Source organism: Pelobates fuscus, chromosome 1 (genome assembly GCF_036172605.1).
Source record: "Pelobates fuscus isolate aPelFus1 chromosome 1, aPelFus1.pri, whole genome shotgun sequence".
Classification (NCBI taxonomy): domain Eukaryota; kingdom Metazoa; phylum Chordata; class Amphibia; order Anura; family Pelobatidae; genus Pelobates; species Pelobates fuscus.
In genome coordinates this window covers 424,380,667-424,524,845 of record NC_086317.1, presented here as the reverse complement: position 1 = coordinate 424,524,845, position 144,179 = coordinate 424,380,667, and the positions used below count along the sequence as shown (strand labels likewise).

Sequence of the window (144,179 nt, the reverse complement as noted above, 5' to 3'; positions counted from 1 at the left end):
GAGGAACATCCGTTTAAAGGTGCCTTCCATGAAGTTCGCTCCCCGTTATATTGGACCTTACAGGGTGTTGTCTCGTATCAATCCAGTTGCGTATCGTCTAGCTCTTCCTGATACCTTACGCATCCCTAACTCGTTTCATGTGTCGTTGCTGAAACCTCTTATTTGTAACAGGTTCTCCTCCACAACAGCCCCTCCTTGTCCTGTTCAGGTGGAGGGTCAAGAGGAGTATGAGGTTAACTCTATTATTGATTCTCGTATCTCCCGGGGGAAAGTACAATATCTGGTCGATTGGAAGGGATACGGTCCTGAGGAGAGGAGTTGGGTACCTCAGGAGGATGTTCATGCTCCTCGTCTCCGCAGGGCGTATCACTCTCGCTTTCCATCTCGTCCCGGTTCCTTCCGCCCGGTGGGCGTATCTGAGGGGGGGGGTACTGTCAGGGTACCTGAAGTCTCTACCTCCGAGAGAGGTAGAGACTTAGACGTTCATCCGTCCGGACGCCATGTTTCCTCTGTTCCTCGCGGTCGACCCGGTCACACAAACGCCGGCCGCGAGGGAGTCTCTTCCTTTTGTAGCATGGTGCCCGGAGGCCGACGTCATCACGCCAATCCGGAACGACCTGTCACTCAGTCCGAGACAGACTAATCAGGTTTCGTCGGAGGCGTGTCTATCCTCTCTAGCCAGGGTATTTAAACATACTTCGCCCTGTTGCTCATTGCCCTGTCGTGGTTCTAGCCTGTCTAGTCACACAGTGCTCTGGTGTTTCTCAGTTATCCTTTTGGTTTTGACCCGGCTTGTTTCCTTACTCTGTTTACTTCCGTTATCCTTGACCCGGCTTGTTCCTCGCTTACCTGTCTTCTCGTTCCCTCGACCTCGGCTTGTCTCTGACCATTCTCTCTACTCTCTGTACGTTAGCCCGGCCATTCTAAGGACCGGTATACGTACCCTGTACCTGTTTGTACTTTGCGTGTTGGATCCCTGTCCCGATCCTGACAAGTACCTGCTCGTTGTGTCCGCCGCATGGCAAGGCCGCGTGGGTAGTGCCTGAGGCTTCCGTTTCCCCGGAGGCCTGATCTGCCTGATCTGCTTGGGTTGTGAGGAATTTGCGCATGTTAGTCGCCTGTGACCCCCTCGGGGTGTCGGTGGTCGTAGTGGCTTGTTGGGACCGGTTATTTCTCCCCATTGTCGACGGGCTAAGGCTAGTGAGACGGGTTTTTTATTTCAGCCTGCAGGGAGCTCCTGGTTCACGCCGCCATTCCGCTCGGCGCTCAAGCCACGCCCGAGTGGCATAATTTTTACCAGTGATAAGAATGTCATCTGACATGCAATGTGTGTGGAATATCTCCCAGGATCCTATTCATTATCCGTTGACACACTGCAGGTGCTTGCAATTGGATTTCCCACACATGCTGCTGACGAGCTCCTTCATAAAAGGTCTGCAAAGAAACACGGTGAACTATTCAGTAGACTCACAGCCCTCCTTCACCTCCTTGGATTCTAGAATACAAACATGAGATCTGACAGGCACCATTTGCTATAGAGTTTGGGAGAATGTATGGGATTTCATTTACAGTCTCTCTGCAGAAATGGACAGAACGGAGCCTATGCAGAGAAATATATTTCTCAAGGTAAAAAGCAGAACAGGAGCAAGTGGTACGGTAAATTACGTTTTATGGGTTGAAAGGAGCTTTTCTTTGTTCAGAAATGCAAAACTAAAGTTAGCTCATGTTTATATATTGTTGGGATGGAAGGAGTTAATGATATTGGAACATCACAACAAAAGGCCCTCAGTATTCTAAAAACGGGCTGCTTGTTACAGCCAGGCTTAAATACCATTCATATTAAGATGTTATAAATATTTTTTAGAGATACGACAATAAAAAATAATAAAAATTACCGGTACATTCATACATTCATTAGATGCAATCCTGTAAAGGAACAAAATCTACCAAGTTATGTATAAAAACACTTTAGGAATAAACCGATAATTGTGTGGGTGGAATAGGAGCAAATGTTTTTCGACATTTTATGAGTGTAAATGTACACATTTGAACTCTTGGTCATTTGCTTATTACACAAAAATAGACTTTGGTCTTTTTCCATGGAGACACCAATAAAACAGAAAAAATAGACAATTGGAAAAAATATGAGCATTATGCATATCGACTATGTAAGGTTTCTAAATGGTCAAAGAGTTCCAATTCACAGTTCTTGTCATCCTGTACAGGGAACAATTTTTAGTCTACCTAGCTTTTTCACTGTCCTGCCATGTGTTGAATCTCCCTATTAGCATGCATAGGTGTGCTGAGGCAGATGACACTGCTTGTCCTTTCGATGGGTCTTACTAACGTATCTAGCTAGTTTCAGCTCACTATTACACAGAGAGCCTAAACCATTTATATATCATATTGATAGCACCAAAAAGACAGTCCAAATCTGATATACTGGCACACATACTCACACTGTCATATATTCTTTGACATACTCTGATACACAAGCACAAACCCATACGCACAATGACTAAGACCCATATACATAGACTGACACACAAATACTGACCCATACAAACACCCCTCATTGACACATGCACAGACATTGACCCCCACACAATGAAGTGGTCTGGGTGCCAGGTCCCTCAGGTTTTAACCCTTCAGATGTAAACATACCAGTTTCAGAGAAACTGCTATGTTTACATAGCAGGGTTAATCCAACCTCTAGTGGCTGTCTTCCTGACAGCCACTAGAGGCGCATCTGCGACGCTGGATGCGAAATTCACATTCCAACGTGCGGAACGTCCATAGGAAAGCATTGAGAAATGCTTTCCTATGAACTGTTTAAATGCGCGCGTGGCACTTGGCGCGCATGGGCATTCCGCTCCACTCGGGAGCTGATGTCGGCGGAGGAGAAGAGGTCACCAGCACCGAGGGAGCCCGGCGCTGGATTAAGGTAAGCTGCTGAAGGGGTTTTTCTCTTTCACTAAGCACTAAATAGGCTGGCACACAGAAATTATCTCTTTGAACTCTGACTTGGGCAGGTAGGCCAAAAGTAACATTCCATATTATAACTTTACACAAAGAAAGTAATATGGCCCAGACTGTAAGAACTAAAACACTGTTACATTTTTAATTTTTGAGACTACGTTTTGAAATTCACTTTGACTTCCTGGAACTGTTCACTTTAGTGATAAAAACTCATAGACATATATACATAGACCCGCATTGACCGCTACTGTCTACTGGCGCTGATGAGCCGCGGGGCCGCCATCTTGGATCGGTCACCCGCTCTACTTAGTGTAATCTGTTTGGCAGAGGACGATGAGCAAGTAATCTTTAAGACAGGTAAGTAGCTGTACACAGTGGCATGGGGTGGCATGCATGTTGAATATATATATGTCTATAGGGAGCACCATCACGTGGGAGGGTAGAACACATGGTACCCACAGACTTATACCCAGTGTGGCCAGAGTGAGAGATCTCCAGCAAGAAAGACAACTCCCATCATGCTTCAGCAAGCCATTAGCTGGCTGAGTATTGTGGGGGTTGTAGTTAAGTGACAGCTAGAGATCTACCCGTTGTCCACCCTGGCTTCTAGTCCCTAATCAGTCTTGGCTGGATCCTTGGTACTTCAGTTGTTTTATACTACAGATCCCATTATGCTCAGCCAGACGTTGCTGAAGTTCCTTGGGGGAGGCATAAATGCATATATATCTGTCATGAGTGGGACAGCAATGCATAGAAATATTTATTTTCACTGTGTCAGAACCAAGCACAGGGAAATATATGCTTTTATTTGGGTTATTTCCCTAACTTTATAGACTTTCTGTGTAATAAAGTTGCATTTCAACTATTTGATGAAAATATAGGTTGGAAGAGAGGTTAAACTTTTGTTGTTGCTTGGAATGAAAGCTGAACTGTAGAAACAATTGTCATTGTGGAATGTGAATACATTTTTCCTAGTAGTATTGAGCTTCTTAGTTTATATGTTTATAGTTATGTGTATAATGTTTTGTGAGCACATTTGTTTCAAAGTATATTACATCAGCAAGTCTGTCTATCCGTACACGTACACACATATTTCTGCTTTTTTTTTCTTTCTACCAACTATGTGTTTTGTCTAATAAGGAGCTATTAATTCATTTTACTCCTCCTGAATGACTCCTGCTGATTGTCCCAAAACACATACCACTGTACACCATGAGATGTCCCGCATGCTGTTTCCTTGGATTTCAGTACAGTAAAGTGAAGTACGACCGGCCCAAAATGGTGCCCGCATTTCTCGCCCACCAGAAGTCAATGCGGCGTCTATGTATATATATGTCTATGATAAAACCTGATAGATAAATGTGTTGAGTCTCTTCTTTGTATGAGGTGCAAGCAGTAAGCACATGAAAACTATTTTAAGAATTTCAAGATGTAAGAGAGGAATATCCTACAAAAGAGGAACAAATTAATTTGTATGATTTTTAAAATTCTGCTTCTTAGAGTAAGATTCCATTTAATTTTAGAGCACATCACTAAAACAGTGAAGTCTATCCATACCATCCAAGTGTCTCTATGAAGCAGACCCAGTCTTTATTTTGGGCTCAGATCCCTCTGTCCCTGTTTTCTGGGATCTCCATATTGTTTGTATGCCTGAATTTATACTTGGCCTCCACAGTAATAATACCCTGTTTCCCCGAAAATAAGACATCCTCCAAAAATAAGCCCTAGCTTATTTTCGGGAGATGCTCGTAATATAAGCCTAATCCAGAAAAGAAGCCCTAGTTCGCTAATCTATGTTCGGGGAAGTTTCGCCAAACATAGATTTGCGGGATTCCATTCGTGAGTAAGCTAATCTATGGCCGGGGAGGTTTCCCCAAACATAGATTCATGGGATTCCATGCCCTAGTAAACTGGTCTATGTTTGGGGGAATTCCCCTGAATGTAGACCTGCTTTCTAGCATATGCTAGCTACCGGTTTTCCTTGAAATAAGATATCCCCCGAAGATAAGCCCTAGTGCGTTTTTTGGGAGAAAAATTCATATAAGACCCGGTATTATTTTCGGGGAAAGACTGTACTCAAAGTAACGTGTCTTTAAACTAGAATTTTAGACAGTGCTCCACCTGGATGTAATACTGCTAATGTGGAATTTAAAGCACCCTATAGGTTGAGGAACACAAACATGTATTCCTGACCCTATAGTGTTAAGAACACTATCTGGTCCCCTAAATATAGTAAAAACTTACATTTATTCCACTCATCTGGTGCTGGCTCAGTCCTTAATCTGCCTCCTTGGCTGACATCATCAGAAGTGATTATCTCAGCTAATCACAATACTTTTCCATAGGAAAGCATTGGATTGGCTGAGGTTGTCAATTCCGATGATCTCAGCCAAGGAGGCAGGCCGGGAGGCTGAGCCAAATGCCACCATGGCCAATCAGCATCTCCTCATAGAGATGCATTGACTCAATACATCTCTATGAGGAAAATTCAGTGTCTACATGCAGAGGGTGGAGACACTGACTGTCCCAGGAAGCACCTCCAGTAGCCATCTGAGCAGTGGCTACTGGAGGTGTCCTTAGGCTGTAATGTAAACACTACCTTTTCTCTGAAAAGACAGTGTTTACAGCAACAAGCCAGCAGGGAATGATTATACTAACCAGAACAAATATATTAAGCTTTAGTTGTTCTGGTGACTATAGTGTCTCTTTAAGTTGAGCTAATCAACCCAACGATGTGGTGACTGAGAAAGAGTTAATCTGCACAGTATGGTAACCTTACTTTGAAGACTACAGCTAGTTATTAACCACAAATTACTTTGCTACTGGTTGTGTATAAATCAGTTAAGATCATGTCTAATGGTCATCGAATTACTTGACTCTTCGAGAATAATGACTTTTTACAATGGAATCTTGTAGCATTTACAGCCTGTGCAATAATCACCTAAATAACTAACCTGACAAGACTGATTTTGCTTAGCATTCTTCTACATTTACAGAATCAGTCAGCAGTATTTGTTTTTCAATCAATTTTATGGTTAATTAAGCGATAGTGTTACAAGTGATTAAAATGTGTGTGGTCAAAAAAAAGAGATACTTTTTGTGCAATTTTGCATACCTAGTTTTTCTTGTATAAAATAGCTGCTACTATACTGAATGTGCAATTCTCCCCAAAACACACAATGTGACAAATTTTCAATAAAACAGTGGAGCGCTATATATAAAGTGCCAAATCATTCAATGTATATACATATACTTAAAAAAATTTAGCTTGGTTATTTTGAGAATAACTTCACTCAGGTACGTATTCCCTTGAACATAAAGATAATGCAATAGTGTAAAAACTTTAAAACATATTCTAGTATGTAAAATTGGCAATTAAACACTCATAATTTCCCGAGCTATATGACCTAGCTCTGGTATGTATCGCAGATTGGTCCGTTTTGGGTGACCACTCCCCTCTTTGGTGTTGTGGTTATGGTGGTGACCTTTTCTTTCTTATAATATCTCAGGATAAAGGAAGATATAAAATGATAGCAAAGTTCTACTAACACCTCTGTATCATTAATAGTAGATACTCCATTGGTGCTGTACACAGTGGTGTATTTCCCATGAGGCTAACAAGGTATTTGCCTTGGGCGGCACTTTTTTCAGGCGGCGGCTAAGATCGCCGCCTCCCCCAAGTGCCCTAGCAGATGCCCTGTTAGCCTCTTTCATGGGAGGCCCTAGAGCTGGCCGGCTGGCCACCTCAAGGCTTTCAAATGCTCACTTTGCAGGCGGGGGGCTGTGAGGGAGCACTGTCCTCTGAGCTCTTCCTGCTCAGCTCCCTCGCACCCCGCAGTGATGCTGAAAGCCGGATATGACATCACTCCGGCTCCCAGCATCACTGAGCGGCGTGCAAGGGAGCTGAGCATGAGAATTACAGCTCCCTCGCTGTCACAACTGTGCGCCTTACAGCTGGAAATTAAGCCCACTATTGGATGATGAGATTTAAAAACAAGAACCTGGAAACAAGAACATTACTAATCGAAAAAGTCTATTCCACAGGCGAAACGCGTCCCGGAGGACATCAGGACAAGGAAAAAGTTGTATTTTACCATTTTGTCAAGTTTTTATCTGATTTTTGTTTTAACATATATATATATATATATATATATATATATATATATATATATGTCATTGGTAAATAAAGGGTATACTCTTTACTTTATCATCTTGATCCTGAGTCTTCTACTGGGTTCCAATCAAAGAGGAAGTGTCACCCTATAGATAGACACTAAAACGAAACAACTTGGAGCCAGTTCTTAAAGGTTCCACACATGGGCGTAGGAACCGGGGGGGATGGGGGGACGCATCCCCCCCAGCAAATCATGCGGGGGGGACAGGTAATGGGGAAATCCCCCCCAGCTCCGCCGGCCCCCCTTTTGCTGCAGCCGCCCGAGCGCTCTGCAGAGAGCCTCAGGCGGCTGCAGCTCTGCCCGGGCTGGTGCGTCCATGAGGGCGCACCGCCCAGGCGCAGCCAGAGGAGAGGGGCTGACAGGAGGGAAGCGCTCAGCGCTCCCTCCTGTCACTCCCTCAATGTAGCGTGGCCGAGCCCTGTATAGTCCGCCGGTACAGGGAGAATCTGTCTCCTGTACCCGTCCGGACTAACAGGAAGTGAACACTGAGTGTGCACTTCCTGTTAGTCCGCCGGATACAGGAAACAAAAGCTCCCTGTACCCGCGGACAGTACAGAGCTCGGCCACGCTACAACACAGGTAGGGGAGGGGGGAAGAAAGAAACAGGGAGGGGGGGGTAAAGAAACAGGGAGGGAGGGGAATAAAGAAACAGGGAGGGAGGGGGGGATAAAGAAACAGGGAGAGAGGGGGGATAAAGAAACAGGGAGGGGGGGATAAAGAAACAGGGAGGGAGGGGGGATAAATAAACAGGGAGGGGGGATAAAGAAACAGGGAAGGAGGGGGGGATAAAGAAACAGGGAGGGGGATAAAGAAACAGGGAAGGAGGGGGGATAAAGAAAGAGGGAGGGGGGGATAAAGAAAGAGGGAGGGGGGGATAAAGAAACAGGGAGGGAGGGGGGGATAAAGAAACAGGGAGGGAGGGGGGGATAAAGAAACAGGGAGGGGGGGATAAAGAAACAGGGAGGGAGGGGGGATAAAGAAACAGGGAGGGAGGTGGGGATAAAGAAACAGGGAGGGAGGGGGGGAGAAAGAAACAGGGAGGGAGAGGGGGGAGAAAGAAACAGGGAGGGAGGGTGGAGAAAGAAACAGGGAGGGAGGGGGGAGAAAGAAACAGGGAGGGAGTGGGGAGAAAGAAACAGGGAGGGAGTAGGGGGGAGAAAGAAACAGGGAGGGAGTAGGGGGGAGAAAGAAACAGGGAGGGAGGGGGGAGAAAGAAACAGGGAGGGGGGAAAGAAACAGGGAGGGAGGGGGGAGAAAGAAACAGGGAGGGAGGGGGGGAGAAAGAAACAGGGAGGGGGGCAGGGAGGGAGGGGGGAAACAGGGAGGGAGGGGGGGAAACAGGGAGGGAGGGTGGGGAAACAGGGGGGGAGAAAGTGAGTGACAAGGGGGGGACGGAGGGAGAGAGGGGGAGAAAGAGTGACAAGGGAGGGGGAGAGAGAGTGACAAGGGAGGGGGAGAGTGAGTGACAAGGGAGGGGGAGAAAGAGAGTGACAAGGGACGGAGGGAGGGGAAGAAAGAGAGTGACGAGGGAGAGAGATTGACATCCATCACACACACACACAATCACACAATCATGCAATCCTTACACACACAGAAACACACAATGCATTCCTTACACACACTCAATGCACCCCGTACACACACTCAATGCACCCCTTACAGACGCACACACTGCATCCCGTACATACACAGAATCACACCTTGCAGCCCTTACACATACAAACACAGATTCACACAATGCATTCCTTACACACATATCAGGACATCACCTACACACTCCTGTGAACAAACTCATTGGTGGAACGTGAAGGTGGACCCTGGGACCGAGACCTTGAGCTGTGTAAAGGGCCCCCAAAAAATGGAGCTGATTCCCGTTCTCACAGAACATTGATTTTTGTGACCACAGTTACAAACAGCCTCCAGAGAGCCTGTTCTACACCAGACCAGTGGAGCCAGACTGCAGCTAGAGCCCATCATCATCCTCATCTGGTTGTAAGTAGGCAATCTAGCATATTATTCGTGGCACTAATCTCTAATTTACCTCACATTAAAGAAACACTATAGTCCCCAGAAGCACTGCAGCTTAATGTAGTGGTTCTGGTGTCTATAGCCTGTCCCTGCAGACCTTTTAATGTAAACACGGCGGCACTCCAGCACTGGCGTTAGTTAACATGGCAGAAAAATAATTGGAAAGGGTTAGGGGGGCTACTAATAAGGATAGGGGGAGAGGGGTAGGTAGAAAAATAATTGGAAGGGTTTAGGGGGGGCTACTAATATGTATGGGAGGAGGGGGGAGGTAGAAAAATTATTGGAAGGGGTTAGGGGAGTACTACTATGAATGGAAGAGGTAGGGTGGGTTATAATATGCATGGAAGGGGTTAGGGGGTACTAATATGCATGGAAGTGGTAAGGGGGGTACTAATATGCATGGAAGGGGTAGGGGGTTCAAATGCGTGGAAGGGTTAGGTGGGGTTCTTTTGTGCATGGAAGGGGTATGGGTGGTTCTAATATTCATGGGAAGGGTAGGGGTGGTTCTAATCAGGAGGATCCCGGCGCTGTATACGGGTAAGTAAAACCCCTTCCTTGTAGTGACCCTTTAATGTTATTATTTAATCATTTATATAGCGACTGCAAATTCCGTAGCGCTGTACAATGGGATAAACAACTCCTAGTTTACGGAATAAGAATATACCCGGCGAGTAAAAATGCTATCCCCCCCAGATTTTTTTGGGTTCCTACGCCCATGGTTCCACACCAGGTGAGCAATTTTCATACCTGTGTGTCTCACTTAACATTACGGCGGTGGCGGGGTATTTTTTGTCTCCAGCCCTAGGTCAGTATATAGTTTCTGAAGGTAACCTTGTTGCACTTTATTTATGTGGATTAAGGTGTGGACACTTTGCACTTTATCTTTATTGCACTTTTGAATATATACTTATGTCATGATACATTGTATCTAGTTGAATAAATGTTTTTGCATGAAATGGTGTGTTGTGGGTTTCCTCTATTTGTATGTGTAATCTTGATATGGTAACAAGGTTGTTAACCCATTCTAGCACCCTGCTTTAAATAGTGCATGTTTATAACACAGGGGTTTACCTACTGGAGTTGAGTACTTACTATATTGCATATATGTTTATCAGTTATCACTGCACAAGTTTATATTGCACTTAGGAGATATTTTTTGTTTCCTTTTATTTCATGAAATGTGGCATATTGGGAGTTGCTGATCCAAATATCCAGTGGGAAAATGGGTGTGTACGCCACTTTAACCCCTTAAGGACCAAACTTCTGGAATAAAAGGGAATCATGACATGTCACACATGTCATGTGTCCTTAAGGGGTTAAAGGCACATAAGCGACAGAGTTTAGAGCCTATACTTCTATAAAAGGCTCTAGATCAAGTGAGATTATTTTCACTGACCATCACAAATATACCTATATTTCCTTTACAATATTACACTACACCCTGTTCCAAATTATTATGCAAATTCTATTTAATTGTCACAAAGATTAAATATTTAGTTTTTCAGTTTAACTCATGGATGGCATTGTGTCACAGAGCTCTTTTGATCACTGAAAACAATCTCGGACACCTGTGATAATTAGATTGCCAGGTGAGCCCAATTTAAGGAAAAACTACTAAAGGAGGGTGTTCCACATTATTAAGCAGAGCACCATTTTCATGCAACATGGGGAAGAAAAAAGATCTCTCTGCTGCCGAAAAGAGTGAAATAGTTCAATGCCTTGGACAAGGTATGAAAACATTAGATATTTCACGAAAACTTAAGCGTGATCATCGCACTATTAAGAGATTTGTGGCTGATTCAGAGCACAGAAGGGTTAGTGCAGATAAAGGCACATTGAGGAAAATTTCTGCCAGATCCATGCATCGGATCAAGAGAGCAGCTGCTAAAATACCATTACATAGCAGCAAACAGATATTTGAAGCTGCTGGTGCCTCTGGAGTCCCACGGACATCAATGTGTAGAGTCCTCCAGAGTCTTGCAACTGTGCATAAACCTTCTATTCGGCCACCACTAACCAATGCTCACAAGCAGAAACGGCTGCATTGGGTAGAAAAATACATGAAGACTAATTTTCAAACAGTCCTGTTCACTGATGAGTTCCGTGCAACCCTGGATGGTCCAGATGGATGGAGTAGTGGATGGTTGGTGGAAAACCACCCAATATCACCAAAGGATAAGAAAAAGAAAAAGGAAAGAAACTATCCAAATCAAGATCCCACCAAACAAAGGAGAAGAAAAACATCATATAAGGGGTATGTCGAAAACTCCCCAAGAGAGGACAAGAATTCAGTGATAGACAAAAAACGGAAACTGGAGCAACTAGATGTCCACCAAGAAGGAGAAATATGGAACATACAAGGGATATTTCCCTGAGAATCTCCAATAGATTTAATTAGACATGTGCAATTCGTTTTGGTCCGAATATGTATTCGGACGAATTTCAGGCAATTCGGACATTCGGGTACTTCCGAATGTCCGAATGTCCGAATTGCCAAATTGCCGAGGTCCCGAAGTTCCGAAATTACCGAATTTCCGAAGTGTCGAAGTGCCGAAGTTGCGAAGTGCTGAAGTGCCGAACGTTCCGAAGTGACAAAGTGCCGAAGTTCCGAAGCACAGTATTACATCAGAACTTCGGCAACTTCGACACTTCGGAACTTCGAAACTTCGGCACTTCTATTTCAGCCGCTTAGTAGATAACTCCCTAATTCCCACGGTATTAGGGAGCTATCTACTAAAAGGCTGAAAGACCTAAATTGGGATTTCAAACAAATGTACTAATACTAAGTAAAGATGCTATAGCGCGAGTAGGGGCTTGCCTATTAAACAGTGAGCAGCCTGGGGGCTTTTTTTTTTTTTTAAACAGTGAGCAGCCACAGGCTGTATAGCGAGTAGGGGCAAAATTTACTAATACTAAGTCATTTTTACTTAGTATTAGTAAATTTGTCTGAAAGACCAATTTAGGTCTTTCAGCCTTTTGGTAGATAACTCCCTAATACCGTGGGAATTAGGGAGTTATCTACTAAGCGGCTGAAATAGAAGTGCCGAAGTCCCGAAATTCCGAAGTTCCGAAATTCTGAAGTGCCGAAGTTCTGCAGTGCCGAAGTTCCGAAGTGCTGAAATGCCGAAGTTCCGAAGTTGCCGAATTTCCGAAGTGTCGAAGTGCCGAAGTTCCGAAGTGCTGAAGTGCCGAAGTTCCGAAGTTGCTGAAGTTTTGAAGTGCCGAATTCCCGAATTGCGAAAATTCCGAATTTCGGAATGCCGAACCGAACTGAAAATGTTACCCATTCACATGCCTAGATTTAATGTTCTTTCAGATTACCATATAGAGAATAGACATGTGCAATTCGTTTTGGTCCGAATTCGAATTCATACAAATTTCGGGTAATTCGGACATTCGGGTACTTCCGAATGTCCGAATAGCTGAATTGCTGAAATGCCCAATTCCTGAAGTCCCGAAGACGTCTCATCACCATGCATGCCCACACACTACAAAAGTGTCAGGGTACCTGAAGTCTCTACCTCCGAGAGAGGTAGAGACTTAGATGTTCATCCGTCCGGACGGGCTGTTTCCTCTGTTCCTCGCGGTCCATCCGGTCACGTAAACGCCGGCCGCGAGGGACTCACTTCCTTTTCTAGCATGACGTCCGGAAACCGACGTCATGACGCCAACTCGGAACGACCTGTCACTCAATCCATCAGAGACTAATCAGGACTCGTCGGAGGCGTGTCTACCCTTCCGAGCCAGGGTATTTAGACCTGCTTCTCCCATTTGCTCATTGCCCTGTCGTGGTTCTAGTCTGCCTAGTCACACAGTGCTCTTGTATTTCTGTTATCCCTTTGGTTCTGACCCGGCTTGTTTGACTTACTCTGTTTATCTCTGTTACCCTTGACCCGGCTTGTTCCTCGCTTACCTGTCTTCTCGTTCCCTCGACCTCGGCTTGTCTTTGACTATTCTCTATATTCTCCGTACGTTAGTCCGGCCATTCTAAGGTCCGGTATACGTATCCTGTACCTGTTTGTACTCTGCGTGTTGGATCCCTGTCCCGATCCTGACAAAAAGGACGCAGCCCGGCTTATTTGAACTGCCGGTCCCGGAAAGAAGACAAGCTCCTGATAAAGTCTAAGAACCCAGACGAATTGCATTGAGCATACTTTTTACCCTGAAAGGATTACTGCAGCTGGAAGTCAGACACCTCGCTATTGCTGCCTTCTGATCGACGGTCAGTGAAGAGGGACTGTTCCTGATACTTCAACCATTCAAGACTGCTGTATCCAGAGGATTAGCCTAATTGAGGCACATATGCTTTTGCACATATTGATGTTTTCAATTATGCCACTACTTTTGTGAGTGTTCCATTTTTTTGTGTTTATCCCATTGTTTATTAAAGCATTTGCACTATGTGATTTCTATTTTTCATGTGAGTTCTACATGCTCAGCTACAAGTTGGTAAATATATACACCACTCTGTTTGTGAAGTGGCGCCCTACACTGTATTTTCACTTTGCTGTTATACAGTTTTTCTTTGCACTGACTTTTAAAGGGATGTAGGGAGTATGTCCCAGTAGTGGCTTGCCTGAACTTTTCTTTGTCTGGTCTTCTCACTATTTGTGTTTTTTGAAATGTAGAGACTTACCTGTCAGTCTCTTCATTTACCTGTCAGTGCACTCTGATTGGATGGCTTAAACCCACCAATCAGAGTGCTCTGAGCCTAATTGCACTGCGGGGCAAGGCTTTATAAGCAGGACAACTGTGGGTGTGTAGCCAACTCACAGCTCTAGGGATACCCCTGGGACTCGTGCCCCTCTCCGGGGGCTACCTCCACTGAGCCAGCAACGAAGAGAGCGCTCGCTTGGGCAGCTACGAGCCCAGCCTCTTAGCTCCCGGGCAGGGGGGGTGGACTTTAGCTCCGTTGACTTTAGCTCCGTTAGAAGCAGATATGGCGATCCCTAACACGGGGACCTAACACAGCACAAGCACGCTGGTTCGGGATACAAATGCGTGGCCACCAAGGGGAAGCACCCGCCTCTCGTTTACCTTGCGGTTTGTGGTTTTCACACCTTGTTATGAGGTGTGAACGTTCTATACCAGAATTCCCCAAACTCCGGCCCTCCAGATGTTGCTGAACTACAACTCCCATGATTCTCAGCCCATTTTATTCATAGACTCATGGGAGTTGTAGTTCAGCAACATCTGAAGGGCCGGAGTTTGGGGAAGCATGTAATATAGTAACATTCTAAATGCGGTGTTGGGGTGGTCCCCGTTCGGCAGCCGAACAGGTTCCGTTCGTATGTGCTCTCCCAAATGGGGAGCAGGTAAAACACACAATGATATCACAATTACCAGGAGAAACACAGAATACAAGGGAAACTGTGGGAATAAGCATTGGGAACACAAAATACAAGGGCAAAACATATGAATATTCAGTGGGTATGGTACTTAGTGGCGGTGGCCCGCCATACACCCTAAATATTATACAAGTCTTACAAACAATAACATGGCAACCAGACTTTTTATTAGTGATAGCGGATGTAAGTTTGTTGTACACTGTTATATCCCATACTAGAGGTAAAGAAGCTGTTGAATTCTTCCTAGAAGAATCCCAGGTATACACCCAAGAACAAATAGAATTCATTATACAAGCCATAGATTTAATTTTAAATAAAAAATAATTTTTGTTTCAGAATTATATTTTTCTGCAGATCTGTGGTAACGCGACGGGAAAAAAGTTTGCACCCAGTTACGCTAACTTTTTCATGGCATTCTGGGAGAGAATTTTTGTTCTACAGAATGATAACAGGAGTGCAAATCTTGTTTCCTATTGACGGTACATAGATGACAGCTTTTTTTTTGTATGGAGTGGGTCTGAAGATAGCTTTAGACAATTTTTAGGTTTTTTACATTTTAATAATCGGGGCATCATTTTAACTACTGATTTTACCAATAACAGTGTTAATTTCTTGGATCTCAACATCTACATTGAGGACAACATAATTAAAACCAAAACATACTTCAAGTCAAATGATGTTAACAACTATATCCAGTTACACAGTTGCCATTTTTCTTCTTGGTTACTCAACATGGTAATTTTAAAGTATACGTTTTCAGGCAGGACAATAAATGTCAGAAATACTGCACATTTTATAGATAAGACAAGAAATAAACAAGTGTAGAATCAATTCACAAGCTGTATAAACCAACTACAAAGAAGTAGAACCACCAAAAGCATTTCAACTGGACTCAGGGTGACAGCTGAGGCAGATAGAGTAAGTGACAGAGCATTTTGAAGGGAGAGGAGGAAAGCATAATAAAGCAATGGGTAGAGCAAAGCCTAATCCTCTGAAGCAGTGGTCGAGGCAAGGGAGTGCACGGCAAGACCAGGCAAACCCAGAACGGCAACCTATGACCGACCTGCCCAAAACAGTTCCATAGATTTGGGCTGTGCGGTCGGTCTATTTCACATAGAAAAATTACGGGGCTGTTCATGCATTTAGCTTAGTATAACAGTGAGTTCAAACTGCCGAACGGGACTTAGTCTCTGTAGCTGAAAACTGAGTGTAGGAGAAGGTAAGAGTCAGCGGTGTTCATTGAAATGTGTAGCCGATTTCAGTTCCATGGATTTGGCTACACATACCACTGACCTCGTTCGAATGAACAAAGATGGCCGCTGTCACGTGTTCATTTGCACGAACTGCGGCCACCCAGCGGTCGGCAATTTACCTACAGCTGGCTCCCAGCCTGGGAGGTAAATTGCCTGCACACTTCCACTTCTGTGTGGTCCGCCTGTGTGGTACTTGGTTTAGTAAAAACCAAAGAAAAGAAAATGTTACTTGCGCTTTTTCCTTAATCCCTATGTATATTTAGACAAATGGAGGTCATTTAGTTGCTCCAATGGCCATTGGAGGGATGCCCGCCTGCCAACGTCAAGGCAGACCCCCCCTAAGCGGGTCCTAACACTGACCCTTCAGCCTGCTTCCTTGAGCTTCTGGCAAAGATATCTCTAATGAGACAGAAAGGGGTATTTTTTATATACACCCCTTTACTTATTAACCCTTAATAGGGAACACATGGGATGGGTAGCAGCATTGTAACCAGGCTGTGTGATACAAAGTAAATACAAATACAAAAAGAGAAGTCCTGCGCTAAAGCAGCAAGGACTACAACACACATCAGCCCCAATATATAGTAAAAACCAAAGAAAAGAAAATGTTACTTGCGCTTTTTCCTTAATCCCTATGTATATTTAGACAAATGGAGGTCATTTAGTTGCTCCAATGGCCATTGGAGGGATGCCCGCCTGCCAACGTCAAGGCAGACCCCCCCTAAGCGGGTCCTAACACTGACCCTTCAGCCTGCTTCCTTGAGCTTCTGGCAAAGATATCTCTAATGAGACAGAAAGGGGTATTTTTTATATACACCCCTTTACTTATTAACCCTTAATTCTTTTCTTTGGTTTTTACTATATATTGGGGCTGATGTGTGTTGTAGTCCTTGCTGCTTTAGCGCAGGACTTCTCTTTTTGTATTTGTATTTACTTTGTATCACACAGCCTGGTTACAATGCTGCTACCCATCCCATGTGTTCCCTATTAAGGGTTAATAAGTAAAGGGGTGTATATAAAAAATACCCCTTTCTGTCTCATTAGAGATATCTTTGCCAGAAGCTCAAGGAAGCAGGCTGAAGGGTCAGTGTTAGGACCCGCTTAGGGGGGGTCTGCCTTGACGTTGGCAGGCGGGCATCCCTCCAATGGCCATTGGAGCAACCAAATGACCTCCATTTGTCTAAATATACATAGGGATTAAGGAAAAAGCGCAAGTAACATTTTCTTTTCTTTGGTTTTTACTATATATTGGGGCTGATGTGTGTTGTAGTCCTTGCTGCTTTAGCGCAGGACTTCTCTTTTTGTATTTGTATTTACTTGGTTTAGTAAGCCCCATTTACTGAACCAAGTGGGAGAAAGCCATAAGAAAAGTATTTTAAAGGTCTCGGGAAATAGTCTTAAAGGGGCATTGTTCCCAAAAGTCACAATATGTCCCCAGATGGTTCTTAAAGGGCCAGCACGGTCCAATAAAAATCCATAAGCCCCAATGCTGTTCTTAAAGGGCCATACCCAGCAGGGCCATAATCTTGAGGAAGGAGGCTGGCAATTAGGCTTCTCCATAAACCAAGGACACAGGGCAATTTGTCACATAAAATCCCAGTTACAAATGGCAGTTTGTAACAATGATTAATACTGTAAGGGTAAGGCCTTTTCAGTGGGCTCACAAAGCACCATCATTCACACTGCAAATTTAACTGTGAGGAAAGCAACTATACTCTAGCACTTTTCCAGAATAATAAATTAAGTGCATTACACTATATAAATAATGATAGTCTAATTTATTATGTCTCATTGTGATCACATTAAACCACTTCTTTGTTTAATTGAACTTCAGAATATTGTTAAAAAAATTACACACTCGAGCTACCTACCTAATTGTATTCATATTGTACTATTTACCGTGCATTGCCATGCATTTAATACCTATTCAAAATGTTCATGCTGCATATTGACTATTTATCGTGCATTGCCATGTGTATGAAACTGACGCTTAAATATCTAATGTTTGAATGTCGATCCTGACACCTGTGCAGCGTGACAAAAAAATAAAGAATTAAAAATAAATTACAGAATACATGTGAATTAAAGTGGCACTCAAAATGGGTTGCATAGTCAAATTGTGTGATTTACTCATCATATTTTCTCAAGTTGATCAGATTTAGCACTATTTAGGTATGAGCTCGGTTTTCAGGTGAATATAATTTGCTTTTTCTTTTTCTTTTTTCTAAATGTAGGTGCAATTTTTAAGTGCCTTAAAGCATTTTTTTCAAATGTAAGAACAGGGAAAGATTTAGACCCCAAGTGATGGTGGTAGGCATTATTTGACTAATTTGCTAAATACAAATAAATTGCAAGAAAGTTGGAGCACTCCACTGAGTTTGGTGACATAATAGGATGTTAACATATCTGCTAAATCGCTTGTGAGATAACCGACTGAAATGTAACTAGTGTAAGAATAATCACTTCTTGTTATGGTAGAAACAATACATTGTAATGCATTTTAACACAGGATTGTTGGGGAAACTCTGATTTCCATTGATGGTGTATGCTGTCTTTTGCCTAAAAATAGTTGTGTATTTATTTTACCTGTTGGTGATACTTTTAATTGCCACAAATTGTGCCACTTTCCACATCTTACCTTTAAATTGTTTATTTAATAGGAAGATGGGCATTAATCAGTTAATAAATACCAAATTTCTTCTAAGAATAGTTAGATTGTTTCAAAAATAACTTTAAACGCAAATTTGTATTATGCAGAAAGCAATCAATGAGAGATGTATTTTTTTCCTTAATGCATTGCCTCGTTTTTATTATTATTATTTCAGTTTTTCTTTTTCCCCCCCTTTTTTCCTTTTTATTCGTATATATTGCTTTGTATATATATGTATATATATATAGCTGGTTTTGAGATATATATACATACTTTTTGTGTATATTGTCCATATATACATTTTTGTCTCATTATTATTATGCCCATTATGTATATTTCTTTAAATTTGAGGGCTCTTGTGTATCCGCGTATATATTGCTCTTTTTCGTAATCCTAAGATATGTGGCTATAGTTATGGATATATGTGTTCGAGATGGCAGTGGGTTTGTTTGCTTCTCCACCCACTGCCATCTCGGTTTGTCTCTTTGTTTTGATTGCCTTTTTGCGATATGCGCTCCACTATGGAACGCTGTAGTAAGGGTTATGATGTGCGTTCCATTGTGGAAGTTGAAAAAACGGCCATACGACATATGACGCTTTTCCGGATTGGTCCAATGAGGAACGATGTACGTCAGACCCCGGAAGTACCCGATACCGCGGGAATTTTCGAAATCAGATTGATGAGAAACACCTACATCTATGGATATATAAAGGAACGTGTTTGGACCGTACTCATATCCCTGAAGAAGTCTATATTGACGAAACGCGTTGGATTGAGTATTTATAAGGACTATTTTGTTTTATTATTGTATTTGTATTTTTTATTTATATATATCTTTAGCACTTTATATGGTGCGATCAGCCAGTGTTCCATCTTCAGCATAGATCCATCCTGTCATCTTGGTCCACTTGGTAGTGGAGATATGCTTGCTGATTGCGACCTGAATGTAAGTGCAATCAGTGCAATAAATTTATAACATTTTAAACAGTACTATTGTATGTATATTTCTCTTTTTATCCATTTGAGGATTTCATATTTGAAGAGAGTTTCCGTTCTCTACCTCCTGGATATTAGTCTTTTCTCACATACTTCACCATATATTATTTATTATCCTTTAGATCTGTTCAAGATCACGTCCTGTTATAAAGGTTGTATCCTCTATTTTGTACAGTGCTATTATATGTGCTATCCCATCTTTTTAGCTTATGTTGCTTGTTAAGCCATATTAGCTAATTCACTTCAAGAACGGTACCACACACAATCTCTCCTCACTACAGGAGGCAGAACAGTTCCTGCGCACACTGGGAATTCCCACCAGACCCTCAGAACAAGACACTCCAACGACATCGCACACCTGGGTGTCAGGGTACCTGAAGCCTCTACCTCTAAGAGAGGTAGAGACTTAGAAGTTTATCCGTCCGGACGGCATGTCTCCTCGGTTCCTCGCGGTTCACCCGGTCTTGCTAACGCCGGCCGCGAGGGAGCCACTTCCTTTTATGGCAGGAGGCTCAGAGGCCGACGTCATGACGCCAACCCGGAACACCCTGTCACTCAAATCTGTGGAGACGAATCAGGACTCGCCGGAGGCGTGTCTTCTCTCCCTAACCAGCATACTTAACAGTGGCTATCTCATTTACTCATTGCCCTGTCGTGGTTCTAGTCCGCCTAGTCACACAGTGCTTTGTTATTCTCTTGTCTTTTGGTTCCGACCCGGCTTTGGTATTTACTCTCCTGTCTTTCTGTTATCCTTGACCCGGCTTGTCTCTCGCTTACCTGTCTTCTCGTTCCCTCGACCTCGGTTTGTCTCTGACCATTCTATCGTAGTTATACGTTAAGTCCGGCCATTCTAAGGACCGGTATACGTATCTGCTACTCTTTGTACTCTGCGTGTTGGATCCCTGACCCGATCCTGACATTACGACAGGGCCATGGATCCTGCAGGTACAAATTGTCAGCTTGGTTCTCCTGATCCTAGGTTTGACGCCATGGATCATAGGATGGATCAGATGGCTCTAGCACTACAGGCGCTGCTGTCTCGTCCTATTAATCCACCTGAAGAGATGCGTAATATGTCTGCTTCTTCTGTGGGTTCAGGGCTAGAGGTAGTTACTGTAGGTGCTTCTTCCCGAGTTACCCCACCTGTACGTTATGCTGGTTCTCCTGAAAGGTGTCGTGGCTTTTTGAACCAGATTAGTATTCATTTCGAACTACAGCCTCGTTCATACCCTACTGATAGGGCAAAAGTGGGATTTATTATTACCTTACTCATTGAGAAAGCTCTGAGATGGGCTAATCCGTTGTGGGAGAATGATAATCCATTAGTCTATAACTATAATGCCTTTGTAGCTGCTTTTAAAAGAACTTTTGATCCCCCTGGCAGGAGGGTCAATGCAGCCAGATTACTGTTGCGCCTTAGACAAGACAACCAAACACTTGTGGATTACGCACTAGAGTTCAGGTCTTTGGCGGCAGAGGTAAAATGGAATGAACAGGCCTATATAGACGTATTCTTAAATTGATTATCTGATGTAATACTTGATGAGGTAGCGACAAGAGAGCTTCCCGAGAATCTGGAGGACTTAATTTCCTTTATCTCTCGTATTGACGAACGTCTAAGGGAGAGACAAAATACTCGAGATAGAACCGGTAAATCTTCCTTTACACTAGCACCATCATTTCAAATTTCTGAAACCAAAAATCCACAGGTTTCAGAACCTATGCAGTTAGGCCTTACTCGTCTATCAGAGGAGGAGAGACAGTACAGGAGAAGGGAGGGACTGTGTATGTATTGTGGGGCCAGAGGTCATGTACGTTTGAGCTGTCCCAGTCGTCCGGGAAACGCTCGCACCTAAGTTTCTCTAGAGGACAGACCTTGGGTGTTTCGATTTTGTCCTCTACTCATAACTACAAAGAACATAGACTCCTATTACCGGTCTCTTTAACTTGGGAGAAGGGAACTTTAGAGACTATGGCATTGATAGACTCCGGCGCTGCTGAGAGTTTTATCGACCAAGAGTTTCTCACCAAACACACTATCCCATCCCAGTTAAGGAGTACACCCTTGGCTGTTGAAGCCATTGATGGTAGACCTTTAGTTGAGCCTGTGATTTTCCGGGAGACCACACCTCTTTACTTAACTACTGGTATTCTACACAAGGAGGAAATATCCCTACTACTCATTTCATCTCCTTCTGTTCCCATAGTCCTGGGATACTCCTGGCTTAAGAGACATAACCCCGTTATAGATTGGAGATCAGGGGAAATAGTTTCATGGGGTCAGGATTGTCAAGAGAATTGTTTAAAGAAAGTGTCACCTCTTTGTAGTGTCAACTCACTTAATAACGCTACCGACTCTACCAAAGTACAGATATCGTCCCTGTATCAAGATTTAAAGGCAGTATTTGACAAAGGAAAGGCTGATACCTTACCACCACATAGGCCTTTTGATTGCAAAATTAATTTACTTTCTGGTACCATGCCCCCCAGGGGTCATGTATACCCTTTGTCTACGAATGAAAACTTAGTTCTAGAGGAGTATATTCGTGAGAACCTAGACAAGGGGTTCATTAGAAGATCCTCCTCTCCTGCTGGGGCTGGATTTTTTTTTGTTAAAAAGAAGGATGGTTCTTTAAGACCCTGCATTGACTACCGAGGTCTTAACAAGATAACCATCAGAAATGTATATCCGATTCCCTTGATCACCGAGCTTTTTGATCGATTAAAAAGTTCTAAAATTTTCACTAAGTTAGACCTTAGAGGTGCTTATAATTTGGTGAGAATTCACGACGGTGACGAGTGGAAAACGGCATTCAATACTCGATATGGGCACTATGAGTATACTGTAATGCCTTTTGGTCTCTGCAATGCCCCGGCGGTATTTCAGGACCTTATTAATGAGGTTCTTAGGGAGTTTCAAGATGACTGTGTGATTGTATACCTTGATGATATACTTATACATTCCAGGGATATTGAGACTCACCACGGTCAAGTCAGAAGGGTTTTACACAAACTCCTTCAGCATGGCTTATACTGCAAACTAGAGAAATGCAGCTTTGACCAATCCCAAACTACCTTTCTTGGTTATGTGATTTCTGGGGAGGGGTTTGAAATGGACCCGGAGAAGCTCCAATCCATATTAGATTGGCCTTTACCTAAGGGTCTCAAGGCTATCCAGAGATTTATTGGTTTCTCCAATTACTACAGACGTTTCATTAAGGGATACTCCTCTATCATTGCTCCCATCACCAATATGACCAAACAAGGGGCTGACACTAAGAATTGGTCTACTGAAGCACTTCTGGCTTTTAAGACACTCAAGGAGCTGTTTGCTTCCGCACCAATTTTAGTTCATCCTGATACTACTCTACCTTTCCTACTCGAAGTTGACGCTTCTGAGACAGGTATAGGTGCTGTTCTGTCCCAAAGGTTGGGTGTAGATAAACCATTACATCCTTGTGGATACTTTTCCAAAAAATTGTCAGGTACTGAAAGCAGATATGACATTGGTGACAGGGAACTACTAGCGGTTATAATGGCCTTGAAGGAGTGGAGACATTTATTGGAGGGTACTTTGCATCCTGTTACTATTTTGACAGATCATAAAAACTTATCCTATATTGGAGAGGCTAAACGACTATCATCTAGACAGGCTCGCTGGTCCATATTTCTCACTCACTTCAACTACGTACTCACATATAGGCCAGGTTCTAAGAATTCTAAAGCCGACGCCTTATCTCGCCAGTATGAACCTGCTGCCGTATCTGAGCCGGTTTTGTCCTCTATAGTACCCAAGTGTAACATTATTGCTAACACTACTCTCAAAGTCCATTCTCCGCTACTTGATCAGATAAGGAGCTTGCAGCATCTGGCACCTAGACTGACTCCGGCTTCCAGACTTTTCGTTCCTCCTGAACTCCAATTGGAGCTCTTACAGTGTCTTCACGAGAGTAAGGTGGCTGGTCATCCGGGTGTTCGCAAGACGTATTCTTTGATCTCCAAGGATTTCTGGTGGCCTTCGCTACGGAAGGATATTAAGGATTTTATCGGAGTTTGTGTGGTCTGTACTAAAACTAAACTACCGCATTCGCTTCCTTGTGGCCTTCTGCAGCCTCTGGAAATTCCTGGCAAACCTTGGTCCTGTGTGGCAATGGACTTTATTGTGGATTTGCCTGTTTCTAAAAAGCACACTGTTATCCTCACCGTAGTCGATAGGTTTACCAAGATGGCACATTTCGTACCGTTGCCTAAACTCCCGACTTCTCCTGAATTGGCGGAAATCTTTGCTAAAGAGATTTTTCGCTTGCATGGGATTCCCTCGGAGATCACTTCTGATAGGGGCTCCCAATTTGTTTCACGCTTTTGGAGATCATTCTGTTCTCAATTAGGCATCAAATTGAATTTTTCGTCCGCCTATCATCCTCAGTCTAACGGAGCTGCCGAGCGTACCAACCAGAAGATTGAGCAATACCTACGTTGTTTTGTTTCCGAACACCAGGACGATTGGGTCGGTTTGATTCCTTGGGCGGAGTTTGCGCACAACAATCTCGTTTGTGACTCTACGCATTCAAGCCCCTTCTTCATGAACTATGGCTTTCATCCATCTATTCTTCCCTCGGTTTCTCCTTCCCAGGGAGTGCCGTCGGTTGATGTCCATGTGGCCAATTTGAGGAAGTTGTGGGATCAGACTCGACAGATTCTTCTACACAATTCTATGCTGGTTAAAAAACATGCTGACAAACGTAGAAGGGCGGCTCCGAATTTTGTTCCAGGCGATAGAGTTTGGTTGAGTACTAGGAATATTCGCCTTAAAGTTCCTTCCATGAAATTCGCTCCTCGTTATATTGGCCCCTACAGGATCTTGACTCGAATTAATCCAGTGGTGTATCGTCTAGCTCTCCCAGCCGCTTTACGCATCCCAAACTCCTTTCACGTGTCATTGCTGAAACCTCTAATCTGTAACAGATTCTCCTCCACAATCGCCCCTCCGCGCCCTGTTCAGGTGGAGGGTCAGGAGGAGTATGAGGTTAACTCCATTATTGATTCTCGTGTCTCCCGGGGGAGAGTACAATATTTGGTTAACTGGAAGGGTTATGGTCCTGAGGAGAGGAGTTGGGTACCACAAGAGGATTTTCATGCTCCTCACCTTCGCAGGGCATTTCACTCCCGCTTTCCATCTCGCCCCGGCTCCTTCCGCCCGGTGGGCGTATCTGAGAGGGGGGGTACTGTCAGGGTACCTGAAGCCTCTACCTCTAAGAGAGGTAGAGACTTAGAAGTTTATCCGTCCGGACGGCATGTCTCCTCGGTTCCTCGCGGTTCACCCGGTCTTGCTAACGCCGGCCGCGAGGGAGCCACTTCCTTTTATGGCAGGAGGCTCAGAGGCCGACGTCATGACGCCAACCCGGAACACCCTGTCACTCAAATCTGTGGAGACGAATCAGGACTCGCCGGAGGCGTGTCTTCTCTCCCTAACCAGCATACTTAACAGTGGCTATCTCATTTACTCATTGCCCTGTCGTGGTTCTAGTCCGCCTAGTCACACAGTGCTTTGTTATTCTCTTGTCTTTTGGTTCCGACCCGGCTTTGGTATTTACTCTCCTGTCTTTCTGTTATCCTTGACCCGGCTTGTCTCTCGCTTACCTGTCTTCTCGTTCCCTCGACCTCGGCTTGTCTCTGACCATTCTATCGTAGTTATACGTTAAGTCCGGCCATTCTAAGGACCGGTATACGTATCTGCTACTCTTTGTACTCTGCGTGTTGGATCCCTGACCCGATCCTGACACTGGGACCCTGAGAGGACGACCCCATTCATCCCCAGGAACAGAGACAACCGGGGAGAATTGACCTGAACTGTAAAATTATAGCCAGCAAGCATACAATGCATTAACCTGCTACTGCATTATTTAATTTTATGTTGTTATCCCTTTATACCGTTTGTTTTTCATATAATATTTGTGCACACGCACCCTACAAGGCGAAGTCACGCTACACCAACACCGCTGCAAGACTCACTCTGACACATAGAATATCATTAGCTCCAGGGAGAGTACACCTACTCCCACCCCCCCCCGCGACTCCCTCGGTAAGGAGTCATATCCCATCCCACTGGACAACCGTAGAGGTACAAACGAGTTCAATAAGCGACAACCACCTACCCACACGCGAATGAACACATACTGACACACGCAGACTTCTCAGTACCCACTCGAAGACATAAACTGCACTAAGGACAGGCATTTACGCACGACATTAACCCCAACATTGGACACATAAAGGGGTACAAACTCGCACACAGCTATCTCTAGACCGACAAGCCCTGGGTTATTCACCCCCACACTAATACAATCCCATCACTCGAAGGGGAAAGACACACACCTCAAATTCACTCTAATGTTGCCTTAGTCTGATACCAGTTGACCTGTAAAAAATGTGCAGAACACCAAGCGACAGGATCAAACAACTGACAAAAATCTCAAAATGGCGGAGACTCCTGACACGAAACAAATCACAATGTCACTCCAAAATACGTTTGAGCGTCTACTTTACAATGTAGACAGGCTCTTTGCTAACTTCTGGGCAAAGCTAGAGGCCCGTGAAATGGAGACACAGCGCCAAAACCAAGAGGAAGAGTGCAACAGAGAGCAGCAGGACGTGAGCGGGCCCCCTCAGAGCGAACTCCCACGCCACACACCTGATACAGTGCAACCGGGCCAGACTGGGCTTAAAGCCACCAGGGGCATACTACCCCGACATCTGCCACAGAGGCTGAGGACCCACCGCCGCTGGCGGCGACGATACAACAAGAGCACCAGCCGTCCCTTACATCAGAGAGACCTGGCCTGGAGACAGAAGACCCAAGCCTGTGGCCCCTCAACGGCTCTCACCATGACCCAGGGCTGGAGGGTCTCCACGCTCAGCTCCAGCATGGCACAACCCACGAACAGCCTTAATTTCCACCCAAGCCGGGGCATAGGCTAACGCTGGACTTTCTGACCATGCCATACCACCCCTATTCAGACACCAACATATCTGAGAATAAGGCCCAAAGTATTTTATTTTATGCTTCCTTCCTTTTGTTACAACTCACCTTTCATTCTTTACTCCATCTCTAATATCTCTCATACTGATTCATATTGATTCTCATGCAATTTTAACACTACTGTCGCTAGGAACTTGTGATAATATGCATAATGTAGCTTTGATTAAGGAAGTAAAGCCTAGGGGGTTAACTGTACTAACCATTCAGCATGGCTTGTATATTTACTTGCCTAACTATTTTATTAATACTCACATGTCTGAAGTATCCTATTATTGATTAATCAGTCTTGCTTTCCTCCAGACCTGTATGTTCAAGCTTTTACTATACTGCGGTAGTATACAGCAACACAAACCTAACTCACTTGCACGCTACACTACAGTGCAGTAACTGTTAACCAATGTTAAGCTTGTTATAGCAACTTTGTTTATACTTTAAAAAATGTGCACACACTAATGCCACGCAAACGTCTGTATGTGTATCTATATGAACGCTGTTGTGGCGTATGGAAATCTCATGTACCTACCTGCACAATAAAAATATAAAATTAAAAAAAAAAAAAAAAAATGTGCAGAACTAACTGACGTCACGAATTGGAATTGACAGTCTGAAGTATGCCTAAATGATGTTGTGATGTCACGAAATACCCAAAACCCGGAGGGCTGTTGTGGCCATACGGGCTGTATTGTAATTAACCTTGCACGAAAAAATAAAGAATTATAAATAAAAAAAAAATTTTTTAAAGTTGCTATAGGAAATTTGAAGGAAATGGACAGGGTTACACAATTAGAGATGGTATGACTTGTAGCTCCCAAAATGTTGTATATATGCTCACATGCCCGTGTGTCTCAGGTATATAGGGCGCACCACTCGACCTTTGAGAACCAGGGTGTGTGAGCATGTGTACAACATTAAAAGGAGGTTCGCACTTTACCAGGTCTCGCTGTATTTTAGAGACCATCACAATGCAGACCCAATGGGGTTGGAATTCATAGGGATTGGTCAAAAGGTCAAAAATGACTGGAGAGGGGGAGATTTTATCCAAAAAATAGGCCAAAGAGAAATGAAGTGGATATATGAACTGAGAACGATGGTACCAGAAGGTCTTAAAAACGATTTTGAAATCTGCCATTTATTAAAATAAGTCATAAGTTCATGTCCATTTCTCTCTTAATCAATTTTTTATTGCCAAATTTGTATTGCCTCTTTTATCAATGTTCTATTGTTTTTAGATCTTTTAAGAAGATGAAGAATGGATCTTTATTTTGGGTTCTAAACTATACCTACTTAGAACTGTGAGTTCTGACCCCATTAATATTATAATATTGTATGTAATGCACATTGTCGTTATATATAAGCATATTGTCACTTTGAAATCTGCATACCGTCACTTTAAATATTGTGGGATTTTGAGGACACTGCCACTTTAAAAATCTGTAATGCTGTCACTTTAAGAGCACTAGCACATTGTAGCATGTTGATGCTATCTCTGCATATATTAAACCACTATGTAAGTGCCATGTCATAATAATAACTTGAATTCTATGTATTCTCTCTCTTTTTTGTGTATATGAAAATTTTAGCCATCTCTTCAAGGATGAAAATACTTTTGAAAACTGTATGCACATAATGATAGAAATTATGTTTTTATTAATTGTTTATTTTTACCAATTGTTCTGTTTTAACTTGTGTGTTTTCAAGCTGATTTTTTACTGTGGAATTACCTATGAATACTATCTTAAAGGACCACTATAGGCACCCAGACCACTTCAGCTTAATGAAGTGGTCTGGGTGCCAGGTCCACCTAGGATTAATCCTTTCTGCTGTAAACATAGCAGTTTCAGAGAAACTGCTATGTTTACCTATGGGTTAATCCAGCCTCTAGTGGCTGTCTCATTGACAGCAGCTAGAGGCGCTTCCGCGCTTCTCACTGTGATTTTCACAGTGAGAAGATGCCAGCGTCCATAGGAAAGCATTGAGAATGCATTCCTATGGACTGGCTGAATGCACGCGCGGTTCTTCCGCGCAGAGGGAGCCCGGCGGGGGAAAACAGGTAAGATTTAACCCCTTTCAACCCCTAGAGCCCGGCGGGAGGGGGGCCCTGAGGTTGGGGGGTACTAGAGACCCTATACTGCCAGGAAAACGAGTATGTTTTCCTGGCACTATAGTGGACCTTTAATATAATTAGTATGGCACCTGTTATGAGAGACTAATAATGGACTGTGGGTATAAAAGCCCTCACACAAGATGGCTACCACAGCTTCAAACGTCCTGAGGAAGCCGGGCATCCGATGAAACTAGTAGACGACAGCACCAAAGCGGACGAAGACAGCTGCAGCAAGAACGAGCAAGCTTATATTCAGCCGTGGGAAGGAGCAATTTAGCCTACACCCCCGTGACTGCGACCTGTATCTCTGGCTTCATTTTGTGAAAACCAGGAAGTGAGTAGCGGCGGATGCCGTGCCGAACTCGCTACAAGCTCTTGTAAGAGTAAGTTTGTTTATAGCACTGTTTCAGGAATTTTTTATGCTTTTAAATGTTAATAGAATCAACTGTCTTTACACTTTCTGCGCTTAAAGGGACACTATAGTCAACATATAAAAGCAAGAAAGACAGGTCCCCCAGCCTCCTTTCTTGCTTTTATATGAACTTGCCATAAATAAAAAAATAAAAAAAATCTGAGTAAGTTTTAATAATAAAACTTAACTCCGTTCCAGCACCGAGCTCCCCACTAGGCCACTCCCCCTGTTTCGTCAAAATGACGAAATCGCAGGGCCCAATAGGACGCTTCTCCTTGAGAAGCGTCATAGCGATGCACCCATAGGCGTGCGCAGCCTATCGCATTAGGGTGTGCACCCTAAAGCACAAGCACACGCGGCGTATATATATATATACATATACACACACAGACACAAAGCTGTGTGTGTGCTGTGTGAGGGTCCTGTTAGTGTGATGTGTGTGTGAGGGTGCTGGTAGTGTACTATGTGGGTGAGGGTGTTTGTGTGTGCGTGCTTGTGAGGGTGCTGTGAATGTACTGTGTGTCAGGGTGCTGTTTGTGTGTGTGTGTGCACTTGTGAGGGTGCTGTAAATGTACTGTGTGTGAGGGTGATGTTTGTGTGTGAGGGTACTGGTAGTGTGCTGTGTGTGTTTGTTAGGGTCCTGTTTGTGTTTGTGAGGGTACTGTTAGTGTGCTGTGTGAGTGTGAGAGTGCTGTTTGTGTAATGTGTGTGAGAGTGCTGTGTGTGTGGGTGCTGTATGTGTGTTGGTGCTGTGTATGTGTGTGGGTGCTGTGTATGTGTGTGGGTGCTGTATGTGTGTGGGTGCTGTGTATGTGTGTGGGTGCTGCGTATGTGTGTGGGTGCTGTGTATGTGTGTGGGTGCTGTGTGGGTGCTGTGTATGTGTGTGGGTGCTGTGTATGTCTGTGGGTGCTGTGTATGTCTGGGTGCTGTGTATGTCTGGGTGCTGTGTATGTCTGTGGGTGCTGTGTATGTCTGGGTGCTGTGTATGTCTGTGGGTGCTGTGTATGTCTGTGGGTGCTGTGTATGTCTGTGGGTGCTGTATGTCTGTGGGTGCTGTGTATGTCTATGGGTGCTGTGTATGTCTATGGGTGCTGTGTATGTCTGTGGGTGCTGTGTATGTCTGTGGGTGCTGTGTATGTCTGTGGGTGCTGTGTATGTCTGTGGGTGCTGTGTATGTCTATGGGTGCTGTGTATGTGTGTTGGTGCTGTGTATGTGTGTTGGTGCTGTGTATGTGTGTTGGTGCTGTGTATGTGTGTTGGTGCTGTGTATGTGTGTTGGTGCTGTGTATATGTGTGGGGGGTGGAGGTGGGGGTACATTACTCAATATCCCCCCTCCCTTCTTACTTTATGTAGGGAGGGGGGATCTTTCCTTGCTGCTTTCCCTGGTGGTCCAGTGGAGGTGGGGGCAGATCAGTTATCCCCCCTCCCTTCTTACCTTATGCCTGGGAGGGGGGATCCTGCTGCTGCCATCCATCCCTGGTGGTCCAGTGGAGAGTGAACTCTAGCCCCGCAGGGCTAGAGTTCACTCACGCGAGATCTGAGCGTTGCCGCGGCAACGCTCAGATCTCGCGAGAGGAACCAGGCGGAGCTGCTGGCAAGAGCTCCGCCGGTCCTCTCCTACCTCCCTCACTGCCTGTGAGCCGGTGAGGGGAGGCTGAGAGCAGAGCCGGCGCTCGGATAGCGCCGGCTCTGCATGGACCGACAGGGGAGATCCTGAGATCTCCCCTGCCGGTCTCAATGCATAGGCGTGCCGCGGGGATTAGGGTGTGCCCAGGCACACCCGGCACACCCCGTGCGCACGCCTATGGATGCACCAATCGCATTCTTCATAGAGCAGCATTGAATGCCGCCCTATGAAAAAACTCAGAGCTCAACCATGCATGTGCGCGGAATGCGCATTCGCAAGCTGAGCTGTCTGACAGCTAAGCTTGCTTTCTATACCCGCCCCCCTCCTCAGCCAAACTGTGTTTGCATAGAAACACTATATATAGAGATCTCTCTATATATAGTATTTCTATGCAAACACACAAGTAGTAAAAAATTAGACATACACAGACTCTTTCTCAATCCATATCCATCCATCCCCAACTCGGAAGTCCCTCTGGTGGCCGTCTGATTGACTGCAACAAGAGGTGTTCTAAGCTTCCAATGCAAACACTGTATTTTCTATGCAAATACAGTGCTTACAAGAAACAACCTCATTAAGCTGAAGTTGTTCAGGTGACTATAGTGTCCCTTTAATGTGTAGGTGTACTTCCTGAGCCCTTATACAAGGGTATATTTTATGGGAACACCTTTGCTCATTTTTTTTTTTTTTTTTATTCTTTATTTTGGTTGTGCAATAAAAATTAACATACAGTCCCGCAGAGCCACGACAGCAGCTGCAGGTGTGTCACAGTATACATTATCACGACATTTAGTTGCACAGTTTTTGTGTAGTGAGTAATAAGTTAATACTATTCTTGTCCCATTATGGGTATGTTTGTGGTCCGTCTTTGTGTCAAGTAGATTTAGTCAACTCGGCATTTCCGGTGGAGAGATGCTAGTGTGGGAAGACTTGGGGGGAAACACATCAATGAATGTATTGCAAGGTATATCCCTTGTATGTGTCCATCCTGTGGTTTATGGGATATCTGTCCTGGGTCCCTGATGGGCCTCGGGTAGTGTGGTCTGATTGTGCCCTTACAGCTCACGGACGGAGAGTTTGGCTGGTGGGTAGGTTGTCTGTGTGCGTCTTTGTTGAGTCTCTGTTCGGGCAACGGTCTAACGGGTGGTTATACCAGGCCGACATCCCCTTCTATCTGGTTAGGCAGGAAAGTCTGTTAGTTAAGGAGCGTGTGAGCATATGTCGCCTATGAGGTGCCTCGGTCTGAGATCTCTTTGCGCGTTGTGTGCGCGCTGCAGTGTGGCCAGAGCCCTCACTGTCGCCCACCCAATTAAGTCGTAGTGCCCTACGTCTCTTAGTTGCGTGTCTATATGGGGGGGGGGGGGGGGGGGTTGACTGATAGGTGTTCACTGTCTATGTGTCCCCTTGTGGCCGCCTATGTCCCTATTAATGTTGGCCTAAAGAACAGCACAAATAACATAAAGTCTTAATAACGAGAAAACAAAAAAAGGAAAAGATTATTAAGTAATGAGTACAGTAATACTGGACCCATGTTCAGTGTCAGTGTCTCTGGCCTTGTCTGGTTCCGTAGCAATGATGACAGGGCAGTCTCGATGCGTGGTGTGGGGTGAGTATATATGTTGGGCCTGTGTGGTCCTGGGTACGCCTCAGAGTTTGCTCATTTTTTGCTCCAGATTAAGTCTAACAATCTGCACTATCATATATTCTCTTTGTATTTTTTTCTCTCATGTAAACTGAGGAACTGGTGCATGAAGACTTCTCCCTAAATACTAAGTATTATTTTCTACTATTGCCTTCACCTGTATATAGTGTATATATTTGTTTTGGGGACATATCATCTAAACAGCCACTTGGAAAAATACTGCTCCACTCTTAACCCCTTAAGGACTGAGCCAAATGTACACGTTGTAAACAAAAGAAAACGTAAACAAAACCTGGCATTTGCGCTATATGTCTGTCCAACCGTAATTCACCTCTTTCATATTAAATGCACCCACCTTTATTATATATTTTATTCAGGGGAAACAGGGCTTTCATTTAATATCAAATATTTAGCTATGAAACATAATTTAAAATGAAAAAATGGGAGAAAATAAGATTTATTTTTTCATTTTCTACATGACATTTTAACTGGGTTTTATGGTGTTTTGTGAAGTTACAGGGTCAAATATAGCAAGTTACATGTGAAATTGAAATTTTACCACATGACAGAGGCTTCATATTTGCATATATTTCTTTACTGAAAACTCCAGCAGCATAGAAACAGTAACAACCAATCAGAGAAAAGATATGGTGCCCATAAAAGGCCCTGTCTATGACATCACTTCCTCTTTCTTTGCTGCTCCAGCCAACAGGTCAGAGTATTTTGCCTCTCTGGCAGTTTCTTAATGTACTCTGTTCTTTTGACTGTCAATCCACTGTATTTTGCTTTATTTTTTATTTTTTTGTTGATATTTCCACCTTGGCCCCCTTGTCCCTGTCCCTTCTCTGCAGCCCTCTGTTTTTTCCCCTTTTAGTTTACACCTTTCTGCCTGGTACCCGCGAGCACAATGGCTATCCGTGCCGCGCGCGCCTCGCGGGGGCGGCCACTTCTATTTTCACGGGGGACTGTATGGGGACGGGTGGAGGGAGGCTGGGGCTATCGGGTTTTTTGTGTGTTAAATCCACCTTGTTCGCGCCTCGCGATCGCGGAACGCGGCGCACCTTCACACGCGGGCGGCGGCCATCTTGGATCTCGCGGCTCGCAAGATACCGGACGGCCGCCTTCCCCGCTCGCTCGGCGGATCGGAAACTCACCCGACCGCCGGGCTCCACATATGTATGCCCTCCCAGGTGTGCAATGGGAGAGGACAAGCAGGACATGACATATTGTATGGTAACTCAGGGGTTACAGGCTTGCACTGGGATTTTTTCCTCCATGAGTTCAACTCCCCTGTACAGCAAGAGTTCAATCTGCTGTGTAATTACACACTGGCTAGAGGATCGTGTGCTGATATTCTTTAACGTTTCCCTGTTGCGATTTTTTTTTTTTTTTTTGCCACAGTGCCTGCCAACAGTGTCTGCCAAACAAATACTTACATGCAGGCATTAAAGGAGACACAATGTTTTTCCTATACCCCAGGATCTTTATGTTTTGGTACCTTACTCAGGGTCATTCTATATTACTATACCCTACAGGAATCACCCGATCACTGCGCCCTGCATCTGGATTAACCCCTTCAGGGGTTCCCCTCTCTGGGCACATTCATTTATTGATACAATTATAATTTTTTTATTCTCATGGATATATCTCTCATGGTGCCTTACACTGGATGATTATATGTTGAGCACGCACACAATCTATGTATTGTGAAGCCATACAATATCACAGTTGTTATACAAAACATATACTGTACCTATAACAAGATCTACTATATCACTGTACCCCACAAAGGGCATTTTGTATTACTGTACCCTACAAAGGGCATATTATATTATATTATATTATCGTACCCTACAGAGGGTCATATTATATTACTGTACCTGACGGTGCAAATTTATGTGGGTGTCCTCTGGGTATTTTTTCATGGCACACCACCTGGGGTGACCCCCCAGATAGGCATGCAAGGTCATTCATAGACCATTACATTGATGTGGGTGCCCTCTGGGTATTTTTCATGGCACACCACCTGGGGTGACCCCCCAGATATGCATGCAAGGTCATTCATAGACCATTACGTTGATGTGGGTGTCCTCTGGATTACCACGGCACGCCACCCGGGGTGAACCCCGATGGAATGCACGAAGTCCTACGCCTCAACTTTATCACTGATTACTGCATACATATATAGATGTTTAAACACTGCCTGGCAGTTTTACATTAAAGCAACAGTACCACCTTGCTGGATACGATTTGCAGGCAGGATCATGAGTGAACTGAGTGTATTGCGGAGTACCCTTCACAGGGATACATATCTGTACATTTACTGTACCTGGCGTACATATTGAACGTGGGTGTCCTCTGAGTAAATTTTAATGGCACACCACCTGGGGTGACCCCCAGACATGCATGCAATACTTGTAAGGTGCCAACAACTATAATGTGGGTGTCCTCTGGGTTACCATGGCACACCACCTGGGATGACCCCAGTCGAATACACGTGGGCCCTGCGGCTGCAGACCTTATGGAGACAGGTCCCAAGCGCTTCTATAATAAGCCTGTATAGTTACATCCGTGCATACAGCTCTGGCGTGCATTTATGATGAACCCGGCTAACCGGACCAGCACTACCGGTCAATCGCGCCTACGCCACAGCTCCCAATAGCCGGATTAAACTAATGGAGGTGACCCCTCTACACTTGACACGAGTATTTCATACACTCAGACAATCTGATGCAGGCAATTCAAGCCGCTTTACCTGGCTGACCCCCAGTGCTACCAGGAGTCTAGCACCCCTACGTGCTGACCCTCGAACACTACTCCCACTGACTACCACTATCTTCCAACATGGCGAGAACGGGTCATGGTGAACACTCTCAACCCCCTAGGACTTCTAGGCATTAATAAACGACGCAGTAGCGGCCTCAGTGGAGAAGGTTTTCTTGTTATGAGCTCTGCCCCAAACTGCTTGCTGGAGACCTTAGCAGCAAGGTAGCGTGGCCGAGCGGTCTAAGGCGCTGGATTTAGACTCCCAGCCCCACGAACCTTCATGTCAAAACGGCAAGGGAAGGGCTCCAACCCCCCCGCGCCTCCTGCCACTAAGGTCTAAGGCAAGCCGCCCATCGAACAGACCAAGTAGACGGAACACCGGGAATCCGCGACCCTGTCCACCACAATCTTCCAACACAGAAGACTACTATCCACCACGCACGTTGGACATAATAGATCACTCACACGAAGACAACTCGCCATCTGAGAAAGTGGAACGTAAGAACGACTAGTATTCGGCCCAGAAGCACAAGACCTACTATTTGACGGCTGGAACTTACCCACCACACTAACTTTAGCCCACACCTCGCTGAAGCAAATCCTAGAAAGGTGTTTTTTGGGAGGACTGGTCGGTAGCGGAACCGAACCACCAACCGCTTCATCTACTAGTGAGTCAACCTATCATCAAGGGAACTCCTACGTGGTATGCAAACGCTTCAGGATAGAGAAAATCAACCTTCTACTAGACCTCCTGAATGATAGCGACTGGTTTACACATCGGGACCCCGAGGACACATACTTGTCAATATCCGCTACCCTAAACTACCTAGTTTTCTTCCGATCCCAGTGATGAGGACTAACACAGCAGTTTACGACGTTGTGGTACCCACAAAGCTACTGAAGCCGGTGAGGGCTCACATCCGCAAATTTGGACATGCGATGTCTCGTGTACCTGGAAGACTTGCTGACCCTTTGCGAATCCAGGCTACGTTTGCGGTCAAATTTGACGTTCACGTTCTGGACTCCACGGGTTTTTTGGTAGTACGCAGACAAATCGCTCCCCCATCTGTGTCGGGTAAGTTCCTCGGTTTCGACATCGGCTTGGTGAACTACGTTCCGCGTCGGTCCCCGACAAGATCACCCCTATACGGATGGATGTCGGACACGCTCTAAGGTTGGATACGATTCCTCTCAGAATACTCACCGGATTGTGGGATTCCTCTCTTCCTCCCCTCCTCCATACAATCGATATTCCCTGGCCCACTACACTACGGGGCCATGCAACGACTGCTGGCTAGATACGTACACGCCGGTCACTCATGCGACCACTGGATCCCACTGTCGGCAGAAGTGAGGACGGAATTTCGATGGTGACTACTTCACTTGCAAACTTGGATCGGCAAATTGATCTTTGACTCTTCCTCCGGATGCGTAGTGGTGGATGAACCCATACAAACGGACCCAACCGCTCTCCACAATGGCAAGGGTGCTTCGATACACACGCACACACAGGATATCGCTCCTGCTCATGACACCCCTCAGACAATGCCAACCGTGGTCCCGGATCGCCTGGGGACGTCTCGCGAAGACCCTCTACCACTCCCTACCTTCCCTCTACTTTTGACGGGACCTCAAGGGGAAGCCCACTCCTTTGTCATGGAAGGACGACCGGCACTAGTGGACTGGACGATTTCAGGGCCTCCTGAAATGTCCACGACCCATTGCATCAACTAAGACCTCCGATGGGACTCAGGCCCCTGGCACCAGGAAATGCTATATTTCTGCCTGTCCGGCCTGGAGTGTTTGTTGGGTGGAAAGGGATTCCGATCCCTTTACCGCACCTGCCCCACCGATCCTTAACTATCTGTCACACCTGGTCTCGTTGGGGCGGTCATATTGATCCCTCAACGAGATCGGATCCGCCATATCGGTGGCTCACTTTCCGGTACAGGGCGGACCAGTAGGTCAAGATCCACTGGTTTGTCGACTACTACGGGGTGCCGAATTATCGAGACCCGGCACCCAAGTATTCACACCTCTGGCAGGTGGATGTGGTGCTGTGATTCCTTGGGGGAATAGCAGGACAATCCTTGTTTGTCACGGAAACAACTTTCAGCCAAACTAGCCCTCTTGTTATGCCTCGTCTTATTTAGACGGGTGACGGACGTTAGGGCTTTCGATATGGATGGTTTTCTCTCACACAAGACGGGATTACCTTTACCATATCGAGACGAACTAAGTCCAGTTCATCTTCGGTGTCATACCCATACTTTGTGTCAGACACCAAACTAGGTGTGGTCGGAACGCTAATGGGGTATACCGAAATCATTCCCCTTCGTATTCATGCGACGGGTCTACTCCTGACTTCCTACGTGGAACCTCAGGGAGAGGTGCCTACCGCTACACTGGCCAGATGGAGACGCTGGCTATTGCATCTAGCGGGCGTCGAACCTTGTTTCGGAGCCCACTCGGTCAAGGGAGCGGTGGCCCCACAAGTCCTTTTCGGCCGACGCTTCCCTAACCGACATTATACGATGCGCGGTTTGAGCGCGAGAGGGTATGTTTAGAACGCTCTATTTCGGCAAACATCTCATACTTCGTTCACACTGGTCAATTCTAAGCTTTAAAAATGCAAATATGAAGCCTCCTGTCATGTGGTAAAATTGAAGATTATACTAGCTTTAGTGTACTAATAATCTCAATTTTAGTAATGACAGGAGGCGAATATTTCCCACCCTATAGGCAGGGCCGGCGCTACCATTAAGGCGAATAAGGCATTGGCCTGGGGCGCCGGCCTCTAGGGGGCGCAAACCGAGAGGTTTCCCGGTGGGCTGCCATGCTGTAGCTGTTTGGGAATGCTGTGCTGGGTGAGCGGCTCCTTAGCCACCCCCCAGCGCAGCCACTCACCTGCTGGGCCCCCTCTGCAGCCGATTACCTTCTCAGGCAGTGGGGTTTGCTGTAACCCCATCCCCCGAGCAGAGCACTGTGCTTCCTGGAGGCAGGGGGAGCCTGTGAACACCGGAAGCATGGTGAAGGGAGCAGGAAGCAGGCTGTGCTCACAGTGCACGTCTCTCCTGCTCCCCCAGGATAAAGAGCAACATCCTGGATCCTGCAGCCTGGACCTCTTCTCTTCACAGTACCCAGGTATGTCATGGTTAAGGTGGATTTATTATTGTGTGCATGTTTGTAAATGGGGGAGTGTGTAAATTGGTTTGTTTGTGTGTGTAAATAAAGTGTGACTTTATGTAAAGTTTGTGTTTGAGTGACAGTATGTGTGTTAATGAGTGTGTAAGTGACATTGTGTGTTAGTGTGTGCAAGTGACTGTGTGTGTGTGTTAGGGAGAGTGTGCAAGTTACTCTGTGTGTGTGTGTGTTAGGGAGAGTGTGCAAGTGACTGTGTGTGTGTGTTAAGGAGAGTGTGCAAGTTAATCTGTGTGTGTGTGTATGTGTTAAGGAGAGTGTGCAAGTTACTCTGTGTGTGTGTGTGTGTTAAGGAGAGTGTGCAAGTGACTGCGTGTGTGTTAAGGAGAGTGTGCAAGTGACTGTGTGTGTTAAGGAGAGTGTGCAAGTGACTGTGTGTGTGTGTTAAGGAGAGTGTGCAAGTGACTGTGTGTGTGTTAAGGAGAGTGTGCAAGTGACTCTGTGTGTGTGTGTTATGGAGAGTGTGCAAGTGACTCTGTGTGTGTGTGTTACGGAGAGTGTGCAAGTGACTCTGTGTGTGTGTGTTATGGAGAGTGTGCAAGTGACTCTGTGTGTGTGTGTTATGGAGAGTGTGCAAGTGACTCTGTGTGTGTGTGTGTTAAGGAGAGTGTGCAAGTGACTGTGTGTGTGTGTGTGTTAAGGAGAGTGTGCAAGTGACTGTGTGGGATAGGATCCCTCCCATGTTTTCTCGTGTTGAACAGAATATGCCCTTTATGTTCAGGAAGGTAAGTACGTTATGGTTGTATGTTTGCTACTTAGATATGTGGCTTTAGAGACTTGTATCGGTTGAATAATTAGACATGTACCTTGAATTATGTTGTGTTTATAGATTCTTAAATATCATTGCTTTAGAATTAATATATTTTGATATGTTACCACGCCAGAGTCCTTTCACCTTTTTCTTTTTCTTGCAGCGTAAACGTCTTCTCATCAAGACAAAGACTCATCTTCCATAACTCTACATCACGGAACTACTGGAGTTGATTATTCTAATATGTTGTGGAACTGTTGACGTAATATGATTATGTTTATTTTTGCTATTTATTGTTTCGCTTCAAAGAAAGAGGAAGTGATGTCATAGACAGGACCTTTTATGGGCACCATATATTTTCTCCGATTGGTTGTTACTGTTTCTATGCTGCTGGAGTTTTCAGTAAAGAAAGATTTGCAAATATTCGCCTCCTGTCATTACTAAAATTATGATTATTAGTACACTAAAGCTAGTATAATCTTCAATTCGCCAGATTGGTTACGTTGCCTTTGAGACTGTATAGTAGCCCAGGAATTAAATTTACACCCATAATGGCATACCATTTGCAATAGTAGACAACCCAAGGTATTGCAAATGGGGTATGTCCAGTCTTTTTTAGTAGCCATTTGGTCACAAACACTGGCCAAAGTTAGCGTTAGTATTTGTTTGTGTGTGAAAAATGCAAAAAAGGCCAATTTTGGCCAGTGTTTGTGACTAAGCGGCTACTAAAAAAGACTGGACATACCCTATTTGCAATACCTTGGGTTGTCTACTATTGCAAATGGTATTCCATCATAGGAGTAATTTTCATTCTTGGGCTACCATAGGGTCTCAAAGGCAACGTAACTAATCTGGTGAATTTTAATGTAAAAAAAATGAAACACAAGCCTTTATTTGACGCTGTAACTTTTGAAAACACCATAAAACCTGTACATGAGGGGTACTGTTGTACTCGGGAGACTTCGCTGAACACAAATATTTGTGTTTCAAAACAGTAAAAAATATCACAGCAATAATATCGTCCGTGTAAGTGCTGTTTGTGTGTGAAAAATGCAAAAAACGTCACTTTTACTGGCGATATCATCGTTGTAATACATTTTACTGTTTTGAAGCACTAATATTTGTATTCAGCACCATGTACAGGTTTTATGGTGTCTTGGAAAGTTATAGGGTTAAACATAGTGCTAGCAAATTAAATTCCCTATACTTTTGGCATGGGTTGTCAGGCAGGTCCCGCTAATTGTAATTAATTAAGATACCTAATTATGTAAAAATATTAAATAAATATATATGTAGAATTAATATATGTATATGTGTGTGTGTATATATATATATAATTTTTCAAAAATATTTTTATATATATAGGTATAGTGATATATACGTATATATTTATGTTCCGTATATACTCGAGTATAAGTCGACCCGAATATAAGTCAAGACCCCTAATTTTACCCCAAAAAACTGGGAAAACTTATTGACTCTAGTATAAGACTAGGGTGGAAAATGCAGCAGCTACTGGTAAATTTCTAAATAAAATTATATCCCCCCAAAATTATATTAATTGAATATTTATTTACAGTGTGTGTGTGTGTGTGTATGAATATGAGTGCAGTGTGTGTCTATGAATGCTGTGTGTGTGTGTGTGTGTGTGTATGAATGCAGTGTGTGTGTGTATGAGTGCAGTGTGTGTGTGTGTATGAGTGCAGTGTGTATGAATGCAGTGTGTGTATGAGTGCAGTGTGTGTGATGCAGTGTGTATGAATGCAGTGTGTGTGTGTATGAATGTAATGTGTGTGTGTGTGTATGAGTGCAGTGTGTGTGTATGAGTGCAGTGTGTGTGTATGAGTGCAGTGTGTGTGTGTGTATGGATGCAGTGTGTGTGTGTATGGATGCAGTGTGTGTGTGTGTGGATGCAGTGTGTGTGTGTGTATGGATGCAGTGTGTGTGTGTATGGATGCAGTGTGTGTGTGTATGGATGCAGTGTGTGTGTGTATGGATGCAGTGTGTGTGTGTGTATGGATGCAGTGTGTGTGTGTGTATGGATGCAGTGTGTGTGTGTGTGTGTATGGATGCAGTGTGTGTGTGTGTGTGTATGGATGCAGTGTGTGTGTGTGTGTGTATGGATGCAGTGTGTGTGTGTGTGTATGGATGCAGTGTGTGTGTGTATGGATGCAGTGTGTGTGTGTATGGATGCAGTGTGTGTGTGTATGGATGCAGTGTGTGTGTGTGTGTATGGATGCAGTGTGTGTGTGTATGGATGCAGTGTGTGTGTGTGTGTGTATGGATGCAGTGTGTGTGTGTGTGTGTGTATGGATGCAGTGTGTGTGTGTGTGTGTGGATGGATGCAGTGTTTGTGTGTGTGTGTGTGTGTGTGTGTGGATGCAGTGTGTGTGTATGGATGCAGTGTGTGTGTATTGATGCAGTGTGTGTATGGATGCAGTGTGTGTGTGTGTATGGATGCAGTGTGTGTGTGTGTGTGTGTATGGATGCAGTGTGTGTGTGTGGATGCAGTGTGTGTGTGTGTGTGTATGGATGCAGTGTGTGTGTGTGGATGCAGTGTGTGTGTGTGGATGCAGTGTGTGTGTGTGTGTGTATGGATGCAGTGTGTGTGTGTGTGTGTATGGATGCAGTGTGTGTGTGTGTGTGTGTATGGATGCAGTGTGTGTGTGTGTATGGATGCAGTGTGTGTGTGTATGGATGCAGTGTGTGTGTGTGTGTGTATGGATGCAGTGTGTGTGTGTGTGTGTGTGTATGGATGCAGTGTGTGTGTGTGTGTGTGTGTATGGATGCAGTGTGTGTGTGTGTGTGTGTGTATGGATGCAGTGTGTGTGTGTGTGTGTGTGTATGGATGCAGTGTGTGTGTGTGTGTGTGTGTGTGTGTGTATGGATGCAGTGTGTGTGTGTGTGTGTATGGATGCAGTGTGTGTGTGTGTGTGTATGGATGCAGTGTGTGTGTGTGTGTGTGTATGGATGCAGTGTGTGTGTATGGATGCAGTGTGTGTGTGTATGGATGCAGTGTGTGTGTATGGATGCAGTGTGTGTGTGTATGGATGCAGTGTGTGTATGGATGCAGTGTGTGTGTGTGTATGGATGCAGTGTGTGTGTGTATGGATGCAGTGTGTATGGATGCAGTGTGTGTGTGTGTGTGTGTATGGATGCAGTGTGTGTGTGTGTATGGATGCAGTGTGTGTGTGTGTGTATGGATGCAGTGTGTGTGTGTGTATGGATGCAGTGTGTGTGTGTATGGATGCAGTGTGTGTGTGTATGGATGCAGTGTGTGTGTGTGTGTATGGATGCAGTGTGTGTGTGTGTGTGTATGGATGCAGTGTGTGTGTGTGTGTGTGTATGGATGCAGTGTGTGTGTGTGTGTGTATGGATGCAGTGTTTGTGTGTGTGTGTGTGTGTGTGTGTATGGATGCAGTGTGTGTGTGTGTATGGATGCAGTGTGTGTGTGTGTATGGATGCAGTGTGTGTGTATGGATGCAGTGTGTGTATTGATGCAGTGTGTGTATGGATGCAGTGTGTGTGTGTGTGTATGGATGCTGTGTGTGTGTGTGTGTGTATGGATGCAGTGTGTGTGTGTGTGTATGGATGCAGTGTGTGTGTGTGTGTGTGTATGGATGCAGTGTGTGTGTGTGTGTGTGTGGATGCAGTGTGTGTGTGTGTGGATGCAGTGTGTGTGTGTGTGTGTGTGTATGGATGCAGTGTGTGTGTGTGTGTGTGTGGATGCAGTGTGTGTGTGTGTATGGATGCAGTGTGTGTGGATGCAGTGTGTGTGTGTGTGTATGGATGCAGTGTGTGTGTGTGTGTGTGTGTATGGATGCAGTGTGTGTGTGTGTATGTGTATGGATGCAGTGTGTGTGTGTGTGTGTGTATGGATGCAGTGTGTGTACAATACTGTAATTTGACTAGGAGGTAGGAACATGTGACAGCCAAACTGCAATTTAGCCTTTCAGGGTCTAGATTGAATAATGGACTAATGGTCATATATATATATATGCATCCATTTGCTCTGTCTAGCCTCTGTCACTGTGGCTGTTGTGGACTACACCCACTATTCCTGCATTGCCTCAGTGTAATCCATATTTATGTTTATTATATGATAACTACCCCCACAGGCCCACTAACAGTCACACAGAGGACATGTTTAGGCATTCAATATCTGTATACTGTCATTTAAATTAAGCTATTTTGAGGGGGTACCTCATTCCTTTATAAAACAACAACCTCAGATATTAACTCTACCAAGGGTGGGCAGAAAAGAACCCCCCACCCCCCGCTACAGCTGGAAGGCTGGTAAAATAAAATAAAAAGTTGGTCAAGAATTAAAGGGCTAAATCAATGAACACATTTTACAACACAGAAACAGAATTGCAGGGTTTGGAGAAGATGTAGTATATAAAACTTAGTATTCCCCTCCCCACCCCCAAATAGGCCAGTTTAGTTTGTTCTTTTTATTCTTAACTCACTACAATTCAGTGTTTAGTGAATAAAGCCCATTCTAGAGATTCACCTGTCAGCCCTATTTTATCCATATTCATAGATTTCCATTATAAAGTATTCCCAATCCCTGGGCTGCCTGCTTCTATCTACCCTCACAGAGACTTTATATAAATATCAGAGCAGGCAATCAAATGAATATTGGGGAAACATTAAGTTTGAGGGGGGGCGGGGAACATTTTTAATAATAATGCTTTAGGAAAAAAAAATTGAGACAGAACGCACTGATTTGGAAAAACTGCTTGGTCGTTGTAGCCTGAATTTTACAATTCGAGGTTTGCTGATCATAAAACGACCTTAATCTATATTAAAAAAAATAAGACGACGCAGACATCCGTTAAAAGGGGTTAAAAGCGCGCTCCTTCCTGCTCGACCTCGCGCGCGCGCCCCCCTCACACAATAACCCCTCCTATCTAACGCCACAAAAAAAAAAGTGCACGAGACCAACTGCCGCACGCAGAATTCTCCCCACCCTCCACCCTCCTTATTAAGCACACGCCCACCGATGCAAATATGCTAATAAAGATGGAGGAAACGGAGGACCAATGGCGTGGAGGAGTCACGTGGCCGGGTGACGTTGCCACACCAGGATTCCATCAAGCCCCTCCCACCCGCTTTAAAAACTGCGAAGGCAAGCGCAAGCTTTCAGTGGAGAGGGACAGAGCCTGCCAGAGAGAGTGAAGAGCGGGGAACTAGTGCTGAACTCAGTCACACTTCTGTTACATCAACTGGGGGGGGGTTTATAAACAACCCACTACCTCTTTAACCCTGAAACCATATACTCTTCTTAAAATATATATTTATATATAACAAGGCAAGGGGCAACTAGAGAGGGGGTCAGCATTGATTAACCCCTCACACACCATCAGCCTCTGAATAAGCCGTATTTTTTTATTATTAATTAGACTCACTTTGAGGGGTCTGGAGGCCACAGTCTGTCATAACAGAAAGGGAGGGAGCATGGGGCTGTGGGAACCCAGTGCTTAGCCCCTCCAGACCCCCATACAGCAGCAGCCTGCCCTCCTGTTCTGAGCTGGGTGAATGTGACTGCCCATAGAGGAGCAGCACTATGCCCATTTTACTCTTCCTGCTAGATACCTCCGCTTCAATGAACCAGCGCACCCACCTGGGCACTACCTACCTGGACATAGCTAAAGGCGCTGTAGAGACTTTCATGAAGGTATAGTACCCCTAGCAGCATGGGGGGGGGGGGAGGAGGAGAGGGTGGCAAGACTCCCCCACACTCTCTTGTAATGAGGTTCTGCCTATTGATGTGTAATGTCTGCTAATTGCATCTTTTATTTATTATTTTATTGCTGACCCCCATGTGCCCCTCTGTCTGTCTCCCCAGCTCAGATCCCGGGACCCTGCTAGCAGAGGAGACAGGTACATGCTGGTCACCCTGGAGGAGCCTCCTTATGGTATCAAGGTAATCATGCCCTATGCTGCACTCACACCCTGCACCCATGTGTGCCCCCCCCTCTCTCCCCCATGCTGTGCCATGTGTGTGCCAGAGCTGGCAGCATGCAGCCTCTCTCCCAGCATACACACAGCAAGGAGCTGACAGAAACATGGCCGACATCCCCCCCCCCCCCCCACCAAACCAGCAGCAGCAGTGCACTATGGGAGATGTGGATTCCAGTTAAAAGTGACATCCCCACTGGGAGTATGCATTGCACGGCACAGGCCCTGGAGTGTTAGGGCTGCTAGGGAGAGACTCTGCAAGTCCCCAGCTCTCCTAATCAACACATCTCAGTATTATTACTGTCATTTTCATTACAAGGCAGTGTTGCTGCCTTTCAGAGTTGCAGTGTCTTCTAGGTGGAATCCAAAAAAAGGCCATCAAGTTTGATTTTATTTGGTGGGGGAAAAAAAATTCCAATTTAATTATATTTGTGTGTGTGTGTGTGTGTGTGTATATGTATATATGTGTATATGTGTGTGTGTGTGTATATATATATATATATATATAAATTTTTTTTTTTTTTTCTTTCAATCTCTGATTTGGAACGTAGCAGGGAAGAAGGATGTTAAGATATTTAGTTTCTAAAGGTTTATAACAAGCCTCTGATAATGTTTAGGTTGACTGAATGTGAATTTATATAATTCTACCATTTTTAAAAATAAGAATTTTTTTTGGGGGGGGGGGGCACTATGCGGTTAGAAATATATATATATATATATATATATATATATTTTTTTATACATAAAAAATATTTGCTTTTATGCGATAGGACCACAAAATCATAGAAGGAAAAAAAAATGCCTTTAAACCTACCTGTAATTCAGCACCAGCACTTGTGGTTTTGGTCCAATGAAATTTGTAATGACCTTGGTCCAATACAATATTTTCTATACAGAAGCATTGGGGGCCTATGGTATATGTGTAGCAATTGCTTTACCTATCTGATGATTCTAATGGAAAACACTATATCCAATGCTTCTTTGTCGGAGGCATTAGTCAAGTCGTAATGCTGGGCATGAGGACGCCAAAAGTAAAGACCTTTGACTTTTGTAGAACTTCATGAGGACGCGCTTCTAACGTTGTGTGAAAACAATTAGAGGTGGTCTGTGATAAATGTAAACATTGCCAAAGGATCGGAGCAAGGTCTATGCATCAAAACCTCTACGTTAAGATTATGCTTTTTAGATTGTCCTTTTAAATGCTTTTGTATCACTCAGTGCTCTAAATCATCTTCATAATGCAATATAAAGGACTAAAGCATTTTCAATATCTAAACTGTAAGTACATTTTTGCCTTTAGGTGTTTTTAGTTCTCATGGCATTGGTACAACAAAATGGCAAGTGTCTACTTGCAGTCATTTGAAGCCTGTGTGGCCTGTTGTCTTTTTGGATAGTCAGGGGTCCTCACTGAACAATTTGGACCAAAATTCTTGTTCCAGGACAGTGCAAACTTATGGAAAAAATGGCAGTCAAAATAAGCTTATGTTTCTTTCTTCTGTTTAACTCCTTCAGGAGGTTATACAAATTCTAAAGCATAAAAGGTTAGAATAACTTTTAAAACTTAAAAAAACAAAAGTTTTTTAAAAAAAATCTAGAAGCATTGTTTATGAAATCTGATGCAGCTGCTGCCTTTGCACGGTTCAATCAAATGCTTCTCAAAGAAAAGCATTTGAACGGACTGTTTACACCGGCTTAGAGTGCTTGCACCCATCGAGTCGAGGGCTTGGGGTGGGGACAGGGAAGGTAGAGGGGGGGAAAAGATGGGCTATTAGAAATATAGGGATATGGAGACAAGTGCAAGGGCTTAAAGAACCACTATAGGCACCCAGACCACTTCAGATCAATGAAGTGGTCTGGGTGCCAGGTCCCTCTAGGGTTAACCCTGCCTGCTGTAAACATAGCCGTTTCAGAGAAACTGCTATGTTTACATATGGGTTAATCCAGCCTCTAGTGGCTGTCTCATTCTCAGCCGCTAGAGGCGCATCAGCGCTTCTCACTTTGATTTTCAGTGAGAAAACGCCAACGTCCATAGGAAAGCATTGAGAATGCTTTCCTATGGACTGACTGCGCGCGTGGCTCTTGCCGCGCATTCAGCCGATGACGTCCAAAGGAGGAGAGTTCCCAGCGCCAAGGGAGCCTGGCGCTGGAGAAAAGTAAGTGTTTAACCCCTTCCTCCAACTTCAGCCCGACGTGAGGGGGGGGGGGGCATGAGGGTGGGGGCACCCTCAGGGCACTATAGTGCCAGGAAAACAAGTTTGTTTGTTTTTTCTGGCACTATAGTGGTCCTTTAATTTAGAGAGGGAAGACACGGGTATCGCCAAACTAACCAGCCAACATTAGGCAGATAGGAACATGAGATTGCTTAAGTTACATGTGCTGGGTGTGTAACTATCTTCTGGCACAAGATAATATATCTTTGTATGTGCAGCAGATTTACTGTACAAAATAACTGAACATGGCAAAAAGTGCACGCTACATACACTGCTCAGCCATAACATTAAAACCACTGATGGGTGAAGTGAATAGCATTGATCATATTATACAGTGGCACCGATCAATGAATAGGATATATTGGGCAGCAAGTGAACAGTCACTTCTTGAATATCATGTGTTGGAAGCAGGAAAAATGGGCAAGTGACTTTGACAAGAACCAAATAGTGATGGCTAGACAACTGGGTCAGAGCATCTCCACAACAGCAAGTCTTGTGGAGTGTTCCTGGTATGCAGTGGTAAGTATTTACCAAAAGTGGAAGGGCAACTGGTGAGCTCGCTTCAGGGTCACAGATGCCCAAGGCTCAACTCTGTGTACATTTTTCTACACAGAATTGCATTCATTAGCTGAGTGGTCAGCTAATGCCCTGAGCAAATGGATGGTTAGCAGGACTGATTTATGCAGAAGTTGGATTCTATCACTGGCCATTGGGGACCCTGGTAAGAGGCAGAATGTTGCAAAATGGTTTACCACGTTACTGAGAACCGTGCCAGGTACTCCTGGCATCATAACCACTACAACGGGCTTTAAGCAACATCGCAACTTTGCATTATGGGAAAGTTGATGGTGTTGAGTTCCTTGCTCACAGTAATTTAGAAAAGAAGCAGTTTGTGAAAAAAAAAATAAAAATAGATGCCGCTCTAAGACAGCCCGACAGACCTTTCAGGCAGCTGGTATGCTCATTACAGCAGTGCTGAATTTGCTTTGTCAAAGTTGTATGTGCTTGGCCTAACTGACCTGTCTCCGAAGACCTGCGGCACTGCTAAATGGTGAATGGGGATTTGAGTAAACTGATAGCTGCTGCATTATGGCTGGTATCCATGTGTAGAGCAGTTCCACTTGTCCTATATGCCCTTTTAGGGAAAAAAAACTAATTGTGCCACAAACTTCTGCTGAACAGAAGTTTGTGGCAGAAGAATAGATACCAATACCAAAATGATATGCTCACGTTTGGAGGTATCTGCTTTGGCAGCTGCAGGCACATCCAATCACCGTGTATCTGCTGCGATCTTTAAAGGTAGGTATCTCCTATTTTCTTAACGCATTATATAGTGCACTACAAATAGGGAATCCTGCCCCCCTATACTCTCCCTTTAAGATTAAATGTTTTCTATGGAACTTTTAACAATGTGGCTGCATTTGATTTAAATGTTTTGAATTGAGTGACATTAGAACTATGACTATCTGAAACTTAAAAAAAAAAAAATCAAGCTTATCAGCTGGATAGTAGAGTAGGTTAGCTTTGGGAATCTGAAGGACACGTTTCTTACCTTTCTCTTTACAGGCCGGATGGAAAGAAAATCATGCAACATTTATGAATGAACTGAAACATCTTCAAGCAGTAGGACTCACCACCCTTGGCCAGTCACTAAGGACAGCCTTTGATTTGTTAAATTTAAATAGATTAGTAACTGGCATAGACAACTATGGGCAGGTAGGTTGCATATTATGGTGAACAACCATGTTACTCACGGATACTACACAGTGATTTATGTTTTAGACCCATTGTGATCAAAGCTGTTAGATGGAAAACACCATTTCAGTGCCTTTACACTGATCACAGCCAAGTATATTTTTGTTGACTTATTTTGCAGAGAAAGTGATTTAGATAAAAATGGTTTACTAGACCCATTTTAGCATCTATCATAAACCATAGCACAGTTTACAGTGGTTCTGAACCAGGCTTTTGTGTAAAAGGATGGCTGCAACTGTGAAACTTGGCATTAAATTGACAACCCCATTCCCCCGGACATTCATCTAGCATGCTTGCTAGTGCGGTAAGATAGTTTGGTTTTTTCCAAAAGGCAACATTTTTTTTGCTATTTAATATTTCATTACAAGCATGTTTGTTTTTTCAAATATTGACCCCCCAACCCACCCTCCAAAATATATTTTCTGAAAGACAGTGGTATTGTATCTAAGTCATACTGTGGTGGCTGACTGTTCATGTGGTGCAGTATTCCCTTTTATATGTGGAGTTTCTATGTAAATGTGCATAATAAATCTGAAAGTATCATCTGCATTATTTTTAATGTCGCACTGTTTTGTATTTGCAAGGAAAACCTCATCGGTTCAGTATAGCTTGTCGTACATTGCTTATTCATAGTGTAAATGTCATGAAACAGAAGTAGACTTACACATCATCCTCTTTTATATTGCTAGTAAAGCTGTTGAACCTGGGTTTTTCTAGAAATGATACTTGCATCTGGATGAGTAACCTTGCTTTCTTTGTTTCAGCATTTAAAACATGCATTTAGTGAAATCTGTTCATGGATTTAAAATTAACACTAGGCAGGTAAATGCCGTGTCTTAGCTGTAGTCTGAGCTGTTTAAACAAAATAAAACACTTTTTTGAAAATGCATTGTTTGTAGATGATGAATTAGAAAGAAGTTGCTTGGCTTTAAAGTTTCCCTCTTTAACGGTAAAGTGCACTTAAGGAGTTTGTCTGCAGTTGTTGTCAGGCCCTTCCTACTCAAGGATTAGATTCCCTAATAAGGTGCCACATGTGGTCTACGGGGACAAATCTTCTTCCATAGACCACTTATCCCCACAGAGCTTTTCCACCTATCACATTATCACAGAGGTAGAATTATTCTGTAAATGAACAATGGGGACCAAATTGATATAAAACTACCCCATACTAGATGCTCTGGGTAACTGACAGCTCAAGTGGACTGTCTTATAACAGCAGCACTTTTCTACAATTGACAGAAAAATTGCTGCTTCTATAGGCCTCCCTTTGAAATGATTTAATCCATCTCTACGGACTATGCAATAATGTCTTTATACTGTTTAGCAATGGTTTGCCTCCTTACCTGTGTCCCTGCTGGACTCTGATGCTCATTCCAGATTCTACTGAGCTCTGGACGAATATGTAGTCACCATTCATTGGCTGACTGTGTTGGCTCACCACTCTGCACAGATTTGACAGCCAGGCTGGCTGATGCCCCAATAATACTGCTCGAGGTGGAATTAGAGCGCCTGCAACAGAGGCCTAAAAGAAAACTGGTCACCTTTTAACTACTGTATTCTTTAAATTGAATAATCCTAACTTTAAGTTTTGAATGGACATATACATTTAAATTTTTTTTTTTAAATGAATTTTATGTAAAAAAAAAAAAGGGAATTTTGTCCCTACTTTTAGTGTAAGAGTTGATCCTTCAGCCACATACATGAATCTCTGGTCAGAAAGTGTTTTGAAAACCGTCTGTTCAGTCTCAGATTTTTTTTTTCTGCTTTTCTCTGCACAGAAACAGACCGCAGAGACTAACTGTAGATGTAAAACACTGTGTGACCCAAAGTGCTTCTATATGGCTGAAAGATCCTCTCATACACTAAAGGCACAGTGTGCAGCACTGCCCCATGAAGCACCACTAGTAGCCACTTGAGTGGTTACTGGAGGTGTCCATAGGATGTAATGTAAACACTGCCTTTTCTCTGAAAAGACCGTTTACAACAAAAAGCCTGCATGGACAGACTACTCACCAGAACTACATTAAACTGTAATTGTTCTGGTGACTATAGTCATTTTAATTCAAATGAATTGCAAATATGCAAGCTCATGTTACTGATTCATTACGTATGTACTTGTTTGCTTAGCACTGTCACATAGCAATCATAAGGTGGAGTCCTTCTAGGAACAAGTCCTGTCATTTCTCCAGAAATAACTCGCCAATGCTGCACACCCATCGCAATCAAAACAGAAACATTTTATTTTCTTTACTTTTCACTAGTGTGTGTAATTTTTTTTTTCTTGACACATTATTCTACATGAGCATATCTACTAAACTGGATTTGCTATTCTGATAAGCTTTAACCTGCCTTGTTGGCATCTGAGAAAATGCCATGCAATGTCTGAACTGCTGTCAGTGCTGCTAAGCTGAGTTAGGTGGAGAAGTGCATGCTGCTTGATTTGTTCTTGTTGTAGTAGGGCATTGCCTGTCCAGTCTCCCCAAGTTATCACAATCTCCTCTAAAAGTAACTTGCAATGTGTGTATTAAACTAGATTTGTGGGGGGGGAGGGGGGGGGGGGCTCTCTGGATCAAAATTAATGATTTGTATTTATACACTATATGTGGAACCTCCTGAATATATATTTCCTTGCACAGTTTTGGACCAATATATCTATATTCGGAATGCATGCATGCTCATGTGCAGTGTGATTCTAATTTACAGATCTTTTAATCTAAATTCAAGTTCCTAGGGTTTGGTTTGTTTTTTGTTTGCTCTGTGAAAGTCCTTTTCCTGGAATATTTCGGTATGCGATACAATGCTCCTGTTACTGAAATTTCTCCTCCATTATGTAATATTTGAATTTTTCTAAGGATTATAAAATTGTCACGCCTATACATTAAACAGTAAAAGGGATGATGTGAATGGCCGTCACTTCGCTTAGCCCAATGTTGTGCATCCTTCATGGTTTGCAAAAAACAAATAGTAGACCATTGTAAATAAATTCTTATAGTGCATTTTACAAGTCCATGAACAATCTCTTTTGAGGGTTCCCATACTGCTTGTTGCCATGCTCCAATTGCACTAATTTACACAATAAATCTGAAGCATAAGTGTGGCAATGCAATCTTCTAGAGTGAAGTATAATTATTCCATTCAATTATATATTTTCACACCAGTATTTAAAACGTGTTTGTTTTTAAAGCACAGAATTGGTGCCTAACAGCATAAAATCAGTCTAGCCACTGTTAAACACATACGCCTCCTGCATATATGTTTCACAGTGGTTAGACCTTGATTTTGTGCTGGCAGTTTGGGAAGTCTTTAATACCAGTGTGTTTTTAACTGTGTATGGAATAAATATATTACTCTATGGATTATTCCATTGTTTTAGATTAAATGTATAAGTATATATTGTTATGCCCTGTATTAGTGCTGGGTAGAGCCCAAGCAAAAACTTTCAGGTACATTAATTTGTGAAAAGTGTGTACATCTGTATGTATTGCCTTAGTACTGTAGACTCTTTACAAAAACAAGGCCTAGGCCTGCCCTATGGTAATGCATTTGAGGTAGGTTAAGATTTATACTTTGTTAAAATCAAACCAAATTTAAATAGATAACAATATGTTGGAGCAAAATGTCATCTGACAAAAATAGCTTAATTTAGCATGAGGTTTATTGTATCAAAACATTCTTATGTATGTTTTCTGTGCTTTATACCATTCTGTTAAGTTAAAGAGGCTCCTAGATTCATCGTGTTGTGTGCTGTGGTTTGCATGTCTGTACTTAGGTGTGAGATTTGTCATGCTATCACCAGGGGGCAGACTAATGCATTCCATTTGCATAGCGTACTAGCTTGTCTGTCTGAAGAATTATGCATTTCTGCAATATATGCAGACAGGATGGCTTTCCCCCACCTCTCAACATTTAATGCCAAATGTATATTAGATTCGAAGATGCGTGATTTTTTTTGTTTAATATCTTGGACAACATAGTTAATTTTAATACTGAAGTAGAACATTGGTTTTACTAATTATGCAGTGGCAGTTAAAGGGACACTATAGTCACCCAGACCACTTCAGCTCAATGAAGTGGTCTGGGTGCCAGGTCCCTCTAGGGTAAACCCTGCCGGCTGTAAACATAGCCGTTTCAGAGAAACTGCTATGTTTACATTTGGGGTTAAGCCAGTCTCTAGTGGCTGTCTTCCGGACAGCTACTAGAGGCGCATCTGCAACGCTGGAGGCATATTATGCCTCCATCATGCAGAGTGTCCATAGGAAAGCATTGAAAAATGCTTTCCTATGGACACATTGAATGCGCGTGCGGCACTGCTCCGCTGACATCAGACGGGGGAGCTGACGTCGGCGGGGGAGAAGAGGTAAGGGAGCCCGGCGGTGGAAGGTGAGTAACTGAAGGGGTTTTAACCCCTTCAGCACCACGTGAGGGGGCACCCTCAGGGTACTATAGTGTCACGAAAACCGATTTTTGTTTTCCTGACACTATAGTGATCCTTTAATCTTACTAAGCAATTGTAGTATTTGTGAACCTCTATCAATGTTTATGGATAGAATATGAATATATTAAGATGTTGGGAAATGGTCAAATAGGGTATTGCGAATTTAAGTTTTACACTAGGAATAATGCCTGGGTTATCTCACTATGCAGTGTCTTTATATACAGTTCTGGTATTTTGGTTTGAAGTATTTGTTGGCCTTCGCCTGATTGAAATTACATTTATGACTTTACGTCAACACTGATATTTGCGGCTTGTCACGGTCTTGCAATGTTTTGGTGTAGAACCATTTGTTGGTTGATATAGGAGAAGACTCTCTACTTTTTACCCTTGGAGCGACTGTCCAATTTGTGACCAAACAAGACCATATCACTAGACTACAACATAGTGAGGCCTCAGGGAGGACCCATTTACATCCAGTGACGGCATATTTTTTCCCATTATGCCAGGGCTCATGAATGCACACTAGCTCTCTATTAACTCTATGATCCTAGGTCGGATAAGCAGTGCTTCTGTCCAGAGGACTTAAAGATGACCGTCCCCTATGAAGCAATTCTATCCCAAGGAGATATTTACTTATCTTAATGCATTACAAACAAATATACAGATAATGGTTCATTTCATCTGATAATGAAACGCATGAGCTGCATCTGGCTACGCAATTTGCTTTGATTGTGCACTTTTATTTGAACATTGCACACATTGATACTTTTGTGAGATCTATCTATCACACTCATCCCCCTCCCCCAAATTCCAGTCTTGGACACAAATCTGAAATGCTTTACAGATACAGGTTTTATATAATCTAAGAAATGAATAAATTTTCTCACGCAGGGAAGGAACCCTTTCTTCTTGGAGCCAGCAATAATTATTGCAATAACTGATGGAAGCAAACTGACCTCAACCAGCGGAATTCAAGATGAAGTAAGCTTTTCTGCAATACAATATTACTCTGTCAATTTATAAAAATTGCTTTATCTTTTTGATGCGGGCCATGTGAAATGCCATCAAGTCATTACATTTATCTTGTAGGCTGAACAGGCCACAGGTCGACCCTTCAAGGGCCGCAGGTTTCCCATCACTGCTGTGAAGAAACCACTTTATTTGGCTTCAGTGGATTAATGTAAATATCGATTTGTTTATTTGAACACAATAGTAACTTGGTATGTACCTCATGGCGTGCTTATATCCATTTTTAAATAAAACCAGACATAACTGTATGATGTAAAATGTGTGAATTGCTAATTTTATACAGCAAAGTAAAATGCATACAGGGTTGAACTACCAGTGACACAACTGGGCCATAGGGCTATCCCATTAAGTTTGTCCTGCAGCCTGACTACATTTATGTGAGATTAGCACTGTGTGGGAGCAGCATTGGCCCAGTGACTGACTTACTAGTCCATTGCCATGGTAAGAATGGTTAAAATGATGAGACCTGGGACCAAGGTAAAAAACAAATGCAGGGATGGTAGGAAGGAGCAACCAAATAGAGGTTTTTAAAATGGTAGAAAACAGAAATGGAGGTATATGTATTGTAAAGAATGCAAAATAGGGGACTGTCCTTGCTACAGGACTGGTGCTTGTCCTATAGAGAGAGATGCCCCACTGGGGATATAATATAAGCAAGTGAAAGAGGGAGAAACAATTTTTAATGTGCAATATTGGAAATTACAGAAGTTGGGGTGGAAAAATAACTGGAGATCTGGCTAGTCCAGGAACTCCAAAATATAAAACAAGTTGTATATCCAGCATTTATGAACCCCTACATCCATGCAAATGTTCTTACATCATTCAGTTGTCCCACTTAGCCTTGTGATGTAAATTATTGCAATTATAGAGGACACTGCCTCTAGTGAATGTCAGGCACTAGAGGCACTTCCTGCTTGCTAGATGACAAAAAAGTTGCCTATCTACTGGCCATACTCTTGCTCTGCATGAGAACATCCAGTCCTTTAAATCCCCACAAAGCACAGCATTCAATCAACCTCCCTCTGTCGGAGGAGGGAGCGCGCCATTCCAGCGCAGAGGAACATTGGGGTTTTTTTTGTTTTTTTTTTTAAAACCCTTCCAGTGCTCGAGGGATTTGTATTCCTTACACTAGAGAATACCTTGACTGTTCATACAATTCACAAAATAATGCATAAAGGTGATTATGAAAGTTACCAGTCTACACTTCTACATTGTGCATTTTGTTCTTTTTTGCACATTGTGAGAAATGGTATATACTAACTTTCAGTGTGTGGTAAGTGATAGGGGGAAGCAGTGTGCACTTCATTGATAAGGCTAGGGTTTCTTTAACCCCTTAAGGACACATGACGTGTGTGACATGTCATGATTCCCTTTTATTCCAGAAGTTTGGTCCTTAAGGGGTTAAAGCACTGTAAGGATTTAAAAAAACCTTTTAACTTACCAGATTCCAGCACAGACATGCCTCAGTGCTGGGTCGGTTCTCTGCCTCATCAGACGTCTGACGCATTTGCGACGTGTTAATAAGGCCCTATGGAGGTTTACTAACATCAGGCGACCAGAAGTCTCTTGGCAAGCAGTTAGTGCCTTTAGTGTCTGTCTGGCAGTATTTAGAGTTTCTCTAAAACTGCAATGATTTACACTGCAGGAACATTGCGTCCAGATCACTTCAAAGAGCTGAAGTGGTTGGTGTACCTATAGTGTCCCTTTAATCTTGGGACAGGACACAGTCCAGCCTGCATAAGATTTGTGGAGCTGCACTCAGACAGCAACTATTTTCACAGCTACTGTACTTAAAGGACCACGCTAGTGCCAGGAAAGCATACTCGTTTTCCTGGCACTAGAGTGCCCTGAGGGTGCCCCCACCCTCAGGGACCCTCTCCCGCCCGGCTCTGGAAAGGGGAAAGGGGTAAAAACTTACCATTTTCCAGCGCTGGGCGGGGAGCTCTCCTCCTCCTCTCCGCCTCCGTTCCTCCCCGTCGGCTGAATGCGCACGCGCGGCAAGAGCTGCGCGCGCATTCAGCCGGTCACATAGGAAAGCATTCATAATGCTTTCCTATGGACGCTTGCGTGCTCTCACTGTGATTTTCACAGTGAGAATCACGCAAGCGCCTCTAGCGGCTGTCAGTGAGACAGCCACTAGAGGATTAGGGGGAAGGCTTAACTAATTGATAAACATAGCAGTTTCTCTGAAACTGCTATGTTTATAAAACAATTAGTTAACCCTAGATGGACCTGACACCCAGACCACTTCATTAAGCTGAAGTGGTCTGGGTGCCTAGAGTGGTCCTTTAATTCAGCCATCTCCATTTCAGATATGCAGAGAGTAGCTGGGAAGGCAGAAACTGTGGAATTCTGCTACCTTGGACCACACCTAGTACATTATTAACCAACATGGAGGTGATCTAATAGAGGCAGCTGCTGCCTGGTAGTGTAACTTACCAATGTCAGGCTGATGGTACATCTATGCTGTTATTTAAAATCAGACTATTTTCTTTGCACGATTGGTTAAATGATTTGAAACAGATGATTTAATACAGTAAAATCTCAATCATTGCTCCATTTTATAATCTTCCCAAGTCTGATTTTACAGGTCATTTGATAGCCCACAATATATAGCGACTAAAGCATCGATATTACCAAATGAACATTATTTTGAATAATAAGTCCAGCAGCAGAGTTTCTACTTGGGGCTGGACTGGTGACAGTTGTAGCAGACAAACTAAAAGTTGCACATAGGGAAACAATAAAGGTGCTGCCGGTGCTGTCTCCGCTCCCTTTGTGACATCAAAATGGCTGATTTTTAGCCAATCCAATGCTTTCCCATTTGGCACAGGCACAATGCCGTTTTGGCCAATCAGGACCTCATAGAGATGCATTGAATCAATGTGTCTCCATGCAGAGCGTGGGCACGCTGAATGGCAGGGCTGCTTACTATGCAGCCCTGAGCCAGGAAGCCCCTCCAGTGGCAATCTAAGGAGTGGTCACTTGGAGGTGTCCCTAGGGGCAATGTAAACACTGCATTTTCTTTGAAAAGGCAGTGTTTGCATGAAAATGCGTGAAGGGAGCTTATTATACTTACCAGAACTGCATTGAGCTGTAGTTGTTCTAGTGACTATAGTGTCCCTTTACATTTTTAAAATGTATATAATGCATTTAAATAGGGATATGTTTGGTTAAGGAACTATTTTACTGAATTTAAGACTACACCACTGTTTTAGAAAGATTGCTAGTGGATCATTTTTGCCTTGTGTGTATATGGCCAACTATACTATTTATATGCTGGATAGCGGTCTCTTCTTTGCAGCAGTACTTTTTAATTGGCCTCATTTATCTAATCTTATAACTGTAATGTAATATATAATCTAGTTATGTGAAAGTATGTGGTCTTTGTTGAACTGAAGTGCTTACTTTTATGTTTTGCTATAAATTGATGTAAAGGAAAATAAATCCCATTTTAAGTTACAGGGAGGATGTAAAATACCTCTACAAAACAAATGTGCGCTTATTTTGAATTGTGAATCACAGATGTTTTTGGAGACTTTAAAGGGATACTATAGTCACCAGGGCCAGTGCATATTAATGTGGGGTTTCTGGTGTCGACAGCATGTTCCTACAGTCTTTTTTTTTTTTTTTTTCAATGTAAACCCTGCCTTTTCAGGCAGCATCTCTATTGGCCATTACTCACTGCCATTAGAGGTGCTTCTTGGGTACATTCAGTGTCTCACGTACTGCAAGAAGACCTTAAACGCTCCTCATAGAGCTGCTTTGATTCAATGCATCCCTGAGGAGATGCTGATTGGCGCAGCGTGGCATTTTTTTCTGAGCATGCGCAATTGCCTCCCAATGCATTCCTAATTGAAAGCATTGGATTGGCTGAGACCATAAAGAGTGATCTCAGCCATGGAGGAGGGGCCAGCCACGGCGATACCGGAAAGGGATAAAAGGTAAGTAACTTACCTTTTAACTCCACAGAGGGACTGGGCACCTAAACATTTAATCCAGCACTACACTTCCTTTAATTCCGTATTTTAGATATTTGTCCAATCCAGAAGCTATTTGTCTCGGCTCACTAAAGTTTAAGTAGCAGCTTTTAGCTAAAGCTCTTCATTTGTTTACATTGTATGTCACAACCAGTACTACCCATGTATGGAGTTACAATTTCTAAAATCAAAAGAATGTTGCACAGACAAAGCATAATCCTAAGCACTTGCGTGGCATTTAACTGAAGTTGCCAGCATCCTGCCAAATACTAAATAGTTTAAAGCAATGCTAAAATTGAGGCATGATTAAGGCTTTCCAGCCTTGCATAACTTGTTTTGGTGTACTAAAAGCATTTCCTTATAGCAGCTGTACCAAACTGCTTTCTTTTGTGTTTTTTCCTTCATTCCACTATCCTCCAATTAAATCCTCCTTTTATTTCTTCATGTTTTCATTCTTGCTTTGTTTTCCCTTTCTGTCATTGAGTTTGAATGTCTCCCAGGTCAACTGTTTGGTCTTTAACACTCTACTACTTCCATTAACTCTTATTTTGTACTGTCATTGTTAAACTTCTTTATTACATGCTGTCACTCACCAGCAGACTACTTCCTGACTGATTTTGCTGAAATTGGAATTGAGGCAGCTATTAATGTTACAAAATCACACTAGGCCAGGGGTAGGCAACCTTCGGCTCTACAGATGTTTTGGACTACATCTCCCATAATGCTTTTACAGCCATATTGCTGGCAAAGCATCAAGGGAGATGTAGTCCACAACATCTGTAGAGCCGAAGGTTGCCTACCCCTGCACTAGGCCATTGTTATTCAAGTCACCCACATGTGTCAAACAAGTTGTTAAATTATTTTTTTGTTATTTTTTTACTCAAATGTCATGTAATGCAAATATGTAACTGTGCCTAACTAAATGCAATTATAATTCCAGCTTCACTTGCCACTAAATTCTCCATTACCTGGGAGTGAATTAACAAAGGAACCATTTCGTTGGGATCAGAGACTTTTTGCTTTAGTCCTTCGTTTGCCTGGTGCCACCTCTGTAGAGCAAGAACAGATTACTGTCCAGTTAGATGAATCCTCCATTGCTCCAATGTGTGATGTTACAGGGGGTGAGTAAAATGGGGGCTTTTTAAATCCATGCAACAATTCTATAACCATTTACAGATGTGAATATTATTGACCTTTTAAAACTAAATACAATGAATTAAAAACAAAGTAAATTCTCATTATAGCACGTTTAACGATTTGTGGATGGTCATTTCTGTATCTGTTTTTAGAACCGGTTATGGTCATTTCTGTAATGCTGTATTTCAAGCCTGACATCTGCTTTAAATGTACCTGTCAAGATACACTTTTCTGGGGCTTTAAATTAAACATCAGTATATTTCATCTATACATTGTGCCAGCAGAAATACTTACAAATAATATAGAATTTCATTTTATACTCTTTTAAGGTTTGGTCCCTCCTACGTCTGCCCCGCTAAAGTCTGTAATGAATGCTGCTGCAAGACTGATTTTCCTCTCTAATCGGTCCCCTCACACCTCACCCATCTCAGTCTTTGCATTGACTTCCTGTATCCTATAGGAGTCAATTCAAAGTGCTAACCCATACCAATAAAGCACTGAACAATTCTTGCCCCTATTATATCTCTTCACAGATCCACAGGTATGCCCCTTCTCGGTCTCTCTGCTATGCCCGTGACCTTATCCTGTCCGCTGCTCGCACCTGTACAGCCAACTCACGCTTGCAGGACTTCTCGCAGGCGGCTCCCTTCCAGTGGAAAAGCCTGCCTTTCGCCATCAGACTCTCCCCTAGTCTTCAAGCGTTAAGAAGTGCCTTAAAACCCATCTCTTTAGGAAAGCTTATGGCCTCCCAGAGTAACCTCTACCTTACATACCTGTCTCTTGCTCTCTCCCAAAGGGCAGCACTGTGCTCTCTCCTCCAGCTATGCTTCACTCCCACCTTATTTGATTGCTATTTCCTGTCCTATTGTGTGTTACACCTCACCTCCTATAGACTGTAAGCTTGTTTGAGCGGGGTCCTCTTCAACCTATTGTTCCTGTAAGTTTTCTTGAAATTGTCCTATTTATAGTTAAATCCACCCTCTCATAATATTTTAAAGCGCTACGGAATCTGTTGGCATTATATAAATGGAGATGATGATAATAATAATCAATCCTCTGCGTTATGCCTGTATGCTAAGCACAGATTTAATCAGAGGATTCAGTGACTGGGAAAAGCAAGAGAACTCTCTCCCTCAGGCGACCCTCTGCTCCCTGTCATTGTATGTGTATAGGACTCTAATTGAAGCCAGCATGTCTGTGTTATCAGTGAGAATAGTGCCTTGCTTTGGAAAGTGTCTTGAAGCAGAGGGGAGTGTAATCATGTAACACCCACAAAGTATCAGAACGACCGCGCTTGAAAGAAGTTTGCAAAAAAGTAAAATGCACACTAAAAAAAGAAGGGAATGGCGGAGCCAGCGCCTGAGCGAGAGAGTCGCAGCTTTCAACAGCTCTGACACCGAGACCCGTTAAACTTGGTGTTTTAACCCTAAAAGCGAATTCTGGGACCAATTATTTGGACCTCCGGACTCCTTAAGACATGGGGAAAAAGACAAAAAAAAGCCGGGCTGATCCTACCTCCGGATCACAAGATATCGGCAACTTTCTACGCCCGACTCAAAGAAAAGAGCCCGCCAAGAAGGCGCCGCATGAGGCCTACACCACGCAATCCTCAGATGAGGAGAGCCTGTCCGACTCTGCCCGCGTTCCCGGCAGGACACTACACAAAGCCCCACAGTCGCACGATCTCTGAGACGCAGCTCCAGCCACAAAAGCTGATATAAAGACCCTGATGCTGAACATAAAAGCAATGTTTGACGCCGACATGGCGCTCGTCCACAGTGAGATCTCCGCGTTGTCTGGCCGCATGACAACGGCTGAGGAGTCCCTCAAGAGCACCAGGGTGGCACAATCAGCCACGGATGCATCGCTGGGGTCTCTCCAAAAACAATGCGCGACGCTGACGGCCCAGATGGCCGGCATGGAGGACAAGGCAAAGGCCAGAAACCTGAGAATCAGAGGGGTGCCCGAATCGGTCACTAACTTAGAGTTGCCGCACTACTGCAGGAGGCTTGTGGCTACGCTGCTGATCCCAAAGCAGGCCAAGCAAGTGGGGCTAGACTCCTGCTTCCGACTGCCTAAAGCTGCTAAAGCGCCAGAGGAAGCACCCAGGGACGTGCTAATCAAATTTAACCGGGACTCAGACAGAGGGACTCTGATGGGCGCCGCTAAAGGCTCCCCAACGGTGACCTTTGAGGGGGACACCCTGATGTTCTATAGGGACCTCTCCAGGCAGACTCTCACATGGCGCAGATCCCTCCGACAGGTTACTACACTGCTGCGAGAGAATTCAATCACGTATAAATGGGGGCTACACCGCCTCATTATAGAGCAGGCCGGCAAGACCTCTTACCTCTCCCATATCTCCGAGGCACCCAGCTTCCTCAGACCGCTAGGACTTACTCTCCCTACAGCACCTGCAAGTACCCGGCCGACGTGGAACGTTGAGGACATAACCCCGTTTGCGCCCAGAGACTTGGTCCCGAAGGCGGCAGGCCGTTGACCTGAGCTCATGGCCCAGCGGACTTACTACCCACTTTGACCCACACGGGTCGATAATACAGGACGTTGACCTGGACTCTCTGTTAAAGCCTAAGTACTTGTGTAACCACAGCAGTTTTATTTTACATTACTTTATGTTTAATTTTTGAGCGCATGTTTAGCCTTAGTTCATACCATACTCTCAATGTGGCACTACGATTCTAGCATTAAGCGTCAATGGTAGTCACTAACACATGCTCACTGGCTCCGTAAGCAAACAAGGTGAGATGATATTTAAGCCGTTTCCTCCCCACCATCAATTGGTTGTTCAGGCGGCCTAAGGCCACATACCCACGAGTTGTTAACTCTAAACCTGAGAGCCCTTTTAAATACTAAACCCCGACATCCTTGAGCAGGGCCCATCCAGCCGGCTCCACGCACCCTCATACCAAACGGCATTCTGGCTAACACTCAGGCAAGAGGTGTACTAGCTTAGATAACATAAATAAAAAAGGGTAGCCTAGCAAATGTGTAATAGATACCGTAAGACTTTTCTTGTTAATCTCATATGTGTTGTACAATGTGAATATATTACACTTGATGTATAGCTGATTTATACTCTGCATACCCACAAAAATAAAGAATTTAAAAAAAAAAAAGAAGGGAATACTACTTGCAGGGTGCTCCAGAAAGGGAGGGCCAATCCATGAAGACAATAAATGATAGAAAAGAAATATCTAGGCACACCTGAGTTTGCTTCTAAAAGGCACTCTTTTTATTTGAAAGGAAGTTGATAAAGGTTCTGAGGAGCCGAAACGTTGTCTCCACTTCATTGTTTCAACTAAAGACTGCCTTTTAGAAGAAACCTCAGGTGTGCCTGAATATTTATTTTCTTTGAAGTGCTGAAAAGAGGGGCAGCAGTGGCAGATCTTCATGTCCAAGGTTTTATATATATTTTTATATATTCGTTATGGTTAGTATAGTCCGTCCCTGCAGGTTTTCATCTAAACACTGCCTTTTCAGAGAAAAAAAAGCCATGTTTATATGAAAGCCTAGGGACACCTCCTGTGGCCGCTCCTCAAATGTTCTGCATGGAGATTTAATGCATCTCTGAGGAGATGTTGGTGTTTGGCCCCACCTACTTGACAATCTCAATTCTGATTATGTACGCTATTGTGTTGGAGCCACATGGCAATAATCACTATTCATATTTGGGTTTTATTATTGCAATAATTTTAAATTAACATTTTGTTGTGTTAAGAAAAAGGAATTCTTATACTGTCTAATGTAGATTAGATTTTACTTTAGTTAACTAGAAGACAGTGGACTGCTTACCCTTTTATGATTTTGACTGTACATTCAAAATAAGAACAAATTTAAAACTGAGAAGTTTTCTTATTTCAAAACGCAATTGAAACCCATGTTTTGTGTGGCTATTTATGATCAATTCTATGCACGTAAGGTTTTATTGCTCTTTATGTTCAATATTTTGTTTTATTTCTAGGGCGTTCATACTCTGTTTCCTCACAGCGAATGCTTAACCAATGTCTGGAATCATTGGTCCAAAAAGTCCAAAGTGGAGTAGTAATAAACTTTGAAAAATCTGGACCAGATCCTCCACCTCTTGATGGTAACTTAGAATGTAATTTTTATTTTTTTTAATCGCATATTACAGAATATGCATTTTATTTAAAGTAGTTCCATCACCTGAAACTTGCATTTCACCTATTAACTCTTCTCTTCCTCTTTCAGAATCTGTTCTTCTTTCTGATGTATTTCCCTTTAAAACAGAAGACAAAGCATGTGAAGTCTGCCTTCAGCTCCACCCATTGTTGAGATTACCAAGTGTAGGAAAAGTAGTTTTTATTATGTTTTAAAGAGACATACATCAGAAATGAGAGGAAGAGGAAGCAATAGGAGAGAAGTTTGAGCGCTACTTTAACAAACATTGTGGTGAATGCCCCATTGTAAAGTACTAAAATTGCTGATCAGATTTAGGGATATAGCCAATAATTGTCTCTCTAGCATTGCGCTTTGAAACTATAACCATGCTAGCAAAGTGTTTTCTGATAGTTTTACCATTGGCCCTGAACGAAGACCATTCTGTCCAATGAGAACTGTGTATGGACAAGGAGAGGGAATACATTTTTTCCATTGATGTTCTTGAAAAATGGTTGGCAACAATCAGCACTCCAGATGTTGTAGACAGCATCAGCCCTAATGCTGGCAAAGCATTAGGGGAGATATATCCCACATCTGAAGTGCCGGAGGTTGCTTAACCCTGGTCTACAAGATAGTGTTAGAGGGATCAGAGCCGATTCATCTCATTGAGAGTGCATAGTTGATTGATTTTTATTAAAATATTTTACCAAGGATACATTGAGATTTCTCTTGTTTTCAAGTATGTCCTGTATAGTTGTTAATGTAACAGACCAAACCTGTATTTCTAACACTATAGGTTTAAAATAACTGTTTAGATGTCCATTAAGTAGGTGTTAAACTCACCATTATGTCACGCGGGTGTCCTTGTGGTTGGACCTGCTCTTAAGCCACCTTTTTGGCTGAGATCCCATAGGACAAAAGCAATTTGGAGGCTTACACATGCAACGCTGCTCCAATCAGCATCTCCTCATATTTGGGGCCAGTACAAACCATTATCTGGAAATCTATTCATAAACAGGGCTATACATATGACACAAGGTCATGCATTTAGGCTGGAAGAAAGGAGATTTAATCTAAGGCAAACAAACTGTTTTTTTTTTTTTTACAGTAAGAAATAGAAGGATATGGAATTCTTCACCTGAAGAGGTGGTTTTATTAGAGTCCATAAAGATGTTTAAACAGCAATTGGATAAATACTTCCTGAAAAATAACACACAGGGATATCATTTCTAACATTAACCTTTAAGACTAAGATTAACCTTTATGTGCATGTATATTGGTGTTAATAGATGGCCTTCCAGACATGGTAAAACCAGTTGGAGTTCAACCTTGGCACAGCTGTCGAAAACTGATTTATGTCCGACCTAATCCCAAAACAGGAGTCCCATTAGGTCACTGGCCCATACCAGAATCTTTCTGGCCAGATCAGAATTCCCCAACACTGGTGAGTGTGGATTATTTATTTATGTGATTTTATTTTGAAATTGGTGAATGAGATTTTCCAACCTTTTTTGATTCAGTCCCCTTACTGACCATTACACAATGTATTGGGTCCCCCCATTCTAGTATTTAGCATCTTATGCTGCTGCTCCCTCCGTCACAATCTATTTAGTTTATGGTTTATATTTTGAGCCCGTTACGCTGTTTTAGGCATTATCTTGAGGTCTTGTTCTTAGTCAATCACTCATCCAAATGATATGTACTACCCTCAAAAATTCCTATTTTTGCTACACTTGTGAGGCTCTTGCTCATACCCTATTGCGCTTTAGTAATTGCCATTACTCGTCCGACTTCTATGTTCTCTTCCTTTTATGCATCTATTTCTTTGACCTTTATCCCTGTCCCTACACACTCTCTCCTATTAATTGTCTTCCTCTGCATTTCAATTATCCCATTGTTACTTCCTTCTCATTATCCACTACTGACCACCTCCACCTATTGTTACATTTTGTATACTACCATCCCCTGTCACAGAAGATGGAACCATGTACAGAGAAAGGATTGGGGGCACACCCGAGACCTGCATTTTGCATGAAAGGTGCTGCCACAGTGACCAAACTACATACATGAAAAAAATAATTGCGGAGCACTCAGAATGCAAAAAATACAACACAGAGAAGGTTTCTAAATTGCCTATCGAAGAATAAATATGGGGATTTAGTTCCACCATTTATTCTTTTTCAAGAAGATGGAACCATGACCGATTTATTGATTGAAAAACAAAACTTGTACTGTGGAGATCAGAGGCCATCTTATACACTTTCATAATATGCATTGTATTGGTGTAACAGGCATCGTCCCTGGTTCATCATCTACAGAAATATTCATGTCCATTCCAGTGTTAATTAACCGTATTTTTAAAATGTTGGTATCTTTCAGTTTTACAGTAACCTCAATGTTCCTGCCATGTAAAATCCCTTGGTCAGTTTGCCACAATTCTCAGTTTAGTGAATCAACTCTATGGCATCCTGCTTAGCAGAACTTGTAGATATTGATAAGTGTCATTTATTGGTGACATTACTTGTGCAATGTAGCAATGTTTATTTTATCTGGTGTGAAATTTTCCATCCTAAAATATGCAGAGCACCTTTGTTTATATTCAAATTCTTCAGTGTTGCATTTTTCATAATTTTAAAGCTGTGGTTTTACAACACCTAACTTTGATTCCAAGGATCGGTATAATCTCTTTTCAGTCCATGCTTGCAATTCATATTTTCCCTTCGTATAGTGGCAGTACTTACAAGTGGGATGTTCCTTAGGATTCTGGACAAGAAGCTCCCCCTTCTTTAGAATTTAAATGCTGTGCTCCGCCTGCTGCCTCCATATAAGCTGTAACTCAAAGACACTCACCAGTTCTTCTTGTCCCGGCAACGGGACGGACAGGTTCCCCCACAGTGCAGGTGGAGATTTGGTGCGTTCAGCACAGGTTGCTGACCGGGAGGTGAGTGCCCGATAGTTTCCCGGGCGGGAACTGAGCGGCAACAGTACTTCCGGGTTCGCGTTACGGAACGTGACCGGATACTGTCTTTTGTGTTTTTTTCTGACTGAGTTCCCAGGCGGTTCTCCTTCATTGCTCATTACGCATGCGCACAGTGGTGGAACGCACGCCCGGGAGGCTTTGCGTTCCACCAAACACAGAATCACGCTACTGAGCATGCGCGAAACGGTGTTTGGCGCCAAATTTAAAATTTGGATACATGGCTGTGCAGGACCTTCCTGACCCCAAGGGTGGGTGTACAATTCTGGTTCTCCGTGTCACCTGCCCTCCTACACGGATCTTAGGTGATTTAAGGTGAGGTTTAACTATTGAACTCTCCTTTTTTTTCCACCTTTTGTTTTTATGCATGCTTCTAGAATAAGTCCTATGTCTCCAGATAAGACAGATATAGACAAGATGTCAACTTCTGTTCCAAACACCACAAGTAAATCTAAGCACTTATGTTGTCTGGAATGTGCATTACCTCTACCTGACGGATGTCGCAAAAATACATGCAATCAGTGCGCAACGGATCGGCTAGTAAAAGCCGAGCAGACTGATATGGCATCCTTCCTGGGCTGGTTTCAGGAATATTTGTCCCAGACATTTGAAGCTATTCGGGAGAAACTGCCCACACAGCGTAGGAGGAATAGATCTCCTTCTGTGTCTGACGTCTCTTCGCCTTCGGATATTTCCAGCCTGGCTTCAAGTGTGGAGGAGGGGTTTCCACCAGAAGAGCTGAAGAAATTTATTAAAGAAGTGACGACGGCGGTACAAGAAACTGAACCTACCAAGGGTAAGGTTAAAGGTTTCCCAATGTCTCCTTAAATCTTGGATCTCCATCATAGAGGATGAAAGAATCTTGAAAGACGTACGTTCAAGTCAAGCTACAGTCTGGAGAAAAATGGGAAGATCTTCCTAAGTGGATGTTCAGATTGACCAGCTATCAAAGAAAACCACTATACCCATTGGCGAAGTCTCAGGGCTTAAAGACCCAATGGACGAACGGGCCGAAACTTCGTGTAGTAGAATATTCCAGGCCGCAGGATATCAGTGCAGAGCTGAATTTGCAGGTTCAGCGGTTCTCAGAGCTCAGAGCGTTTGGCTACAAGCCCTGGAAGATTACATTATGGGAAATCTGATACAGATCCTTCCCATCTCTTGTTCCTACTGAAAGATGAGTTTTCTTTGTTTATCAGCGAGGATTATGGGTTTGTCGTCAGTAGCCAGAAGAGCTCTTTGGCTACGAACATGGACAGCTGACTCTGCGTCTAAAGCACCCTTATGTGCATTACCCTTTGAAAGGAACTAAAATTTTTTTTTGGCACTCCTTTGGAAGACATTGTTAGACAGATGTCTGATACGAAGAAAGCCCTGCCTCTGGATTAAAGAACCCAGGGATATTAAAGTTTTCAGTACAAGGGTCAGAGGTCCTTTCGTTACCAGGGCGGTTTTGCAGGTTTCAAAAGCATGATGGCCTATGGCCATACCAGCCTGAAAATCCCTGATCTCGTCAGATCTCAGAAGCCATCCAGACTCGGGCCTGGTTAGTACTTGTATGGGAGACCAACTATGTACCTCAATTAAACAGCCAGTGGTCTTGACAGGAATCAACAGGCATGACAAAAGGGGAAGTTTTGACGCCTTCGGTTCTTCACCCAAGACTAGGAAAGAGTGCTTCATAGGTGAATTACAAGAACCATTTCAGAAGGTTACAGAATAAAGTTTCATCGAAACCACGTCCATCCTTCCTACGGTCAAGCTATCCATCAAGAGTAAACAAATTCTCTTCTTCTTTAAGAAATGTGGTAGAGAGGTACCCAAACGTTGAGTATTTCAGGGAGTTTACTCACGCCTTTTTTTCTGGTTCAAATACCAGATGGAATCTAGTAAACACCTGCTTACCATGACAGAAGTTCCGTATGGAACGTATTTTGTCTTTTGACACACATTTTTACAAAGGGAGATTACATGGCGGAGTTGGTTTAAATATGCTTATCTCCATGTACCGGTTTCAGAATCTAACCGGAAGTTCTCAGGTTTGCGGTTCTAGCAACACTGGCTTGTTGGTCTAGTGGTATGATTCTCGCTTCAGGTGCGAGAGGTCCCGGGTTCAAATCCGGAAGTGCCCAAGCATTCTTGTTTCAAGAAAGCAAAGGATTCTCCATTTACATTTAAACTCTTCCCTTTGGCCTGTCCTCAGCTCTTCGAGCTTTTACGGAAATCCTGGCATCCATAGCAGTGGTTTTACGTCTGAAAGGTATCTCGATTGTTCCATACCTGGACGTTTGGTTCCTGAAGGCCCAATAAAGACAACTGCTAAATCTTCATCTCACGATTACAATGAAGGTTTTAAGAGATCACGGTTGGATCCTGAACCTGGAAAAATCCAAGCTGACTGCGTCACGAAGTCTAGAGTTCTTGGGTCTTAGAGGAAATTCAGTCCCTCTCTCTTTTTCTACCATTAGTGAAACAAATGAGGATTTTTAAAGCCGTATCAAAGCTGCATAAAACCTAAGTTCAATCAGAGATGCTATGAGGTTCTAGGCCTCCTCGCTTCTGCAATCCCAGCAGTGGCCTGGGCAAAGGCAGAAGCAAAACCATTGCAATGGGACATCCTTTCCCAATGGACACGAAAACAGGAAGATCTAGACTCTCCTTCCACCTATCCAAAAGGGTGAAAGGACTCCTGAACTGGTGGAAACACAGAAGCAAAATCTCAAAGGGCCTATCGTTTGCTCAGAAACAATGGTTTATGATATCCACATATGCCTCCCAGATGGGTTGGGGCGCCCATCTAGCTTCTCAGTTCCGTCAGGGTCTTGGAACGGAGTGGAGTCAGGCGCTTCCTGAAGTTTCAGGGTTTAATGCTGTTTGGAAGGCACTGGTTTCCTTCCGTTCAGCCATCACAAATCAGGCTATGAGGATTCAGTCGGACGACGCCACTACAGTGGTTTTTTTCACCGGGGTGGCACGAAGGTAAAAGCTCTTCAAGAGCTCTGCTATCTCATATGTCTTGGGCTCAAGCGAATCTTCTCGCTATATCAGCTATCCATGTCAGAGGGTCTCTAAAGTTAGTTCAGACGGCCTCAGCCGTAGACTTTGGTCTCAGGCAGACTGGGCACTGTCAAGCTAAATTTTTTGGGCGCTGGGTTCACGCTTCGGCAGGCCGGAGATAGACCTGTTTGCCACAAGGAGATACAGGAAAGTTCAATGTTTTGCTTCTCTCCATTCAGGAGAGTACCCAGTTGTCCTAGACGGTCTATCGATACCTTGGACCTTCGACATGGCTTATGTTTTCCCTCCTGTCGCTCTTATACCACGGATTGTTCATAAGTAAGATGAAGAAGGCAAGTAATTGGCAGTCCTGCCCTTCTGGCCGAACAGGAGTTGGTTTTCGGAAGTGGAAAACTTGACAATCTCACGTTAGCATCTCCAGTCTCTTCTCAAATATTGGAGAATGTGACTCTCCCCGTGGAAACTCTGGATATTTTTCACCTGACTGCATGGTTGCTGCAAGGGTGATCCTTCAAGGCCATGGTCTCTCTGACCTTTATGTGATGTGTTGCTGTCTTCTGTCCGCTGGTCCACTTCGTAAATCTATTTCAGAGTTTGGATGAAGTTCAGAACCTGGTGTTCACTTCGAGGTTGGATCCGGCCAAAGCCTCTATCCCGGAAAGTCTTTCTTTTTTGCAAGATGGGTTTGAAGCCGGCCTGGGAGTTTTCGCTCAAAGGCCAGATTTCAGCTCTAAATCACTTCCTGGTTCGTGGCTTTGCCTCAAACCTGCTTTTTCTAAGATTTCTTAAGTCCATAAGGCTTAAGAGGCCTCCTAAGTAGTACCTTTCCCTACTTGGGATCTGTCTGGTGCTTCGAGCCCTTTGTGAACCACCATTTGAACATTTACTGGAGGTTCATATCAAAGTTCTTACCTTCAAGACGGTTTTCCGGGTGCCTATCGCCTCTGCTAGTTGAGTAGGTGTGATCCGAGCTCTCTCTTTCTCTCCGGAATTCACCTTTTTCATCGCGACTAGGTGGTCCTGCACACCAAGCCTTCTTTTTTGCCTAAGGTTTTTTCTGGTGCTGCAATTACCAACCTATTGTCCTACCGGGGTTTTATCATTTTCCTACGTCGGATCTGGAAAGAATGTGACATCTCCTAGATGTTGGAAGATCCCTGAAAATCTGTCTTCAGATGACTCAGGGATTAGATCCTTAGATCTATGTGTATTCTTTCATGGCGCTAACAGGGGTTGTGCTGTCTCAGGACCCTCTTTGGCCTGATGGCTAACGTATACAATCAGGTTGGCTTATCAATCCAAAGGGATTCCCCTTAGTTTCCCTTTCAAGGCTCGTGCCTCTAGAGCTATGACGACCTCCTGGGCTGAAAGAGCAGCCGCCTCACCTGAAGACATCTGCAAAACTGCTGCTTGGTCTTCCTTACATACTTTTATCAAGCATTGTAGGCTGGACGTATTCTCATCATCTGAAGCTGCTTTGGGCGTAAGGTGCTACAAGCTGTGGCCTGCTGAGTTCCCACCCTTTGTTGTTTGCAGGGGTCTTGCTATATCCCACTTGTAAGTACTGCCACTATACGAAGGGAAAAACAGTAATTTTACTTACCGTAAATTCCTTTTTTCTTAGTATAGTGGCAGTACTGGCTTTCCCTCCGCTTTCAAATAGATAAAATTCTATGCATCATTCGGTCTCCGTTTTGGTTCTTTTGTAGTACTGGTGAGTGTCTTTGAGTTACAGCTTATATGGAGGCAGCAGGCGGAGCACAGCATTTAAATTCTAAAGAAGGGGGAGCTTCTTGTCCAGAATCCTAAGGAACATCCCACTTGTAAGTACTGCCACTATACTAAGAAAAAAGGAATTTACGGTAAGTAAAATTACTGTTTTTCTTTACACCTCCAACACCTTTATTGCCAAATATCTGTTCCATTAAAGCCAAACTGGCCAGCATTGGCACTGCAGATGTTTAGTCAGGCAAATGTTTTTAGTACTATGGTTAGCCATTCCTGGAATCTCTGCTTCAAATAAAATTTGTTTTTGTTTTTTCTGGAATGGTCTGAAGTGACACTGACTGTGTTCAGTAGGTGTATGTTGACTTAATTTACACTCTTTGTCCATCTACAGCCACCTCGAACTTGTCACCCTGTCGTTAAGTTCTCATGCACAAATTCTGAGCCAATGGTTATTGATAAGTTGCCGTTTGATAAATATGAACTGGAGCCCTCACCACTGACACAGTATATTCTGGAGAGAAAGTCCCCCCATACCTGCTGGCCTGTAAGTCTTAACTCCTGTAATCTGCCTTTCTGTTAAAGTTACCATGTGCTGTACAAGTAAAGTAGTTATCTGTGACACACAGCAATTGTTTCTCATTTTGTAAAGAATGCTGTTAAAGCCACCCAGACCACTTTGGCTCATTGAAGTGGTCTGGGTGCAATGCCCTTTAACCCTGCAATTGTAATTATTGCAGTTTGTGAGAAACTGCAATAACATTGCAGGATTTAGACTGCCTCTAGTGGACTCCATAGCAAAGGGATGGCTTAATGCGCACCCGGCGTTCACTGCAGGGGAGCGAACAGGAGAAAGCTGCAAAGCTCTCTGGCTGTTTGACAGCCAGGGGTGTTCCTTTTTATTTGATTTACAATTTATCATAAATCTGCACTTTTATAAACTGGTGTTAAACTGATGCTCCTCACCTTAACGCTGGAATGTGGAGTAGTCCTTTAAGAACAAGCAGTTGAATTTTAGCAAAATTGCAGTTGGTACGAGTTTATGCAGCAGCTTTATTGTGATCAATGGACCTGAGTGCTGCCAAGTGCTGAACTAAATATCTCAAAGTTCTGATGTTCAGGAATTTATGGAAAAATGTTAAACGCTCATTGAAAATAATGGGAGCATTAGTGTGCCAATTCCTTGAGTCACCTCCAGCCCAAAGAGTCCCTTGAATGTGATGTAAGAGGCAGTTCATCCATACAAAATTGTAGGAGTTTGCTTTGGAAATGAGGTCCTGGAATATACAGATGTTTCAGTTTAGAAAACTTTTCACGCAATGTGTTTGACCAGATCAGTGTTGGTTATGAAATGTCTCCTTTACATTGTTACCAGTAAATGTCAGCACAGATTGAATGATATACTAGCCTGAAGTCTTTTTGCTAGGGGCTATAGTCTGTGCAACAGTTTCTGCATTCACTCACATGACATTCTGTGCTAACTTTTATTTAAATGCCTAGTGTTTTATTTTGTAATATTCAATATATTTCTGCGCATATTTTTTTTTATTTTTTCTATCCCAAGGTGTTTGTGACCAACAGTGCAAAATATAGTGAACTCGGTCATCCTTTTGGCTATTTGAAGGCCAGTACAGCCCTAAACTGCGTGAACCTGTTTGTGATGCCTTATAACTATCCTGTCCTCCTCCCTTTACTAGGTAATTGGCTGTATTGTTATGAAGAATGTGTGTGGGATTATGCCATAACAATGGCTGAATATCCCTTGTATAGCTTTTAAAGAGAACCGTCTCCAAACTTTTAATTCTTGGTGCCCACGCACAATGTTGTTAATAAAAAATAGTGCTTTTATAAACAGCTTCACTTTTTTTTATATTATATTAGATTTAACAAAACTTAATATTTGTATTTTTTTTCTCATTGTATTTTACATTTTTTTTTAAAGTAAAATTTCACTATAAAATCTGACCCAACATGCTGCTCAACCAGATAATCTAGCAAACTGCTGTCCATTTCATTAATTAAAATAAACCTTAAATTAATTTGAGTTGTCCTTTAAGTGTGGTTTTCATTTTGGTGTCTGTCATGGTTATTGCAAAATTACCAACTGGTGTGCTTACTACAGTCCTAATCCATAAATTAATTCTACCACTTTGTTTCAGATGAGTTGTTTAAAGTGCACAAGGCTAAACCCTCGCTAAAATGGAGGCAAGTGTTTGAAAATTATTTGAAAACCATGCCACCTTACTATATTGGGGTAAGTCAAACCAGGGTTCAGTTTTGTTCAGGCCTTTGTATTAGAAGCCCTTTTCTTCTAACAAAATATTCATGAATATAACTTGTATTTCTTTTTACTTCAGCCTCTGAAGAAAGCTTTAAGGGTAATGGGTGCACCAAACCTTATCTCTGAAAACATGGAGTATGGCTTGAGTTATGCTGTTGTCTCCTACCTCAAGAAACTTAGCCAACAGGTATAGTAACAGGACCTTCACAGCCCTGTGCAATGTGACTTTCAGCTTGGAAACTGGCATTTGGGTTGTTTTTTTGTTTTGTTTTTTTAATACGGAATGGTGAAAACCTTCCCTTGGTGAAATTCTAAATGCTAGAACAGGACACTGTATTTTGTTTTTGCTCATAAATGTATTACCTGCTATAATAAAAGTAGTCAACTTTTTTCTTTTAATTTATTTTGTGAGTTTTATATACCCTTGAACACTAAATCCAGGGTTGTTTGAAATGGCAAGTCTTATTTATAGATTTCACTCTTCAGTGTTATGTCAAACATATTTATTTTCACCTTGGTAGTATAAAGTAATTTGGCTTGTACCAGCTAATTCTCTTTTACAGCTGTTCTTGCGTTGAATATTCTTTTACCTACCTCTTCCTTTGCCATCTGCACTAATCTGTACAGCTTTGGGTAAATTTAGGGGTGGGGGGAAATCGGCCTATAGCTTTGATGTTTTTGTAGAGCTGAGGATTTTCTAAAATAAATAAATATATCATTTCACCTCTTTGCAACTTTCCTTTATAGGCCAAAGCAGAGTGTGATAGAGTAATAAGCTTAATTGGTAGAAAATTCCCTCAAGAGACTGGTATCAAAGTAAAAAGTGGCTCACATGCTCTTTCATTGGCTGATCGTAAAGATTTCAAACAACTTCTACAAGAAATCACGGGAGAAATACCCCAAAGACAGTTTGATCTCACTGTGAAGGAGTTTGCTGGATTCCAGATAGCCCTGTTGAATAAGGTGAGTGTGATTATCAATGCAGAAGTGTGTTTAAACTCTACTTTTTCTATGGAAAAAAATATTTTTTTCCCATTACTGTGCAGGATTTGAAACCACAAACATTTCGGAACGCATTTGACATCCCGAGAACAAATCTCCTAGATCATCTAACCAGGATGAGGGCAAATCTGATAAAGTCTACGCGCAGATTTTTCAGAGGACAAGATGAGGGTGAGGGTACCAAAATTTTTAGAAGTATGAGGAAAATTGTTTGAAAAGGTCCCTCTAATGCTTGGCAGGCATGCTTCTGCTTCTGGAGGCCCACATGTCATTCACGCTGCATACAAGAAGTCTAGCCACTACCAGTTGTTAACTACTTGGTTTGGCCAATTTTTGTTCTTCAGATCAATTGCACAGTATTCCTATTGTTCAGATGGGAAACTACCAGGAATATCTACGAGCCGTCCCTTCACCTCTCCGTGAGCTAGATTCAGATCAGCCAAGAAGACTGCACACATTTGGAAATCCATTTAAATTGGACAAAAAGGTAAAATCCTTTCCTAATCTTTAAAAAGCTGTTTATAGAATACTTTTAAAAACTGTTAAATATATGAGTATCTGTGATTCATTTTTGTTTTTTTCTTTAAAAAAAAAAAAAAAAAAAAATTGCCTTTAGGTCAAAACAGCTTCTGTTGCTTCTTTAATACAAACATTAGATTTTGGATCGGCCCTATTACCTACTTTTCTGTTTTTATTCCCAATTTGCTCTTAAGATGCTTAGTTTTCCCGAAGGGATTGGTGTAGTTTGTGTGTATTCTTTTTGACTGCGGGAAAAAGTTACAAAATATCAGGAAGTATTACTTTACTGAGAGGGTAGTGGATGCATGGAATAAACTTCCAGCTGAAGCGGTAGAGGTTAACAAAGTAAAGGAGTTTAAGCATGCAGGGAATAGGCATAAGGGTAGCCCAACTACAAGATAAGGCCAGGGACCAATGAAAGTAATTAGAAAATTGGGCAGACTAGATGGGCCAAATGGTTCTTATCTGCCGTCACATTCTATGTTGCTATGACACTTGTACAATGCTTCAACGTGCTAAAGGGGCAAACGTTCCCTGCATCAGCAAATGTTTCACATGATTGCTTTCAGATTAATTTCTGAATTGCATCTTTGCAGACACTCACTGTATTGACTGGTCCCCACTGTTGATTACATGTGAAAACAAGGTGTGTCACTGCAGATTACTGTTGCCAATGAAAGCAACCTGCATGCTTCATGTTTAAAGGACCACTTCAGCTCAATTAAGTGGTCTGGGTGCAAGGTCCCTCTAGTTTTAACCCTGCAGCTGAAAATATAGCAGTTTCATAGAAACTGTTATGTTTCACTGAGGGTTAATCCAGCCTCTAGTGGCGGTCTCACTGACAGCCGCTAGAGGCACTTCTGCAATTCTCACTGTGAAAATCAGTGAGAAGACACTGGATGTCCATAGGAAAGCATTGAGTAATGCTTTCCTATGGGCAGTTTGAATGCGGCGCATGCGCATTCGGAGCTGATGTCGGCAGAGGGTGGAGAGTTCCCTGGCGCTGGAGAAAGGTAATTTGCTGAAGGGGATTTTAACACCTTCAGCCCAGCTGGAGGGGGGGGGGGGGCTAATGACTCTATAGTGCCAGGAAAACAAGTTTGTTTTCCTGGCACTATAGTAGTCCTTTAAGTATTTGGCTGCTGATTTCATGGCAATTTATGTTTAGTAGCTTGGAGGCACAAATTGAATATTTATACCAGGGCACGTGAATGGATGTTTAGTCCTGGCAAATAGAAATTCACCCTTGGTGAGCCTTGTATGACTTGCAGTGGCAAGAAACTTTAATGGCCAGGCTAGTAGTATAAAACTTTAAATATTAAGCCCTGTTTATACTACATAAATAGCAAATGTGCTATGGAGTATCACATTATTTGTGCAGCTTATTTATGTTGAGGATTTTTTACATTCTTATTAACCCCCTTTTATACAAGCATTGTGCATGTTATTAATGTTTGACTCCTTGCTGTTTGTCCTTAGCTTGATCTAGATATACATACAGACGAACACACTTTTTTTGTCCTTATTGTTTTTATTCTGCATCTGTTGCCATTTACTTTTGTTTACATATTATTTTTATTAATGCTATCTTATTCTAAGAGAAGCAAACATTTTAAAATCTTTAATACTTTTTAAAGTGTTTTTTTTCAGCATTGGTAGTCAGGATAATGTTAACAGGTTGCATATTTCTTCCAGGGGATGATGATTGATGAAGCAGATGAATTTGTCTCAGGACATCAGAATAAGTATAAGCGCCCCGGGGAGCCATACCAGCATGGAGTGCCAAAAAGGAAGCGCAGCATGTCGCCCTTGTTGCAAGGTCGACCACAGACTCCACCTGTAATAAATAACCACATAGGGGGAAAGGGGCCTCCTCCTACAGTAACACTACCAGTCCAAACAAAACCTGTGCCAGTACACAAATGTATGTATTTCTAAAGTTCACATATTTACTGTATTAACTACTCTCATACTCTGTTCATTGTGTGGTGCTTTTTTATTTCTATTTTGTTTAAGCAACATCCCATCTGGACTAACTTAAATCAGTGGTTTTAACCTCTTTTTGGCAAGGATTGAAATTACAGTGGCATCAAATTCCTCACATACAGTATTATGTATACTAGGCAAACCTCTGTAGAACACTTTCAGTTGTAAATCCGTTCTTGAACGTGTACCTGTTAACAAGAATACATTGGCTTGGTCACCCAAAGTTTGAGAATCAATGCTTTCAATGGAAAATTTTAAAGCAAAAGAGAAAAGTGCACCAACCTATAGTATTTAAGGGCATAATGTTTTACAGACAGTGTCTGTACCATGGAGTATAAATTATTTGTTGTAATTAGAATCCTGTAATGTTCATGTTGTAATCATTTGGAAAAAGAAATGCAATGCTTGATAAGGATGTGTCTCTTCTCTTGATTGCAGATGATGATCAGCGCACTGATCTAGCAAATGATGCTAAAGTAAATCATGTTGAGGAACAAAGTCCTATAGACTCATTGCCTGACAAATGTGAGCCATTTGAAAACTTTTCACCAATTTCTGTGAGCAGTTTGGGTGCAAATGCTGATAGTGCCGAAGATCGAGATGTAGGGTTTGGACTCATTGGGACGGATCATGGCTTCCTTGCAAATACTACAGATTCTGAAGATGTTGAGAACAATTTGGAGAATAATTTGTCCCTATTTACAAACCATACGGAGCAGCTGGATCCATTCCAGAGTTGGGAGGAGGTCAACACAGAGTTAAAAACACAAATTCTAAAAGAAATCAGAAAACCAGGACGAAGTATGTATACAATGTACTAGGAAAATCCTTGACTTATTAAACTGTTTATTAAATAAATCACATTATGTAACTTTTGTTTCTTAGAATATGAAACGATCTTCTCTTTGCTAAAAGGAGTTCAAGGCAATTTACAAACCAGACTACTGTTCCTACAGAAAGTCATCAAAGAGGCTTCAAGGTATGTGTGGATTTCTAATAATATAAGAGGTTATGCCACAACTATCATGGCGCCCAACTTGACGAGCAATTAAGCATGTAGACCTAGCGTTTCAGACATCAAACTGCATTTCTGCTGATGCTTTTGGCAATGGACACGGTCTTAAAGATTGCTTATGCAGATGAAATTATGACAAATTAAATAACACTGTTGACAGGTAAAGAGATGATGGGGAAGGGGGAGCTGCTCAAATGACCTTAAAAGGTAGGAGATGTAGTCTACACTGACTGTCCCACCCAGAAATCCTATAAATGTGAAACCAATTTTGCTAGCAAAATGTAAAGTTAAAATGTGGGCTCTCATGTTAAAGTATTTTGTACATTGTCCTTTACTTTTTCTTTTTCTTTTCATTTTTTATGTGTGTGTGTGTGTGTGTGTGTGTGTGTGTATATATATATATATATATATATATATATATATATATATATATTATATTTTTTTAGTAATCTAGGTTAAGAGTCCATTGAGTTTAACTTTTAAACACATCTTTTCTAATTTGGAACAAGTAAAGTATTACTGATGTTTTCACAGGTTTAAAAAGCGAATGTTGATGGATCAGTTACAAGAGTTTTTGGAAGAAATTAACAGAAGATCGAATCATTTGAACCATTTGAGCTGTTGAACTATTCAGAGAACCACTACAATTGAGTGGGGTGGCCTGTTCACCTCACATTCATTCTGAAATCATTTGGAACTGAAGGATATGAGGCATCACCAGGGCAGAGAATCATGCTCGTCCTCTTAATGTGCTTCCAGATTTTTTTTTTTTTTATTTAAATTTTTTTTTTTTACACCAGAAAGTGACAAATGATGCCATTAAAAAGAGTGCCAAGGGAGCAATACATTTCTTGCCCCTCTAGCACCCAACGAATTTGTAGAATGATGGAAAGTAAAAAAAAAAATACTCAGTGGTCATTGGCAAATGTGTCTATCTCAGGTTCTACAGTGTATTTTATTAGCCTCCCAAACGCATCTACAATAAGAGTTGCCAAAAAAGAAACTTAAGAACTCTTTTAGAGATACTTATATGATGCAGCATGAAGTTATATGAACAAGAAACATTTTCGTTACATATGAGCTGCAGTTACATATCTTGACATGTAGGTAGTTCTATTTATGTAATTACAACTTGACTAGGAAGAAGCACATGTCATACGGTAATATTTTGTACATAGTTATTTTGAATATACTATTGTAAATTGTACAGACGTATTTTGAAAACTATTTAAACAGAAGCACTTTTGTTATTTGAACAATAAAAAAAGCTATTTTAGGTTTTGTCAAGATGTATTATTTGCCATTTTGATAGGTGTCAAAATATATGCACTTTGCCTATGTGGGTTCTCAATAACTTGTGGTTGTTTATCGACAAGCGATCCAATTTTGAGCTCTATTGGATAATCAAACGCCTTATCATTTTAAAAGGGCATTCTAATACACAATTTACTATCTTACTATCACTGGTTTGTATATATACCTCCAATTAAAAACATGTGCACATTTAGTTATGCAGGTTTTTTTTCATTGGAGATATATGTAAAAACGGCTTACAAAAGCTGCAGATCTGTTGCCTGCAGTTTTATCAAGCCCCTCCCCTTTACAAAAGTACAAAATGTATTGAAATATCTGCTTTATGTGAAATGATGAATAAAAAGGATACAATTTATCCTTTAGTACTTTAGATGCTTGGAGCATTCCATTAATGTAGTAATTTTGGTGTGTAGATGCTCCATTTTTTTTTTTTTAAATAAATTCTTTATTTTTTTCACTCAGCAGGTGATATAGAGAAAACATTACAATACAGTACAATATGTGGGCTATTGCCCATAGTGTGTGTGTGTGTGTGTGTCTCTGTCCTACTTAAGGGACACCCCTTACCTGGCTACATATCGTTCGAGGTCAGCGCTGCATCATTTCCACTTCCGGGTCATCCAGACGCCATTTTACCTGATTACTCCATGAGGTTTTTTAAGCAGAGCTGTGTCAGGAATCCAGCCACAGGCTTTTCCGGCCTACCACCTTCTTTCTTCAATCCATCGCCGTGGATGGTGTCCAAGTGACTCACAAACTGTAAGTCAACCTACCCGTTATGCCAGGCATCAGTCCCACGGCACCATGCACGGGTCAGGTCCTCACTTTACGGCTGCATTTTGTCTAAGTCTGTTCTAAAACCATTGCATGTTCATGCATATCATTCGTTTAAACCCCCTACCGGTCTTTGGGTGTACTACAGGCTTCTTAGACATGATCGCATTTCATGTACAAACCAACGAACCACTGCTTTTTCGCCTACACACTCAGGGCCGGATTAACATAGGGGCTGATGGAGCTGCAGCTCCAGGCCCAGGCCCATGGAATAGGCCCATTTAAAAAAAAAAAAAAAAAAATTTTTTTTTTTTTACAATTTTTTTTTTTTTTTTTTACACACTACTCTTAGGTTTGCCACCTGACTGGTATTTTACTGGCACAGCCGGTATTTTAGGCTGCCTGGCCGTGCTGGTATTGCAGTAATACCGGCAATATAAATGCAGGTATTTTTCTCAGAATAAATGGAGATTACTCTGCAATACCAGCACCAGCCAGTAGGGGTCACTGTGTGTGGAGAGATGCAGGGATAGGAAGTTACAGCATATCCCTGCCTCTCTCTACTACTCACTGATCCGTGGGGGAGCAGCAACACAGCACAGAGTCCAGACAGCAGCTCTACAGCTCAGATAAGTGAGGGATGGGGGGGGGGGGGGGGCAGCAGGGACACATGGGGACACTGAGACACTAGGGGACACATGGGGACACTGAGACACTAGGGGACACAGACACTAGGGGACACTGAGACACTAGGACACATGGGGACACAGACACTGGGAGACCTGGGAACTCTGAGACACTAGGGGACACTGAGACACTAGGACACATGGGGACACTGAGACACTAGAGGACACAGACACTAGGGGACACATGGGGACACAGACACTAGGGGACACTGAGACACTAGGACACATGGGGACACAGACACTGGGAGACCTGGGAACACTGAGACACTTGGGGACACTGGAAAACATGGGGACACTGGGACACATGGGGATGCTGAGACACATGGGGATGCTGTGAGACATAGGAACATTGGGAGACACTGAGACATTGGGACACGGAGACACTATGTCCCCATGTCTCCCAGTGTCCCCATCTCCCCCAGCCAGTGTCCCTAGTGTCCACAAGTCTCCCAGTGTCTGTGTCCCATGTCTCTCAGTGTGCCTAGTGTCCCCATGTGTCCCAGTGTCCCTATATGTCCCAGTGTCTCCATGTCTATGTCCACAACTGCCCCCATGTCTCCCAGTGTCCCCAAGTGTTGGTCTCCCAGCCAGTGTCCCCTAGTCTTCCAGTGTCTCTGTGTTCCCATATCTCTGTGTCCCCAGTGTCCCCAAATGTTTCAGTGTCCCCATGCCTCCCAGTGTCTGTGTTCCTAGTGTCTCAATGTGCCTAGTGTCCCCATGTCTCCCAGTGTCCCCATGTCTATGTCCTCAACTTTCCCCATGTCTCTCAGTGTCCCCAAGTGTCTGTCTCCCAGCCAGTGTCCCCTAGTCTCCCAGTGTCTGTGTTCCCATGTCTCTGTATCCCTAGTGTCTTAGTGTCCTCAAATGTTTCCGTGTCCCTATGTCTCCCAGTGTCTGTGTCCCTAGTGTCTCAGTGTCCCCATTTCTCCCAGTTTCCCTAAATGTCTCCGTGTCCCCATGTCTCTCAGTGTCCCCATGTCTCACTGTGTCCCCAGTATCCTAGTGACATGGGGACACACTGAGACATTAGGACACTGGGAGAAATGGGGAAACTGAGACACTGGGAGACTAGGGGACTGGGCGATATGGGGACACTGACACTGTGATACATAGGGACACTGAGACACTGGGTGACTTGCGAGACTGAGACACTGGGAGACACTGGGAGAAATCCATCTATACAGCAGAATAAAACTGTGAGTAGTTTGTTGGTGATTTTACAGAATTTTCTCTGATGTCACTCCTTGTGATTTACATCATGTGATGTCATGCATAACTAATTAATTATACAAATGATTAAGGCTGGTATTTTTTTCCAAGAAAGGTGGCAACCTTAACTACTCTTTACATACTCTTGCTTAAAGGAGCACTATAGGGTCAGGAACACAATCATGCATTTCTGACCCTATTATGTTAAAACCACCACCCTGGCCCCTCCTTGCCTCCCTAAATATAGTAAAATCTTACTTGTATTCAAGTCTGCAGCTGCTTGCTCTGCCTCTGAACTGACTGTCTGCTGACATCATCAGAAGTGGATTGGCTGAGACTGTCAACTAGGCAGATCAGGGGCAGAGCCAGCACAAGTCCAACATAGCCCTGGTCAATCAGCATCTCCTCATAAAGATAAATTGAATCAATGCATCTCTGTGAGGAAAGTTCAGTGTCTGCATGCAGAGGGTGGAGACACTGAATGGCAGTGCTGCACACTAGGCGGTACTGCCCCAGGAAGCACCTCTAGCAGCCATCTAAGGACCAGCCAAAGGAGTTATTTTCTCTGAAAAGACAGTGTTTACTGCAAAAAGCCTGAATGGAATGATTCTACTTACCAGAACAAATACAATAAGCTGTAGTTGTTCTGGTGACTATAGTGTCCCTTTAAGTTTGGAAGCTTAAGAGGTATGTATGGCAACACACTTGTGTGGACTGGCTGACAATAAAATTAGTTTAGGTAATGCAGACGTTGGTCTCTCTAACACTGTGGCATGTTCGCTTTCTTCTATACTCACTACATACACCTTTTCTCTGTCTCAGCCTATATACCAGGAACTTCTGCCTGCTAGTAAGAAGGTAAGGAGACGAGTGGACCAGCGAGTGCTAGGGTACAGTCCTCAGAAAGCATGGAGTGAGTGCATCATTAGACGCATTTATGTCAAGCTCAGGGTGCTGCCTGCATAGTATGCCCTTAGTTGGCAGCCTGCAGGATTGGCAGGCAGCCTGACATGCATTCATGCCAGGCTGACATTCCAATTCTTTGGACAAACATGCCCCGTTTTTGGGCATGTTCACCCCCTTTTGGCAGGTCTGGTCACGTGATTTGCGCCAGTGACACACCCTTTTACCCTGTCCATTGACTTCCTGCTTCACTGGACACTGCTGTTAGGGGGTATGGATTTACTTGAAAGATGAAAGCATAAATTAGAGAGAGATTAGCACTCTAATGTATGTGTTTTCGTATAGCTGTATCCTTTGAGTTTCCCTCCAACAACATCTCCATCAGATACATGACACTTGGGAGGTATGACTGTTTTAGTGTTTTTGGTCGATAAGATTCCGTAATTAGGCCCATCATAATTGTCAGCACCAGGCCCACTGTGCTCTTAATCCGGCCCTGTACACACTGACCCCTACCGGTCATTCGGTGTGCTACAGGCTTCTCAGACATTATTGCATTTCATGTACAAACCATCGAACCACTGCATTTTCGCCTACACACTGACCCCTACCGGTCATTCAGTGTACTACAGGCTTCTCAGACATTATTGCATTTCATGTAAAAACCAACCTTGCTTCATTTAAACGATTGTCATTTCGGTTTGTGTTTTCTGGTCGGCACTTATTCATAGTATATTCTATGCACGATTGCTGTTCGCATTAAAATGCATACGGTTAAGCTATTCATGCTAACTTCTGTTTCCCTTCATACTAAGATTCGGTTATTCTGCTATGTATTCACATAGATCTTTTTCGTGAGTTACATTTCATCATTTCATGTATTTACATTTGGTTAAAAAGTTGCTTAGTTAAATAGACAGACCATTTTCATGCTATTTTTAAGGTATCACTTATTACATCAGGGTATGAAACCAGCTAACATTTCTGTATAGACATTGGACTCCCACGCTTACTGGAGTTTTTTTTTTTTTTATAATTATCCATTTCATTACAATTAAATCAGCCTACGTTACAGGCCTCATTTCTTTGTTGTTAACCATGACACAAGGATTTAATTCCTTTTCATGCATACTCGGGTTGAATCACACGTACTGATCCAACCAATCATACGTTTCCTGCACAGTAATCGGTTAAACTTTCAAATACTTATTTTACACGATCTTGGGTTGTCTATTTTGTTTCAGTTTGCTTATTATATATATATATGGTTTTAATAATTATTATTTTATTTTACAATGCAGATATTGCATGTATATTACTGTTATGGTTAGCCTACATTACGGCTCCTTTTTTCTGTCATGCTCGTACGACATACCACGAGTTCAAGGACACGGTCCTATTTTCAAAGAGTATAATGGAGATATGATGTTATTACAACCATGTACATTACGATTACATGGCACTAACTATTCAGGCCATTTCTTATCATACGATATACCACGAGTATATAAGAACACGGTCCTACCTTCCACAGAGGGTTTCGGGCTGAATCACACGCATTGGTTCAACCACTCATACGTCACGTTACAACATTTTCTGCATAGATTGTCATTTCACATAATTTCACATGGCATTTACAAACTCAGGCCTTTTCTTGACACACTCAGACGACGTAACACGAGTATTCAAGAACACGGCATATACGTCTCACAAGACTTTCGGTTTTTGAATCACACGTTCTGGTTCATACATTCATACGTCACTTTACAACAACATTTATGATTCTGCATATTGTCACTTCACATTAAAAAGTCCCTTGCATTCCCAGATCAGTTTAGTGACATGCATATCATCTGATCACCTTCCATATATACACATTACACGGCCAATCCCCTGCTGCCAGGTATCGTACTCAGCGTAACGCTTGTCACTAAGCATGGGCAGTCATGTCACTATCATACTCATAGATTTTACACCTCCCACACATACTGCTAGAAGTCCTAATCACAGCCTATACAGATTACACAGGTCTCACAGGATCCATTCTCACTCTATCCCTTTTTAGGTTTATCCAGGTTTTCATACCTGTCGAATCTCAAAACTTCATACATACTACCAGGTACGTAAGCCTGCTCACGTTGTAGTTCACATACGTTTCATTCTTCTAGGCCAGGGGTAGGCAACCTTCGGCTCTACAGATGTTGTGGACTACATCTCCCTTGATGCTTTGCCAGCAATATGGCTGTAAAAGCATTATGGGAGATGTAGTCCAAAACATCTGTAGAGCCGAAGGTTGCCTACCCCTGTTCTAGGCCATAGAGTACTGGCAAGTTAGGGGTATAGGCCCAAATAGGTACCTCCCTTCTTGGCATTTCTGCCTATCGTTTAGTGGTCCGCGAGGCCAACACCCCGCCTCAACGTTTCGGAGGCAAATGCCATCGGGCCACACGTGAGTTAGCCGCCTCGCAATATTATAGAGAGGGCCTCACCTGTCACTCCCTCCCCCTGTTTTCTTTTACTATCACCGAGAGGCCTACGATTCCTGCCACTACGACGGGTGGCCTCAATAACCCCTCGCGCCAACTCATAGACAGAGCCTCTCATAGCCACTTGGCAACTAGCAGGGCCTCACCTGTCACAAAACAAGATTAATTTTTCGCCTTTCAGGCCTAGTTAGCCTGCCAGTATCACCCCTGGGGAATCTGTCACTACACCCCTTACCATGGCTGGGTCGGCCGCTGCGACCCCTCCAGCACTGGTTGAGTTGCAATCACTTTCTCCAGCCATCTGTTTCAGGGCACATGCTAAATCTGTGTCCAAATAAAATTTATCCCAAAACTATACTTAACATCAATAAACATTTCTGTACTTACGACATTACTGCCACATCATCCATCTAGACATTTGGTGGAATTCATTATCTCGGGTCTATCAGAAGGATTCACACAGGCCTCATACACATGCCTTCCGGAATCCTGGAATGTCCTAATTTACAATCCGCTCAACAGAGTGGCAGAGGACTTCCTATGGGGGCCCTTCCAGTCCCCTCCATTCACCACATGGCAGACAAACCCCATCGGTATTGTCATGGGGAAATCTTCTCACAAACAGAGACTTATCATTGATCTATCAACACCTCACACCTCTGCCACTCCTAGTCTGAACTCCCTCATACCCTCTGAGGAATTTTCACTGCAATATTCCACCATAGATCACGCCATTACGGCTATCATGCAGACAGGGGCAGGAGCATGGCTCAGCAAGACTGATATCACAATGCTTTCAAGTTACTGCCTATCCACCCTACACTGTGTCACCTGCATGGTATCAAGTGGGCAGGGAACTACTATTTTGCTCACGTTTAACATTTAGGTTCCAAAGTAGTCCGGCCATTTTTGACGTATTCGCCAAAACCCTATGCTGGTTTTATTAAATATAGCCAGATGCCCTACAGTTATACATTATCTGGATGATTTCTTACTGGTCGAGGAGAATATTTCCCCTCCCAGTAGCCTAAAAGAAACCATCAGTCTATTCGAACAGGTGGGTGTCCCAGTCTCCTCCACCAAGACTGATGGACCAGATACCTTCATCACATTCCTGGGTATCATACTAGACTCAGCCACCATGCAAGCTAGCCTGCCACGCCCAAGGTAGAAAACATTCTGATTAACATAATCTCTACATACAACTCTGTACTCGCAACCGCAAGAATTACAGTCTCTGCTTGGGTCACTGAATTTTGCCATTCGCATCATACCTCAAGGCCGGGATTTCATCTCACAACTCCTTTACATGTTTCCCACATTTAGACATGATGGACACAGGTCACCCCTGGATACCCAAGCCACGGCAGGCGTAATTATGTGGAGAAAATTTTTAACCACCTTGAATGGTAAAAGCATGTTCCTTCCAAAATTGTCTGACTCCTCACCTACCATTTGGTCAGACGCGGCGTCTACCACAGGTTTTGCAGCAATTTTTCAGCTCTGTTTGAGATATATCCCATCGTGACGGTTGCCGTGGCATGGGTGCATTTATGGGCAGGTTCGTCTGTACGTTGCTACTCAGACAACCAAGTAACTTGTCACATTATAAACAAGGCCGATCCAAATCACTGACTATTATGAGATTCTTGAGGAAACTCACTTGGCTGGCTGCATGTCATAATTTTCTCTTGTTTTGTATTCATGTTCCAGGTGTATGTAACACTGCTGCTGACAATTTGTCTCGCTTTAATTTCCAGGCTTTTTGTCAAATACTCCCGTCAGCCGCACTCACAGCCACGAACACCCCACTATTCCACCATCTAGTAATGGACTAGATGCTATTATGCAACATAGCAGAACATTGTCCCAATTAGCACTGTCTACTAATACCCGGGAAACTTACGATAGAGCTTTCATTTGATTTAAAGATTCCTTTCTGAACACAACATCTTACAACCTTTCATCGTGACATCCTGGTTGGGTTTTGCTTCTTTTTGCCACCTCAAACTATCATACAACACAATCAAACCATATCTGACAGGCATCCAACATCACATGCTAACTTTACAACCAGACAAATCAAGTGTCCTCCTACCAATTAAGAACATCCTTAGGGGTATTCAGAGATCCGAACCCCCACGTACGGCCCAGAGGCTACCCATAGATTTCCATATTTTTAAAGACTTATACAATTCACTAGATTTAAACCCTTTGCCAACAACACAAACCTCATCGTTAAAACCGCCATATACGTAGCCTTGTTTATGGTTTCTTGAGCCCAAGAGAATTTACTGCCATCAGCACAACACAGTCCACTCACATCCTACTTCATTCACACTTAACAAAACACATGGACTATTATATCTTGACTCTGCCTCACTCCAAAACCAGTCAACATGCACTTTCAGTAGAGGTGTTAAGTACTATCCTACTCACAACAGGTGGAGCCCCGTCAAACTACTGGACTCATATACCCAGCATAACAACGAACCACCATCTCAACCACTTTCAGTCTACAAGGTTCGGTACTCACTACCACCACCTTTATGACACACGTCAGGTCTTTACTTACACAGCTGGGCCTCAAATCAGCTAACTATTCGGGCCACTCCTTCCGCATAGGAGCGGCCTCCACAGCATCAAGTGCAAACATTCCAGTTCATTTTATCAAGTCACTAGGGCGCTGGAAATCATCGGCTTACTCTAGATACATACCTAACCCGGTACAAGAAGTAAGAAATGCCTTTCAAGACATGTCTGGTTAAAGTATGTATATTGCTGGTATGTAATAATTTGATTTTCTACTTTTGCCCTCTTTATTTACAGGCCTACCTCATCGTCGGTTCCGGCACACCACAACCGACTTGCTCTTTTAATACCATCCTACACTTATCAGTGTTTGTATCTTCTGTACTATCATGAGCCCTTAACACAAGTATTAAGGCCTTTTGGCCTGTAATTGTGGGAGGGGCATATGACACACCTCTTCCCTACTTAAGGGACACCCCTTACCTGGCTACATATCGTTCGAGGTCAGCGCTGCATCACCCTCCCACCCACTCCTCATTATTAACTCCTTTTCTCTTTACATTTCTTCTTGGTGGGCCCTCTTTATTTACAGGCCTACCTCATCGTCGGTTCCGGCACACCACAACCGACTTGCTCTTTTAATACCATCCTACACTTATCAGTGTTTGTTTGTATCTTCTGTACTATCATGAGCCCTTAACACAAATATATATATATGAACAAGAGCATTATCACTGGGTTAGACGCATTGTCCTGCTGAGTAGGTTTGTTTTTAAAAGGTAGCATGTCGGTTAACAAAATATTTAAACAATATAAGTAAGACCCCCTTGGCACCTATGTGTGGTTTAGTTAAGAAATGGTCCGCGGGTTGAGGTGCCCCAGGGATCATGGGAGGCCCCCCTCTGAGGTTTCACGGGAGCCGATTCACTGATCTATCTTGGTGAGGGGCGGGGGGGTTCTTGCGCCAATGTTATCGTGGACGCATTTAGCTCACGGTAGCATTCTTTGCCGGCCTTTCTGCAACTGTTTCTAATGGTTACTTAAATGGGGTGGTACTTTGGCCCTCTCTAGCTTGGTTGGGAACTGGTGATCACTCCGTAAAGGGCTATAAACCAACGTCAACAAAGGAAAATAAGAGATAATTATGAGAGCAATTATTAAACATTGACATAGTGTCCAGCAAGCAAAATAACGAGTTTAGACATGGTATGCATAGTCACTGAGTGTGTCGGCGGGGTCTGTGGCATTCTGTAGATCAGAGTCTCTTCCTGCCTATGTTTCTCCCTCAAGTTGTGCCGCCCGTTGGGTTGGCACGCCGGGATGTTCTGGGCACAAACTCCTTAACTGTTCTGGGGTCCAATCTGGCCAGAGCGGTCGCAGTGTCCGCTTGCGGTGATGTCAGGCCCAGCTGTGTTAGGCGAGAGTCCAGTTCCTGTAGGCTTCTTGCCCGGTATGTGGTCCCTTGAAAGGTGAATGTCACTAGCCTTGGTGTACCCCAGCGGGGTACTGGATGTCTTGCAATCTGAGGTGTTGCATGCTCGGTTGTAGCCCTTTGCGCCAGCTGAGTGTGCTCCTAGTTAGATCCGGGAACAGCTGTAAATGGGAGTCCTCAAACAGTATTGGGGTTTTCCCCCTGCAGGCTGCCAGGACAGTGGCTTTATCTCGGTGGGTTTGAAATCTCACTATGAGATCAGCTGGAGCATTAGAGGGTGCTTTGGCTGTCTTGGGCAGCCGGAACGAACCGTCCAGTTTCACCTGCTTGGGTTGTAGCAGCGTAGCCATGAGGAGCCGCACATAGTGTGGGAGGTCGTCAGTCCCGATGGTGTCAGGAACCCCTCTGATTTTCAGGTTTTTCCTTTGCCTGTTGTCTTCGAAGGCTTCTACTTTGTCTGCTGTGTCTTGTTGCAGTTTGTAGAGGTCTGCTATTCTCTGTTCCAGAGTGGTGAGTCGGCCGCCATGGGCAGTGGCGCTTGTCTCCAAGGTGGTAAGCCGCGTGTTGGCCCTTTCCATAGCCTCTTTGAAGGCAGCTAGATCTTGTCTGAGGTCTGTAAACATTTTTGTTAGGAGGGCTGCAGTGAATGGTTCCCCTGCTGGGGGATGCTTTGTTCGTGTGCACCTTAGATTGGGTTGCCGTTGCATCTTCACCCAGGTCTGGGTAAAAGTCTCCTGAAGAGTCAGAGTACTCGGCTTCCCCCAACGCCATTTTCTCCCATGCGGCCTGTGAATTCCGCAGGAGTTCGCCGATATCGTGGCTGAAAGGGGGCTTGTCGGGCCTCGGTTTTTTGTTCTTCTTGCCCATTATTGTTTCCCCTGCCAAATGGTCGGGTGTGGAGTAGGTAGGTGCCCAATCTCTGCCGGTAGATATGTTAATTTGCTCGATTTAGCCCAGAGCTGTTCACGATGCGTCCGTGCTGGTCAATGGCTAGCTCCGCCTCCTGCATTTTTCTTTTTCAATGTAAAACATTGCTATTTCTAAGAAAATAAGTTTTAAAATTGGCAGATAATTTGCCCCTAGTGGCTGTTGGTCAGCGACAAAAGACACTTTAATAAAATCAGTCTTCTTATTCAACTTCATCGCACACACCATGATCATGCCAAACGTGCAGCGCATCTCATGGAGAAGATTGCCACAGATGCACTGTAGTTTTAGAGAAGCATTTGATTGGAGCAATATGAGTGCTGATAATCTAGAAGCAGAGGAAGAGGAGATTGTCTCAGTATTTGATTGTATATTTCTAACCTTATAATGTTCATTTGCGCTTTAATTGCCACAGTGGAATCAACAGGATTTTCAAAGGTTTTACTTGCCAAACATTACTAAAATCAGGGTTTTTTTTTGTTTTGTTTTTGAGAATTTGACGAAGGATTAAAGTTTACAGTGTTTGTAGTAACCGCTTAGAGGAGGGTGTTCTATAACATATTTAAATCGGAGATTCAATGGGTTATGCATGTGGATAGATTTTCAGCTCTAGTTAACGACACTTCTCCATCCTTAAGCTCTAGGGACCATTGGTTATCTTACTAAAGGTACTCATTGGTGAACTCATCAGCACTCCGATCTGTTACATCTCACCCATTGTTACTGTTTACAGGTTTTATGTAATCACTTTATTATGAATAGTACTGCAGTTCGTGAACGCTTCTTGTAGATGGAATCTAATATATAAGATGTGCAGACGTGTTCACGAAGTGTTGCTTATTGTTAAAACACTGGAACAAGGAAATGTGGTCTTAAACTGATTAGTAGAATTGGGATCACAGCCACAGTTGACCTCCTGGTATTAGCTCTCACTAATCTATCTAGAGCAGTGATTTACAACTATGTACAAAGAGGTTGACTTGGCAGTTTCCTCACTCATGACACATTAGAACCAACACAGGCATTGTATAGTTTGTGCACACCCTCCATCTCCCTGGCCTTTGTTCACTCCTTACACCATCACTTATTGTGCTCCAAACTTTATATAACAATTTCCATCCTTACTTCATTGTCCACTCCCCTAGTCTGCCCATTTTCCAGCATGTTATGGAGCCTTGTTAAATGGCATTACATCCTCCTCAAGCTGATTTCATGAGGTTGGGATCGGAACTTCACGGCAAGAATATTTTGCGGGGATTTTACCAAACTCCCTAAAGTGAAAAATGTATTCATGAAAAGTTTTATTTTATTTCCCATATCACTTATGAGTTAGTCTCGCCTCAGATGTCAGGATAGGAAGTTGATGTGACAAATTTAGAAGAGGAGGTCCAGAAGCCTTTTAAGTAAATCCATAAACAGACCAAGATTTCAATTTAATGCTGCAATGGAAAATGGCCAAGAAAAACCAATTACAGGAATACATGGTTTACTGACTAACCAGGGCAGGATCACATGTAGGAAATGCCCAAGCTATAGAAAAGTGGAATGACAGAGACCAGCAAAAGACTTAAAGGGACACTTGTCACCAGAACTACAGTTTAATTGAGTTTTTCTGGTGCATATAGAATGTCCCTGCAGGCTTTCTAATGTAAACACTGCCTTAAAAAAAAGTGCTGTTTAAATTGCTGCCTAGGGGCACTTCCATCCACAGTCACTCAGACTGCCATTAGTGGTGCTTCTTTAGTGTGCAGCACCCCCCTACATGGAGGTGCTGAATTTTAACCATTTAATGCATCTCACTGAGCAGGTGCTGATTGGCCAGTGCTGCGTTTAACCAGCGCTTTTCTATGAGAAGGCATTGGACTGGCTGAGAGTTAATTCTGATGATCTCAGCCAAGGAGGTGGGCCCAGCAAAAATCTAAGTTTTAACACTATTTAAGGGGGGTGGCCACCTAAATAGTGTTTTAATTCTATAAGGTCAGGAATACACATTTGTATTCTTGACCCTGTAGGCACATAGACCATTTCAGCTCATTAAAATTGGGTGCAGTGGCCCTATTGCCCTTAGTCCTGCAACGAAAAACATTTAAGTTTTTGAGAAACTGCAATGTTGTCATTGCAGCACTAAGACAGACTCCAGGTCGCTTAACTGATGCTAGATGTCCTCATGTTCTGCATGCAATGGGCCTAATGATGGATATAGGCACTGGAATAGAGCAAGACTTTTTTAAATTTATTTTTTTTACCTATATCTATTGGTTTTTGGGAGGTGGGGGTCAGAGGGCCCTATAGTGTTAGGAATACAATTTTGTATTCCGAACACTATAGAATCCATTTAAGAATGTGTTTGTGTTTTTTTTTTTTTTCTTTTTTCCCTAATATTCAAAACCAACTCTCCTTTCAAGGTTTAAATTTGTCATCCTCTGCAGTCGCCTTTGTCAATTATGGTCACATGAGAGAATCAAATAATTGCTTTAAAGTTGATTCCTCAATGGTACTTCAGCCAGAGATGCCCAAGAGGTCACTGCTGTTCTGGTAAAATTACCGTTAATTGAAGTTGGCTATTGGTATGTTTCTAAAAGTCTATCTAAAGGCTGTAGCATTGTTTTCCCTATTGGGATAAAATGGTAATATAAACAACCTAGAAGATTTTCAGAATGTCTGATCAGTTAATCTTTTGAAGAAAACCTGTCTTAACATCCATTTTATGCCATCTTTTCTAGTCCCCTACGGCGGGATTAAGAGTATGGTTAAACAGTTACATGATGAATATTGAAATGGAATGATACTTTTAGAAATTCCAAAATCGCATGGATGACCGCTCTGCTGTGAGGAAAAAGGTGGTATGAGGTTCGTCACATGAAAGCCTGAATTTCAGAAGTATTTTAAACACTGAAGACTACATTCTTAGTGGTTATCACCTCAAAGAGCTGCGTATCTGAAATAGATTTTGAGGCTAGACTTGGTAAAGAGGGAACTCTCATTTTCTATTAATCTAACCCATATATAATGCTCCCACGGTTAACCGAAAAAAGTTCCAACCTATTGTAAAATCCCGATTACTGCGTTTTCACATGCTTAAAAGTGGGTCAGGCGTTTTCTTGTTCACCATCATTAGCCCTTTTAGGTAGCACTATCCACTTTTGTTTGAGGGACCTTGGTGCAGGTAGGCACTAGCCTTGTGCGGTGCCAAGGTAAATGGGGACAGCAAGTGTGTTTACTGAGGGCTTAGGTCACTCCTATACACTTACCTTTAGTCCCTATCAGTATGGATTCTCTTTGTTGGGTTATGGGTTATATGGATTAGGTTTGCAGTACTCTTGCCCCTTTTATCCCTATTTCCTTCGAAGGTGCACTACAAGGGGGGGGGGGGGGAGATTTTTCTCTATAGAAGTATCTATTCTCTCTAGCTCAATTTGGAAGGTTTTTTTTTGATAGAGGACGCTTCTTAGTTTCTAGGACCCATCTCGTTTCTGTTGACACTTGGAGCTTTTGCTCTTTTTACTCCCTACCTTGGCTCTATGGTAGGAGTTGTTTATCCCCTTATACCACATTTGTATCTGCCTGTCTAGAAGAGGATAATTACTTATCTGGTTCTCAGACGTACTTACCTCTTTTAATAAAGCATTTTTTTTTTTCATTGGAGTGATCTCTTTTGTGATCTTGGACTGATTTTTATTTATTTTGTATTTGGCCAGTGGAGTGTCCCTTTAATTCAAGGCCTTTGTGGGAAAGAGTCAGCTGACAAGGACAACATTGAGCATCTGTAGTTATGATTAATTTTGTTTAACCAGAAGTGTTATACACAAATGTGAAGCTGTCTGGAGTGACTGTTAGGTAAGAAAATACCTGTTATACTGCATTTAGAATTCATGTAAAACATGGTTATAGTGTGACATTGCGTTTCCTTATGGGCTTCAATTATTTACAATGGAGCATTATTTAATAAAATTATTTAATTTTTAATAATAAGTAAACAGTTTTTTTAATGCCAGGGTGATTAGGAAGACCTGTTTGCCTTCCTTCTTATGATACACAAATGTAATAATAAATATGCAGATGCACAGATTGCATTTCCAAATCTATCCACATCAGAAGAATCGCTTGTGAAGGCTATTTAATGTAACGGATTAGTTACTCTTCCAATGAAAAGTATTGCTCCTGAAAAGAATAAGAAAATCCAATTAGCTGAGGAAGGAAATATTCACAAAGTGTTGGGGCATGTAGCTCTCCCTACCACCTTTCTGACTATTTTAACCCTCTATTGCTGTTCAATCTCCACCACCCTAATTATGTATACCTATTATGATACAGCATACACAAGAGTTTATTTAAAATAAATAAATATAAGGAGCGGGGCGAAGTGTCAAGTGACCAGCATAATTTAGGCTAATCCCTCAGAGCCATTATTTCTTTCCTCGGACGAATGTAATGAGCAAACAAATGAACAGATCATTTAAACCAAAATATTAAATTTGGAAGAATTCTCACATAGCATTTTCTATCTATCTATTCCCCCCCCCCCCCCCCTTCCTGTGCCTTTCACAGTTTAATGGTACCCAAGGGGAGTCAGATGGTGGACCCACCAATATTTCTAGATTGGCATGGAATTAAATTACTTAAAAATTAAGTGTAGAACATATTATTATTGAAACTATATGTAATTGGATACAGTACCTGAACTGGATTGTCTTAAGAAAAATAAAAATGGTCTATCTGCTTTAAACACAGGCATTCTGGACCTTTTCAGTAACACCATAGCTGGAAGAATGGAATTTTATACCGTTACTTCTAATTTATATTGCATTGCACTTATATCTCAAGATGTTTCAGACAATATAGCATGGAGATTAGGTTCTCATAGTAGGATAGTTACATGACTTTGTACTAAACTTACCTGTAACACCTGATGCTCTAGTACCTCCTTCTGACACTTCAATTTCTGCTTTATGGGTCGCGTGAGAAATGTACAGGTGGTCTTGCTCTAAAAAAAGATTGAAGGTAGATAATTACAACACTGTTATTTAAATGTCATCTGACCCCAGATCACAGGGTTAAATGCCACCACTTCTATCCAGACCCTTCCAACACCTACCTCAAAAGGGATAGGAGGGATATAGCAACTCAAGAATCGGTCTATTTATTATTTTTTTTTACTCTTCCCCTGCTCTTTCATACAAACTGATCTCTGCTTGACTGCCCACACAGTGATGATATCCCAAATTCACATTTGTAGGGCAAGGACCTATTTTTCAGTATTCAAGTATAATGAAGCACTATTATAAGTTTTATATAAGTAGTGTACTTATGCTACTTTATGTAATACTGGTCAACTGTTTGTTACATCTGTCATGGACATGAAATGTAGATAAATACACTGCCACCGAAATAACTTAAAACATGGATGGAAAGAGATCTAAGCTATTAAAGACCATGTTTTCCTACTTCAACCTACTAGACATCAGGTGTGGGATAAACCATGTGGGCATGGTGGGCATGGAACCTGGCAGCTTGAGACATATATCCACCAAAATTGCATCTTATGAAAATGCTAGTTCGACTACTCCCAAGAATAGTTATTCTGGAACTGGGACAGCATGCTCAGAGCTCTTGCAATTAAAGTATATGATTTTAGAGATACCTGATATTCCCTTAAAATCTGCCTTTCTTGGGTCAAACAGATCAGACACACCCAGAGCTGGCAAAACCATCTTTAAATCACTGTAGCTTTGTAGCTTGAATCTGAAAGTAAGGGTCAGAGATTGAAATTGTGATTTTGTCAAAAAACATTCATACATTTTCAAACCATATTGAACAGTCTGTATTCATAAATAAAGATCATCTGTTCCTCCAGATACTGTAACCCACCATTTGCAGGTATGTGGACTTTCAATAAGTTGTGATTTGTCAAGCAAATGGCACCCAGGCAGGCCACAAATAACATCCACAGATAAAATACAGGACATCTAAACCGTGGCAGAACTAATACAGAGAGAGACTGTGGTGTTGCAATTTAATTGTTATGGTATATTTGTTTGTAGTGTTGGTGTTTAGAAAGTAGGGATGTTTGTCCATAGTTTTGTTGTTGGAATGCTCCGATGTATGCACATACCCACACAAACATACTTACACATACAGTTGCACACTGACACGCACATGTAAAAGTTATAATTTTCCATATTTTTCACCACCCTCCTTTTTTCCATACCTTTTGGGTGCTTCCCTGGGACCCAGTGCATCTGGCTGTTTGGTGTTACCGGAGTCTGGGCCAAGCATTTCCCCCTTCCCTTTCTGCATCTTTTGCCTCCCCTTGTGGCACTCTGTTTACTGGGATCAAGTGACCTGAATTCACTTCCTCAACACTGTCCTCTTTATTCTCCATCTACACTGCCTCTCTAATCTTATCAACTCTTATCAACTCTGAATTTCAGTATTATCTATATGCTGACCCAGGGCCGGATTAAGAGCACAGTGGGCCTGGTGCTGACAATTATGATGGGCCTAATTACGGAATCTTATCGACCAAAAACACTAAAACAGTCATACCTCCCAAGTGTCATGTATCTGATGGAGATGTTGTTGGAGGGAAACTCAAAGGATACAGCTATACGAAAACACATACATTAGAGTGCTAATCTCTCTCTAATTTATGCTTTCATCTTTCAAGTAAATCCATACCCCCTAACAGCAGTGTCCAGTGAAGCAGGAAGTCAATGGACAGGGTAAAAGGGTGTGTCACTGGCGCAAATCACGTGACCAGACCTGCCAAAAGGGGGTGAACATGCCCAAAAACGGGGCATGTTTGTCCAAAGAATTGGAATGTCAGCCTGGCATGAATGCATGTCAGGCTGCCTGCCAATCCTGCAGGCTGCCAACTAAGGGCATACTATGCAGGCAGCACCCTGAGCTTGACATAAATGCGTCTAATGATGCACTCACTCCATGCTTTCTGAGGACTGTACCCTAGCACTCGCTGGTCCACTCGTCTCCTTACCTTCTTACTAGCAGGCAGAAGTTCCTGGTATATAGGCTGAGACAGAGAAAAGGTGTATGTAGTGAGTATAGAAGAAAGCGAACATGCCACAGTGTTAGAGAGACCAACGTCTGCATTACCTAAACTAATTTTATTGTCAGCCAGTCCACACAAGTGTGTTGCCATACATACCTCTTAAGCTTCCAAACTTAAAGGGACACTATAGTCACCAGAACAACTACAGCTTATTGTATTTGTTCTGGTAAGTAGAATCATTCCATTCAGGCTTTTTGCAGTAAACACTGTCTTTTCAGAGAAAATAACTCCTTTGGCTGGTCCTTAGATGGCTGCTAGAGGTGCTTCCTGGGGCAGTACCGCCTAGTGTGCAGCACTGCCATTCAGTGTCTCCACCCTCTGCATGCAGACACTGAACTTTCCTCACAGAGATGCATTGATTCAATTTATCTTTATGAGGAGATGCTGATTGACCAGGGCTATGTTGGACTTGTGCTGGCTCTGCCCCTGATCTGCCTAGTTGACAGTCTCAGCCAATCCACTTCTGATGATGTCAGCAGACAGTCAGTTCAGAGGCAGAGCAAGCAGCTGCAGACTTGAATACAAGTAAGATTTTACTATATTTAGGGAGGCAAGGAGGGGCCAGGGTGGTGGTTTTAACATAATAGGGTCAGAAATGCATGATTGTGTTCCTGACCCTATAGTGCTCCTTTAAGCAAGAGTATGTAAAGAGTAGTTAAGGTTGCCACCTTTCTTGGAAAAAAATACCAGCCTTAATCATTTGTATAATTAATTAGTTATGCATGACATCACATGATGTAAATCACAAGGAGTGACATCAGAGAAAATTCTGTAAAATCACCAACAAACTACTCACAGTTTTATTCTGCTGTATAGATGGATTTCTCCCAGTGTCTCCCAGTGTCTCAGTCTCGCAAGTCACCCAGTGTCTCAGTGTCCCTATGTATCACAGTGTCAGTGTCCCCATATCGCCCAGTCCCCTAGTCTCCCAGTGTCTCAGTTTCCCCATTTCTCCCAGTGTCCTAATGTCTCAGTGTGTCCCCATGTCACTAGGATACTGGGGACACAGTGAGACATGGGGACACTGAGAGACATGGGGACACGGAGACATTTAGGGAAACTGGGAGAAATGGGGACACTGAGACACTAGGGACACAGACACTGGGAGACATAGGGACACGGAAACATTTGAGGACACTAAGACACTAGGGATACAGAGACATGGGAACACAGACACTGGGAGACTAGGGGACACTGGCTGGGAGACAGACACTTGGGGACACTGAGAGACATGGGGAAAGTTGAGGACATAGACATGGGGACACTGGGAGACATGGGGACACTAGGCACATTGAGACACTAGGAACACAGACACTGGGAGGCATGGGGACACTGAAACATTTGGGGACACTGGGGACACAGAGATATGGGAACACAGAGGCACTGGAAGACTAGGGGACACTGGCTGGGAGACCAACACTTGGGGACACTGGGAGACATGGGGGCAGTTGTGGACATAGACATGGAGACACTGGGACATATAGGGACACTGGGACACATGGGGACACTAGGCACACTGAGAGACATGGGACACAGACACTGGGAGACTTGTGGACACTAGGGACACTGGCTGGGGGAGATGGGGACACTGGGAGACATGGGGACATAGTGTCTCCGTGTCCCAATGTCTCAGTGTCTCCCAATGTTCCTATGTCTCACAGCATCCCCATGTGTCCCAGTGTCCCCATGTTTTCCAGTGTCCCCAAGTGTCTCAGTGTTCCCAGGTCTCCCAGTGTCTGTGTCCCCATGTGTCCTAGTGTCTCAGTGTCCCCTAGTGTCTGTGTCCCCATGTGTCCCCTAGTGTCTGTGTCCTCTAGTGTCTCAGTGTCCCCATGTGTCCTAGTGTCTCAGTGTCCCCTAGTGTCTCAGAGTTCCCAGGTCTCCCAGTGTCTGTGTCCCCATGTGTCCTAGTGTCTCAGTGTCCCCTAGTGTCTGTGTCCCCTAGTGTCTCAGTGTCCCCATGTGTCCCCTAGTGTCTCAGTGTCCCCATGTGTCCCTGCTGCCCCCCCCCCCCATCCCTCACTTATCTGAGCTGTAGAGCTGCTGTCTGGACTCTGTGCTGTGTTGCTGCTCCCCCACGGATCAGTGAGTAGTAGAGAGAGGCAGGGATATGCTGTAACTTCCTATCCCTGCATCTCTCCACACACAGTGACCCCTACTGGCTGGTGCTGGTATTGCAGAGTAATCTCCATTTATTCTGAGAAAAATACCTGCATTTATATTGCCGGTATAACTGCAATACCAGCACGGCCAGGCAGCCTAAAATACCGGCTGTGCCAGTAAAATACCAGTCAGGTGGCAAACCTAAGAGTAGTGTGTAAAAAAAAAAAAAAAAAATTGTAAAAAAAAAAAAATTTTTTTTTTTTTTTTTTAAATGGGCCTATTCCATGGGCCTGGGCCTGGAGCTGCAGCTCCATCAGCCCCTATGTTAATCCGGCCCTGTGCTGACCACACACAGATTTATCTTTCTCCTCCTCTCCTGGAATGCTTTAAAATCTGCCTTCCATCTTTAATTGGATGTCTTCCCATTTTCTGAAATTTAATCTTTCTAAAACGTAACTCCTCATCCCCCCCCCTCAGATATTCCTCCTCCATAAATTTCCCTGCAGGTCAATGGGACATCTGTTACCACAACCCCTCAATCTCGTTACATTGGTGTTACTTTTGACTCGTGCCTTTTCTTCTCACATCCAGACTTTCTCCAAATCCTGTAACTTTCATCTTAAAAATGTTGCTCGCATTCATCCTTTTCTAACTCAAGATACAATTGAGGCATATGTTCATGCATTCATCGTCCTTGCAAACACCTGCATTGCCCCTCTTCAGTTTGTATTGAATGCTGCAGACAGGCTCATTTTTCTGACTGACCGCTATTTTACACCTCACGCCTTTACCAATCATTACATTGGCTTCCTGTACCTTTCAAGATCCAATTCAAACTGCTAACACAAACCTACAAAGCCATCAATAACTCCACTCCTCACTACATTTCCTCTTTACTCAACAAATATACCCTTCTTCGTTCCATTTGCTCTGCTAATGACCTTCCCTTGATATCTGCTCACTTCCTAATTGCCTCCTCTCATCTGCAAGACCTATTAGGCGCTGTCCTGTTCCTTAGGAATTTGCTACCCATGCCGTCAGACTCTCCTCTAGCCTCCAGTCCTTTAAGAAGTTACTGATAACACAAAGAAAAGCTTGCAGTCTTCCTGGGTAACGTTTCTCTCATTTCACTTCCCTCGCCTCCATAGCCCGGCTCACTCTCTCTCCTGTCACTGTTCGGTTATTCCATGCACCACTTTTACTAGTTTATTTCAACACAGGTATTTAATCCATCAATCCCTATACCCCTTGCTTATAGACTGTAAGCTTGTTTGAGCAGGGCCTTCTTCACCTCTTGTCTCTGATATATTCCGTATGTAAAACACTTGTCAGCTATATCCCCATTTTATAATTGTGAAGTGCTGCGTAATATATTGGCGCTATATAAATAATGATGATAATAATAGTATGTTGCAGTTTCAGCAATATACTAAATATCTATTAAATTATCTGCAGTTGCAATTTGAGAAGCTGGGGGTGGTGGTACCCAGAGCACTGAATTTCTGTGTTGTTTGCTCCCCTGCCCAGTCTCCTTGATCAGGCTTAGAGCTGAATTGGAAGCAGCACATGGATACAAGGAGCCATTTCCATCCGCACTGGTTACTCACCTGGGCAGGAAAACATCCATTTTGATCCTCTTCATACTGCTGGTCCATAATGCAATGCTCTTTGAAGTCAGGTTTGACTCAATGCAGGATAGCGGTGTGTTTCTGTTGGTGGGCCGCACCACAAACATGCTGACAGTATTCCCAAGGTAAGGCAGTTCAACCACTGTAAACCTTTCTGTAGATTTGGTTTCAAATTGACCTAAAAATATATTAATTATTAAACTTATTCTTAGATTAAAAAAAAATAAAACATTTTTTTTTAATATAATTCTTAGTTAAATATTATTTTCACTGTTGCTCAAAATATCCACTCGACAACTAGCAATTTGCGAATAAAAATTAAGCCCTGAGACATTTACCCCTGGTAAACGTGCCATGGACCCTCCTAGTGCGCAGTGGTAAGTAGCGTTTCGATCTCGCTAACAGCGTAGGAGTATTTTTTTGTTCCTATTTCTTTTGACCAGCTGATTCGGACAATATATAAAACCAGTTTCACCATCAAATTATGTTTCTAATTTTAAATGAATTAAAGATATTGGTGTAGTTGATATATAAGGTTATTTTCAATTTCTCAACCATGTTGTTTAAGGAAGATTCTCTAATAGTAGAAGTAGAATTGAATTTTATGAACTTCATCTCTGGTAACTGAATAATAACTGGCCGATAGTGATGATTGGGGTGTAGCAAAGTGGTGAAACACCAGGGTCTTCTTTCCAAATGTAAAATGTATGGTCCTGTATTTCCATTTCAACACTATTCAATAATATGCTGCTTTAATATACAAGAGGCAATTACATAATGAGAGGACCAGTAGAGCAGGTTATTAAATCAGTATTACAAATTGTAATATTGAAAGAGAAATAACACCTCCAATTGTAATTTTTCAAAAGGCTAACAACAAAATGGTGCCAAAATCAGACCCATGGGCGTTTTGAGCCCACTTGGAGTTCCAGCCCAGCAATGCCCTTTGTTATGATTGAATGACTGTCTCTAAATTATCATGTCAAGGGTTTTCTAAACCATCACCTGCAACTCAGGAGCTAAACAATACAAAAAAAATAAAGAAGGGAAATCGTCATATGAACATAGGTACATTAATAGTGCATGGATCAAAAGACCAAGTTATTAAAAGTATGTAGGGGAATAGCCATCCAATCACAGTGCTCTGTGTCATTTTACACAGCGTGGGAAAATTTCGAAGAACTTTCCCACGCTGTGTAAAATGACAAAGAGCACTCTGATTGGCTTAAACCCACCAATCAGAGTGTTCTTAGCCTAATTGCAGGACGGGGCAAGGCTTTATAAGCCTACCCCCGCGCTGCATAGCTCAGTCTGCGCGGAGCCCTCCATGGGTGAAGATGGATTATTTTTTGCGCTCGGGTTTTTTATTTTATTTTAAGTTCGTCGGGTATGATGGCTTTGTATTTGGCCTTTTTTTGGGCAGAAAAATGAAGATTTTAGAAAAAAGAAGATGTCAAATGGTAAGTTTAATTTTTTTTAACAGGTTAGTTATTTTATTCCCCCTCACTATTTTTAGGGTGAGGGGGGTAGGTAGGGGATAGCTTGATTGGGTGGTGGGGGGGGGAAACGAGGGGCTTGGGACCCCTAGTCACCTTGATTGGGGGGGGATTTTCATTTAGGGCCCCCACCCGCCGCTCAGGGGTGGGGGCCGTGGGGGGACAGTAGGTCCCCCCACCATAATTATCTAGGGCCCCCACCCACTACTCAGGGGTGGGGGCCGGGGGGAGGACAGTAGGTCCCCCCCTCTCTTTATTTAGGGCCCCCACACACCGCTCAGGGGTGGGGGCCGGGGGGAACAGTAGGTCCCCCTTATTGTTTTTTTAGGGCCCCCACCCACCCACCCACCCACTGCTCAGGGGTGGGGGCCGGGGGGAGGACGGTAGGTCCCCCCACCATAATTATCTAGGGCCCCCACCCACTACTCAGGGGTGGGGGCCGGGGGGAGGACAGTAGGTCCCCCCCTCTCTTTATTTAGGGCCCCCACACACCGCTCAGGGGTGGGGGCCGGGGGGAACAGTAGGTCCCCCTTATTGTTTTTTTAGGGCCCCCACCCACCCACCCACTGCTCAGGGGTGGGGGCCGGGGGGAGGACGGTAGGTCCCCCCACCATAATTATCTAGGGCCCCCACCCACTACTCAGGGGTGGGGGCCGGGGGGAGGACAGTAGGTCCCCCCCTCTCTTTATTTAGGGCCCCCACCCACCGCTCAGGGGTGGGGGCCGGGGGGAACAGTAGGTCCCCCCTTATTGTTTTTTTTAGGGCTCCCACCCACCCACCCACTGCTCAGGGGTGGGGGCCGGGGGGAGGACGGTAGGTCCCCCCCTCTCTTTATTTAGGGCCCCCACCCACTACTCAGGGGTGGGGGCCGGGGGGAGGACAGTAGGTCCCCCCCTCTCTTTATTTAGGGCCCCCACCCACCGCTCAGGGGTGGGGGCCGGTGGGAACTGTAGGTCCCCCCTTATTGTTTTTTTTAGGGCCCCCACCCACCGCTCAGGGGTGCGGGCTGGGGGGGAGGACGGTAGGTCCCCACCCACCATTATTATCTAGGGCCCCCACCCACTGCTCAGGGGATGGGGGCCGGGGGGAGGATAGTAAGTCCCCCCCCTTATTGTTTTTTTAGGGCCCCCACCCACTGCTCAGGGGTGGGGGCCGGGGGGAGGACAGTAGGTCCCCCCTCTCTTTATTTAGGGCCCCCACCCGCCGCTCAGGGGTGGGGGCCGGGGGGGACAGTAGGTCCCCCCACCCACTGCTCAGGGGTGGGGACCGCAGGGGAGGACGGTAGGTCCCCCCACCATTATTATCTAGGGACCCACCCACTGCTCAGGGGTGGGGGCCGGGGAGAGGACAGTAGGTCCCCCCCTCTCTTTATTTAGGGCCACCACCCACCGCTCAGGGGTGGGGGCTGGGGGGACAGTAGGTCCCCCCCTTGTTTTTTTAGGGCCCCCACCCACTGCTCAGGGGTGGGGGCCGGGGGGAGGACAGTAGGTTCCCCCCCTCTCTTTATTTAGGGCCCCACACACCGCTCAGGGGTGGGGGCCGGGGGGGACAGTAGGTCCCCCTTATTGTTTTTTTTTAGGGCCCCCACCCACCGCTCAGGGGTGGGGGCCGGGGGGAGGACAGTAGGTCCCCCCCCTCCCTTTTTTAGGGCCACCACCCACCACTCAGGGGTGGGGGCCGGGGGGGAGGACGGTAGGTCCCCCCCCACCATTATTATCTAGGGCCCCCACCCACCGCTCAGGGGTGGGGGCCGGGGGGAGGACAGTAGGTCCCCCCCCTATCTTTATTTAGGGCCCCCACCCACTGCTCAGGGGTGGGGGACGGGGGGAGGACATTAGGTCCCCCCCCAAACACAGGTTACTGGCTATGGCGGGATAATGTATAATAAACACAGGTTACTGGCTATGGGGGGATTATGTATAATAAACACAGGTTCCTGGCTATGGGGGATAATGTATAATCAACACAGGTTACTGGCTATGGAGGGTAATGTATAATAAACACAGGTTACTGGCTATGGGGGATAATGTATAATAAACACAGGTTACTGGCTATGGGGGATAATGTATAATAAACACAGGTTACTGGCTATGGGGGCTAATATATAATAAACACAGGTTACTGGCTATGGGGGATAATGTATAATAAACACAGGTTACTGGCTATGGGGGATAATGTATAATAAACACAGGTTACTGGCTATGGAGGATAATGTATAATAAACAAAAACAAAAACAAAAAAAATGAATGCAGCTTCAGAATTAATTTAAATTGTATGCTGTTTAGTAGGTGGGAGGGTCTGGGAGGGAGGGTCTGCTGCTGATTGGCTGGAATGTGTCTGCTGACTGTGAGGTACAGGGTCAAAGTTTACTCAATGAATAGGGGGTGGACCGAACATCGCATATGTTCGCATATGTTATATACTATTCGCCAGCGAACCGTTCGGGACATCACTACATGTAATGCTTTGGCTTCCACAAACCATCCTGATATTGGCATTTAGCCTAAGAACGCTAGTAGGAGAAGAGTAATTGTACATTCTACATTCTCCTGTACTTCTTTTGTTGCCATCCATGTAGCCATATTATCAAAGTTAGCCATTTCTGTCATATACGAAAAGTTATTTGCTTTACCATAATTCACATCCGCCGTCTGGTGCATCATGGGAACCTTTACTACTGAACCATCTGAACTTATGAAGGGCAGGGTTTGCGTGTCCGTGAATGAAAATTTTGTTTTCCAAGTGCTTTTGAAGTACATTGTGCTCACAATGGCTATTTGCGTAAATCCAGGATCAAAGGTTTCAGATGGCTCCAATGTTTGTGTTCCACCTGTGTATTAAAATCAAGAAAATAATTTCATTAGGTTGACCTATATACAAAAACCTTTCTTGCTGACAACATTCTATAATATATAATCCCTTGAGTCTTTCGCCATTCTACTGTGGCAGCTCCAACCACAGATTATTGAATTGGTGGTAAATCTAAGTATCGCTGTTCTTTATGAATCCTTCTTGGCATTTTGACAATTTTTAACACTGTGTAGTATGTAATACTCAGTTCTTCTTCTTGCTCATTTGTAAACTGTCTTTGTGACACTGTTTTTTGGGGATTTCCACCACTTTTACTACTTCTACTTTTGATACACATCCTCCGGAGTGCTACCTCTTTCAGTTGGAGTGCTACAATGTTTGGATTTATGTTATCTTCTTATTGTACTGTATACGGCCTTCTTTGGCAATATTAGAGCTTTCCTTTTCTCTCACTTTAATATTGTACTGATAACCGCATCATTCCATAAATTGCCACTCCACAATCTCTGACGGGAAGACTGGATCTTTCTCACCTTAATGGCAACTCTCAAAAAACAGAATGATCTCTCTTTCCTCCTTCTAGCACAAAACCCATTATTTGGCCCCCTTTTTGGTCAATGGTCATCAATGCATGTTTTTATTTAGTGAAATAGATGAAAATGTAAATCTTTATTATCTTCATTGTACCCGCTTTTAGGACAAGCGAAGGGAAGGAGAATTTACATTGAATATAACAAGTTTAAAACACAACTTTTTTAACAGAGAATGTTTTGAGAATACAGAAGACCTGACATAGGCTATTTGTTCTTGCTATTCTATACAATTTCAGATTGATCAGTAGTGTCTGTCTTATAAAGAATCCTTTGTAACCTGTGATTTGATCCAATTTGTTTAAACTAGACGGTAGATTGTATTTTCATCATCCTAACATATTTGTTTTTCTCTTGTGTAAGTGGGTCATCCTGGCTCTGCGGGGAATAATTTGTACTCTGTTCTTGCCTATATTATATATTATTTGGCAAATGGGAAAATATCTATGTTCCATGTGGTGGAAATAACTAAATCCTACCAGTGGTTCAGGTACACTGCGGATGCTGTGTTTTATATATTTATATTTAAGGCAAAGCAACAATGTAGGCTAGTAGCTGCACCATTTCTTAACCTTTTTGGATTTCTCAATATAGGAAAGTATCAAAAAGAATAATAAGAACAAAAGGGAAAGAAGGAGAGGAAAATGGCACCTTATGCATGTTAGATAACGTGCAGTCAGTGGCGGATCCAGTGGGGAAGAGGAGGGGCAACTGTTCCTCCCGAGAAACCAAGGCTCTACCTTGCTGTCCACTGCTATGTGCCTTTGCAGACCGAAGGGGAGATCAGAGATCTCCCTCACCAGTCCGCAGGCACTTTGCTGGCAGGGGAGGAAGAGATGACTCGGGAGCTCAGCTTGCAGCTCCTCCGGGTTCTCCTCTTGCGAGCATGGAGCATTGCTGCGGTTACTGAGTAAAGGTAAGAAGGCAGGGGGTACATAAAGTATGTGATAGTTTTTTGTTTTTTTTTTAAACATACATTTGCTTAATACACACACACACACCACACACCCCCCTCTCCTCTACTACAGGCCCTATCCTGGCAGAACCCAGGTAAGGTGTCAAACTGTTCTTAAACGGTTTGACTACTTACTCTGGGAGGGCGGCCCAACACTCCTTGAACCATAACCACTATAGTGATCTGTAGTAGTTATTGTGCATGGATTGTCAATGTAATAATCTCCAAGTGCCCTTGCTGAGATTCGGTTCTGGATCCGCCCTTGCATGCAGTTTGGTATTATCAAGCCATGATTGGCATCAAGTTTTATAAAAAGAAGAGATGTTTTATTGTGAACAGTTGCAGTTTATTTATCTATTCATTGGTTTGGATTTTAGCAATATCTTCGCTTTTTGGAGTTGTAGAATCCTCTTACCAGGTGGCGGCCAGGAACTTTGTATTTACCATGTTTCCCCGAAAATGAAATCCACCGAAAATATGCCCTAGTTTATGTTCGGGAGATGCTCCTAATATAAGCCCTACCCTGAAAATAAACCCTAGTCATTCGCTAATCTATGTTCGGGGAATTTCCCCGAACATAGATTTGCAGGATTCCATTCCCTAGTGAATAGGTCTATGTTCGGGGGAATTCCCCTGGACATAGACCTGCTTTCTAGCACACGTTTTCCCCGAAATAAGACCTCCCCCATAAATAAGCCCTAGTAGTGCGTATTTAGGGGGGAAATTAATATAATACCCGGTCTTAATTTCTAGTAAACACAGTATTTCTAGTGGCAGATTATCCTTTCTGTCTAAGTCTACAAATTGCTGATATAATCTCTTTATTAGTCTCAGAACCATATTACCCATTAGGCACCAGCTTAGGGCCCGGACCTAGAGAGTGGTGTAAAGATGTAAAAGGAATGTGCCTGCATCTGGTTTCAATGGTAATTGGCCCATTTTCTGTACTTAGGACCACTTTTTTCAACAGAGCACTTTGAAAAATCTCCACCTTTTGATTCTGTGAAAAAGACGAGAGTAAGAGTACTGAAGAGTACGTAGTTTGAAAGGGACATATGTTTATGTAAAAAAATAATATACAAGGCTGGCCCTATCCTTTCAATATACAAGATGTCAGACAGACAGACAATGTGAAGTTTGGGTTACATACCACCGGTGTTACTCGTCACCCACTCATTTATCTGCATTGCTGTCCTGTTATGTTCACTGAAGTTTGTTCGCTGCAGGCCACTGTTTGCCCATAGAGCTGCATGCTCCGTAAAAGAGGGTGTTAGCGGGATTCCTGTCTGTACAAACAAGGCGCAGGCCAAATGGATCATTGTGCCTTGGCTTGAATTCGCCAATTCTGTGTGGATGTTTTGCATGAAATCCTGAACGGTTTTATCTGTGTAAGGAGATAAGCAAAACAGATCATCTAGACTAGAGAGTAAGAAACATAAATTGTAAGATTTATTTTACTTTTTCTTTATTTGCTTATTTCTAATAAGCTTCTTAACAAGGAAACAATCAGTCCATGGGTTTGACTTCTGCTATCTCTGTACCATCTGAATCTCCTACCTTATCTACTGAGCTGATACTGTCTTCCAGAATTCCTTGTCTCAGTTTACAACGAGTTTAGCTTTAAACATAATTTAAAAACCCCTCTCCCAAGACTTACCTACTAATCTTCATCAAATTTTCCTAAAAGCGATCAGTTCCTTCACTCCTCTGCCCTTATGGTCTCCTAGACTATATTGTTAGCTTGTCTGAGTAGGTCCCTCTTCTCTTTTTGTACTTGTCTGCCCAATTATTTTAAGTTATATATCCCACTATATGTTTAATAATTGTGAATGACTGCAGATTCGTGTGGAATGTTGAAACTATAAAAACACTACAATTACTAATAAATATTTGGCCAACTAATTTCTCCATTGGATTTCCACACATTCTGAACTTCCTGTCCATGAACTTTCTGTGTCTTCTCTCTTTACAAACCTAATGTCACAACATACGTATGCTATAACCTCTCTTGTAACTGTGTACTATCACATGTAAGGTTTTGCTGTACATTAACATTTTTGCAATGAATTTCTACAGTAATATAAAGATAAAATGCATTGTTATAAAATAAAAGAATAACATAAGGCCACCAAACACTAGCTGAACTAACAATGCATTTGGTAAATGCTCTGACATTTAAAGTGTTAAATTATTGATGTAACCTGCAGTAGAATAAATCAATCTAACGAAGCAGTTGTTAAATAACTCTTAGAAAGCATTTAGCACTGGGCAGGGTTGCAGCATTTACTCAATAAAATCAATTAATCTCTAGGAAATGAGAAGCAGTACAGGCCATTAACAGCACCTTCTAAAAGCTGGAGATATTTATTTCTTAACAGTTTAGCCTGCTCTGCTCAAAGCGCTCTTTATAGATGAGTTCTGACCTCAACAATAACAAAGTATCAGTCATTGGGTTTAGTCTTCAAAAATCAATACAATGACGCACAGGAAGGTTTTGTTGTTATCTCAAACAAATTTCTATTATGAATGGAAATGCTATAATGCTGGAATGAAATATGGTCAACATTCTGTGAAGCATAGAAAAATGTATGTGACCTTACATTAAACACAGGGAGTCTATATGGAATAGGCATGACTAAATCAACCAATGCCCAGTGGTTATAGCCGAGTCGTGTGTGGGAAGTGCTTTTCGAACAAACATTTAAACCAACTGAGTTTACCTTGTTAAAACTACTCTAGACTGTAAGCTTATTTAAGCATTGTCCTCTTCAAACCATTGTCCCTGTAAGTTTTTCTAATTGTCTCATTTATTATTAAATCTCCCCCTCTGATAATATTGTAAAGCTCTACGGAATGGGACAAAATGGCGACGGCAGACGACTTATACTCCTACTCCTCGGATGACTTTACTGCCGACCTGGATATAGGAGTCACTACTAACAAAGCACCGGTCCCCGCCAAGGCCACATCAAAGCCGGGAGAACCGGTAACGGCAGACCTGCTCCAACACATGCTGAGCGAGTTAAGAAAGAATATCGCGGCCGACATGGCCCACTACAAAACGGCCATAGACGCGGTAGCCACTAAGGCCACCAGGCTGGAGGAAATCTCCTGCGCCCAAGATACACGGCTGACAGCGGTAGAACAACAAGTGGCCGACCTCCAGCGCAATCAGAAAGCCTCCACAGACTGATTGGATGCCATGGAGGACCAACGCAGGAGATACAACTAAAAGATCAGGGGCATACCTGACTCAGTAGGGACCACAGAGGCGCCACATTTTATTAGACGCCTTCTGAACACCATATTGCTGCCCAAACAGGCAAAGGCTGTACAGCTAGCCGGTATTCCGGCTGCCAAAACCTCCCAGAGCTCCTGCGACTGCATCCATGGATCTTATAGTAAGATTCCAATCGCTCCAACACAAGGCACTGACCATTATGGCGCTCTGGGGAAAAAACCCTCTACCCTTTGAAGGATCGACGCTGTCCATCTTTTCGGACTTAACCAGGAACACCCTTGCATGGAGAAAGGAGATGCAACCGAGCCTACAGCACCTAAGGAATAAAGATATACCTTACAAGTGGGGAACCCCAAGAGCGGTCATCTTCTCCCACGGTGGGACCACACACAGAGTACACAGCGCCCAGGAGATCGGATCACTGCTTACCACCCTGGGCATCCTGACACCACCACACCAGAGAGGTCTGGTCCTGTCGCAACTGAATCCAGCCGATGTACCAGAGTTTGCACCCAGACAAGCACGGAAAGCGCAGGGACCCGCTGTACCACCTTGAGGGACATACCCAGAGGGTGATATACCATCTTCCCCCGCCTGGGGAATGACTTTCCACCACTACACTCTATTGGCATACCTGGTAGTTAGACACATCACACAAAAACCCGACCTACACCCTAGCACTCGCACTATGCACACGGCTCCCAAGCTGCGACTAGTCACTCACCCAACCTCACCGGACACTACACATAGATGGAACACGTAGGGCCCAACCTGTGAGAACAGGCTAGCAAAGGAGCAACGGGCTCAATCTTGTAATCCCCTCCCCCTGCCCCCATCCCACTACCGACCCGAGACACATCACTAGGCGACTGCAGCAACGGGGATGACCCCCTCTCAGTGGAACACACACATACCACCACTAGACAGCCGACCACTGTGACACAACTGAGGCTACTCGTGTTATTTTCCTGTCTGTACCTTACTTTAAAAAAAAAAAAGCTCACACTGCATAATATTCTCCTAATAGTGATTTGCAAAGCATGCAAAGCTGATGTTTATACAACATATGTTTGCATTCTAAATGTGTTAAATGTGCATTGTGACACAAAAATAAAGAATTAAAAAAAAAAAAAAATTATAGTCTTCAATCAGTAAAAAATACTGACAATGGGGGCGGAGCTTGACTGACAAACTGACCAGAAGTGTGCCGAGCGGGCTCCTGCATTTTCGGTTTATAACTCGGCAAAAAACCCCAGTCCACAAGCCCGGAACCACGGCGCCATGCATTACTAGCACCGGGTAAGAACTGACAGCTCGGGGGATACCAGACACACTTAGCTACTTGGAACCGTCAGAGACGCATTGCGGCCTATGGGTAAAGGAGCTGGGGAGAGACTATTGCTCTCCTCGCTCTTAAATCTGCAAAGCAGACTTATAGTTCTCCTATCCATATTTTTTGCAGGTAAATCATTTGGAATGCTTAATAAATTGAGGACTAAATCAGATGTCTCGTAAAGATGCCTAGGCCAAAGTGTTGCAAATCCATTGCCAATTCATGGTTTATTGATTCATTTCCCCCCCTTTGTTACATAACTCTAAACATGTATTTTTAATAACACATTACATTACCGTGAATGCTGTATCCGAGGGTGTTTTCCATCTGGGTGAAAGTGTTTCCTCTGGCCCCAAACTGCAGTAGCCCAAGAGAACTGCCCACACTACTTGGTGAGACAACTATATTGGTCCTGTTTTCAATCTCCACCAGTTTTTGGTACAATCTGACGGCAAACTCTGTGTTCAGTTCCCTTAGTTTATCATAGGTTTGGCAGCATCCTTTGCTGAGCCAGCAAGAACCCACAAGAACCAGGATTAAACATACAGAAGGCATGGAGAATGTGTGGGCAGCTGATCTAACCTGAAATAGAAAACAAGTTACAAAAGTCTACTTATCTTATCTACGTTCTTATCTATTTATCTTATCTACATTCTATATCACTTTATTTGGTGCCATTATTAATATATAATAATCTATTAAATGGAATTAACCATCTATCTTTTTGTATTACATTTTCATTTGACCTCTCTATATCTAAATTTTTTTTAAATCATTTTATTATGTCCTATTTATATTGCAATGTGAATTATATTTATTTCCTATCTATTGTTTACTGAAATCAGTACGGAATTATACAATACAATATGTTATATTTAATTAAAGGCCCACTATAGCACCCAGACCACTTTAGCTCAATGAAGTGGTCTGGGTGCCAGGTCCCTCTAGTTTTAAAGGACCACTCTAGGCACCCAGACGACTTCAGCTTAATGAAGTGGTCTGGGTGCCAGGTACCTCTAGGATTAACCCTTTTTTTTATAAACATAGCAGTTTCAGAGAAACTGCTATGTTTATAATGAGGGTTAATCCAGCCTCCAAATCCTCTAGTGGCTGTCTCACTGACAGCCGCTAGAGGCGCTTGCGTGCTTCTCACTGTGAAAATCACAGTGAGAGCACGCAAGCGTCCATAGGAAAGCATTGTAAATGCTTTCGTATGCGACCGGCTGAATGCGAGCGCGGCTCCTGCCGCGCATGCGCATTCAGCCGATGACGTCGCGATCAAGATGGAGAGGAGGAGGAAAGCTCCCCGCCCGGCGCTGGAAAAAGAGGTAAGTTTAACCCCTTCCTCTCTCCAGTGCCCGGCGGGAGGGGGTCCCTGAGGGTGGGGGCACCCTCAGGGTACTCTAGTGCCAGGAAAACGAGTATGTTTTCCTGGCACTAGAGTGGTCCTTTAACCCTGCAGCTAAAAACATAGCCGTTTCAGAGAAACGGCTATGTTTCACTGAGGGTTAATCCAGCCTCTAGTGGCCGTCTCACTGACAGCCGCTAGAGGCGCTTCCGAGATTCTCACTGTGTAAGTCACAGTGAGAAGACGCTAGACATCCATAGGAAAGCATTGAGTAATGCTTTCCTATGGGCGGTTTGAATGCGCCCGCTGCTCTTCCCACACATGCGCATACGGATCTCACATCGGCAGGGGGAGGAGAGGTCACCAGCGCCAAGGGAGCTCAGCGCTGGAGCAAGGCAAGTGGCTGAAGGGGTTTTTAACACCTTCAGCCCAGCGGGAGGGGGGGCCCTGAGGGTGGGGGGGACCTAATGACCCTATAGTGCCAGGAAAACAAGTTTGTTTTCCTGGCACTATAGTGCTCCTTTAACTGATGACACCTAATGAAATCTCTCTGAAAAATACTTCCCAGAAATGTTAAGATAATGTTTACTTATCCCCTCTATTCAACTAAATTGTGGCATAAGGCATGAAAAGTGTCATGTAATATGTGTTTGGTAGGTATGAAAAGTGAGATCAAATGCAGAAATCCAAATCTCCTTAACCTGCAACACGGTGCCTTCATCTTGGCCCCTGTCAATTGTTATTATAGGCTCTATCCTTTGCAACTGACAGTCATTCTATTTTTACTCTTCATTTGCAATGTTTTCCATAGCTTTGCCCTGATTGCACTTGGTAGTGATATCATTTACTAAATCTTTAATTATCCAGTGTGAATTCAAAGTGAATTGTACATTTTAATGCCATATTCAAGTTTTTGGAAATTACCCCAAGGTGAGAAGCTTGCTCATCACTGGACTCAACCCTTTAACCCCTTAAGGACACATGACATATGTGACATGTCATGATTCCCTTTTATTCCAGAAGTTTGGTCCTTAAGGGGTTAACTCATATATTTGGCTCATTATCAGACTGTCCAGTAAACATCAAATCAATGCTGGTCGTAATTTATTTAGCTCTGAATTAATAATTACTTTTATAGCATTTTTACATTTTCCAGGTTCATTGTTTTAGCAGGCACTAATATACACAAAAAGCTAATTCGCAAATTTAAGACCCATCTTTATCACATACCTTAATAGAACTGCTAGATTTATATCGGGGATTTTCCACAAATTATGTAATTTGAAGCACATTCTGAGTTTAAAAAGTACTTACTGTCTCTTTTCTGCTTTTTATTTCTTATTACTCTGCTGCTAATCCTATTATTTGCTCCTTAGATTAATTCTAAAAGAGAATTGAGATAAACTAAAGGATTAAAAATAAAAAATAAATCACCGATACTTATGTACAAATTTTATAAATCAGTCTTTCTTAAATGCCATTCAGGCAATCAAAGTTATTCCTGAAAAACATTGCGCCATTGCTACATGTCATTAGAAAAGAGCATAACGTTGAATTTTTGCAGTAGATTGAATGAATCGAGAGAGATCTTGAGCTACTCACAGTTTCTATTTGTCCGATATGACAATTGGATGTGTCTCCTGCGTCCCTCTATCTCCTTCGGTCAAGCACAGTGATATGTCGTTGTTTAAATCTAAGTCATGAGACTTCATTGAGAGGCATAATTGCAGTCTCTATTGGTGATGTCTGTACCACTCTGGACACATTCCTGTACCGTTCACCTCTATATAGTGCCAAGCAGAAAGGCATGTCAGTAGCCAGCAAATCCATTGCCAGAAGATACAAGCGGCTAACTTCTGTGCAGTCATTAGAATACTGTGTGACCCGATTGCACGTGCAAAGATTCCAGAGTAATTTTAGGCTTTGCTTCTATAAATAGAAACCCTTTTACCAAATCCCTAAAGTTTCTTAATAACTCATTATTCATAAGATAGCTTTTTATTTATTATTATTGCAATTATTTTTATTTTTTTTTGCTATTTGATATTGTTAGATCGTTTACCATCAAGCTTTTTCTTTATCTAAATCAACACATTTAAAGGTTTAATCACTAAACAGTGAGTTGTGCTTAATGGAAACATAAATATAGAATATAAGGTATATAAATGAAATATGGTAAAGTAAGAATGCTTCCAAAAATGGAAATGTAAAAAAAACACTCTAGCGTTAGTACAAACCCGTATTCCTAACGCCATAGTTTTCTCCTTACAATTTAGATTCAGAACCCCCTAAATCCAAATAAAAACGTAGGAGAGGGTGTTGTTCCCTTTTTTCTATTCCACCAGTCTCTACAGATGCCCTACCAGATGCCCTACTTCTGTGACGTCACATTGACTCTTCTTCTTGTCCAACCCAATGCTCCTCTAACATTGGGGACTTTTTGTCCGCATGTGCGGCCAGAGCTGTGATACTTCGATCAAATGGTGGTTCCTGGTGAGAACTGAGTTTTGCTCGGTTCTCGCAGCAGAAGCCTCTCTAGTGGCTATCAGGAAAACAGCCAATAGAGGAGTATTTAATCCTGTAATATAAGCATTGCTGTATCTAAACCAAATGTTTTACAACTGCAGGGTTAAAACTAAAAAGATGTAGTCTGAGTGTCTTTATTGGTCATTTAATTTAAAACCTTAATTTTTTTTTTTGCAATTAACAAAATCCAAAGTGATTGAATAGAAGACAAAATCTGGGTTAAATCAGTATTTTTTTTTTTTTGACTTTTAGGTTCACTTGCACAAAATTAGTCAGGTGCACATTTAAAGAATAATACCAAACAGGTGCTAATGATCATAAATTTAATACGTACGTTGAAACGAAATCCTTAAGTGAAACACAAGCAACTGTGTAGTAGAATAAATCTGGATTAGGAACAGCCAAACTCTGCTAACATGGTGAGTTTTCTAAGACAATTTAATGCCAAAAGTCACGACACAAGCGGAAAGTATGTCCCAGGTTTAATTTTCAAAGCAGAGAGGGGTTTACAGAAGTGCTATCCAAACTCTTTTATATAAGCACAATGAAACCGGCAATGTTGAGGACTGCAGAGACAGTGGTTGGCCAAGGAAACTAAGGGCAGAAGATGAATGACGCATCATGCTTTTTTTCCTTTGCAAGATGTCCAGCAGTGCCATTCTGTCAGAATTGGAAGAAACCAGTGATACACCCATCTATGATTGAAGAAGTCTAGTCAGAAGTCGTCTTCATGGACAACTTGCCTCCAAAAAGCAAGCCATGCTTACAACATGTAAGCAAGGCCAAATGACCCAACTATGCATGAAAACTCTGGACCTGGGTTGCAGAAAAATGGCAGTAGGTGCTCTGGAATGATGAGTTACAGTTTGAAACATTTGGCTGTGTCAGAAAGCAGTTTGTTCACCAAACGGCTGGAGAACAGTACAAGAATGCGTGTCTGCAGGCAACAATGAAGCATGGTGGAAGTGAAGTTTGGGGATGAATTTGTGCAAATTGACTTGGGCATTTTATTAGAATTAATGGTCCCCTCAATAATAATAACAAAATTCAGCTTGCTCTGGTTTCCAAGTACGTCCTAAGAAGTTGTAGTGTTGCCAGAACTCCCGAACGCCATTCGTATAGGTGAACTGGAACTGGAACGAGTCATGGGTCCATGGTGACCGGTGTTCATGGGAGTGCCTGATCAAAATTAGTTCCACGCCCTCGACAACCAAGTCCCGCTGCCAGCGTTTGGGAGACAAGATGGCGGACCATCCATTGTTTCAGCCACGTGCGTTCGTATGTATAAAATGGCGGCCACAAATGCGGCGGAGCATTCTATTAATAATTTCCTTCGCGGTTTTCATACACATACATAACATTCCATGTTCTAATTAGTTCCCGAGGTGGTCTCGGTTTGGTAACCGAACTAAATAAACAAAATGGTTATAGATACGAACAAAATAAACGGAAGGAGCCGGAAGTGATGGGGATATTCCTTCACACTACTCTTAAGCTGTCTCTGCATCCAGAGTGAGCAGAGACAGCCTACTCCCTCCCAGACTACAGAGGAAATTTAGGGAAGACTGTCTGACTTAACCTGACAGACAAAAACACAAATGTTCATAGTAATTTCTGTGTTTCCATAAAAAAAAGGTGATTCGAATTTGCTGTGTTGTGCATCAGTTTGAAATATATTTAAAAAAAAATTAATAAATAAAAATATTTTTAAAATGATAGATAGATAGACTGTAATCCTGGCGGCCTAGTCTACCCTACCGGTACTATTGTTACTCTGCAAAATGTTATCCAAGCATACTCATCGTCATTTAACCGAAGTTGTTCATTTATAAATATAAAATATGTGCATGTATTACTGTTAACCCCACTGTTATGTACTCTTTGACATTGCAAGAGGATTGCCGACGGGGTACCTCGCGCATATATGTTACCTCTAATGCACTACAAAAATAAAGAATATATAAAAAAAAAAAAATAGATAGACTGTAAGCTCGTTTGAGCAGGGTCCTCTTCAACTTTTGGTTCTGTAAGTTCTTTGTAATTGTCCTATTTATAGTTACATCCCCCTCTCTTATAATATGGAATCTGTTGGCGCTATATAAATGGCAATAATAATAATAATAGATAGATGTGTATTTATTGTTGACTAGAATGTAAATTGCAACTTAAATTATTATTTCTAAATAAAAATACAATAGAACATAATTTCATGCAAATTGAGCTGTATATAAATGTAACAAAACCTCACTAATTGAAGACCTTATTTTTAGGTAAATATAATTATATGATGCTACATTCCTTTTAATTATGTTTCTTTTTCATTTATTGAACATTCTTCTTGTGCAAAACACAAGATGTACCCGAGTGAAACATAGGTTATTGTTGTTGCTCGTTATGCTGTAAATCAGTTTATGGTATTTGCTAGATTTCACATTCCAGGGAACATCTCGCATACTGAAGTATGTGACACTCTATTCAGAACTTCTATTTAGCAGCAATTAATATATTTGTGGCATCCAGCTAAATATCTGCCATTGTGTTCTGGGAAAGATTGGATGGGAAAAAGATTGACTTTTTTTCTTAATTTAAATTCTTTACATGAAAATCAACCCACATGTATTCTCAGATGTACAACTAATATACAACTAACAGAGTCACCACTAAAACCAAATTATAGAGTTCTGGAGTAGACTGCCATTTATAACAGTAATTCAGGGAGATTAAAAAAAATCATATATTCTACACTTTGGGGATTTTTTACATATTATTTTTGGATATAGGAATGGCTGATGACTGCCTGACATACCTGAATCCATATAGACACTGGTAAGACACTGATTATCTCCCAAAAATTTCAAAAACTGATGAACGCTGTTGGAGAAAGTCTCACTCGGCAACTGACTTCCTCCACTATAAATGTATGCTGTGCTCCTACACTCTGGATAGCCGGATGTAATAATAGCTCCACTGGATTGCCACGATAATGTTCACCAGCCAGGGAAATATCGTGGCAATCCAGTGGAGCTGATTTTACATCTGGCTATCCAGTTATCCCCTTGTGTGAATGAAATGTTTTTACAGTTCAGAGCCAACTTCTAAAGGGCTCTGTAAAGTGTGAGTTCTCCAATTTACCTCACGTTTTCTCTATTATATATAAAGAATTCACTATGATATTTTGCATGTTTACTTTATACAGGATTTTCTCATGAATTTATCCTGTTAAAGATATACCGAAAAGGTAAAGGTAATCTAAGAGTGCGTTACCACCTTTTTATTCATTTTGTGGTGTTTCTTTAAGTGTATTAGGTGACAATACGCTTGGGTATGTTTCTAGCTGCACGAGACTGCACCTTATTAGTGCCAATTAGGCCTCGTTCATTACGTTTCTCGTAAGAAATGCTGAACCTTTTTTCAAAATATCCCAGGAATGTATGAGTTCATATAGTTGGATTGAGTTGTAGCTATTAGCAATGGTGGTTGCTGTTCCCTGCCTTTTCCCAGCCATATCTCCTGTTGAGAAGCTTCTGTTAGCTCTCCTGAGCTTAGCCTTGTCTCGCAGCGCAAGACAAGTCCACTCTCAGCCAATGAGTCTTGCACTGCTTGGCTTAGCCCAGGGAAGAAAGATTCTATCTGTGACGAAGGCTGAGATCTGCTCCCAGCAGACCCCAGTAAGAAGTCAAATATTATATTGATCCATACAGTTTTACCCTGTGAGATTTTCTGGTCTCTATGCTGCTTCTCCATCTGAAATCACACTTTAGGCACCAGAACTACTACAGTGCACAGCAGTGGCTATGGTGGTCTTAGTGTTCCTTTAACATGAAATCCACTTTTCTTTAGCCCTACTGTATCCACCAGGTCATCTATATATTTCTGTACATGAAGAGATTCCTCTGATTCTGGCTTAGAGAAGAACAGGTTAAGTACAAACTCTGTTGAGTTGACAGAAATCACTGAATAGTTCCCTTTGAAGTCCAATATCCACTATAGGCAGGGCCGGATTAAGAGCCCAGTGGGCCTGGTGCTGACAATTATGATGGGGTCTAATTACAGAATCTTATCAATGAAAAACACTAAAACAGTCATACCTCCCAAGCATCATGTATCTGATGGAGTTGGTGTTGGAGGGAAACTCAAAGGATGCAGCTATAAGAAAACACATACTCTATGCTAATATCTGTATCTAATTTATGCTTTCATCTTTCAAGTAAATCCATACCAACAGCAGTGTCCAGTGAAGCAGGAAGCCAATGGGCGGGGTAAAAGAGTAGGCCACTGATGCGAATCACATGACCAGAACTGCCAGAAGGGGTGAACATGCCCAAAAAGAGGGTATGTCTGTCCAAAGAATTGGAAGGCCAGCCTGGCGTCAGTGTCCCTATGCATCACAGTGTCAGTGTCCCCATGTCGCCCAGTCCCCTAGTCTCCCAGTGTCTGTGTCCCCATTTCTCCCAGTGTCCCCATGTCTCAGTGTGTCCAGTGTCACTAGGATACATGGGGACACAGAGACACGGGGACACTGAGACACTTGGGGACATTGGGAGACACGGGGGGCCCTTGTGGATACAGACATGGGGACACTGAGAGACATGGGGACACTGGGAGAAATGGGGTCACAGACACTAGGGACACAGAGACATGGGGACGCAGACACTGGGAGACATGGGGACACATAGATATGGGGACACTGAGACACTAGGGACACTGGCTGGGAGACATAGGCACACTGGGAGACATAGGGACACTAGGAGACATGGAAGCACAGACACTGGCTGGGAGACATGGGGACACAGACATATGGGGACAATGGGAGCCATGGGGACACTGGCTGGGAGGCATGGGGACACTGGCTGGGAGGCATGGGGATACTGGGAGCCATGGGGACACTGAGACACTAGGGACACTGACTGGGAGGCATGGGGACACTGGGAGACATGTGTCCCAATGTGTGTTTCCCTATGTCTTAAAGTGTCCCCATGTGTCTGTGTCCCCATGTCTCACAGTGTCCCCATGTGTCTGTGTCCCCATGTCTCACAGTGTCCCCATGTGTCTTAGTGTCCCCTAGTGTCTCAGTGTTCCCATGTGAGGGGTGAGGGGAATGCCTTTCCCCTCACTTCCCTGAGCTGTAGTCTGTCTCTGCAGGCTGGGAGCTGCTGTCTGAACTCTCTGTACTGTGTAGCTGCTCTCCTGTGTATCAGTGAGTAGAGAGAGGCAGGGAGGGATATGCTGTAACTTCCTATCCCTGCCTCTCTCCATACACAGTGACCCCTACTGGCCGGTGCTGGTATTGCAGAGTAATCTTCGTTTATACTATGAAAAATATTTGCATTTGTATTGCCGGTAATACTGCAATACCAGCACGGCCAGGCAGCCTCAAATACAGGCTGTGCCTTAAAATACCAGTCAGGAGGAAAACCTAAGAGTAGTGTGTAAAAAAAAAAAAAAAAAAAAAAAATATATATATATATTTTTAAATGGGCCTATTCCATGGGCCTGGGCCTGGGCCTGGAGCTGCAGCTCCATCAGCCCTTATGTTAATCCGGCCCTGACTATAGGACGTGGCATGGGCTGGGAGAAGAACTTGCAAAAAGAATTCCATTCCAATTTTCTCCCATTAAAGGGAAATCACAAAAACAAAACACAGGTTTATCCTGTATGAAGGAGCGTTTCGAAACATTCCCACATATTACTTAACTTTCTGTTATGGCTTTACTGCAGATCACATCATACAGCTCAGGAAGGGAGCAACGAATAAGTAGTTAGCTTTCTCCAGTCATAAAAAACAAAACAAAAAAAGCCAGTCCTGTCCATTTGAGTTCAGAAAGGGTTTGTGTCTACGACACTCTGAGATCTATTTCTAGGGCTCAACTTTTTCAACCAACGCTGAAATAACATTGGGATGAAGTAAATAACTCTGATAGAAACATAGAATGTGATGGCAGATAAGAACCATTCGGCCCATCTAGTCTGCCCAATTTTCTAAATACTTTCGTTCGTCCCTGGCCTTATCTTATAGCTAGGATAGCCTTATGCCTATCCCATGCATGCTTAAACTCCTTTACTGTGTTAACCTCTACCACGTCAGCTGGAAGGCTATTCCATGCATCCACCACCCTCTCAGTAAAGTAATAATCTCTCTCTTATTTTAAGAGATCTGTGATATCCGAGAGTTTTTAATATTATGTGTACATATTTATATGTGTTCTGAGGCCTGAAAGATAAAATGAGATGTATAAATCCACATCCTTGTATTTGTCTCTTTAGCCTGAACCTGAGAATCTCCATCTTAGCTCCATGTCAGTGAGAGCTATAAGCACCGGTCTTTTGTATCTTAAAAACCACAATCAGCAACATTTGTATCAGTTAGAATAGAGAATAGAAACTTACTTTAAATATGTTTATAGGGACAAAGAAAGGAACATGGCAAATGGAGGGGAGAAAACAATGTTTCTGCTCCTCGTCATTCTACAACACAAAGTATGCCCTGGCTATGCCAGGACTGCACTGGATTGTAATGTCAGTTGCTAAATCTTTCATTGTAAAAGAAAATGAAGCATACATTGAGAACAGGTTACATAGTTACATAGTTACATAGTTGCATAGCTGAAAAGAGACTTGCGTCCATCAAGTTCAGCCTTCCTTACATATGTTTTTTGCTGTTGATCCAAAAGAAGGCAAAAAACCCAGTTTGTAGCACAATTTTGCAACAAGCTAGGAAAAAAATTCCTTCTTGACCCCCAGAATGGCAGTCAGATTTATCCTTGGATCAAGCAGTTATTACCCTACATTGAAAGATTATATCCTTGAATATTCTGTTTTTGCAAGTATGCATCCAGTAGCTGTTTGAACATCTGTATGGACTCTGATAAAACCACCTCTTCAGGCAGAGAATTCCGCATCCTGACTGAGGCAAGTTCTGAGCCAAAAAAAAATCTAGAATTTGCACTGTGTTTACTCAACCATAATTTAAGTTTTAGTTTTTTTTAATGCCTCCATTATATATTACATACTGTATATTAAAGGACGGAAAGGGCATTTGTAAATATCCTATTTGCAAACCGAACACAACATTAAGTGTAAATGCAATGTTAAAAATTAAAAAAGAAAACATTTTTTTTTTCATTTTTTCTTATAATAATTCAGTGCAAATATATAAAATGTGCTCAAAATAGATTCAAGTAACAGTCCTGATTGTTAAATGCCTCATGTGTTTAGGCTCAAATTTTTTTGGGCAGTTAATGCTAACCCTATGGTACCCCCCTAACCAACCCTACCATTAACACTGTGCTTGAATTAACCCTAATCCTACTCCTAGCCTTAACCCTACACAGTCCCTAACACTAAAACAGCATTAATTTGGACCCATTCTCTTTAATATTTTTATTAGTGATATTGCAGAAGGTCTTGATGGTAAGGTGTGTCTTTTTGCGGATGATACTAAGATATGTAACAGGGTTGATGTTCCAGGAGGGATAAGCCAAATGGCTAATGATTTAGGTAAACTAGAAAAATGGTCAGAGTTGTGGCAACTGACATTTAATGTGGATAAGTGCAAGATAATGCATCTTGGACGTAAAAACCCAAGGGCAGAGTACATAATATTTGATAGAGTCCTAACCTCAACATCTGAGGAAAGGAATTTAGGGGTGATTATTTCTGATGACTAGCCCAGTATAGTTAGGGGGTACTGAAACGTACTATCGTAAAGTGGTTAACACAAGTCATATATGATTTTCAGTTTTATTCAATAGTGCAATTCCCAGAGAAGTGAAAGTACATGAATTGCGGTGCAACTGTGTATCTTTGGTTATTGTAACTGCGTGTTTTCCGTAATTTGTAGCTGTTAACATTACACAAGTGAAGCTGTAAGGTACTTAACACTTTGTGATCTCCAGAGCCTTATTTACACGGAAAGGGATTAACCTGATCCTAATTAAGAAACTCGCTCATATTTTGAGGTTGTGTATTAATGAGCTGCCAGGTACACAGGGTAACCGGATCCGGATTATCTGTCAATATGAATTCGGCCATTTCTGCACAAGACCAATGCACAATTAATAATAAATTACTTGTTGAGGGTTTATGGCTAATTCAATATCCATTTGTAATTTTGTGCTTTTTTTAAGAATTATCTTTGAGCAGTAATCTGTTACAAAGTGTTTTTTCATAAGTTGGGGGGGGGGTGGAGAAAACAACAAATGCATAATCAGTTTTTGTCTATTTTGGGGAAAAAAGTGTACAAATCATGAGATACATGCCTATTGAAATTATATCAATAATTTTGCCGTTCAAGGAAAGAGGGTCTTCCCGATCCTTTTAACAAGTTCAGAAAAGAAGCGTGCATTCCAGGCATGGAATCTGTGTGGTTTTGCCTCCATGCTGCTCTTCCTCCTGGTCTTCTGGTTGAGTCTCGGCCTGGAGTGGAGGTAGAACAGTGTTAGAGACGCGGTAACATTGTAAGAGTGCCATTTATCCCACGTCTCTGGAAACATATACAAACGCCCAGGTACACACAATGGTTTCTTCAAGAGGCAGTCTTTATTTTGGAACAAAATATAGTGACAACGTTTGGGCTCCTACAACAGTCTATGTCAAGTCTAATGCACCAAGTGAGGTGACCCCAATATAAAGTAATCCCAATAATAATTGCAAAACAAATAATTTAGTTATTACGTAAACACACCTAATTTTTTGTAGTGGAGGCAGGGCATTATCTTTACACCATACTAAGAGCAGCGTCAGGAGTGTCTTATGTCACATTCAAAACGTAGTGATGTCATATTTCCCAGCAGTGCAATTAAAAAGAAGAAACAAAACCAATCCAGACAAGTCCAATCGGTGGTGCAAAAACACAGCAGTTATTGGAGCATGTAGTAAAAACCACATAAAAAGTTACCTGCACTTTTTCCACATCCCTATGTATTTTTAAACAAATTGAGGTTTTTAGTTACCTCAAAATGGCCATGAGAGGGTATGCCCACCTGCCACATCAAGGCAGACCTCTTAGGTGGGTCCTAACTCTAACCATTCACCTTGCTTCATTGAGCGTCTGGCAAAGATATCACTAATGAGACAGAAAGGGGTATTTTTTTATATACCACCCTACATGCTTATTAACCCTTAATAGGGAACACATGGGATGGGCAGCAGCATTGCAACCTAGTTGTGTGATACAAAAGTAAATACACATACAAAAAAACAAGTCCTGCGCTCAAACTCCCATTTCTCCTGGGCGGCAGCAACGACCATAGTAGACATCAGCCAAAATACAAATAGTAAAAACCAAAGAAAAAAAGTTACCTGCGCTCTTTCCACATCCCTATGTATTTTTAAACAAATTGAGGTTTTTAGTTACCTCCAATGGCCATGAGAGGGTATTGGAGCATGTGTTAACAGCACAGCAACAGATAAATGGCGATAATAATAATAATAATGTGGGAAGTGGAGGCTTGTCCGTGGGGGCACTTGGGGCAACACCCCACCAGTTTTTTTTTGGGAGGGATTATATTAAATGCAACTCCACCAGGACTCTAGAGAAGGTTTGCTCAGTGCACGTGCACTGTGATTGTCTAGTAAGTTGTCCATAGGACCTTTTTCACTGTGAATTGAAAACCCAGGAGCAAAATAATTTAGGCAACATCTGTGGGCAGAGTACAGCAGGAGTCAAGCAGCAGGCGGGATTTCTGCAGACTCTTTGTTAGTTCCACAAAGTATGGGTTTATGAATGAGCTGGGAGCCCACAATCTCAATGTTTTCCAGGCCTGGCGCATTGGGATATTTCTCAGTGGACTGTAGTGTCTGAGCTCGATTAAACTTCCAGACTGTGGTAAATATGTATGATGTCCCGAGATGTATTTCAAGTGGCAAGATAGTGCTCATGACATTCATAACTCCCACCGATTGCCACTGGTAGATGTGGAATCGAAACAATAATCTGTGTCTTTCAGGCAAGCGCAGCTCTCTATGAATACAAAGTCTCACTGTATACAGGGCCGTCTTTAATATTGATTGGACCCTGGGCAAGAATTTACTTGGGCCCCCGGGATCCCGCCTTCCCACACCCTAGCATGCAATCACGCCCTCCACCACAACACACACAAAAATGTGCAGTATGTGAGTATACATCAGCCAACCCACTGCTTTCACCTACGAAAGCATTGTGAGGCTATTGGGCATGCGTGGCAAAACACTGCCCTGCACCAATCAGCATCTCCTCATAGAGATGCGTTGAATCAATGCATTTCTATGAGGAGTGTTCAGCATGAATGCCAGTGCTGCACGTTGTGCAACACTGGACTAGGAAGCATCTCTAGTCGCCGTCTGATGAGTGGCCACTAAAGGTGTTCCTAGGCAGTTATGTAAATACTGCCTTTTTTCTGAAAGGGAAGTGTTTACCTCAAAAAGCTTGCAAAGACATGCTATAGACACCAGAACTACTACGTTTAGCTGTTGTGCTATAGTGTCCCTTGAATATAGAGAAAAAAATAATCAGTACAAATGTATGAAATGAAATTTATGTATCATTATTCTAAAAATTATTTTTAAAAAAACAAAAAAAACTATGCACATTCCTAGCTTTTAGCACAACTTCTGACACAAACATTTTGTACTTTGCCGATTACTTTGTATATGTATAAAAAAGATATAATAAGTAATCTGTGAAATACAAAATATTTGTGTCAGAAGTTGTGCTTTTTTTTAATTTTTAGAATACTGATACAGCCATTTTATTTCATATATTTGTGCTAATTTCAGTGCTGGTTGGAGGGGGTGACGGGCGGTATTACACAATCTTTTTTATATATATATACATATATATATATATATATTTTTTTTTTATACATATACAGATTGTGTAATACTGCCCCTCACCCCCTCCAACCAGCACTGAAATTAGCACAAATATATGAAATAAATTGGCTGTATCAGTATTCTAAAAATGAAAAAAAGCACAACTTCTCACACAAATATTTTGTATTTCACAGATTACTTATTTTTTTAAACAATGTGTAGATAGAGATAGTACAATACTAACCCCTCATCCCCACCCCCCTTCTCCAACCACCGCTCCCTAATCCTTCCCCCTCCAACCACCCAGCCCCGTTACCCCCATAGAACATCCAAGTAATATATCTTCAGTGAATTACTGTAATTTAAATATTTACAGTTCTGAAGACAGCAGGCAGCAGGCTCAGGGATCAGTGCTCTGGGGCCTGGGCTCAGGATTCATGGTATGCGGTGCAGCTCTGCAGTTGGGGGAGACCGGGCTCACCCTAGTGTTGCCGTGACTCCGCCTCCGCGTGACTTCATGGCAACACGCGCAAGTAAAAGGCAGGGGAGGTCGGGAGTGACGGGAGGAGATCGGGAGGAGGAGCGAGTAAGTCCTTCAATTCCTTCACTATGCGGCAATGTCGCTCGCATAGTGAAGCACTCGGGAGGCAAATAAAATATGTAGCATATAATTGTGGACAGCGGGACTCAAGAGGTAGCTGCCATGGGCCCCCAGGAGCAACTGGGCCCGGGGCAGCTGCACCTTTTGCCCCGTGTTAAAGACGGCCCTGACTGTATAGGTCAGGCTGATTGAGGTTGCAGAGATACATTATGTCTCAGTCTCACACCTCTAGTAGCCTCCATCTGTCAAATCCATCTATCACATGCTCTGCGTGAGCAGGACCAGACACACAGAGATCTGTGAGTATTGTAGTGGCTTTCCAGGTCGAAATGCGTCTGCCCTCCATTGGGAACAAGTCATGATTAACGTTTGTAGGTTATATTTTACTCTCTGTATGTGGAGTTGTTGTTTGAGGGGGAGGGTTGGGAGAGAGGGAAAGAGAGAGAAGGGGATTAGTGTGGTTGATTTAAGTTTGGGTTTCTTCGCCCCCCTTTTTTTTTTGTAGAAAAAAATAAAAAGGAAATATAAAGTTTGAATAAAATAATACAAAATAAAATAAAAACTAAGACCTTACTGGGCAGCGATCCACACGATCACCACCAAATTTTCCGATACTCCCCCCCACTTAGACCCAGCAGCCTTCCTCCTACACCACACCCCCACCCGTAGCTCAGCTTACAAAAAATCCCTAACGATCAGGATTTTAAACACAGCCAAGAGCCTCATTCCACTATATTGGAAACAAAAGACCCCACCACCTGTGTCGGCCTGGTTTAAGCGCATGGAAGAGCTCAGGGCGCTAGAGGAACTCACCTCACACGCAGAGGGGAGGGAACAATCGTATATGACGACCTGGTCACACTGGATACTGACCACGACGAAACCCGACTTCCAGACACTTATCACAGACTGAGTAGACACCAATGGGAACATGACCCGAGACAATGGATAGGGGTGACAAGGAATGACCGAAAAGACAGCGCACGTCACACATGAAGCTACCACTGACAGAAGTTCACACGACAATTCTAGCCCTGACAGAGACGAAGGACCACACAAACCTATAGGGCAGGGAGGACGCTCTCTCAAACGCTGAGGAATCCCCCCCCTTAATTTTTTCTCCCATCCCTCCCCCCCCCCCCCCCCCCACCCCCCCTTCCCGGGTGGACCTGCGGGCCACGCAGCCGGACCAGGTTACAGCAGACTCCAGGTATGCCATTGAAAGCTTAACTACACACGTTTTGACCTGGAAACCTGCGCGTTTCCCTGCTTTATTATACCGACACCTCAGATTTGCTAACAATGTGCTCCATAACCTGTATCTGCCATTTGTTGGAAACCTGCGTGTTTCACCGAACCACACTTGAGACGTTTACTTTTATTGTTGTTTGCGAATTTATTCTTGAAAATCTGAATAAAACTTAATTCACAAAAAAATAAAAATAAAAACTGTAGTCCTATGCTACAAGTCAGTCCTTAAAAGTTATTTGCCACTGCAAGCCATAATATACCTTCAAGAGATTAAATTCCTAATTGCCAGGGCTACAATTTCACTTGCCAATGGCTAGTGTCAAGTGGAAACGTAAAGCATTATATTAGATTAAAATATTTCCTATTGCAGTGTTCAAAGTACAACATAAAGTCTCTGCTGCAAAGCCCTCATTATATCTTTATTGGTTAAGGCAATACTATTTATCTTTATGATATTTGTTGCCTGACTGAATAAAAACGAAGCAGGTATTTGGGATACGATTATAACACACGGCTACTTAATAATACTAAAAGCAATTTAAGTTTGTTCTGCTTTCAAGAACAATTATTTTCTTGTGCCCAGGAACTGCTTGGTGTAATATCTCCCCCCAGCTTAGATGCATATTCCACGTCAAGCTTTTAATCTTGTGTTTGGTGGCTGGCACCAAAGTGTTAAGATGTTCCAATTTTTTCCCTTTTATGTTTTTTCCCTTCTCTGCTCCCAATGGAAATCTTTGCCTAATAAGTTAAGATCTCGCTGCGTGTTTCCATTTGCTGTGAATGAACATGCCAAAGGCTCAGCAGCGGTGTCTGGAAATGCCGTGGGATTGCTACATGAGAATTGACAATTTGAGCCTTACGGCTTTTATTGTTCATGTCAGATGTAATATTAAATAATACCTATTAGAACAGATCTTTATACAAAGCATGCTTGCTTTTTTTTTTGCATGTAAATGACAACCACATTGAATGCACATCCAAATCTTATTTAAATATTACCAACGGGGGTATTAGATATCAACTTTCAAAAACAACCAAATACTCTTGGGTTTTAACATATTACCCTTAAACCACATGTAACTGCTTTGCACTTGATATTATCCTCTTCTTGTTAGCATGGAAGCACTAAATAAACGTAAAGGAAAAGTATAAATAAAATAGATTATTTATCAGTTTAGATGTGTTTTAATAAATATGTTAATCAAGGTTATTCACTTAACACCAGATTTTTTCTGAATGCACGTTCGCAAATTATCATTCATTTGCAAAAAGTATTGATAATTTGAAGAACTAGTTATCTGCTGGCTGCGTCCGTGTTCTTTCAAGACTTGGCTGTCAGAGCGTTCTGATTGATTGGTTGACTAACCAACCAAAAAGAAGGCTCCTGGTCATATTGCAAAGCGAGGAACATTTTCCCATGCTTTGTGATGGATGTCATAGTGTGGAAAAGCCTATAAAAGGGCTTTCCCCTGTAGAAGCACTCATTCTGCGACTAGCCCTCCAGTCGGTGAAGATGGATTATTTTTTTGTTTCAGTGCTGTTTTTATTTTTCCGGATGTTTTTTAGTTTTTACTGGCTTTTTTTTTTTTTATTCTTTATTTTTCCGTCTTGGCAGACGAGGTGGTACAACGTTAGCTTGGAGGCTTGTGCAGAAGCCACATATTGAATCATGTACATGTACATCATTACAATAATAAAAAGGAGATGAGAGAGGCATTCTGTGACTAAGCGTGTCATACATTAGTGTCATTTTTATCTCCGTCCGTCAAGGGATTTTTCAAATTTCGTTTACTAAACGAGAGTTAACTTAAAATAACAGACAAGTTTGACAGTCTAGTTCACACCATAGCTTTATGCCTGTGTGTCTGTTCCATAGTATAGTTCGCGAACTGCTCGTAACTTATATAGTCCTTATATCCTATGTGTGTGTTCATACCGTGTTTGTTGTGCTTTTTTTTTTTACTGATTCTTACTTTTGAAGATTTTCTTTTTTTCTTTTTTAATTTTTTATTTTTGTTGTGCAGAGTTTAAACATGTGGGTTTGCACTGCCACAACAGCTGGTGCAACCAGGTTTGTATTCACAGTTAATCACATGGCATTATAGGAAACATTGCACTGTTTTTTCTTTTAAAGCAGGGAAATTAACAGGATTATATCTTAAGTTTCAGAGAAAGCAAAGGAAAACAAGAGCTTGGCTCATAGATGGGCTTCACCTAGTAATCACAATGAGAGTAACTGTCAGGCTAGGACTATACATTACAGAGTTGGGCTAATCATTCCTATCCCAGAGTCTGACTACACAAGGTTATGTCAATATAGTTGTAGACGTGTTACGTTAGGTGAAGGCAAAATAACTGAGTATTAATATAATAGGTTAGTTCCACATTTCTAGGCAGGAAAGCACAATTACCATGAACTACAGAGGCTAGCTAGGCATGTGGGTAAAGTCACAGTAAAATGTCGCTAGACTTAGTAATGTTGCATGAGTGGGGAGCCACTGATCTGGGTCACTGTCATAGTTCTGCAGTACGAAGGAGATTAACTAAACGTTAAACACATAAATGAATGAAAAATAAAATCATCGCTTATATTGGGGAGAAGATGCTTAACTTTGAACAAGTTTCACCTCTCAGCTCAGTCCCAGTGTCCCGTTCAACCTATACCCTCCAAGGGCAGTGTACAGTCCCGTAATAAAGAAGCAAGCTGTATGCCATGTCGCCAATTGGACTGGTACTGGGCTTGAGCTCCTGCCCGGCTTGGGGTTCCCCTTGAGAGCACCAACTTGCGAGGTCTGCCTCTGCTCCGCTTGAATGTGTGTGTCTGTGTTCTCTTGTGCAGGAGGGTCGTGTGGTTTTTGATTCTCCGCCAAGGTGAAGCTATGGCTGCTAGTAGAGTCAAGGACCGTGGTGGGCGACTCCGAGGCATGTATTTACCCTTTTGCAAAGGAGCAGTTGTGCATCTCAGCGAGGCCCGTTTCCCGCCCGGCCGCCATGTTGAGGCTCGTTGCATTGCCGCAGCTGTGGACTGCAGCTGAATAGTTGGAGTCGGCTTGTGCGGTGGGTGGTCGTCCGGGTAGTTCAGCGCTGGTTGGCACATTCTGTTTTCTAGCTTGCGCCAGAAATTGTCGAAGATACGGTCTAAGCAAAAAATGTATACACCTTATACACAATATACCAGTGGATAAAACACAAGTGGGTATATATACAATAAAATAAATTACCCAAATATTATTGTGATGTAATTCCAGTAAAATACAAGTTTAGCAGGCTAAGATTGCCACAAGGCATATGTATGTATATGTGTTTGTAGTATCAGTTAGTTAATAACACGTAGCTAAGATACTGTCATCACTGTACTGACCAGGTGCAGGAATGTAAGAACTGGAATTACGCGTCCCTCTCCTTTGTATCAGATGAGCCACGTGGTTAGACCGGATGGATGAGTTTAGACTCTATTCATTAAATAGGTTAAGGGTATGTGTGGGTGTAGTTAATTGTGGGAGGAGCTACAGTGCTATATAAGGAATGTACTCTATGTATTCAGTACTCAGACTTTGCTGTATTTTGGTGACGCTAGTCCCTCTGAGTCCCGATCGGTGATCCAATAAAGAATCTCTTCCTTCCTGAAGAAACCTGTGTCCATCTCTCTGTGCTTGGCTTCCGTCAGTTTCTCCGGTATCATTTGGTGCATTGGCCGGGAAGCTCATCGTTCAACGGTAGCTGAGAGGCAGAGGCGTGAGACGGTCTATCTTTGCCCACGTTCTCTACGGCTGCACCCCTGAACTTCTGCGTGGACCTCCCTTCGTCTCGGCGCCACTGGTCTGTTGTCCAGGAGATCATCGGCCTCTACGTGAGAAGTGCTGGGGTGTCCCCGTCGATGAGTGTGAACTCAGGTTCAGGAACGAGGAGGTAAGATAACTGCTGTTTTAGACGGCAGGACCCGCTAGGGGTATACCGATTGTGCGGTAGGCCCAAAGGGGTTTTTGAATCTGTATCTGCCCCCTCTGTCGGAGGGAAGGAGCGAAGGCGCACCGCTCGATCGAACGCTCTTTAGTCAGACCGTTTGATTTGGTTAGTCAGGCGGGGTCCTGGTGTAAGATAGCCCTAGCCGGACACCGGTGTCTTGTCTAGACTAGCGTTCTAGGGTGTATATTACGTTCGCTAGGTCGGAGGGACCGGGAGACTAAGCGGCGCCTGTGTAAATTCGGTTCGCTAGTTCTCATCCTATCTGGGCTAAGTGGGAAGGCGTGTAAATTTGGAACCCACTAGACTTTTGATAGTACGACTAAGAGGCGCCTGTGTAAATTCGGATCTCTAGCTCGTTGTATAGTGCGACTAAGAGGCGCCTGTGTAAATTCGGATCTCTAGCTCGCTATGTATATGTGGTGATTGGGCAGTGTGGCTAACCAAAACGGGTGTATATAGTTTTAGGTAGTCCATTCAAGGTACTGGCCAATAGTTTAGTTGGGAATTGTAAATGTGTTAACGATTGTTTAGTAAAGTGTATATCTTGTTAGATAGCGCGAGCTCAGCCGTCTAGCGAGAGTGTTAATAGTGTGTTGCTGTATTATAGTGCACGGTACCATAACCCTGTATATTTACTGACATTATATAATAAGTACTAATCATTGTCGTCCATTGCATGTTTAACACCATAACCACTAATAATTGTATTGTGACCTTAACTTGTGCTTTGACCTATGCTAACCGTACTGTAACCGCTATTTGTAAAAGACGATGTTACTGGGGTGTGTTATAGACGGGTAATTCGTATATAGAGAATTATAGCGTGGGTGACTGTGTAGTTACGCCAAAGGGCATAATATTGATTATATAGTGACTGGTGTAGCAGCTGTGTGTGTACGGGAATTCCCTGAGTGTTTATTGTTATTGTGTACGTTTCACTTGATAACCGTACCACGTGGTGCTGTTGCCAGAGGAAACGGGTGTGACTGTTGAATAGTACGCGTGTATAGTAATCGTTGTCGACAACGTTCCACTGTTAAATATGGGTGCGTCGCAGTCAACGATTCCGGATCCCTTAGGATGTATGGTTAAGAATTTTAAAAAGGGATTCAAAGTTTGTGATTTTGGGGTTAAGATGTCCCCTGTACGTTTGGTCACTTTGTGCACTAGGGAGTGGCCTACTTTGGTTGCGGCATGGCCGCCACGTGGCAGTTTGGATCCAACTCTGGTACAGCGCTTACACGTGGCTGTATCAGGTAGGCCTGAACTTTACGGCCAGTTTCCTTATATTGATTGTTGGAGACAGGCCGTAAATGACTCGCCAAAATGGCTCCGGACATGCCACGAGGAACAGTGTCGCCTCATGGTAGCTAGGACTTGTTCGTCCACTAGGGCTGGTGTTAGGCCCATTTTGGACACGCCCCCTGAGTCCGAGATCCCTTTGCCGCCCCCTTACTTTCCGTTAAGAAGAAGTGACGCAAACGCAGGAAGTCCTGTAACCCTTCCCTCACTACCCCCATCCACTTCCGCTTCCTCCTCCAGTGCAGGATCCACCCCCCCTCGTACTAAATCCCCCCTTCCGGAACCAGATAGACCAACCTCCATTAAAAATGAATATCCTGATTTGGCGCCACTTCAGACTTCCGGTCAAGCTTCATCTAGCTCGGCCCGAAGTGTTCTATTCACTACCTTTTCCCAAAACCAACCTCCCACATCCCCATACCCTATCTCTCCCCGACCGGAACCCATGACTGACGCTTCCCTACGTAGCCCCATCCAAACCCGACAGTTGACTGGTGCCCAACAATTAAAGCACTATCAGATGCCTCTTCGCTTAAATCCCGGGTCAGCTTATATCGATGCCGCAGGTCAAATGGCACACGCTGACCCTGTCTTCGTATATGTCCCTTTCACCACTACCGACCTTTTAAACTGGAAGACCCATAATTCCTCGTATACTGAGAAACCACAAGCCATGACTGATCTGTTCACCTCAATAGTACAGACGCATAATCCGACATGGGCTGATTGCCAGCAGTTACTAATGACTTTATTTAACAATGAGGAAAGGACAAGAATAAATCAAGCAGCCATTAAAGCATTAGAAGATAGAGCCCGTGCTTTGAACCAAGCTAATCCAGCAGCATGGGCCGCAACACATTATCCCAACACTGATCCCGATTGGAACGTAAATGGTGCTGATATGGTTCAACTCAGAGCCTATAGAGACGCTATAATTGCTGGCATGAAAGCCGGAGGAAAGAAAGCCATTAACATGTCGAAGACAGTTGAGGTGATCCAGAAAAGCGATGAAGCGCCCAGTGTCTTTTATGACCGATTATTGGAGGCGTACCGCTTGTACACCCCCTTTAATCCGGAAGACGCAGACAATTCCCGAATGGTGAACTCCGCCTTTGTCAGCCAAGCTTACGGAGATATTAAGCGCAAGCTACAAAAGCTAGAAGGGTTTGCAGGTATGTCAATCACCCAACTAATGGAGGTAGCTAATAAGGTGTATATGAATAGGGAAACAGAAAGCAAGAAAGAGGAGGAGCGCAAGATGCGTAAAAAGGCTGATATGCTAGCGGTAGCGATCGCAGGCGTAGATAAACGGGGCCCAGATAGAGGCAATAATAGATGGAGTAGGGAGCCTTTGAGTAGGGATCAGTGTGCGTATTGCAAGGAAGAAGGGCATTGGAGGAACGAATGTCCGCAAAGAGAGCAGTACGAGAGGGTCCTACCCAGGGCAGGCTACGGAAACTTTAGAGGCAGAGCGAGAGGTAGAGGAGGCCCCGGAGGGAGTAATGGTTATAGAGGGAGTAATGGGAACAGAGGAAGTGTTAGGGAAGACAGATATATTCCAGCAGCGCAAAGGTCCCGCGATAGAGAAGGTAGGGACTTCGTAGGATTGGCTGACACGGTCATGGAGGACTATTGATACCGACCGGGCTCCATCCCCCTTGGTCGAGCGGAGCCTATGGTCGATGTATCAATAGGGGGGAAAAGGAGTGCGTTCATGATCGACACTGGTGCTGAACATTCAGTGGTGACTAATCTAGTTGCTCCTCCATCTGGAAGGACTATTACTGTGATAGGAGCAACTGGAAGAAGTGCTGAAAGACCGGTTCTTAAAAGTCGACTCTGTACATTGGGAGGCCACGTAGTAAAACACCAATTCCTTTATATGCCTGAATGTCCAGTCCAATTGCTGGGACGTGATATGCTATCCAAATTACAAGCGCAGATTACGTTCCTACCAGATGGAACAACATCTTTAAAGTTTAATGGACCTTCAGGTATTATGACTTTATCCGTACCAAAGGAAGAAGAGTGGCGACTTTATACAGTGTTGACTAGCCAAAACCCTAGGAGTGATGAGACATTGTTTAACATACCAGGAGTTTGGGCAGAGAACAACCCACCAGGACTGGCCCGCAATATTCCACCAATAAAAATTGAACTGAAACATGGGGTTTATCCAGTGAGCCTAAGACAATATCACATTCCGCAGAAGGCTAAGAAGAACATCCAATCCTATCTGGATAAGTTCATACGGTATGGTATCCTAAAATTCTGTACTTCCCCCTGGAACACCCCATTGCTGCCTGTTCAAAAGCCCGGCACAGATGAGTATCGACCTGTGCAGGACTTAAGAGCAGTCAATGATGCGGTTGTTAGCATACATCCAGTTGTACCCAATCCATATAACCTGCTTGCTTTAATTCCGGGCGGGGCTACTTACTTCACAGTCTTAGATCTCAAAGATGCCTTCTTTTGCCTCCGAATTGCCGCAGAAAGTCAATGTATTTTCGCTTTCCAGTGGGAGAACGCTGTAACGGGCTCAAAACGCCAAATGACTTGGACAAGACTGCCCCAAGGGTTTAAAAATTCACCTACCCTATTTGGTTCAGCCCTAAGTCAAGATCTATTGGATTTCGAGTCCATCCCAGGAGAGTGTGTATTGTTACAATATGTAGATGACTTGTTGATAGCAGCAGTTACAAAAGAAATCTGTCAGCAAGCAACGCACGATCTACTACACATTCTCTGGAAGGCAGGATACAAGGTGTCTAGAAAGAAGGCTCAGTTGTGTTTGCCAACTGTCAAGTATCTAGGATTCCATATCTCTGAAGGTCAAAGAATTATGGGGCCAGAGAGAAAAGAAGCTGTCTGCCAAATACCAATACCCAAGAATAGAAGACAAGTGCGAGAATTCTTGGGGGCAGCAGGCTTCTGTAGGATATGGATTCCCAGCTATGCGATACTAGCAAAACCTCTGTACGCAGCTATCAAAGGTACAGAGCACGACCCCTTCTTATGGACCCAAGAACAGCAAACGGCATTTGAAGATGTGAAGAAGGCTTTGATGAGTGCCCCAGCATTAGGTCTACCTGATCACACACGACCATTCTACTTATATGTACACGAGCAAAGAAGAATGGCTGTGGGAGTATTGACACAGTACTTGGGATCATGGCAAAGACCTGTTGCCTACATGTCTAAGCAACTGGATGCAGTGGCCAGCGGACTTCCACCTTGTCTAAGAGCCGTAGCTGCAGCCGCCCTGCTAGTAGCTGAAGCCGATAAACTCACTCTGGGTCAAGAACTTTATGTACGAGTCCCACATGCAGTACAGACGTTGTTGGATTACAAAGGAAATCATTGGTTTAGTAATAGCCGTATGACCAAGTATCAAGCAATGTTGTGTGAAAACCCAAGAGTGCATTTAGAGACTGTAAACACCTTAAATCCAGCTACCCTTTTGCCACAACCTACTGAAAGTCAACATGATTGTTTGGAAGTAATGGATGAAGTATTCTCAAGTAGACCAGATCTTCGTGATTTTCCCATCCAGAACCCCGATGTTCAATATTACACCGACGGCAGTAGTTATGTGAAAGAAGGGATCCGCTATGCAGGATATGCAGTAACAACCATAGACAAGGTGATAGAAGCTCGGCCACTGGCGAAAGGAACATCAGCACAAAAGGCAGAATTAATAGCACTAACACGAGCGTTACAATTGGCTGAAGGTTTAAGAGTAAATATCTATACGGACTCTAAGTATGCGTTTTTAACCACTCATGCCCACGGAGCTTTGTATAAAGAAAGAGGACTACTGAATTCAGAGGGCAAAGAAATCAAGTACGCAGCTGAAATCCTACAACTATTGGAAGCAGTGTGGGAGCCGAAAGAAGTCGGTATTATTCATTGTCGAGCACATCTGAGAGGTGATGGTGATGTAACCAAGGGAAATCGGATGGCAGATAGTGCAGCTAAGCGTGCTGCTGAATCAGGAAGACAGGAGTATGTGGGGCATATAGCTGCTCTTATACCAACTCCACTGTCCCAATGGACTCCAGTTTATACAGCTCAAGAAGAGGAGTGGTTAAAGACTGAACCGGGAAAGTATCTGGAGAACAAGTGGTATCAGCTAGAAGATGGAAGAATAGTTATACCAGCATCGCTAGCGGTAGAAATTGTCCAAAATTATCACAACGGGACACATTCTGGGAGAGACAGTACTGAAGAATCTCTTAGAAAACATTTCTACATACCAAGATTGTCCAACTTGACTCAGGCCATTGTACGCAGATGTGTAACGTGTGCTAAGAATAATGCAAGACAAGGACCAGTAAAGCCACCAGGAGTTCAGTTTATGGGGGGACTCCCCATGTCCGATCTACAAATAGACTTTACAGTGATGCCTAAATCGGGTGGACATCGTTACCTGCTGGTAATTGTGTGCACCTATTCAGGCTGGGTAGAAGCATGTCCTACTCGTACAGAGAAAGCAGGAGAAGTTGTGAGATTCCTGCTACGAGAAATAATACCCCGATATGGACTACCCTGTTCTATAGGATCGGACAATGGTCCAGCTTTTGTTCATCAGTGCCTACAACAACTGACTCATATGCTTGGTATAAAGTGGAGGCTTCATACTGCATATAGACCCCAGAGTTCTGGTAAGGTAGAGAGAATGAATAGAACTATAAAGAACCAGTTGGCTAAAATGTGTCAGGAAACCCAACTTAAGTGGAACGTTCTCTTACCCATAGCTTTATTGCGAATCCGCAGTACCCCTACCAGAAGGATGGGCCTCTCTCCTTTTGAAATCATGTATGGGCGACCACCTCCCGTACTTGGTAACTTAAGGGGGGACTTGAGTCAGTTGGGAGAAGGAATTACCCGGCAGCAGGTTGTAGAGTTGGGTAAGACTATGGAGGAGGTAAAGAAATGGGTACAAGATAGATTACCTGTGAATATTTATCCCCCTGTTCATAGTTATCATCCAGGAGATCAAGTGTGGATTAAAGAGTGGAATAATGTACCGTTAGGGCCCAAGTGGAGAGGTCCTTATGTTGTTCTTTTGTCTACCCCTACAGCAATAAAAGTAGCAGAAGTGACTCCGTGGATACATCACTCCAGGGTTAAACCAGCAGCAGTCGATTCTTGGCAAGTTACAGTAGATCCAGAGAATCCCTGCAAGATCCGGTTAAAACGCACTACTCAGTCGGAGTAACGAGGAATTATTGTGGATTACAAATTTTATTGTTACAGGTGTGAGTGAGAAGGCCATAATAAAGCCTGTCCGCTTACCATCACATAGTGTATAAGCCAGGAAAGTCTCGAAGGGACACCTGTGAAGACGAGCAGAACTCCATTCCCTGCAGCCCTCACATCCTGGAAGCTGAGGTTCCATCGCACGGACGAAGACTGAGGATGACGGCGAAAGATGTGCTTTTGATTGTGTTTATTTACATGTGTTTTTATATTCAGGAAGGTAGAGGTACCGACACTCCTAGCTGTGAGGTATGCATTAAGACTACGAGAACAGGTAACCATATTTCCCAAACCCTAATTTGGCATTCACAATACGAGTGTAAAGGAGATGTATCGAGATGTAGATACTTAAATATAGATTATAGTGTGTGCCATTTAGGAGTAGGAGAACCTAAGTGCTTCAGTCCGGAGTATCAACCTCGTACAATCTGGTTGACTCTCAGGAATGGAGATCCTCAGGGGACCCTAATTAATAAAACGGTGTTAGAATCCGTACATTCTTCGGGTGTTCTGCTATTTGATGCGTGTAAAGCGATATCGAGTGGTAGAAAGCCGTGGAATGTATGTGGGGATCTTAGATGGGAGAGGACGTATGGGTCTAACGATAAATATATTTGTCCCAGTAGCAAAAATAAATATGTAAGTCCTAGATGCCCAAATAGAGATTATAACTTTTGCCCATATTGGTCTTGTGTGGGGTGGGCAACTTGGGGACAGACAGTAGACAAAGACATGATAGTGACTAAGTTGCCGACTAGCCCTTATTGTAAGTCTATGGAATGCAACCCAGTCCATATACTCATTAATAACCCCGACAAGTTCTTAGATAAGTATGGAAATTTATTTGGGTTTCAAATATACGGGACGGGTTTAGATCCTGGGACATTATTGTTTATAGGAATAGAGACTGATACGGTATCCTCCCAGACTCATCAAGTATACCATTCCTTTTACGAAGAGATGAGTATAGATAATAAGATCCCCCATAATGCTAAAAACCTGTTCATCGATTTAGCTGAAAGTATTGCCGGTAGTCTTAATGTTACCAACTGCTATGTGTGTGGAGGTACTAACATGGGAGACCAATGGCCTTGGGAAGCAAAGGAGGTAATGTCCGGTTCTGAGGCAGTTGACCAATTAATATCTACACAAGCCGATTATCATATGAGTGTTAGAGGTAAATCTGAGTGGAGATTAAAGACCTCCATCATAGGTTATGTTTGCATAGCAAGGAAAGGAATGATGTATAATACTTCTGTAGGAGAATTAACTTGTCTAGGGCAAAAAGCTTATGATGATGATACAAAGAATACAACTTGGTGGTCGGCTTCAAATGTCTCAGAACCATCTAACCCGTTTGCTAGATATGCCAATTTAAAGGATGTGTGGTTTGATCTATCCATCACATCTACCTGGAGAGCCCCAGCAAATTTGTACTGGATCTGTGGTAAGAAAGCCTATTCGGAGTTGCCACAGGACTGGGAAGGGGCATGTGTGTTGGGTATGCTCAAACCATCCTTCTTCTTGTTACCGATTGAAACAGGTGAGACTTTAGGTGTTAAAGTGTATGATGTGAATCATAGGAAGAAAAGGGGACCCATAGAGATAGGCGCCTGGGAAGATAATGAATGGCCTCCCCAGCGTATTATAGATTATTATGGGCCAGCCACGTGGGCTGAGGATGGTACCTTTGGTTATAGAACCCCTATTTATATGCTCAACCGTATTATAAGATTACAGGCGGTGGTTGAGATTATCACAAATGAGACATCACAAGCGCTCAATCTTCTAGCGAAGCATAACACCAGGATGAGGACAGCAGTCTACCAAAATAGATTAGCCTTGGATTACCTTTTGGCAGTAGAGGGAGGTGTATGTGGGAAGTTTAACCTAAGTAATTGCTGTCTTCAAATAGATGACGAAGGGCAAGCAATAGCTGAGCTTACTAGCCATATGGTTAAACTAGCGCATGTGCCTACTCAGGTATGGAAAGGGTACAATCCAAGTAGTTGGTTTGGTAGCTGGTATGAGTGGTTTGGAGGGCTTAAGGCAGTGGTAGGTGGAGTCCTACTGATTTTACTGTTGTGTCTACTCCTACCGTGTCTTATACCCTTAGTAGTTAGGTCTGTGCAAAGCCTGATAGGAAGTATAGCAGAGAGGAAGGCTGCTGCACAGATAATGGCGATATATAAGTATAAGGCTCTAGATCAGGGAGAACCAATGCAAGAAGATGAATGTTGAAGATTCACATCATAAGATAAGTCTGGTCTGGTTCATGGTAACCTGAGGTATATGCAAACCAAGGTTAAGTGATGCCTCAAGTAATTGTGAAATATCAGAGGCATCAAAGGGGGGAATGTGATGTAATTCCAGTAAAATACAAGTTTAGCAGGCTAAGATTGCCACAAGGCATATGTATGTATATGTGTTTGTAGTATCAGTTAGTTAATAACACGTAGCTAAGATACTGTCATCACTGTACTGACCAGGTGCAGGAATGTAAGAACTGGAATTACGCGTCCCTCTCCTTTGTATCAGATGAGCCACGTGGTTAGACCGGATGGATGAGTTTAGACTCTATTCATTAAATAGGTTAAGGGTATGTGTGGGTGTAGTTAATTGTGGGAGGAGCTACAGTGCTATATAAGGAATGTACTCTATGTATTCAGTACTCAGACTTTGCTGTATTTTGGTGACGCTAGTCCCTCTGAGTCCCGATCGGTGATCCAATAAAGAATCTCTTCCTTCCTGAAGAAACCTGTGTCCATCTCTCTGTGCTTGGCTTCCGTCAGTTTCTCCGGTATCATTATAAGGGAGTATGAAGATTCCTCAATATCTTCAGAAGCAACACAAAATGTATAATAAAATATCTCCCAATATAATCTCATTGAATGTAGACAGGAGGATCAATAGAATCTTCTTTCTCCCAAGGATTTACTTAAAGGGAAAAATAAAAGAACATAGTGTACCACTTTAAGGATATAGGAAACACTTTATTGGACCACCAGACCTGTTAAAATACAATTTTTAGAACACAGGAATAATATTAGAAAGAAAATTACCACCCACTCAGTTCCTTTACATTGTAACAGGTGCCCTAGTTTTAGCTTCCACAATTTTAACTGTACTCCGATTGAAAAAGTTACTTTAGACCAAAGAGGTGGTGATTTATTACTTAAACTTAGGCAAAGAGAGGGGTTTTGGATCCATACCCTCAATACTATGCAACCTGAGGGTATGAACATAGATTTTGATATGGTCTGTTTTTTGTGATTTTTTTTGTGATTTTTTGTGATTTTTACGGTATTTTTCTGAGATATGTAGGAAGTTTTACTACGATGATATTATACACTAATTTGTTTTTATGGTTCTTTTTTATACATTATATACAGCATCTTTTATTTATTTATATATTTTGTACGGGTAATATGTTCCGATTGTATTAACTCTATGTTTTGTTCCATTTTTCCGAATGAACTTGTGTGTTATTCATTCCCTCCGCGAGGCCACTCCCACCCGAGCACTGGAACGCATTTGCGTTCCAGCAGAGTGTGAGGAGAGGAGTTTCTCGCGAGAGGCTGGATACACTATGGTTCTGAGCAGCCTATTGGCCATACAGATGCACCTTTTGATAGGTGGCCATGGAATACGAGACTGTCTCTCATTGGCTGACGGAAAGGACTTGTTTCTCGGCGGGACATTTAAAAGTGCGGAAGATCATGGAGTGTACCTCACAAGCCGGATGCCCCTGACGAAGTCTAAGGACGAAACGCGTAGGGCGGCAGGAATACTTTACATTACGGACTTTTGATTTTGTATTTTAAAAGTTTTATTTTGTTTGTGCTTCTTCCATCTGGGTTCCTGTATTTCCACCTTGGGATCCATCGAGAAGTTTGCAACAATATTTGATGGGCTTTTAACCTTCTGGCATTTTGTAAGTGCAGACAATAAAGTGTTTCCTATATCCTTAAAGTGGTACACTATGTTCTTTTATTTTTCCCTTTAAGTAAATCCTTGGGAGAAAGAAGATTCTATTGATCCTTCTGTCTACATTCAATGAGATTATATTGGGAGATATTTTATTATACATTTTGTGTTTCTTCTGAAGATACGGTCTAGCCTGAACAGGATGTTATATTTGTCTTCAGGGTTGCCGGGGACACTCGCAGCGTCCGCCATTTTGGGCATGTCGCCGTAGTTTACAGGATTTAGTATGGCTTTCCCTCCGTCTTCCACCATCTCAGGGCGTCCTCGAAGGGGTGGACCGGGATTACCCCCACCGGTCCCAAGGGGGGGGGGGTAACGGGGCTCCATTTCAGTGCTGGTTGCCATCGAGTGGCCCCGGCTCGGGAGATCGGCCGCCTCCCCCGTCCGGTGCCCGACAGGCCGCATGGTTAGAGCTGTACCGCAGCTTCGCCTCCCACACTCTATCATCCCACAGTGGGTCTCCGGTGAGTCAGGGATTGTGTGAGTCGCTTGTACCGCTCCCACTGAGGCTGAATGAGGGTCAAAATCGCAGTTTTGGCTCGTGGAGGAGAGGAGCTCAAGCAAAGCACGTCTCTCCTCCATGACAGTCAGGCCCCCCTTTTGAAGATTTTCTGAGGGGGTTCAAAAGAGAGAAGGAAATGGGTAGCGCAAGTGATGGTACATTTAGTCTCCAAAGCGCAGATTGGTCGTTTTGTCCTACCCTTATACAGTTTGTCTTCGTATATCATTTGGGTCGGTAGGGTTCAACTTTGGGGTGGGTGGGGTGCAAGTTTTCCGGTCAACGGCGGCCGTTTTGTAGACCTGTATGGTGTTGTTGTGGAGGGTAGTGGTTTGTGTTGGTTGGTGGTTGTTTCTCGGGCCTCTCCTGTTGGGTCTGAGTTGTTGTGCGTTCGTTGTCCTTTTGAGGTCTATGTCTGGTGTTTGCTTTCCTGTGGGAGCTTGGGTGCCCTCTCGAATCAGGAATGTGACTGTGGGGGGTGTTTTGTGGTGTTTGTCGGTTGTCGGTGTTGTGTAGGCTGTGCGGTCCCCTTTGTTCTCAGGGTCTGTTTTGTTGTTTATTGTTTTGTTTCCTAGTGGTCATGTCTGGTGGTGGTATTGTCCTGGTTGCGCTTGTGTTGTGTTTGTGGTGGCTTACTGGCTTTTTTAAATTTAGATTTGTGGTGTCGGGAATTATGGATTTTTATTTGCTCTTTTTGGAGCTGAATTTCAGAAGAATTTGAAGAAAGAAGACTTCTGGTGGCAAGTATAATGTTTTTTACAGGCTTGAGATTTTGTTTATGGTTCCCTCATAACTATTGTGGTGAGGGGCAGTGGTGTATCCTGGTTTTGTGCTGCCCTAGGCCCACTCACTAACAGACACACACACTCACTAACACACACACACTCACACACACTAACAGGCAAACACACTCACACTCACTAACAGACACACACACACACACACACTCACTCACTCACTCACAGACACACACACTCACTAACAGACACACACACACACACACACACTA

At 43.1% G+C, this 144,179-nt stretch overlaps 2 protein-coding genes across 4 annotated transcripts; one reads left to right on the top strand and one right to left on the bottom strand.

Annotated features, from left to right (window-relative positions):
* Positions 1–44,540: 44,540 nt before the first annotated feature.
* INTS6 (integrator complex subunit 6) lies at positions 44,541–79,407 on the top strand. 3 transcript variants are annotated; one of them, XM_063428817.1, is made up of 18 exons: positions 44,541–44,654; positions 44,826–44,903; positions 48,715–48,864; positions 54,230–54,319; positions 59,288–59,468; positions 63,467–63,592; positions 64,914–65,068; positions 71,739–71,891; positions 72,909–73,041; positions 73,504–73,598; positions 73,702–73,812; positions 74,373–74,588; positions 74,672–74,798; positions 74,972–75,114; positions 76,842–77,070; positions 77,571–77,933; positions 78,018–78,111; positions 78,682–79,407. In XM_063428817.1, exons 1-18 carry the CDS (start codon positions 44,544–44,546, stop codon positions 78,770–78,772), a joined length of 2,646 nt encoding a protein of 881 aa, XP_063284887.1. In that variant the 5' UTR covers positions 44,541–44,543; the 3' UTR covers positions 78,773–79,407. The 3 variants fall into 3 exon arrangements, with proteins under 3 accessions (XP_063284887.1, XP_063284894.1, XP_063284900.1); XM_063428824.1 differs by lacking the exon at positions 48,715–48,864; XM_063428830.1 differs by lacking the exons at positions 63,467–63,592; positions 64,914–65,068; positions 71,739–71,891; ... (8 more) ...; positions 78,018–78,111; positions 78,682–79,407 and adding an exon at positions 54,428–54,518 and having other exon boundaries at positions 59,288–59,373.
* A 14,998-nt stretch (positions 79,408–94,405) lies between these two features.
* On the bottom strand, positions 94,406–114,748 carry SERPINE3 (serpin family E member 3). The gene is made up of 9 exons (XM_063444847.1): positions 114,588–114,748; positions 111,934–112,219; positions 108,214–108,447; positions 105,340–105,537; positions 101,190–101,388; positions 96,052–96,152; positions 95,308–95,394; positions 95,088–95,171; positions 94,406–94,571 (listed from the first exon to the last, which is right to left on the bottom strand). Exons 2-9 carry the CDS (start codon positions 112,190–112,192, stop codon positions 94,528–94,530), a joined length of 1,206 nt encoding a protein of 401 aa, XP_063300917.1. The 5' UTR covers positions 112,193–112,219; positions 114,588–114,748; the 3' UTR covers positions 94,406–94,527.
* Between the last annotated feature and the right edge of the window lie 29,431 nt (positions 114,749–144,179).

What these genes read in the sequence shown, in the direction of transcription:
- INTS6 (XM_063428817.1), top strand. Translation starts at nt 44,544, where the DNA reads ATGCCCATTTTACTCTTCCTGCTAGATACCTCCGCTTCAATGAACCAG. An exon ending in CCAGCGGAATTCAAGATGAA is followed by an intron (nt 54,320 to 59,287) that starts GTAAGCTTTTCT and finishes TTATAATTCCAG; the next exon opens with CTTCACTTGCCACTAAATTC. An exon ending in ACCTGTGCCAGTACACAAAT is followed by an intron (nt 77,071 to 77,570) that starts GTATGTATTTCT and finishes TCTTGATTGCAG; the next exon opens with ATGATGATCAGCGCACTGAT.
- SERPINE3 (XM_063444847.1), bottom strand. Translation starts at nt 112,192, where the DNA reads ATGCCTTCTGTATGTTTAATCCTGGTTCTTGTGGGTTCTTGCTGGCTC. An exon ending in TAGAGCATCAGGTGTTACAG is followed by an intron (nt 95,172 to 95,307) that starts GTAAGTTTAGTA and finishes CCATTCTTCCAG; the next exon opens with CTATGGTGTTACTGAAAAGG. An exon ending in CTTAAGACAATCCAGTTCAG is followed by an intron (nt 94,572 to 95,087) that starts GTACTGTATCCA and finishes TATTCTTTTCAG; the next exon opens with GAGCAATACTTTTCATTGGA.